Source organism: Passer montanus, unplaced genomic scaffold (assembly GCF_014805655.1).
Source record: "Passer montanus isolate IOZ18808 unplaced genomic scaffold, ASM1480565v1 scaffold21, whole genome shotgun sequence".
Lineage (NCBI taxonomy): Eukaryota > Metazoa > Chordata > Aves > Passeriformes > Passeridae > Passer > Passer montanus.
The window spans coordinates 547,888-692,066 of record NW_024366703.1 but is presented as its reverse complement, the minus strand read 5'-3'; the positions used below and the strand labels follow the sequence as shown (position 1 = coordinate 692,066).

At 45.2% G+C, this 144,179-nt stretch overlaps 1 protein-coding gene and 2 long non-coding RNA genes across 13 annotated transcripts; 1 reads left to right on the top strand and 2 right to left on the bottom strand.

Annotated features, from left to right (window-relative positions):
* Positions 1 to 18,491: 18,491 nt before the first annotated feature.
* On the bottom strand, positions 18,492 to 20,500 carry LOC120502078. Its single transcript, XR_005627441.1, has 3 exons — positions 20,458 to 20,500; positions 19,913 to 19,993; positions 18,492 to 19,133 (listed from the first exon to the last, which is right to left on the bottom strand). It is a non-coding gene; the product is annotated as an uncharacterized LOC120502078 (long non-coding RNA).
* Positions 20,501 to 30,833: 10,333 nt separating this feature from the next.
* On the bottom strand, positions 30,834 to 38,135 carry LOC120501944. Its single transcript, XR_005627421.1, has 3 exons — positions 34,195 to 38,135; positions 32,361 to 32,679; positions 30,834 to 31,297 (listed from the first exon to the last, which is right to left on the bottom strand). It is a non-coding gene; the product is annotated as an uncharacterized LOC120501944 (long non-coding RNA).
* PAX2 (paired box 2) lies at positions 33,614 to 129,127 on the top strand. 11 transcript variants are annotated; one of them, XM_039708772.1, is made up of 12 exons: positions 33,614 to 33,683; positions 33,895 to 34,043; positions 49,167 to 49,335; positions 50,643 to 50,840; positions 79,352 to 79,437; positions 81,454 to 81,573; positions 102,806 to 102,981; positions 104,802 to 104,928; positions 116,029 to 116,238; positions 119,891 to 119,992; positions 125,835 to 125,921; positions 127,874 to 129,127. In XM_039708772.1, the coding sequence occupies exons 2-12, from the start codon at positions 34,019 to 34,021 to the stop codon at positions 127,993 to 127,995; spliced, it is 1,422 nt and encodes a 473-aa protein (XP_039564706.1). In that variant the 5' UTR covers positions 33,614 to 33,683; positions 33,895 to 34,018; the 3' UTR covers positions 127,996 to 129,127. The 11 variants fall into 11 exon arrangements, with proteins under 11 accessions (XP_039564706.1, XP_039564705.1, XP_039564715.1 ...); XM_039708771.1 differs by lacking the exons at positions 33,614 to 33,683; positions 33,895 to 34,043 and adding an exon at positions 44,754 to 45,409 and having other exon boundaries at positions 49,170 to 49,335; XM_039708781.1 differs by lacking the exons at positions 33,614 to 33,683; positions 33,895 to 34,043 and adding an exon at positions 44,754 to 45,409 and having other exon boundaries at positions 49,170 to 49,335; positions 127,855 to 129,127.
* The last annotated feature ends 15,052 nt before the right edge of the window (positions 129,128 to 144,179 follow it).

Here is a 144,179-nt window from a genome sequence, read left to right as displayed (position 1 = left end):
CGAAGCTTTTCCATCTGTGTTCTGGCTGAAGTGGATTTGATGAGACATAGAGGTCACAAAGGGTCGCATCAGTTGAGACATTAACATGCTGCAGCAGGAACTGCAGACTATTTCCTTTCCAGGTGTAATAAGACAGAATTACAAAGCTGCATCTAAGATCTTCCATTCAGCATCTAACAAGCTGGATCAGAAAGTCTGGGCCAACTTTTTTAGAGTGAACCAAGCTAGGACAAATCCCACCTGGAAAAGATATGTCCAGAAGTACGTTTATGGGTATCCACAATTGCTCCAGGTGCCACTACTTTTTCCTTTCACAACCTCAAGTAATAAGAAGGAGTAGAGATAGGAGAATTACAATCAAACTATTTTTTTCCGTTTCTCATTCTTTAAGCAACTCCTGAGTACCTGGATAGACAAATACCTGGACTGCCCACTCATGGCAAATTAAAAACAAAAAGTATGATTCAGACTGTTTATCTCCCTTTATTTCTCTCTCTCTCATCTCCCTCAACTCTGACCTCTCCAAAGTTCTCAGCTAAAACAGATCACAGATTTCAGTGTCCATAAAAACAGGAACATTTTTATTTTTGTTTTGAAGCCTATTTCAATGACCCTGCCGAGCGGGGGTGGGTAAGGAAACAGGATCATTCATCCTGGCTGAGCAGTACAATTCCATTTGCCAGGCTCTGAAATGAGAGACACTGCTGATGAAGTCAAAAAAGGAAAATGCTCCTCTGTGTCATTTTTCTCCTTTTCCCCACCCCAGCTCTTTTTTATGTATTCCCCCCTCTCTACCCCCTCAGTCTCCCAGCAGGCTCTCTGGAGATAAAGGGGGAGAGAAGCAGAAAGATTGGTATCTCAAGGGAAACCCACACCTCTCAATATTCAGAATATTGAATATGAAATGTCAGAGGAGTTATCAATCTTACTTTGAAAGCACAAGGAGCTTTATTTGTTAGTGGAGGATGTAAAAGGGGCCTTCCAGAGCCATTCACTGACTCTTCAAAGCACATTTCACCACTGGAGGTTTGTGATTGTGCACTCTACCTGGAGTCCAAGTAGGAAAGGGAGACCCATTCAATCCTGCCAATATATCCTAGGCAGCAAAGGAAGGTGTAGACAAGTAGAAGAATATACAATGGCAGCAGAGTTATGCAGAGGAGCAGCAGGAGGTGAGGGCCAATTCTTAGTTGGTGAAAAGTCATATGCTGCTTCAATTAGCTTCTAAGATATGATGATGCAACTCAAAACATGTAAGGAAATTAAGCTGACAGGTCTGCTGACACCAATGACCACAGCAGCTGTGAAACCAGTTGAGCCTAAACCTTTTCCTCAACCTTAGGCTCATACCTTGTCATCATCAAGCTATCAGCATTCTTACTTACCTCTTCCTTAACTTTAGTGCATGCAGGCAGACAGACACTGCAGTGAGGACCAGAGAGCAGCCTGAGATATGTCAAATAGCCCCAACTCAATAATCACATACTACAAAGCATTATGGAGAACTCGATCCTGGCTGACAGCAGAGCAGAGAGAGAGTGGGGGTTAGGCTCTAGTGAGATCAGTGGAAAACACTACTGGTAGGGCATCTCCAAAAAAAGAGATACATATTTATACACAACATCTGTCAGTACAAAGTTTCCAAGTGAAAAAGAGGCCAGCTCTATGACAACCAAAGACAGGGGGCAGGACTCCTCACTGGTGAAGAAAGATCACCTGGGGCTGTAGGCTGCAGGTTGTCTGGTCTGTCTGGCTCCCCACCTCCCTGTCAGCCCCACAGTTCAGGAGGCTGACATTCCTAACCATCACCTATTTTCTGCATTGTGTAATCCACAGCCTTCAAGTTTGCACACTGTCCCTCTTCAGGGAAAGCAGTAGGGAGAGGTTTCAGTCTTCCCCTAACTCATCTCTCTGACTACTCCCTGACTTTATGCCTAAACATCAGTGGTTGTAGATGAACCAGAGAGTATGACACCCAGTTCTCTCTTCACTTGCTACCAAACTGCAGACAAACCAGATATGTGCTAGTTCCAGGGACCTATGAGAGGTCATGTGTGTTGTTCTCTGACCAACATCTTCAAGCCTTGAAAATAAAGATTTGATTCTTAGTTGTACATTCTCTACTACTAAGAATATTCTGCTGCACAAAAGTTAGAGTAAGTAGCATGCCCATTCAGGGGATGGGATAGGAAACCTGGGCACCCCACAGTATTCAGTGCATCCTGTTTAAAAACCAATTTGAGGAGACAAGTACAACTCACTTGATTCCCAGGGAGCTACACTGATTCAAGCTGACTAAATGTTCAGATCTTAAGTTCTATTCAGGAAAGTTTGAAAATGCTGGACTGCTGCTGTTTCCTGCAGAGCCAGCATGTGGAAATGAGGTGCTGTTGTTTATGACAGACCACTGTGCAGAAAAAAATCTCCTGGTCTCAAACGTGACCTTTCCATCAGAGGTCACCAAAAAGTCATCAGTGATTTCATCAGATATCAACCAACTCAATTGCCCTTACGTGCACACACAGCAGTAGCAACGTACAGGTCACACTCATTTCCTTGTGTGAGTCAGTCACTCTGAGCCCAAGGCCACCAGTTAGAAGAAAGAAAGATCGTCTGAGATCCTGAATTAGATTTCTGCTCTTGGCTCAGCCCTCATTCTCAGAAATATGCCTACTGAGTGATTACAGGAATAATACACCCAGTTTAGAGTTACAGGGGGGTGTCCTAGGGACAAGGGGGCTGCACAATGGCATCTACCAACACCCCAGCTCAGCTGTGGATGTGCTCTGGCATATTTACCCTGTGGATTTGTATAGCTGTTGCCCAATGTTAACTTGGGAAAGACAATAAAGAGATGAAAGAATAATACAGACATGAGGGTGACTATTTTCCGAAGAGGAAACACTTGCTCTAGCTGCCAATGATTTACAGGGTCACGTTGTTCACTGTTGACATATTTTATTGTCATTATTTATCACACTCACTCCAGGAGCCCTAAGGAGTCCTGCACAGGAACTTGGGCCATGTAGCGCAAGGTGATGTACAAATACAGAGAGCTGTCAGGGGGGTAAAGGCACCGGAGTCCTGCCAGCTGCTGCCACTGCAGAAGATACTGCAGATTCACAGCAGGACATAAAAAGGCAGTAGGGGGAAGATGGCAGGTGTCCAGAGTGCCAGAGTATTTCTCAGCTCAGCACAGAACGAAAAGATTCTCTTCACTCCATCAAGTTTATAGAGTTAAGTTCACAAATGCTAAATGCTTGCATCATTTTTAATGCTTTCTTACTGGCCACAAGGCTGTCAAAATGCAGAGTAACTGCCTGCACAGCCAGAATCCTGAACAGGAGATTACCCAATTATTATTATTATTATTATTGGTATTATTACTACAGATTTATATCTCTATCATGATCTCTCTATCAAGAGAGACATTGTACTCTCCTTGTGAAATAACATTTGCTTTGCTCTTCACAGAAGAATTAGAGGCATTACAGGAAAAATATACTGGCAAGTTACTCCAAAAACACTCCAAGAAGGCAGAAGTCTACATCAAATATGTACATTTGCACCTGCTTAGTCTATGACCACTTTTGTAGTGGTGTAAATCAGGAGCAATGCTCCAGACACTCCACTAATACACATCAGTGCAGTTCACTGATTTCATATAAAAACCCTGCAGACATTAGGCAGGGAGAGACTGCAATCAGACCCTGTCCGAGATCACCCCGTGTCCATATGCTGTTATTCATTACAAAGTATGATCTCAGTGCCTAGGGGCTCCTAGGAAGGCCAAAGTCCCCTCCACTACATTCTGCACTGATCAGTAATGACATACAGCACCTGCTTCAACAATTTGCAATGAAAGGAGACAGAAACCAGGTATATTCTGGGTACATTCTCAGATGATGAAAATACTGCCAAGTCTTGCAATTACATGGTAAGCCCATACAAGTCACAATTTTTCTTCAAGTCTCAGCTCCCAGTCTAGTAAGCTGATGAGATATTGGAGAATATCTTTTTCACCTAGAGAAGCCTCACAACTCAGACCTCCAGGCTGGCCTGTCTGCCCATTTCTGATTTCCAGCTGCATCTTCAGTGCATAGGTGAGTTGGCTCTCAATTCTATCTATGCTAAATCAGTCTAGAAGGAACAAGAAGTCCAAAGAACAATGGGAAAGAATGGCTAACAAATGCCACTCCAATCCTTGTGAGTCAAAACTAACACAAACTTTCCAAACTGAATTTTCAGTGTGCCTGAACTTGAATCAGAATCTCCAGTTCGACCTGCATATTGATTTTACTTACTTATTATTCAGATCTAAAGAAATAATTTATCTCTGTCAAAAAAGAAGAAAAAAAGTGAAATACTAAGACACATTAGGAAAGAAGAAACACACCACTGCTCCAAGACAGTGGTGGGAGCTATGCAGAGCTGGCAGCCACAACCCTCCCAGCTCTGGTGCTACAGTGCCTGTACCAGACAAGGACCCCCTTCAGGACCTTTTTGCACCTCAGCATGAAATCACAGGATGAGGTCAGAAGGAGTTATGGAGATTGTCCTATTTGACCATCCTGTCCAAACCAAGACCAAGAGGAGGTTGCTCAGGGCTGTGTCCAGTCAGTTTTTAAATATCTTCACAGATGGAGACCCCACAAGCTCTCTGTGAAACCTATTCTAGTGTTTGACCACCCTACAGTAATTATTGGTACATGGCTGACAAGTGGAGATATTCAGCCATCTCTTAACCTGATTCGCTCACCATGTGTCAGAAATTAAATAAAATAACTCCACTGTCCCTAGTCAGCATGTTTCAGTAGTGTAAGAAACCTACTGCAATAACACTTGGAGCCCAGCTGGAGCTCAGGAGCCCATATGTTACATCTGTCACACCACGAACACACCAGACACAGAAAGAGAGAAGAAACAGGATATAGAGCAGTGGTGTGGTTCAGCTCAGCTCATACAATATGCAGGACTAAACCCAGGGTCTCCGAATCCTTTGCTCACTTCACAGCATCAGGAGAACCATGCTAACACATTCACATTAAAACATTTATGTTCTGCTTCGCCACCAAAACTGCTGACATTTTTCATAGGAAGTACGAGCTGTTACAAGTTTAGCCTTTACCTTTTCCTGTTCATAGATCAAAAAAAGGCTTTCTAGAAGATAGTCTTTTTTTTGAGTATTCCATACATAAGGAACATGCTCAAATCTCAATTGCAGCACTTCCCCTTCAGAAGAACATTCATTCCTATGTAAGACATCTGAGGTCACTAAAGATATCTGCCCTTACTACAGTAACATAGATTAACCATGGAAAGAGCAAATAGCCACAAAGCAGGAATTTTCTGATGAACCAAAAGCCAAATATGTCTACAGGCCTCTTAGAAGGCCATAGGTCATCTTCTCATTAAAACTGCAAACACATATCCCCTGTGGTCTGTGATCTCATTGCAGGGCTGTGCAACCTCTCTGCCCAGGGCAGGGATACAGCTGCTCTGAGAAGCTCCACTTTTTGCATTTGTTGCCTTCTGCCAGCACTTTTCTGGTTAAAGGCAAAGCTGAGGGAAAGTTAAAGAGCAGCAACAGCTGCTCCGGTGTCTTCCCCAGATGTTCAGCTGTGTTCAGCCGGTTAACAGTTTGAGAAATCATTCGTCAGCAAAGGTTTTGCTGCCTTGCAGGCTTATCTCTGAAACAATATGGTACTTACAGAAAAACTCATTCTCACCCTGCCACACTTAGCACCTAAAAACCCCTAGTCATTTCTTAACCCAGCACACTCTCTAGTCTCTCTTTGGATTGTAGAAATTATTTGGTGCCTTGATGGACAGAGATGTGAAGAAGCACACACCCAGTAAAGACAATCTGCAGGTACTCACAAAGGTTAATCTGAATGTTTCATGAATTTAAAAGTTGGCCCAGTTTTTCTGAATCCTGTGCTTCAGCATGTCTCCCTGCTAGAGTGCTTTCTTCTGCTGATTATCATTCAATTACTGTTATGATTTTCTGTTAGAGGGATTGATTGCAGAGGTCAGTGAAAGGAAGATTACAAGGAGTGTTAATGCTGGGATTAGGGTAGGTGGAGATCAGGGTGGAGCAGAGCCACTCATGTCCAAAGTTACAGCCAGTCAAATTACAAACAGCAAAGGGCAGTTTAAGAAGGCCAGAGCTAGGACCTCTTAACACCAGGTATCAAGGACTTGGAAGTGAACCACAGTGACAAGAGCTAATTGCCAGCAGGATACAGTCAGGACAAATTACAAGTGTTAACTGCCAATTAAAATGGCAGGGCCAATATCAGGGCCAGTACAAAGATCAATTATGGGATTACAGCAAAGGTCTACAAGTACATAAGAACAAAGCCCACCTGCAGCCACACAGAGAAATTCAGATGAGGATCTTCCAAAAGTGGGAGAAGACATTTTTGCCTTGAGGCAGCTGAAATTCAGAGGCTCAGTCTCTCACAGCTGGTACAACTGAGGTTCAGGGAAGTTCAGGAAACAACGCCACTTCACTCCAGCTGAGGTTTCAGCTGTGAGGCCTTTACTGGTGGTAGGAGTAAGATATGACTTATCTTATGGTTGTGAAAGACCTACCAAATGGGGCAGGAGAGATGTCTTTACAAAAGGCTCACTGGAAAAAGAGCACAGAGCACAGCTCTATCAGCCTGAGGAACAAGCCAGGTGTGAAAACCAGACCTTCTGTACTGCTTCTTTGCCAGTGTTGACACCAGTGAATCTGGGATCAGGGATTTTAAACTCAGCCTTGCTCTTTCTGCGCTTAATTAGCTGTCCATCCATAAGCACATCATGTAGTGTGTGAAAAGGCTCCTCAGAACTCTGCTGAGCACACCAGTCATTTCAGAGCAACAGACAGAGCTTTATGAATAACTTTAGAGGATTTTTCCTCTGTTTGCAGAACACTCACATTGCACTTAGGACCTGACCCATATTCTGAGCTCACATAGACATTCTCACCCCCTTTGAAGGCATCTAGACATAGCTATTGCACAATCAGGACAGGTATATAAAAAATGCCATCTCTCTTTTGCCCTCCAAAGCCATCTAGATGAGGACTGAGATCAGAGGTTAAGGTGGGCAGGTAGAGAAGTCACACTGGGCTGGAGGAACATATGTGTAGATTTCCCTAGAGCCTGAACTTTGATTTGTTCAAAGAAAGATGCCCTTGTTCAAGCATATTGCAATTGCAAAACCCTTCTCCAGGTTTGCTTTCCCCTTGTATCAACCCACCAATACCTCAATGGTCCCAGCTTGGAAAAAAATTGCTTAGTGCCCACAGAGACTGTCCACATCCACCTTTGGGGCAGAACACATCTCTCCAGAATCTTTCACACATGGAGGAGACAGTGATTCTCTGCATGCCAATCCTAGAAAGACCAAATTGCGCAGTCCTAAATACCACAGAAGCTGCACAGATTTCTTTGCAGCTGCAGAGCCCACACTGAATTAACTGCAATCCAACAGCACACTTGTCTCAGCAGCATAACGAAGATGACACCAAAACCCCATCCCAAAAAGCCTGGCATTCTTACCCAAGCCTTGCACCCACCCTTACACTGCACAGCTCCCAAGTTATACTGGAGCCCCATTTGCCCAGGCTACCAACAATCTCCCTTTTACTGGCTGGACAAGATCCCCTCAGCCCTGTGCTGTGCAGAGGCAGCCAGTCAGAACTGCACTGCCTCCTCAGCTCACCCCCAAGATGCTGCTGTAAATCCAAAGAGAGATTATCTTACCTGCCACAGTGTTACCTCCTTGACTGCCAGCAACGGCAAAGGGACTGGTGAAAAATGCTGTAAATTAATTAACATCAGACCTCTTGTAGCTGTTTGTTACTGTAAACAAACATTTTAATATGCAGTAATTAATTAAATCTGCCATGCTGTCCCCCTCCTCCCATTGATCTTTCTTCAGCTTTTCTTCTGCTCTGCCTCATCTTTTTCGCTTGGTGAAACAGATCACTTGCAAACAGAGACACAGCTTTCCCAGTGGTCCAGCAGCAGCGACCCAATTCAAAGAGATCACTTTCCTCTTCTTAATCAAATGTTGGACTCTTTTTTGCCCACACGTCTGGGGTTTTTTCCTCCTCCTGTGCACATTCTTTTCTCTCTGACACTTTCCTTCCTACTTATCAAATGCACATGCTAAATTAATTTTTAAATAAAAATTTAAACAACATCCCCACACTTACCAGTTGTTCCCCAGAGGAGAAAAAAAAAAAATTAAAGAAATATATATCAGATTATATATCTTGGCACAATCAATTTCCCTTCATCAGATTCTTTCCAGCCCCCTCCTATTACAGCTCAGGTCTTTTGTTCTCTCAACTCTAAACTGAGCCCTAAGTTTCCTCTTAAGCTGTAGGCAAGCTGTACCAGGCACTCAGAAAAAACACATCTTCCAGTTAAGTTTTCCTGTTAGCTCCAGCTAACACTGTTACAATCAGTAGAAAGCACAAGGCCAGCATTCCAGTCAGAATGGGTGGAAAAGCATCAAGCAGCAGGAAGAGTAAACTGTTCCATGACAGAATATAAACGAAGACCCAGAGGTGGCTGAGCAACAGCAACACTCACCAGTTGAGTGCAGTTTCACAACATCTAGACAGGACTGCCAGAACAGCATCCATGAGAATTCCCTTCCGCCCCCACCCCCCAAGGTATGTCTTCACACTTTACAAAGGCCTGGGTATTGGCTGTGAAACAATCTCCTCACTGTGGGTTGACACGGGTCTGTTTCACGGGGCACACTAAGCCCAGGCACCAACATGGCACGGGGAGGTGGCAGCTAAGGTAGGGACATGGAAACACAATGGAGATGTGATGGGAGGGACTCCAAGGACACTTAGGCCAGTCCCTTTTCCACAATCACAGCAAAAAACATTTGAACTGTGCCCTGCCCAGGCAAAGTTCCATTTAGCATGGTCACATCACTGCTATGACCCAAAAATTATGGTAGTATTTGAACAGGCAGAGTGCATAGGTTTGTTGGATGAGGACTGGGATTTTGGAGCGTCTCTGTATGTGCATACAGTTGAAGGTAAGCATATGACAGTGAATTTACAGAAAGGTGTGCTCATATAATAAATGCTATGGCAATGCGTGCTCTATGTGGAATGAACACTTTCACTGACAGGTTGTAGTAGCTTCATGTTCAGACAACATTTCCTAAGACACCCAACAAAATTTTATTCCCATGGGGAAAAAACCTGTTGGTGTGAGTGGAGTTAAGCCAGCACTGTCTGAAGTGGGAGGCAGATGGAGCAGAAAGGAGCTACAGTTCCTCACCAATACTGGGTTATACTGCTGCAGGGAGAAGTGGCCCTTCCTGGCAACCACAACTACCTGAGGAACAGAGCCAGGAGCAGGGTGCACGGTGAGCTCCTTTGTGCTATCCTGGTCATTTGGTGTAACCCCTGTTCCTTCCAGAGAACAGAATTTCTGCAGACCGGGCACATCTGCCAGGCAGAAGACCACCACCCCTGTTCCATTGCAGGGGGAGAGTGCCCTAACCTCCACAAGGCTGCCAGGGTGTGCAAGGCTGCCTCACACTTTTCAAATTGTGAGCTTCACCACAAAAGCTGGCTCCAGTGAAGCCAACCACAGTCATGAGTACCCAGCCCCTCTAAGGAGCAGGCCTTGTATTTGCAGTTTTATTATCCATTTTTCTTTTAATGTCCTGCACACTTGAGAAACCCTGTGTGAGAGTCAGAATGAGAGAGGGAGAAAGAGAGAGAGCTCATCATGCCCATAAAAGGGACAGATTCTGATTAGCTGAAGTTATAAAAATGATTTATACTTGCAAACATTATTTCTACTTGTATTGTTTGCCTGCAAGCGTTAACATCACGTCATGGACACTGTAGCCAGGCTCAGTCATCCCTTGAGACGGGACAGATGGCTAACGTCCCCTTCCTATGAAAGAAACCCCAGAATGCAGAATTGGGGTGACCAGAAGAAAGACTTTGCTCTGGCTCTTGGCACTTCCGAGCCTCATGGGAACATTCATCCTCACGCAGCCAAAACAGAGTCCCAGGCATCAAGAAGAGCAATCCTGATGTCAGCTCCTTCTCTGTGCTTGGCATTTCTCAAACAGGAGAAGCATGCTGAGTCCTGCCTATATTGTGCGCTTTCCCCGCCTCCTGCCAGCCCAGATCTGGGTTTATTTCCTCATCCGTGATTATTGTAAAGAGGAGCAGAATGAAATGCAGATGCAAAACATGCTCGTAAGAATTTCCTCTCTCTCTCTCTCCCCCATCTGCCAGAGAATAGATTTTAATCTTTAATCCATGAGCAATCAGCGAACACTAGCGAATTGCAAATTACAGATGTTTTACTGTCTTTGGCATTTTTAGCTTCCTCGCTTCCCCACTGCCACTCAGTGTCTTTCTCACATCCTCCCCTCTTCTGCATTCATCGAATGCCACGCGCCATCACCAAAACCATATGACACTGTCATCATTTGGTAATTAAACCTTTACTCACTTTAAATACGCAAAGCTGGCTGGGGTAAGCAGCACTTAACCCTTTCCTGACAGGCTTTATGCATATCTGGAATGAAGGGAAGGTGGGGATGTTGGACAGAACAGTAAGCCAGAGGAAGCCCAAAGTTTGAACCCGTGTCCTAATGTTGATGGCTTTCTCTGAAAGCATCCCTGCTCTAAGAGAGACCCAAAGAGATGGCAAAGGTCTCTGCTTGTTTCCATTTACCTTCCATCTGGACTGTCTGGTGCTACTAAAAAAGGGAGCACAGGCTGCTCTGTTAAACAACAGCCCCATGGGCTGCTTGAAGACTTGAGGTTCCTAGTAAAGGACCTGCTCACCACAGCTATAACCCTGCACCACACTTTCATGCTAAGTAACTACAGGCTCAGCCCTGGCTGCTTCAAATTGTTTATTAGCACAAACTGTCCCAGTCTGAGGTCCAGTCTGGTTTGATTCCTTGCTGCCCCAAAGGAGATCTCCAAAGAAAATCAAGTGCAAGGACAACAGGCAGATCTAGAATAGATATAGAAGCACAGGGGTACCTGTAGAGGGGTAAAGAGCAGGTGTGTAATCACCCTTCCTGGAAGGATGTCTCAGCTGTGAAGGGCAAGGCAGAACTTTTAGATTGCCTCAGTTGCAAGCTTATGGAGAAAAGACAAAATATGGCCTAAATGCTTTCAGCATGATCTGCTGTGCTGGCCTGGGTCTCTTGTCTTAGGGTGGCTTCCAGCAGGGCTCAGAGCAGGGTCCCCAGCACAAGTGAGCATTCAACCCTGCTAGTCTGCGAGAGATCTGAAACCTCAGTGGAGGCTAAATCACAATTCATTATCAAAGGAGTCCGAGGTAAATCAGAGCTGGAGAGAGTAAGACGTGGCAAGAAGGGAGGGAGGGAGGAAGGGAGGAAAACGTTGCTGCAATTATTTTGCCATAGATTGGCAGGGCCTGCTTTCCCTGTAAGACTGCAACATTTGGGGAAACATAAATAACAGTTGACAAGAGACTGCACCGTAGAGACAGGCAGTAATTGTTTCACCTCCCTGTGTGCCCTGTCCACTGTAGGCTCCCAAGGAACTACCTTTGTATCTTAGCTCGAGGCAGCAGCTCAGGGCCCCTCTGGACTAAGAACAGCCAGAGCCTTAATCATTTTCTACAAGTTTGTCAATTTAACAAGTGTTTGCCCAAGGGGCATCTGTCTTCCTGCCTTCCTTTATTTCTCTCTCTGCTTGTTTGTTTGTGAGCTGGTGCATTCTGGCTGCTATCACCAGCTTCACACAAGTCTGGCTCTAAGCAGGATGTGGCCCTCACTGGAAGCAATATGGTTAACCCCAGTTTCAGAGGTTACTAAATGGTATCCTCTCCACTTTCTGCCTTCACTTATTTTTTTTCTCCATCTTTCCTTCCTGTATGTGTGGGCTGCAGCAGTCACACAGTGATCCTTCTCTCCTGCCTCTCTGCACTGCCATGAGTTTACCCCATGGCAGCTGGAATTAAATTCATCAAAAAGCTGAGCATTGACTGTTCTTGAAAACAATGTCTTCCAGCAAGTCCCCACAGGACCTGGGGCAGCACCAGGGAACTCTGGCTCATCGAGGCACTTTAGCCTGGCATCCAGCTGATGGGTGTCTAAGCTGAAGGTACAGCTGTGTCGGGTGAGGAAGAGGAGGAAGGTAGGATTGAAGACTGGTGATGGGAAGGGGCTGCACTCCCCTCCCAGTGACAGGTTCCCATGCCTTCTCAAAGTGTGACAGATTGAAACACTGAACTTGGGAATTTTTACAGTGCTTCAGACAGCTGAAAAAGAGGTACAGAACTGTCTCTCTTCTTTCTCTTTGAATGAAGCAATTAGAAAAAAAAATCCATAAGAAAGTTTTCAGTGCCTGATTTTAAATGCATTAATTTGTTTCAGATTTCTCTGGGTGGGGTTACTTTCAGAGACGCTGTTCCTATTAGCCATAATCCTCAATAACATTGTAATATGCCATTAGAACAACTCAGCATTATATCAATAAAACAAATTACTCCCTCTCACATTACTCTAAGCTTCTGTTCTCAGGGAGTGTTCAGCTTTGATGCCCATGATTACCAAGACCTGGTCTTAACCCTAGCCCAAATCCCAAGCTTCAGGGTCAAGTCACCCATCTCTACAGTAAAGTAGAATGAAGGACACAGAAGTCCAAAAGCACCAGATCTCTTCCTTGTTGTAAAGGCCCAGCAGAATCTGATTTAAAAAAAAAAAAAAATAGAGTGTCCAATTAAACAAGTGATAACCAGAACTGTCATCCTGTAGTAAGAGAGAGCAAAGTCCTGATGAGAACCAAACAACTCCCTAAGGATGACAACCCTAAGGAACACATTTATTTTGGCTTCCTCAAACCTAAAACTTCACTTGAATTATAAGGGACAGCCCATCCTTGCAGGCAAGAAAATTTTAAGACTCAAGAGCTGTGAGAGCTCTGTAATGTCCATTAAAACTTGGTTCTAGTCATTTGGATTGAGACAGTTCTCCAGGCTATATTTGTGGCTGCAATCAGACTTTTCTTCTGGTTTGGCTGTGGTACTACAAAGATTGAATCTTCTAATTCAATGCCCCATAGGACAGCTATCTATATCTATATAGTGCTGTGCCACTCTCTCTTCAAGAGAGGGCTGTGTTTGTCTGGAAGCTTTACAACATTTTTTTCCTGACTCACTTTTATGGATTTGATTGTTCTAGTATTTTCAGCACCAAGACATTTTGGAGATCCTTACACAGTATCTCCAAGACAGTTTTTGCTGTCTTAAAGACAGGGTAAAAACACAGAATAAATTCAGCCACTATCTTCTGCAACACTCAGTGAAGCCACAAATAAGAATATGCAGGAGGTTTGGATCCTATCCTGGATTTGATTTAGGTCTAAATATTAAAAATGTGACCAAATTGTTTAAAGGCGTCATTAAAGAAGGGAGTGAAAGGAAACTGCTGGCAATTACTCCCCTGTGAGATAGAACAGGGAAGAAAGGATTGACTGCAAAACACATGTGTTCCAGACATGACTTATAAAATAGAACTGGGCGATAAGAGCACAGGCAACATGACCTTATTGCAGGCAGGCAGTACAGCTGTCCCAGGAAACCTCCCTGCCCCTCATCTGTCAGTATTTCTATTTTTCACAGGGGGGCTGGCCTTGAGCTTTGTACTTAGGTCAGACTAACTGATTACAAGGGAAGACTTGACCATGATCCCTTTGAGAAAGGTGAGCAAAAGAACATCCACTTAAACACTTAGATTCATGGCACATTGCATCTCACATAAACCATATGGGAGGCAAAAAGTCTCAAGCCCAATGAGAAATCTACCAGGATGCTCACTTGGCTGTTCTTGGTCTTCGAGACAGCAAAGAAATGCTTCACAAGAGCCTGAAGTACCACAACAGCTATTGTTGGGATTGTCACCTCCTAGAATGTATCAGTGTGGATAACTATGAACCGCAGATTCCAGTGTTTCACTTCAGCTGCAAGAAACAGCAGAATTTCTCTCTGTGTTCTCTATATGCTTGGAACAGCACCACAGCTTCTCCAAGACTTGCTGCCCTCAGGCCCTTCGCATACCAGCAGTGGTTTATTGTCTCAGTCTCCTCAGCCCTGGCAGGCAAGCCTTTAAGAAAAATGGGTGAAAATCCCGGAAAATAGTGTGTCCTTATTAATCACTGTTAGGGCTGACAAGGAGGAAGCAAGTCCTGGACCATATCTGGATACAGGAAGGAGAACTGGAAAGACCACTTCCCAAACTGTAAACAAGGCCCCAGAGGCAGAGCCCACAATTACTCAGATGCAATCAGAGAAGCTGGAATATGTTTACAGGTTCCCTTCAATCTGACATAAAGACAGACAGGACCAAAGCAGACATACCAAGGCACTTTCCACCTGTCACTTTGATCAAGAAACATCTCTTCTGCCTTCCCCATCCACTTCTTGGTGATGAACATCTCCCTAGGTCACTTATAATGAAGATGATGTGTTTAAGAAGAGATGAACAAACCACAATACATGGAGCATTTGCCAAGTCCTAATAAGAGGCTAGAGAGGCAGAAACACAGCCACCCTCCCCATCAGTCTCAGCTCCTTCTCCAATGGTTATGGCCACAGCATATCAGGTGCCAGAATGTTTTCCTCTGTGGCACACTTCATGCATGGCACCATTTAATACTGGAGACCCCAGGCAGGACAGAACAGAGATAGGATAGGCACTTGCACAGCACTGACCACTGTGGAATTGAGAGTGAGGAGTTTCTAGGAAAGAGATCTGATTACCCATGCTCTGTCCTCCCCACCTCCCTTCTACAACTTTGTCTGACTCACTGACTTGTCTCCCTGAAGTCTTCACCAGCCCTTCCACTCATCCAGCCTGGGCACTTCACTGGCACACAGTCAGCCTGTAAGGACAAGAACTGCTCCAGAATGTAACTTGAATCCTAGGTCAGATCTTAGGTTCCCTGACTACAGCTCTGGCTCTGCTAGCAATAGAAAGAGCCTCAAATATCCAGCATTCCAGGTGAAAAGATCCAGCAAGACATTTTGCCAGGGCGGTGCAAAGAGCTGCAGATGGGCAGGCAGAATAAAAAAGGAGTGGGAGTGCTGCAGAACATCAAGGCCCTGTACTTAGAGGGATAAATGATGATGTAGGAGAGGTGAAACTGAAATACCACCAAACTCCAGAGAGTCAGTAATTGACACACACTGATCACAGTGCTGGGGCTTCACCTGTACTGCCATCAGTCTCCCCAAGCCAAACTGGAAAGTATATCACATCCTGTTCAATACCAGGAGGTAACTGGAGTCCTTCAGACTTGCAGGTCATTGTGCATCTCTAGCACACTAAAAGATCACCTGAAATAATGCAGGCCCCTCTGAGCACACTGCCCAGTAATACTCACAGAGCAGTCTGCACTGTGAACTGCAGGGAGAGATGGAGACTTTAGGAGGTTGCATGGACATGCAGTCCAGATGACTGCCATGGAAACAACTTGGCTAGCCTGTCTCCATCAGGAGGAATACCTGCCCAAGGCCAGCAACCCAGCAGGAATACTGCTCCATTGAAGAGAGTAGGAGCCCATTTCCAGATAATTTCTTCCATTCCTCCTGCCAACATCAGCTGTTCCCCTATTGTCAGGCTTTGGCCAGGTGCTTTCCATCAAAAGTATTCTCACAATCTGCTTTCCATTTTCCCTAGGCCAAAGAAGCTGAAGTTACAAAGGAAGATCCTAGAATAGGCAAAATATTGGTAAAGTGCTTCAGAAAGCAATGGAGGTATTTGAGTCTGGAGTACCTGATTAAAAAGAAAATAGGAAAATGTTCAGAAGTATTTAACCTGGCCTTCTAGCAAACAGAGATGAACTCTTAATCAGAGTGTTTAGGGGAAGCAATACAAGCCACTTGCATTCTCAGTACCTGTTTTTATCTCTTCTCAACTTTCCCCCTCCAGCCACACTTACCTCAGTGCTTTGAGACATATCTGCTCTGCCTCTACAGCACCTTGCACACAGCTGCTGGCCTTACAGTGATAAACTCCATTGGCAGACAGTCTACTGGGGAAGCTGGGAAAGATCTGGGACACAAGTGAACTTCTGTCAGTACAATAAAGGAGAGTTGGAAGTTCAGCAGTATTGTTGTAGCCTTGAAAAAAGGGCCTGGCAAAACCCTAGTAGGAAAGCAGCACCAGATGGGCTTGCACAGAACACCATCCTGCATACTGAAACCTGGCTGATTGCCCGTAAAACAAAGGTAAGGTAACACAGTAATCATCAGCAGGGGGAAGGGAACAGCCGAGTACCATGTCAGTCCAATTCTCAGGTTTATTAATGCCATAGAGCAAAGGATATCAAACACTTGTAAACGACGATACCAAATGTTCTCCTTTATCAGCAGTGAAGACAGGGCCAAGTGAAGACTCTTGTTTTATGCCTATGGTCTAACACAAGTTCTTGTACCACAGTTCTATGGTCACAGCACCCACTCTGTGGTGATCACTTCCTTGTAAGAATGAAATAAATCCCATCCTGCTCAGCATCCAAAAGGAAAAGAGATCAGTCTTCCTAGCAAAGCTGGAGGCAAGATGGTGTGCTGGGGGTTACCTGAATGCTTGATGGTTGAATTACACTATACTTCATCACAATAAAAACCCAATATGAAAACAGAAAAGACATGAACACCAGCTATATACCCATGGGTGCTTTTCAAGACCTAGGAAATTCATAGTAGCTTAGTCTTTTTTTTTTTTTTTTTTTTTTGTGGGAAGCATTAAGAAATGAGAAATGTTTGCCCTGGATGACTTTGCCATCATAGGGAGCGCTACAGGACAAGGACATGCACAGAACCTACCTGAAATAACTAATGTTCAAGGCATTCCCAAGATGATTTCACCCCAGTTTGGCTGAATCTCAACCAGCCACAGATGAGAATTTCCTGTTACTATCTGAGGACATTTAAACACCACGGCAGTAGCTCCCAGAAAGCAACCATCAGGCTGGTGGCCAGGATCTGTGCAATCAGCACTTTGATTAGTTTGGCTATAGGTCTGTGGTAAACACACACCAGTCACAGAGCAGGCAGATACCCTCCCACACCACTTTGGCAGCATTAAAGAAACCGACTAGAAAGAAAAAAGGAGAAATGTGGGGTTTCGGTGAAATAGATGGTAAAGTCCTGTTAGAAAAGACCATGAGCTGGCCCTCAGCTGCATTATACAAGGCTCATGAGCAAAAGAGGATTTTTGTTCATTAATGAGGGAAGGAAGAAGCAGTATTTCTATAGAGCACCACAACAGAAGAAGATGTCACTAAATGTAATGGAAATGGAGCAAGCAAAAGGCAACTTGCAGGTTGCATGGAAGTGCCCCAAGAGAGAGGATTAAAGCCTTGGGATTATTTAGGTCACTTGAAACTTTCCTGGATAAGGCATCTAATCACAGACAGTGAAGAAAAACTTCTGCTCACCACTTGAGGAGGGATACCCAAGGGACCAACCCATGCTCCCTGTGCAGGAGTGGTTTCCACCAGAACACAACTGGTGAAGCCATCAGCTATCCCAGAGGTTATCCCAGTGGTTAGCAATGTAGCCAAGTGCAGGCAGAGCAATACTGAGGGCTCCTTGCAGGCTCCCGAAACAGTATTGGGAAGTTTGGCTCATCATCAGCCCCTGATGCGAGTTCCTTCCTTTGCCCAAGCAGACTGCTGATTAACTAGGAATTAAGCTGGCATGAGACAAGAGCTTGTTGATGTCTCTATAAAGCTGCAGCTGATAGACAAAAATAACTTTCATGTTGTCTATTCTGCTTCATCTTCTGCAAACATGCCCAGTTCTATCAGATGCCAGCCAAGGTCCTCCCCATACTGTAGTTTTCTGCCTGTACTCAAAAGGAGGAGATGTGCAGCTTGCTGGTGCTCCCTTACCCACACATCCTGTTCTCCCATGTGCAGGCTCACATTCACATGTGCCCCACACGTTCCCACTCATGACTCGGACACCTGCACATGTGTTCACATGTGAGAATCCCCAGGGTGCCTGCATGTGGGCATCCACCACGTGTTTAAGGATACACAGAGGAACTTACATTGTCACATAGGCTCACACACCTTCTCACCTCACCCTCAGGCACAATTTCATCCATATAAATGTGTGCATGTGTGACAGTGCCTTCTCCTGCAGAGATACATTCCATCTCCTATTCATTCACCACCCAAGCATTCACAGGCACCACAGCACAGATTCCATATGCAAAGCCCACACCCTTTAGACATGCTAAGACAATTCAATACTCACACACAAGACATGCATGTAACACGCATATTTGAACATGCTTGCACAGTCTGCAAATACACTGCAAACCTACAGAAAGAAATACTTTTAAGTCGTGTTCATGTATGTGTGTGCAAAGCAACCTCACTGAGAAATGAATTGCTGACATTTCTGTAAGGAGAAGAGTTGCTCTTTACTAAAGATTAAGCTCTTTTTTCTCTTTGTAGTTCATCACTAGGGTAGACACATGGAGCACTCCTAAACTGCAGATATTTGTTGCCATAATTGACATTAAAGACTCAAAACAGTATAAGAGAAAAAAATTCTGCCCTATTCCCTGTGCCCACCACTGCTACTTGTACTACAGCAGTAGCAGGTGCCAGGTGAGGCTCAGGAGCCCACAGTGAGCTGTGCAGTGACCTTACAGCCAGTATCTGAATTCCTTCCCATGCAGCACGACAGGTGATGACAGTGGCAGGGCCTGTTGTGCTGGGTGAGCAGTACCTGCTTGCACTCTCCCCCTTTCCTGCTGCACAGCTCTGTGCCTCCAGCTTCCCAGCAGACACCCACAGTATTCCTCTCTGGACTCCTCAGCTGGCACCCAGCTCTCTCCAGCCTTGGCAGAGTGATGGCACAGATCTGTGCAAGAGCTGACACAGGCAGCTGGGACAGGGTGAAGACATCATGGTCTCTGACACACACATTTACATCACCAACACAATCGCTGATGGGAATTTGAATCCTCACTTGCATAGAATATTTTCCTCTCTCCAAAGGTGCCAGCTCATCACTGATCTTTCCAATGGGAATTTTTCATACTTTCTTGAAAGTATATTTTCTTCACCAGTCAGTGATCTGCTAGTAACAGAAAAACTGCATGTGTGAACTTACTTGTTTCAGAATTATGTCTTCTCTTCTCTTTTCCCTAGCTCTGCTCTCAAGAAGTATGAGGTGCTAAGTCCAAAACTGCTCGCACTTGCACAGAAGACATTCTGTCTACAAATCACTTCAGCAGTCATAAGCTAGCTTCAAATTGCATGTAAATGTTTTTCAGAAGAGAAGCAGTGAGTTTAAAGAAAAAGAAAATAATTATGAGGAAAAATTCTGCTGTATTTTTGTTGTTAAAATTAAGAAATTCAAGTTAACTTTGTCTCACATGCCAAAGCAAACACATGGGGGCTACTGCTCCAGACTAAGGGAACACCAAATTTAAGTCAAGGCTTGCAAATTTTCATATGGTTTTTGGCCATAAGGGTTCATACAAGAGCAAACATGGTCATATTAGAAAAGCATCTAGCAATACATTCTTGGAGTATTCTCAAAAGCTTCAGGAAAGAAAGGTACTGGCATTAAAATATCCTAGCACAGATGTTAAGTAGGAGAAGAGGTAGTAAAAAGAAGTTTAAAGTCTCTACAGGGAATAATCAGAGACTACAAAGGTTTTTGATCTGAAAAACTATCGAAACTCTAAAGGGAAGGAGAAGGGGAAAGTGAATGTTCTTAATATCTCCATCAAATTTTGTCTGACCAAGAATCCCTCACTGATCCTAGGAAAGGGTTTTGAATATTGATTTCACAGAAAACTGAAGAGGGACACATCTTAAGTGCCAACACTTCACAAAATATTACTCTCTTACCTTTCAAGTATTTATTGAGCTCTCATGGTGAAAAGCACTGAGGAGCATAGGCTTTTAGGTAATCTTTTTAATTCTTGACTGCTGCCAGGATAAAAACAAACAGTATCAAGAACCTCAAGTAATCCCTTGATGGAGCAACATCAACTCTCAAAAAAAAAAAAAAAAAAAAAAAAAAAAAACCACAACAAAAAAATAAAATCTCAAGAGGAATCATAGAGAGCTGCAGTAGCTCTGTAGGATAAGCAAAGACATCTTTGAGGGAAGAACAAGGGCCAAGGACCGGCTGTGCACTCAGGGAGAACAAGCCAGGGGCCAAGGGCAGCCCCAGCACAGGCACACAGTGGTGGGGCAGGATTGCACAGTGCCTGAGCACAGCAGGCACTGCCAGGAGCTGCCAGCAGGCTCCATCAACAGGGTCAGACAGGACTGGGAAAAACACTGCAACATGGGCCTAAAGACCATGCAAAAGTCACAGCTAGCAGACGTTACTGGAGGAAAAACGTAAGATGTGTGTGAGGGGGGCAGCCAGGAAATAAGCTACTTACAATGCAAGGCCAAAGTCTATCCAAAAGGTCAGGAAAACAGATCCACCTACTGCATAAACAAAGCAAAGCCCAGGTCTGAGCTTAAATAGACCTCCTGGGCCCCAGCCCATGGGCCAGAGGGTGTGGAGGCTACAGGTGAGGCTGGTCAGAGCATTAAATTCCACTGGGATATTTGGCACCATTTCTCTTTTCCCAGTAGGATGCAAGCAGCCTAACATGCCAGCCCTGCTCAGAACAGAGTGCTCTATAGCCTGAGCCACTTCATGGACATCCCAAGAGAGAGCACCCAAGAACTGCCAGGGTGCTTCTGCTAAGAGGAGCTGCTTCCCTGTGGGATTCAGGAAATCTGATGTGACCTGCTGGTCTCTAGACAAGAAAAGAACAAACCTACTCTTGATTTTGTCCAAGCCTGAGGAGACAAACATTTTGTTTAATAGTTCTTTACCATATTAGCAATAACCTGGTGTCCAGATCTGCTACTCTTCTTCTCTGTGCCCTCCACCTACTTTTGCCTTTACTTCTCACCAATAACACAGAAACACTGTATCTGTTTTTCCTACTTGTCTGCTCTGTGCTAACTTTGAAAATGATTTCTGAAAGGCATCCCACAAGGTTTTCAGATAGGTGCCTTGAAGAAAAATTCTTTCCTAAATTAAGGCTTTAGAGCAAAAACTAGTCTGTATCTTTGCCTTCCAAGGTGACACCAGAGTATTTACTAGCTAAATAATGACATTTCTGTTAAAATAATCTAACCTACCTGCACCATTTTATTTTTTAAGAGAAATTTGCATCTATTGGACATGTGCAGCTTTAAACAAATAAATTAAAAAGGGAATAGTATAGCTGAATAATAATTTTTTTAAATTAAGTGGTCTTTTATTTGTGTGTTTTGGTTTCAGGTTATTCTTCAACACTAACATACAAATCTATGTGATTTCCCAGCTGTAGACTTCTAAGAGAAAAATTGCACTCATAAATTGCTAGTAATCTTGTGTGTATTTAAAGAAGAAAAAAAGTTTTGATTCCTAAAATACGCAAGATTCCCGTTGTCATCCCCAAACCCTGTATCAGTCATGAGTCAGTTATAGCTTGCGATACAAACAAATTTACAAACTTTACATCCTTCTCATTTTATTGCTAAGGTTTGAGCTAGGCGTCTCCTCACAACTATACTAGCTGAAAATACATCAAAGCTGAGAGCTGCTTTAATCACTTGACTCCGGGACTGAGACAAGCTGCTGCCAGGGTGAGCTTGGGGACAGTATTCCAAGAGCTCTCAAGGCAGCTTCTGAAGTTAACAGGTAGGTAAGGCTGAGAGGCAGCCCTCACATATGCCCTGCATTGAATACAGAAACCCCTCCCGTATTTAATTGACACAAGACTCAGGCTGAACCCAAGTTCTTAAAATCTAGCAACCAAGGGAAATAACAGTATCCAATCCTTGTTCAAAATGCAGCCCCTCAGCTAACAGGCACTCAGTTCATTGCTACTGCAGGATTCCTTTTTCTGCTGGTTGATGATCACTTCTGCCTGCAAGTCAGATTAATTTTTAAGGGCATCTAGAAGTTGGGGAGATTGTGGAGTGGGGTTGGGGAGGGGGGGTGTGATTTCCAGCTTTATTTACATCCAAAGGGATTTGTTTCATTTGGAGCCCGAGTGCATTTTCTGAACATGTACCTCTTATAGATGCATCTCAGACTACTCAGCAAAACAAACAGCTAGGACCTGGGCACCTCCAGCCCAGCTGAGGTCAACAGAAACCAGAGAGCCACTCGAGCTCGACTGACTGACACCAGCAGGACTTGCTCTAAAGCTGCTGCTGCTCCGCAGAGCATCTCAATCAACCCACAGACAGAGATACGGAAGCAGAGGGAAAATAAGTGCCCAACTTTCCCTTCTTGTGGGCAGCCCTGAGAAGGCCTCCTGCTCACACCTGCAGCACAGCCAGCCTCCAGGCTTCAGCAGAACACAGCAGCAAAGGAGGGGGTGGGGGGCAGAGGGACGAGAGCTGGACAGGCTGTATCCCCTGTCCCCAAAGAAGTGGCCAGGGCTGGGCGAGCAGCAGCCCTGGCGCACCTCCAGCTCTGCCAGAGGCACACCCAAGGAGCACAGCAGGGGCCAGGGGCTGGAGGCTCCCACGGCATCACCCCTCCCCGAAAAGGGAAACTGAAATAAAAGGCAGAGGGAGCCTTGTGTGTGTTTTTATTATTATTATTTCTGATTAAAGAGGAATTCATTTCATCTTTGCCTCCTGCCAGGGGCTGAGGTGCCGCCATTGAGGTTAACGGTGCGGAAGAATACAAAAAAATTTCATTGAGGAGGATTATAAAAGTTACTAGCTGGAACATTAACAGAAGAGTAACTTGTAAAAAATGCAATATTACAATATTCACAAGGACGGTAGAGCGTGGTAAAGCTATAAAATTCAACATTAAAATCTTCTACAGCCTAGATAACCTAGTTAACAAACATTGTATTGGAACTACTTTTTTTCCGCGGTGCTGAGGTGCGCGGGGCCGGGCCCCGGGGCCGGGGCAGAGCCGCTCCGCGCTGCCGCTCCCGCGGCGCGGGCAGCGCATCTGCGGAGGGGACGCGCCAAGGCGTGCAGCCGGCGCGGCTCCAGCCCCTGATTCAGCACTGATGAACTTTATGTCATTAGCAAAGCGTGGGAAGTGATTTGTCTCATCCAAACCCGCAAACAGGAAGCAGGGATTCGTGTCATTTGTCACCAGCACCCAGTGCCCACACAAATAACAGCCAATATCTTTCCCTGTGCTGATGGGATTCTACAAGGGAAAAAAAAAATTAAAAACAAACAAACAAAAAAAAACCGAACAAAATAACCCCACCAGCCATACTAAAAAACCCCCCAAAAACCACAAAAACCCGCACAAAACCCAAAACAACCAAAGCCCAGAAAAAAAAAATCAAATAAAACCCCGCCGAACTGGCAAGGATCAGATATCATTATTACTATGACTATTGCTGCTATTATTGTTACTATTATTATTATTATTACTAATATTCTGCTCTTAATAATGGTCTTATGCAAAGGCATCAACCTCAAAGATAAATCGATGCCATTCTCCCAAAACCGGCAGAGAGTTTTAATCTTTAGAGTCTCCTACACCAGGCGAAACTTCTTTCTCTTGCAAGAAGTAGGTAGGCATTTCCCCCTGTTGTGTGTTATTTTAATGTTGTTTGTCGCCGCATCCTTCTCCCCCCAGCCCGTTCCCTCTGCGTCCTCGCTCCCTCTGCTCTGGGGGCTGCGGAGTCGCGGGAAGCAGAGAGTGTGAAAGGGCCGGGAGAGAGGGAGAGGGAGCGAGAATTGCTCTGAGCGACTGCGGAGTGGAATTCAGTTCCCTGGGGAGTTAGCAGACAGTTTGTGGAGATGTTACTCCAGAGTTTCAGACTATGATAAATATGATAATTTGTATAAAATTTGAATGGGTTCTTGTTTTCAGGGAGAATGCCTCCGATGATGAATGTTCATGATTTTCAGATAGATGGCTGATAAAAAGTGTATTGAATTGTTGAAAGCGATTTTAATTTTAATTCTCTACCTGCAGATGTCTGATAATAATAATGTCTCCTAATAAAATAGGAAGGTGTCAGTTTAAGCAGCAGTATTTCGCTTCACTTCATCCTTCCCATCCCCAGACTGTGGCAACATTAACCTCTTCTTATAAAAAGGCACATAAAATTATTATAATTACAGAGTTATTAATTTTAAAAAGAGGGTTAGCAGGATTTTTTATTATTATTAATAGAGCTCGCAGAGAACCCCTGCAAGTAAATCCCCGTGTGAAATGATGGATCCGATTGCTAATTCTATTATTAGGTATTGCCTAGGAATTGCCTTTCGGGTTTTTAATTAGAGTAATTGAAACTGGAAGAGGCGGGGCTGATTATTTTTTATTTTTTCCCCTTTGTTATTATTTAAAAGTCATTGATAATGTTCCCTGCATTCAGATATCGTCTTCAGAAGCAGACTTACAACAAAGCAACAAAGGGAAAACAGACAGATCCGCGGGTCTGGAGCTTGAAACTCCCAAGCCAGCAGTGTGCGTGTATTAGGTTAATTGGGTTTTGTGGGTCTGGGGGATCTCTGAGACTGTCCCCAACCCAGCTCTTACTGCCTCTGAGCTGGGCTGGTATTTCATGTGTGAGGGGGAAAAACAAAAACAAAACAAAAACAAAAATTAAAAAAAAAATAAAAAAAAAAGAAGAAAAAAAAAACCCAAACAACAACAACAACTCTGGTAACATGAAATCAATGACCTGGCAGTTACACTCTAATTAGCGCCTCCTGCGAAGCAGCCCAAAGCCAGCCCAGGAACACCAAACCGCACGCAGGCACGGCGCGCGGGGAGCGGGGCAGTCCCCGGCGGGCTCTGCTCGCCGTGCCGGGGCAGCCCGGCTCCCGCCGAGCCCTCCCCGCTGCCTCTCCCACCCGAGCACCCCCGGCTCGCCCACGGCTCGGCCGAGAGCGCGGACCGGCCCCACCCGGCTCCGAGAAACCCCCGGCTGCGCTCCCGTTTGCCAGAGCTATTTTTCTCTCGCCCTGAAAAGAGCAGACAATATTGTCCATTCATCAGAAAGGCAGGAATTTGGTGCTTCTGGTTGACTCCGAGACGGGTAATTCAGAGAGAAATGAAAGCTGGATAAATGACTCGGTAGTGTGAATTAGCACGGAGGGTGCAAGCCGCCTGGCAGAGAAGTGCGATTTTATAAACAACGGCATCGTCTGGCAAAAGGGTAAAGAACTGCACAGAGCTCACAGCTTTTCTAAAGCATCACACTGATATTTTATAAATGGAGAAGAGGGGGGGAGAGATATACATGTGATATATGTTCATGAGCACAGGCTATGCAAGCACAAGGGAACACTCTCGTTCAGATCCCCACACAGGTGCACCTCTCCACGTACTAAATGCTCCCTAGCTGTCTCCAAAAGAAATAGCTATATGCAATAAAATATATATAAATTAAAGTCTCTTCATTTTGATATAAAGATTCGGGTTTATATTATACATCTCTTATATATTGCCAGGTATTCCTCTCCACAGACGAATCTATTTTGGGTATATGTGCGCAGTTGTGAACATAACATATATACTTATAGTTACACAGGGAATCTGAGAGTTGGCAATACATCTAGCAACGAGAGCACTCATTATATATATGGTTGCATAAAGGATCGTGTACAGTCACATTAAGTCCCATTAAGACAGTGAATGTCGGTCCGCACCGTTTCGCGCACAAAATTACAATTACAAGTTCCTGACTAAAGAGCACGAGGAAATTGTTAGAAGCTGGGGTGGTCCGGTCCCCCGGCCTGGTGCCGGCGACCTCCTTCCCACTGGGGTGTCATTGGACTTAGGAAAGCGGAGATGGGGAGAGGTATTTATTCAGGGCAATTAGAAAGCAGGTACCGCTTCAAAAAATGGATTTATTAAGGGGAAAAGGAGTCGAAATTATTGTTAAAAAATGCGCATAAACGAGTCTAACAAAGTAGGGAAGCAGAAGCATATTGGCGTGTAAGGTATCACACTGGAACTGCTTCCACTTCAGACCTCGGGATTAATCAAAGAAATCGGTGCGGCTGATGAGGAGTTATTCAGCAGCTGAGCTCTGGAAAACTGCATCCCTGCTTTCTTTATACATTTTATTATTTTCAATTGGTTTGAAAAATTAGAAGTGTTTAGAAAAAAGAAATACACATTTCTTCTTCCAGCGGGCTGGAAAGCTTTGATTCTATCCCCCCATCCCCTCTCTCTTATCTTCCCTTTCTATTTTTTCTTCCTCTCAAGTTTGTGATGGGGACCGCAGGGAAGGATGCTTTTGAGAAAGAAATTGAAGCACCCTTTTGGAGGGCACTGCTCTCCTTCGCCCCACCCTCAGCATTCCTAACTCCTGTTTTTACCGGCAATGCCAGCCTGGAAGCCCGGGCGTTCTGTAAGCTCCGACGCCAGGCAGGGAAGAGACAGATCAGGGCTCTCCCTGACAGTTTCCCTTCATTGTGCTCTTAAACCTCCCCCTGGCAGGGCTCGGCAAACGCTTCTTTGTCCGCTTAGGAGTGGCCGTGGCAGGGGGAGGCGAGTTCTTCCTCTTTATACGGACATCCGTCGATGCCAAAACTTTCTTAGGAAACTTGGAGGAAGACTCAGCTTCTGACAATCGAGTAGAGATGACAACTGCCAGAGATGCCTGTGGCCATTAGCTTTAACTTTCTCTCCCTTCGAAGCAGATGGGAAAATGCCTCTTTTCAGAATGGCCATCTCTTCCATCGAGTATTCCTAAGTGCAAATCTTTAATGCTGTTGAATCAGAACCTCTTGTCCCTTGGCCCATTCGCAGACAAAGTTGACAAGCTAAGGGGATGGTGGGGAGCGAAAGTTACTGGCACGAGTGAGTGGGACAAGGCAGGAGTGGCCGCACCCCTCCGCACTCGCTCGCTGGGGTGTCACGCCTGGCCCTGTCCAGGCACATGGACCGCTCGGGAAATAATCCCCCGAGAGCGATTCCTACTGATCGCCGGGCGAAGAGCAGCGGATTGCATCTCTCCCCTGACGGTCGACGACGTGTGACGGTGGAGGGTATAGGGCGGGGAGTGGACTGGAGGAGGGGGGGCAGAAGGAGAGAGGGGAAGAGGGAGTTCTTGGGCCAATTTATCAGTTATTAAAGGACCCTTCTTGGACCTACAGAGCTCAGGGGCATTTCTCATCTCAACTCCAAATAGAAAAAAAAAATGTAGTCAGCTATCTTTAATCATTGACTCCAGGGCACATTTCACATCATCTCTCAAATCTGCATTTTTTATGAAGTGGCCAAAACGTGTGCTGTGTGCCTAATTTTCTCTCCCTTACAGGCGTTAAGAAGAGTAATGAGAAATCGGCTGGAAATTAACTTGCTTCTGCCCCTGCAGCCTTCTCCCCTCATGAGAGACTGGAACTTTTATCCCCCTCCACACACTTTTATATCAACTGGTTGAGAGCCCGGGGGCTGCCGGGGCAAGGGGGGCAGGCGGGGGGAGCTGCCTGCAGCAGAGTTAGGAGACAGACCTGCAAAGTTCCCTTTTCTCTACAGCTCCCAGACCATAACAGAGATTCTTGTCACAAGGACAATGGTTGTGTTCCCGGGAAAAGGTGAAAGGCACACGAGTTACGTCTCCCCCGGATTTTACTCTTCCACTCAATGTTCCTCTCTCAAACCTACTCCAGCATCCAAAATACTGAAAACTCAGTGCGTTCAAGAGATCCGGGGAGCAGGGAGGCAGCGGATATAGGAGGATATTTATTTTCTATGCTTTAATATACGGAAACACATTATCATTGTTGTCATTATTGTTCCTCTTATCATTACTAGTGCCTGGAGTGTTGGAGTTTTCCACCGAGGTTTGGAGTTTTCCACCGACGTGGAGACGGCGTGTAAGGACAGGCTGGGAAGGGAGAACCACTGCTTCCTCACTTCTTGCGCCTCGAGGTCTATTTTTTGTTGTTTCCGTAGCCCTTCCCCAGCACTCGGCAAGAGCCGCGGAGCAAGGCAGCCCAGCCGCGCCGCCGCTGGCTCCCTCCCCTGCCCGGGGGAAAAGCAGCCTCTTCCCTTCCCTCGAAGTGCCGGGAACTGCTGCTTCTGCGCGCCGGCCCACACCGGCGAGCCGCTCCTGCCGGGACCCCCGGGACCCCCGGGACCCCCGGGCTACCGAGGGTGGCCGGGGCTGCGGAGCCGGGAGCGGCCGCGTCCCCCGCGCTGCGGAGGGGCCAGCAGCGCCCGCCGGCCCGACGGGAGGGGCTTCTCTGGGGGCAGCTGCTCCGGGGCACTCGCAATGGAAGCTGGAAGTGAACCTAAAAAAGAAAAGTGCGGCGGAAAATAATTCTTACAGCTCAAAACAGCGTAAAGCTGAGATTTAGGAGCTCCATAAAATGCCAATGGGGAAATCACCTCGGCACAGGCTGCCATAAATGTTTCAGCTTTTCTGTTCTAATTCTCATGTCTACCAAGTGTTTGACGGCTCTTAAAAATCTCTTTACTCTTTACTTATTTTCCTTTTATCCTTTCCTCTCTTATCCTTTCTCTTCCTCTGCCCCTTCATTCACTTCTTTCCGTCCACAAACGCTAGAAAGGTGGGGGGTTAATTTCCTCTTCTCATATTTTCTATTTTTTCGCCCATTCTGTTCATTTATCCATCCATCCATCCATCCATCCATCCATCCATCCTCCTTTCATCATCAAATTAAACGTTCCCTTCTTTATTCAGACCTTTTTCCCTAATATTGTTAAAGATCAATGTCGGTCTCTCTGTCTACCCATTCATCCTGATTTCCATCTTCTCACTTAGTTCCATGCATCTTTTATTTTCACCTTCTTTTACACATTGGCACGGGGCATGCTCTGCTGCCACAGTCTCTCGTGGTTTTTACGTGATCTTCCATTTTTCCTTTCCTTTTCTCCAATTCTGGCAACAGCGAGCGGAAGACCCCCGCCTACATGTCCACCTCCCTGATTCCTAACCTAATCCACGCTGGGACTCTCCAGATTCCCTGCCCGTCCAGATTCCCGGCCCTGCGGACCCAGGCTGTCCCTAAGAGGGTGCCCGCAGGCCGTCTGGCTGCCGGGTCCTCTTCCTTGAGATAGAAACTTGTGTTTAACTACTTGGAGGAGGAATAAGAGATTCATAGCGACGTCTCCCCAGCTCTCGGGAGAGCATTGCCACCCATCTGCCCCCAGCCCCGCGCAGGGGGCGCGGTAGCCCCGACCCCGAGAGACTCCGCCGGGTTTTGCCAGCCGCCCCCTCCAACGGGGACCACCAGCCGGGCCGTAGAAACATTCTGGGGAGCGCTTTTGAATGTAAACGTCACGGCAGGGCAGCGAGGGCTCTGCAGTGCCCGTCTCCGGGGCTGGGGCAGCACCCAGGCTGGGCCGGGGCCGGGGCCGGTGCCGCCGATCTGCACTGCCCCCTCTGGCGGGACGCGCGGCCCGGCCGCCCTGCCGGGAGCCGGCCCGGGGCCGCCCTGCCGCTGGGGCGTCGGGAGCCCCGAGCCAAGGAAGCGGCACCTTCCCCCGGCTGCCCCCGAGCCGGTGCCGCAGCTCCCGGCCTGGTCTTGGCGGGGGACCCGGCTTCCCGCAGCCGGCCTGGTTTCGTGCCCCGGGGCGCCACGGGCACGCCCGCCCAGCCCACTCGTCCCTGCGCCACGTCCCGGTCGGCAACTTCCCGCCGAGGCCCCTGCACCGACGTAGCCTGGCTCCATCCCTCCCACCCCCGCCGGAGCCCGGGCACCCCGCCGGAGGGACCGAAAGGCAGCGATAGCCCCTGCGCACCCCCCGGGAGGGTTCCATGCTACGGCAACCCTAACCCACCGCCCCCGGGCATTCGCCCCACCCACCCCAAAACTGTCGCAAACCCTTTCCCACTCCGCTGCTCTGACACTAGCTCAGCCACGGGAAAGGCAGCCTTTTCCCCTGCCAGCAGCATCCCTGCAACTTTGGTAGCTCAAAGTGCTCCTGCTCATCTCACAGCCTCTACGGACAGCCCCGGAACAGGGGAGAGGCTCACTCCTTGCCCTGCTCCTCTCACCTCTCCCTTTGTCCTCCCCCGCTCCGCCATCACCATGAAAAAGCACCAGGTGGTCAGCCCAACACTAAGGCAACAGTGCGGGGCAGAGAGGCAGCGGCACGGACATCCCGCACCTCTGAAGTCACCCCGAAACTCTCGGGAAAGGGCTGTGTCTGCCCGCGCACGGCTGCCGGCCGGACGAGCCTCCGAGTGCCGGAGACCCCGGCCGGGGTCCAGCCTCGCCTCTGTCCTTGCGCCTCCCTTGCCCGCTCCTCCACAGGTCGTCTTTTTAATATCCCCTCCACCCTTCAAAGCACACCCGGCCTCAGAGAAAGGGAGAGGAGACGTTGGACGAAGGGAAAGGCGCCCATTTCCTGACAATGCTCTCAAGCCAAACAGCCAAGCAGCGTGAATTTCCCCCCGCCACTGGAAATCCCTGCTCCCCGTGTCTCTAGTGTCTGCCCTATTACCTGTTGCACCACTTTCTGTCTCGGACTATGGGGAAAGAGCCTGTGAGCCTCCCTTTTGCACACCACAGCCCCATCAAGGAGTTTATTCCTTAAAACACTCCCTCCTGGTTTCCTTGCTAAAAGGAGCAGGCAGCCGGAGCCCGAGCCCGCAGCGGAGGAGCCGGGAGATTTTCCCGTGGAACGAGCGGCCGGGGGGAAGCGGCGGCCGGTGCTGGCTGGCAGCAGGGAGAGCCGCGCTCCCTCTGCCTCCGCATTTCCCTGGGAACTTTCTATTACGGAGTTAACTATTAACTGCAGGAAAGCAGGCAATTTTCTTCGGAATGCGAACTATTTCCTTTATCCAGCAGATAGATGTTTGAGGTGATTGATTAATATGGAAACTGATATTAAAATATGTGTCGTAGAACACTTTCCCCGTAGTCTCAGTCTCACGGCTACTGCCGCAAGGAGGAACAGGCGTCCAGGGCAAGCAACGCTCCCAGCTGCTGCCTCGGGTTTTCCTGGTTCGCCAAGAAATGTTTTAATTGTGAAATACATGCAGATATAGTTATAACAGCTCGCATTAATACATCTGAACAGTGCTGAGCGAAAGGGCACACTGAAGGCGCACAGCAGTACTCACGGGGGGGGAAGAAACGCCGGGGATCCCGCCACAGAAGCGAAAGGTGTTGGGATAATGCTTGGCGCTCCCCTCGGGAGCAAATGCGAGGGTGGGCGTCCAACGTGTCGGCTGGGTAGAGAGCAGAGATTCACGTATATAGAGATGGTGTAGAGCCAAACAGGTACACTGCAACCATTCGTGGGGCACCAGTTTGCTGCAAGGAGAGAAATGAGAAAATTTAACAGGGAAGTCTGCAATTCTAGACTCTCGTTAGATTATAGTTTTGCAGAGCTTTAAGGTAGGAAGAGTCGTGTGTCCATTAAGGTACTCATAGTGGTTCACTCCTTTTATCTGTAGCAGCACCTGCGCTCCTAGGTTAAAGGTCGCGGTCTGACACCGAACAGGACTATTACACACCGGGAAACCGGGAAAAGTCCGGTTCCCTTTTATCCCGGCCCCGCCATGTGCTGCTGTTCTCCCTCGGCTAGCCTCGCGCTAATTAACCTGTGCCCCTTTTAATTAAGAGAGGACTCTGCTGGCGGTACCCCCGCTCTGCCCGACCCCCCCAGGGGCTGCAGCCCCGGCAGCCCCAGCCCTGCCGCCCCAAGCCCCCGGGCCGCCCGCCGACCCGCCCCTGGCCCGCAGAGGTGGCTGCCACGGGCACCTGCCCTTCTCGGCCCACTCCGCTCAGCCTCCTGACGGTATTTTTCATGCTTCGCCCCCCACCCCGCCTTTCCCTTCTCTGCTGATTCACACGAACATTTCATACAGGGAAAGGGGAATTTTCCAGTCTCTTTTGCTGCTTTTCCCCCTCTTCCACGGGTTTACCCCTCTCCCCCTTGCTCCCTTCCCTTCTGTTGCCTTGCCCCTCGCCCCCCCGCCGCCGTTTGTTTGTCCCAGTGCCCGGCCGATCATCGCGGTGTATGAAGTTCTAACTGGTTTGTGTCAGGCAGCTCTCTCTAAGCAGTCTGGCGTGACGGATTAAACATCAACTAGTTAAATAAAAATTAATATCAACTGCCTCCTAACTTCTAATGTCATGTTGTTTATAACTAATGAACTGATTAGGGGATAAACACATCAGGAAGACATTTCTGCTTCCCTGCTCTTTCGAGAGAGATTTGCAGAATTCAGAGTAAATCTCCCAGAGTCCCTTCTGGGTTTCTCCCACACCAGTCCGGGGAGGGAGGACGGGGATTCCGTGGGGTTTGTTGGGGTAAGGCCGGAGGAGTCTGGTGCCTGTGTCAGGGTTAGCTGGACTTATTTAAACATCTCACCGAGGAAGCGTTTCAGCGCGGCTGCGAGCTGGGCTCGGGCTGCAGGGAGCTGCGGAGCCACTCCAGACAGATCCAGCGGCTGCTGCAGACCGGGCTGGAGAAGGCGTCAGAGGCAAATACTCGTTGCTGCAATTATTGACTTTTGGTGCCCCATTTTAATATTTAAAATGAAACTTTCTTTTCTTTGCTTGAAGAGGCAATCGATGATTTTTAAGTGATATGAAGGAAAGCGTTCCCTCCGCCTTCCTTATTTTTACAATTCTCCACTTGTCTGGGGTGTGCTTTTCGCCAGTCCGCGTTGTTAACATTTTCCTAAACACTTTAGAAAAAGAAACACATGCACACACATAACCCCCAACAGCCTCATCTTGGAGAGGTCCCAAGCTTTTAAATACTGTTTGCCCAGCACCGCCGGCTCTGACAAGACAATAATAACAGGGGAAGCTTTTTAAAACCAATTTAGCAAATGCAGAAATGTAATTTTAATGAAGAATCGATAGCAGAATGGTTCATTTTTCCTGGGACTCCTTGTTGGAGCTGAGAGAGACTTTCAATCAATGGGGAGATAGAAGGGGGGGAGTAGAAAGAGAGAAAGAAAAATATTCGTTCAGTGATGTCTTTAGCACTGGGAATTTTTCTTCTTTTCTTTAGAGCTTTGTTCTATTTATTATTTATTTATTTTCAGTCCTAAAGCCTTTACCAAAACATGATCGTAAAAGCAAGACAAGAGACGAGTGGACGGATAAGTGGAGGGATGGATGGATGGATGGATGGATGGATGGATGGATGGATGGATGGATGGATGGATGGATGGACCGACGGATAAATAATCTCTCAGAGGCAGAAAGCTAGGCGCTCTACAGAGGTAGACTTCACAGGATTGCCTTCTGTCGCCTCCAAACTAAACGGCGGAATCCCCGTCCCCCGCCACCCCAACTGGAGTGTGCCCGGACCCCGAGCTGAGAGCTGCCAGCTCCCGGGTGGGCTGCGCCACCATCCAGACCAATTCCCCGCCCGTCCCCGGCGCGCTCCCCCCCTCAGCCTGAGCCCACCGCCTCCCTTTTCAACTTGGAGGAAGTTCCTCCTCTGTCCCGCGTCCCCCTCTCCCTCGCCAGCCCCTCTCCGAGCACATTTTTATGGTAATAAGACAACAAATTAATCTGCTGTTGCAACAAGACTTCCCTACAGGTAGCCAGCTTGAAGGAGGGGGGCAAGGGGAAGCAGATTCAAAGTCCAGGCGTTGTCCCCCCTCCCGCAGGATCCCCGCGGGACCCCCCCAGCCCCTTTCCTCCCTGGCTGCACAGCCCTGGTAGACTGGAGCAGGTGAGCCCCTCTCCAATTTTATAAGCAGCAGCGCTGCATTTGCTTTGATTGTTATTTATTTTCCCCTCCTTTTAGCCTGTCCCGGCTCAGTAGAGCGGCGTTTCTTTCTCTATGGCTGGCTATTTTTTTTTTTTTTTTGGTGGTGGTGGTGCTCTGGTGTGTGTGTGTGTGTTGTTATCTAAACCGTTTAGTTTTGGGTGGTTGCGCCTAGATCTCGAAAGTCAGCGGGGGAAAGCAAGACACCCAAGCGGGGAGGAGAGAAGCGAAGAAAAGGCCGCGGCGGATCTACTGGCTTGCAGCCGTCCCGGGGAGACGGGCCATTAGGCAGAGGAGCCATGGCTCAGAGCTCAGGGAGAGCAGGTAAGGCGGGGGGGGCGCTGAATATTCAGCAGGGAGGGATGAGACCGTCACCCCCAACTCCCTCCTTTGGCAAGAGGCAGCCTGCTTCTGCTCTCCTCCACGCACACCCTCCTCACCTCGCCAGATCCCCCTCTAGCACTTGCTATCTCACCTGAAAAATACCCCTTTTCCTTACGGGTGTGCGCTCCAGCACCCCTCGAAAGGCTGGGGTGTTTACCGCGGCAGCTTGGCAAGGACCCGCAGCGGAGCCCCAGACGGAGCGAGCGCCGGGCCGAGCCCCGCTCCCTCCCCTCCCGAGCCGCTCCGACCGCCAGCGGCCCCGGGCGCTTTGCCTCGCCGCCCTCCAGGCGCCCCGGGCGGCCGAGCCAGCCCCCTGCACCGGCCTTTGTCCATTTGCCCCAGCCCCGGAGGTGCCTCCCGTCCGCAGAAAGTTCAGGGCATTGCTTAAACTCTTCCTCCACCGACTGCCTCCCCACCCCGGGAAACTTTGCTCGCCGTGCAGGCTCTGGATGTGCGTGTCCCGCCTCGGGCCCGCGGGCAGCCCAGCGCCGTGCCGGGCTCTGCGGGCTAAGCGCGGGGCTGAGGCGGGCGGGGGCCGGCGCTGCCGAGCCCCCGAGCGGGGGCTGCCTCCGAGCCCCCCAAACCTGCTCCGCCGACGGACGCGTCTCCGGATCGCCCCCGTCTCCCAGTCAGCAATTTTATGATTTGCAAACAAAGCTTCAAACAAACCCCGCCGGAGAGGTTTTCCTCGGCGCTGCCGCTCGCGGTAAAAGCACAATTACGCGGTTTGGTTCCCTCAAATTAAGTATATAAACAGAGCTTTTAAGTAAGGGATTTTTTTGTTTTGGGGGGGGGGGGTGGAGAAAGAACATAGAGGTTTAAAATACAAATCTCACCGACTGTCAGCACAGAGCCGAGCTGTTGCCCCGGCTGCCAGTCGTTTGCTGCAGGGGAGGCTTGGAAAAGAAAGGCTGCGGCGAGCGCTGGGAACCGAGGCTAGGAACCGGAGCTAACAGCGCTGGTTTTCCTTTGTCATTTCTGATGGAGTCGCAGGGTGAAATATCCCCCACCTAGAGAGGGATTCAAGTGCACAAACAGAGAGACACGTACGGGAGGCAAATAAAAATATTCGCCCTTCAGAAAACCACATCTCTTCAATCGATAGTTTCCCCATATATAAATGTGTGTGCACCACCTCTGTAAATCTCAATTTTAAACACGTTGTGTGTGAATATATATATATGCATATACATGTGCAAGCTTATGTTTTCATAATCGAACCAATTAAATCTATTATATATGCTGTATACTATATATAAATATGACAAAGATTCACCAAACATGAAAGAAAATTACAAAGGCAACGAAAAGGGCCTCCTAAAAGAAAAGGCCACAGAGGCAATTTTTTGCTATTCTGCACTAAAAATCTTCTAAGTCAAAACTGGAAAAAAACCTTCAGAAAGTTTGCAAACCCCTCTGTTCCTTTTCCCTTCTGTGTTTTTAAAGGATCTGCCGAAGTCCCTTTGCATCTGAGGTTTAAATAGGGAGATCAATAGAAAACAGTTGTAATGATCTAATTAATTATGGCAAAATTAAAAGCGAGTAGAAAATCAATCTCTGATGGTGTTGAAGATGGAATTAAATTGATAGTCCATCTGTTCACCTCCTAGACCGTATAAATATGCAACCCAAGGACGGAGCTAATGGGATCGAGCTGCCTGGGAGACTCTCTCATTCTCTCTCTCTTCTTTTTACTTCATTCCTTCCCGAAGTTCAGCCCCGTAGCCCCCGTGCTCCCGCTCGCAGCCCTCTGTTCACCCAGAGTTCCCCCTCTCGCTGGAGACACTCAAAACGCTGCTTGTGTCGAGCAACTCAAACCGGCGGCAGTAACCCGCAAATCTGAGGGTACAAAGCCGTGTGATTGGGAGGAAAAAAAGAAAGCTGAGGAGACAGCGTTCAGTGAGAGCGTGCTCCCTATCGTGCTGTTTTTAAATCAAACGGACATGATGATGATGACGATGACAACGGAGTAGTTTGAGGATGTTCTCCTCCTTCTAAGCATCTTATTTACATTGGTCGTGGGTTCAGGAAAGTCAGCCCTTTCTGTAGCTGGATTTTTACAAAATACTGCGTGTGTTCTGTCAGGGAGAGGTGACACATTGAATTAGTTTTGTTTGTCCGGTTTTCCTGACTGCGAAGCTCTAAGAGCAGAGAGCGAACGGGAGGCCCTCGGTGCCTCCCTGTCCTGGCGCTGTCCCCCTTCCCCACACCTGCCCTGTCCCTGCCAGGCCAACTTTCCCCGAGTGGGCACTGGGCATTCCTGCGCCGGGCTGTCCTCGGGCTTCCACCCGCCTGCCCACCACGGTGACATTCTGCTGAACGACCAGCGCCACTTGAAAATAAAGGAGAATCGGTGTAATTGCTAAATTAGAGGCATTACTGCATTTGCCCGTTTTAAAAAAATAGCAATAATACCCTCTTTCCCCCATTTCCGCGGTTATTTGTAGGTGTGGAGCACACGCTAGCAGCAGGGAGAGCTAGGGCGAGCTGTCAGGCTGGAGGAGTTCCCCGCCATCCCGGCCGCTTTTTAATTGTGAAAAATTAAAGCTAGGGGTTGCGGTTCCATTGAAAAATAACCAATGAAACCGATGATGCTATCGCCCGGGTTAGAGCTGCGTGGGGTGGGACGGTGGGGGAGGGTCGCTTAAATAAGTGAAGCCTAAATATAAATCAACTAAGACGGGGGGTCCCGGGCCCAGATCTAACCGCGTGTCCACACCCCCACTATCGGGGCGAAAAAAATTGACCGTATCTCACCAAGTTGTGTCAATTTAGTTCTGCCAAACCCCGAGAGCCGACGGAGGGAGTCCCGCCGGCTTCGCCTGCCGCCCCCAGCGCCGCGCCGAGGCTGGAGCCGGTCCCGGAGCCCCGCGCAGGGCCGGAGCGGGGGAGAAGGGGAGGGGGGAGGGCGGGTCGGGTCGGGCTCTGCCTGCGGGGACTTCCCTGCCAAAGTTTGCCTTCCCCTCACACTTCCCCATCCGGCCAAAAAAGAGCGCCTCGGGGACGGGGGGGCGGGGAGCGGGGGAGCAGCCCGCAGCACCAATCGGATTTATTAATTGATGTATTGAAAAGAAAGATTGATTGACATCTCCTAATGGAAATTACAGCCTCACTTTCCTGCTGCACGCTGCCCTCCCGGCTATCCCTTCATAAAGAAACCCTTGAGGCGAAAGGTAGATTTTCATTTAAAGTGCCCCAGTCCTCAATTTCACAGATTAGATACATTTTAAACACAGACGCACATATTGCAAATTAGAAGCTAATTTAATTATAAATCAAAACTGGGCATAAATCTGCACTCACCACAAAGGATCCATTTAGCAAAATGCAACCACCTCCCCTAACCCTGGAAAACTGCCTTGCAGAAATAACACTACATATACATTGCCAAAGTTATGGATTGTGCACAGGTTAAAGACATCCACGGGAGATATTTTTCCCCACGCTGGGGGAGGGGTAAAGCCCCATGTGTCAGAAATCAGCCGTTCACATGGTGACAATTTCTCTTTCTCCTAGAGAAAAGAATTCTCCGACAAATAAAAGTTTGCATAGATGTAGAAGGTTGTAATTCTGAACTTACAGGCTAGGAGGGAGTCAGAAGAGGCAGATTTTTGAAGTCCAGCAGGTCAGGATCAACAACCACGCTCACACACGCACACACACGCACACACGCACCCCAGAGCCGGGGTTCGTATTGATTGGTGACGTTTGGTTTGCAAACCTCAGAGAGGAGAAAAGGAAAGTACCAGGGTCCGAGTGAGGAGAAGGAAAGGCAGGCACTCGGGAACAACGCTCCGCGCTCGGAAAACCTCCCTCCCTCTGTCCGTCCCTCCATCCCGGATCCGCTCGTCCTCTCTCCTCTCTGCGTTCCACTCTCCCGCGCCCGCAGAGTTGCTCCCTGACTCCTCATCCCGCACGAGCTGCCCAGATGAGGCAGCCAGGGAAACTGGAGGGATTTGGTGTCGGCTCACAGTTCAGTCCTTCCCCGCCCCCTCCACCTTCCAGTTCCTTTTTATAAGTTAGAATTCTCTGTTTCCCCCACCCTTCCTTTAGTCTCTCTTTCTCTTCCTCCACTACCCCTCCACTTCTTTCAGCCCCTCGTTTCCCCGCACACTTCATCCCTCTGCTTCTCCTTCTGTGTCTTCCTCCTCAGAGGCAGTAAACTCCGAGGCCATTAGCAGCTGATGTTAAAGAGGCATGAGTCTTCCTGCCACTTTTTTAATTAGGCGCCTAACTTGAGCCTTGGCGGCTCCAGGGGAAGGGAAGGGAAGGGAAGGAGCGAGCCCGTCTTTGCCAATGGCACAGGAGGAGAGAGAGCTAAATTCCCCCCTTTGCCCGGCTTTCCCACAAAGAGGGGAAGGGGGAAGAAAGTTTCCCCACCAACTTACGACCAGTTTCTCCTGACGCCCTGCAGACTCGCGTCTTCCCCCCCGCGCCGACTGAAGCACTGCTCCGCAAGCAGGACCCCGCGCCCGGCCGGGCGAGCCCCAGCCTCACCTGCGGCTCCCGCACGGGGCGGAGGGGCCGCGCCAGGTCCTTTGTTGGTGCGTTTCCAGCCTTTGTTTAGCCGTGGAAACGAGCCTGCCTTCCCCGACCCAGCTCCCGGCGCATCCCATCCGAGCGGAGAGCCGCCCGTGGCGGAGGGAAGCGGGGCAGAAGCAGGGCTCACAACAGGGCTTGGGAAACACTGCCAGAAACGCAACCGCGGCAACTTTCTCTGGGGAGGAGGATTTGTGTGTGTACAGAAATTGTTCGGGATCAGCTTGGAAGGAAGGAGGCATAGCTATCACTTTCTAGTGCATGTGTGAAGAAGTCTGCTTCCAACTTCCCCCGCCGGCCCTGCGGAGGGAGTGGAGCGAAGCAGTCGCCCCTCTCCCCGGCGGGTCTTTCTGTGCGATCATTTTTGGAGATGTGAATCCCAGGCAGTCATTACCACACTTTGGCCCCTTTGACTGCTGGAATTACCCTTTCCGGGGACTTTAATGGGCAAGCCATAGGGTTTTTCGCTGATCCGCAGCAGTTTTCGCTGCCTCCCCGTTTTTATGGGTGTATTATAGTTAGGGGTTATATAAATGTTTTTGCGTGTGATAACTGTAAATCCTAACATTTGCAAATCGCCCTGAGGCAAACTAACCTTGGACGGGCAGATAGAGGGAGGGAGGATCTCCCACTACTGCTGATTAAAAGGAGACTTTAATAAGCGTCTAATTCACTCATCGGGAGTTTTATGGAGAAATTACAGGACAAAAAAAAAAAAAAAAAAAAGAAAAAAAGACATCTCCAGCGTGGGGGGGAGGAGGCTCCCACGCCTCTACCCCAGAGGCAGCCCAGGGCAAAGGCAAGAGGCAGCTGGGCCTTGCCAGTGCCTCAGTCTCCTATCACGAAAGAGGCAGGGTTCACATCTGGGCCAGTTCGTTTTTGGGTCAGAGGAGCAACACGAAACCCCCTGTCCTCACCCCCGCTCTGCCGCTCCGGGGCAAAGAAATGAGCAGGCAGACGACCAGAGGGGCTCTGGGACTGCAGGACAGACAGACGGAGAGATGGGTGGCAGGAGTTTTGTAGTGAGCGGGCGAAGCCGGCCCGTGGAGGCCGCCTCGACGGGAAACAGCTCTGGGGACCCCCCCTTGCAGCGGGGGCCCCTCCAGCCTGCACTGGGTGCGATGTTCGGGGGCAGGGATGGACCGAGAGCCCAGCTGGGTGCTGGGAGCCGTGTGCCCGCTCCCTGCCTGCCTGCTGAGGGTGGGAAGGGGCAGGCTGGGCCGGGCTGTGCTGAGGCCGCCCCTGTCTCCATGTGTCTGTGCTCGGGAGGCTCGCCCCAGCTCCGGCCGTCCCGGTGCGCTGAGAGGCGGCTTTGTTGCAGAAGTGTCTCTTCACATTGTTGGCTCTCCCCCCCAACCTCCACTCTTTCTTTTTTATATTTTTTTCTTTTTTTTTTTCCCTCTTTCCTTTTTATTCTTTTTTTCCCCCTCAATGAGGCTGCAAAAGGTCTTCGGCTTGTCTCGTTTTTGTGGCAAACGCTCTCTTGTAAAGAGGAGAGGTTAAAGTGTCGGTGACTGAATAAAGAGCAGCACACGTGGGCTATTACCATTCAGGGCAAACAAATGCAGAGAAGGGAAAAGCCAGCAGCAGGCAGGGCGAGGGGGGAGCGCAGCCCCCCCGGTACACACACGCACCCGCCCCGCTGGCAGGGCCCGGCCGCCGGCCTCCTCGCGGCCCCGGCGTCCCCCAGACATGCAACCCACCCATGGCTCACAAAAGAGCCAGAGAAAGAGAGAGGGGGAGACATGAGGGGGTCTTAGATGGGAAAAAAAAGAAAGTAGCTTTAGGGGGAATGTGCTGTGGAGTGTGAAATTGCAGCCCGTGGTGCTCCATATTGTACCAGAAGCTCTCCAAAAACTCATCCTCCAACGTGACCAGAGGTGCTTAGAGGGGGAGAAAGAGGGAGAGGGGAAGAGGGGCTCGGAGACACAGGGGGAGGGGAAGGATGGGGGCCTTTTATTATTTTCGCGCCCTCTTTCTTATTAATTGTTGGTTTAAAACCTAACTTTGTGTTTATTTGTTAAACTCGACCACCACGAGCAATCTCGGGTGCTCTGGGCAGAGCGGCTGGGGGGCACGGGGAGGAGCAGCCGGACGCTGGCTGCCTCCCCCCGCCCTGCTCGGCCCTGCCCGGCCCTACGCGCCCTTCGGGTCCTGTTCCCGTGTCTCCACGCTAGTGCTCGGCACCTCCGCCCTGCCCCATCAGCCGCTCCCTCCGGTGTGATCACACCACAGCACCCATACAGAGAAGATGTGGGTACCCCTTTCATCTGGGTGCTCGTTGGCAAGAGGCAGCGAGAAATCTCAGACCAGAAATCATCCTCTCCTCAGACAAAGCACGCAAAAAGTCGTCCAGGAATGTTTTATCAAAGCGTCCCCTTCCTGAAGATCCCTCTGACACACACATGCCGACTCCTTCCCTTAAATGCTCACATCTTTGGGCAGGGGGGGATGTGTTATCTTTTTTTTCCTCTATCTTTTCTCAGACGGGGATTTCGCCACCGACTTTCTCAGGCTGAAAGTTAAGTTAGTTGATGCAGAAACTATGTGTCAGAAAAATACACCTAGATGGTCAGCGTAGGTTTATTCTGTGAATTCTTAAATATGGTGCTGAGAATATTAAGGGTTGAGCTAAATCACCTCCAAAGTAGCAACATTTAGGTTGTAAGCCTTTGCGCACTTGACAAGGGGAAGAAGGCAGACAGGGTGTGGAGCCGAAAACTTAGTGACACCTCCACGGTGTACAAATCCAAAACTTCTACCTCTACAGCACACCGTCCTGCATCCTGCGGCCATAGGTCGCGTTTAGCTGTTTTCCAGCATAATTTGCCACAGACAACGCGTAGAAAATAGGGAACCAACGTGGGCACAAGTGCCGGCTCTGGGGCCAGCTGCGGTCGCAGGCACAGCGTTTGCTGCAGGCCTGAGCGCTCCGGGGGCTCCCCCTCCGCCCGACCCCTATTGTTCCCGGGCACGGCGCCCTTCCGAGCCAGAGGGGAGCAGGGCAGCAGCTTCCGAGAGCAGCGTCTGTAGAAGCTGCCTCCCAGGGACAAGGCGAGGCGGCAAGCTAGGGAAGCCAAGGCGGCTCGGGAGAACTCAGATGACTTCGAAGGGAAGCTGACAGGACCCTCGAGGTTGTGTGTATTGGAACCAAGGGTGGGAAACAGGATCAATGGAGAAGATTTCGACTTGATCAGATGGAGAAAGCCGACTAATGAAGCAGATCGAAAGATGGCTATCATTGCAACTCCTCCAAAAGTTTATTTTTCTTGAAATTTCCGCAGAGAGGCGGCCGTCTCTTTTGAAGTGTAAATGTTTCTAGCTTGGGGGAAGGCGGGGTGGGGGGGAAGGCTGGGTTAGAGAAGAAGGGGGAGATCCTCAGATTCTCTTTGAGAAAAAGAAATAAAGGCAGGAGAGAAAAAAGGGAAAAGCAAGGCAAAGCAAAGAAAAGAAAAGAGATTTCAAAAAGAGAAAAGATTAATCTAAAGTGGGAGAGGGAAAAAAGCACACAGGGCTCGTGAAGTGGAATAGATGGGAAGCTGTGGGAGTGGAAAGAGGCCCGTGGTCTCGGCCTCGCCCGGTCCCTCAGGGCACACGGCAGTACCCGGGGCGCGCAGACAGCCCGGTATTTTTAATTTCGGTTGGCAGAAATTGTTCAGTGGATTTAAATGTTGACAAAGCAATACTTCCAGGAAGTCTAGTGTGGGAAGGGGCACCAGGTGATATTGTGGTATGTGTGGTGGGGGAAGGGGACAGCAAGCAGAGAGCCTTCCCTTCCCTTCCCTTCCCTTCCCTTCCCTTCCCTTCCCTCTCCTCAGAAAGCTGCCTTGTTCTGTCAGGCTCAGGGCTCCCCGGTTAACTCGGGTTACCTCCGTGTGTGGGATTCAGGCTTCGTGTTGCAGAGTGCTCATTTTTTGCATTTCTCGAGCCTGCTATCCCTGTCTTTCTTCTCAATTATACGGGAAAATAGTGAAGAAACTAAGGCAAAAGACATTATCGGGAAGAGGTTTGGGGTTCGCCGGCTGCCCCAGACCACCACCAAGCTGTTATATCCTGACCGTACAATGGTCAGTCACAAAGGCTCAGAGCATCTCTGAGAGGGGGTCCATGAACTCACCAAGTGTTAGTGCGGGCGCAGGGAGCTCCTGCCACCCGGCATTGCCGGGGACTCCTGCCCGCACCTCCCGTGCTCGGCTGTGTGCCCGAGCACGGCCCCGAACGCGCGGGGCAACCGGGGCTGCCCGGGGCGGAAGGGAGCAAGGCCGGGGTGACTGCTGGAAAACGAGAAGCGACCGAGACCGGTCGGAGAGTGGTGACAGGGCCGTTTCCAGCCGCGGGCAGCGCGGGAGGCGCCGAGTGGCGGGAGGGGTTCCCGGCAGCGGCGATAAGCGGGCTCCCGGCCCCGCCGCGAACAGGGGACTCTGCTGCCCGGGCAATTCGGCAGCCACAGTCGTCCCACCGACAGACGCGCAGGGGCCGGGCCGTGCCGTGCCGTGCCGTGCCGTGCCGTGCCGTGCCGTGCGGGGGCGAGCTGCGGCCGGCGGGTCAGAGCCAGGCGTGCCCCCGGTGAGCAGGGAGCCCGGGCCCGGCGGCGGGGCAGCCCGCGGGGAGCAGCGGCCGCCCTCAGTCCGGCGTGCGGCGGGAGTTCCCCGGGAGAAAAGGAGCGCTGCCTTTGCCTTGGGCAGACCCGGAGCGGGCAGCGCGGAGCCCCGGTCCCGTGGGAAATGCAGCCCGCGCAGGAGCCGCTGGCAGGGCCGCCTCAGCCGTGCCCGCCGCGCCTGTCCGCAGCGCAGCCCCGCAGTCACACAGGACTCACTGCTCTGGAATCCCCGCGGTGTAACAAAAAATTTGCTTTTCCAAATCATCCCTTTTTTTTTGCACACAAGGGAAAGAGAGAGAGGAGAGAGAAAGATAAAACATCAGCTGAAGTGCCAAAATGATTTATGAGACAGTGGAAAATATTTCATAAAGATCTCTCAGACATTCTTTACTTAAAGCGGTTAGGGAAAAAAAAGCGGGGGGGGCTGTTTTGTGACAGATAAGCAGAGGGATAGGAAGAATGAAGGAAGAAAAGAGAAGGAAGTATATTTCAGGTGATGGTAAACTCTCAAGTCTGAAGATCAAAATTGAGCTCACAGCAATTTCTGTCTTGCCTTTCTGCCCCTGGTTATTACCCTACGAAGGTGTTTCTTACTTGCTCTATATTTCTCTGCTCGGTCAAAGCCATGTCTATTTTAGCAGTAGACTTATTTGTAAAATAATTTTTAAATCCCACTCTAACACCAAAAAAAAAAAAAAAAAAAAAAAAAAAAAAAAAGAGAGAGAGAGAGAGAAGAGAGAGTGGGAGAAGCAGCAGAGATGTGGAAAGTGTGAGACTGGGTTTGCTGTTATTTCCCCAAATGCATGAGAGGGAAAACTTTGCAATGACTGAAACGGGCCTAATCTCTTGGTTTTTAAGAGGTGCGAGGTGCGAGAAGCTTGCTTGCTCTTCCTATGTCTCTTTCTTTCTTTCTCTCTGTCTGGCTTCTATTTATATTTCTTTCTTCTCCTTTTTTATACATTCCTCTCTTTCTGTCTCTCTCCTTTTTCCTTCTTCTCTCCCCCTCACCTCCTTTCTTTTTTTCTCCCACACTAAGCCGCACACCACGGAAGCCTTGATGTGTATCGAATCCCCCTCCTGTCCCGCTTTACACCGAGCAAAGTCTCCGGTTAAAAAAGCGGAGCGTGAGAAGGGAGGTGAAACTAGCAAGGCGTGTGTGCTTGTGTTAAATAAGCGAGTTAAGGATCCTGAGCCGTGACAACAAAGCGGGGCTCCCGTCCGTTCCCGCGGGCCGGGCAGGGGCGCCGCCGCCCCGCGCACGCACGGCCCGGGGCGCTCCGGAGCGCGGCCGGGGCTCCCCCGCCGCCGGTCCCGCAGGCAGCGCCCCCCCCGCGCCGGGCGCCGCCGGCCCGGCCCTCCTCTCTCTCCTCTCCTCTCCCCTCTCCTCTCCTCTCCTGGCCGCGCTCGGCTCGGCGCGCTGGCGAATCAGAGAGTGTCGGAATCTATTGCCTTTGTCTGACAAGTCATCCATCTCCGGGGAGGCGGGCGGGGGGCTGAGGGCGCTGCGGCTTTTAGAGAGACACACACCGGGAGCGGAGGCTCCAGTCTCCGGCCCCGGCTTCTCGCAAGCACTTCCCACCTCGGGCGAAAGTCCGCCGGGCGCCGGATCCGCCGCCCGGCCGAGAGGAGGGGTCGCGCCCGCCCGCCGCTCGCCGCTTTCCCGGGGATTGCTACTCTGCTTTGAACTTAAATGAACTAGCCCCGGACCGCGGGAGGAGGAGGAGGGAGAGCCGCGTCCTCCTGCGCCTTCTGCCGCCTGGCCGCCGGCCGCACCTTGCTCCGGCACCCCCTCCCCGCCGCCGGGGATGCTCTGAGCCCTCCCAGCCATGACACCCACCTGCCCCCCGGCGCCGCCAGTCCCTCGCTCCCACGGACTCTGCTGACTCCCCCAAGGCCGGCGCAGCCCTCCCGCCCCTCGGAAAGTACTTCGCTGCCCGCTCCGCCGGGCCGGGGGCCCAGCGCATCCCGCCGCTCCCCTCCTCTCCTCTCCTCGTGTGCTTTTTTGTTTTGTTTTGTTTTCCTTTATTTTTTTTTTCAATTTTTTTTCTCCCCTAAGTCTTGAAGTTGAGTTTTAGAGGCGACACGGCGGCTTCAGCCGATTTCTTCCCCTTCCTTTGCCTCCCCATGGATATGCACTGCAAAGCAGACCCCTTCTCAGCAATGCACCGTGAGTACTGGAGCCCGGCTCCTTCCGCTGCTGTCCCTTTCTCATCCCTTCATTCTTCCTTCCCCAACCATCCTTCCTCACCTGATCCTCCTCCAGGTCCACCTTTTCACCCTGGCCGCTACCGGGCTCAGGCAGGCGGTCGGGAGGCAGCACGGATGCTGCCAGCCCGAGCTGCAGAGCGAGGATGCCGGGCAGCCCCGAGCTGAGGGGAGCAGAGCTCCGTGCCGGAGTGGGGCGGGGGCCAGGACCCCCAGTCCGAGGGCAGGGGGCTGAGCGCTGCTGCGCCCCGAGCGCGCTAAGGAAAGCCCCCTCCGAACCAGAGCTCTGCTCCGCAAATACACTTTCTCCGTCGCCCCTCAGACAACAGGAGTTTATTCTGACTCGGGTCAGCCCCCGGGACGGGCCCTTTCCCTGCCCGTGCCCAGCCGGGCCGGGACTCCCCGCAAAGCTCCGCGGCTTTAACCCCCCAGATTTCCCCGCGATGCGAGGCTGTTTGCTTTGATTTTGGATTTCGGTGGCAGAGAGGGAAGACGCCAGTTTCGAATTAATGGCGGGTTAGTCGGTGGCTGTTCTGTGAGTCGTTTTCGTTTGGCGAAAGGTTGGACTGCGGGAAAAATAGGACAATTGTATGGCAGGGAGATGAAGTGGCTTTGGAGGCTCCCAAGAAGTCACGATCCCTCCTGGTTTATTTACCAGATACCCGGTGTGAATTTTAAATACATTCCTGGTACAGAGGAAAGGGCATTCGTGCTACATTTTCAATTTTTAAAGGTTTTCTTAAGAGGGGGACGGAGGAACGTGGAAAACCTCCTTTACCAGGGACTGTAACAAGGAATTTCCAGTGATTTTAATTAAACTGCAGGAGAGAAAATAATTCCGAGATCTAAATTGAAGAAGGAAAAATACAAATAGAAAACCGAGATTGAGAGTATGTTGAGTCAGGAAATGAATAATTAAGAGCAATTTGTAACTTTTGACACCGAAACTTTTGAGGACACGCCCTGCCCACTGCATAAAACACAAATCGAAAAGATAGAAAATGGAAATGATTGAACTTTAAAAAAATCCCGATTTTGCCTTGAGAAGGAAGGTGCAGAAATATAAGCCCACGATTAAATCCCCAAACGCGGATGTAGGTAACTGCCTTTCTGTTTCCTAATAACTGATTTCCAGAATACATTCCTTAAAATGTGAGGTTTGATTTCCAGAGAGCTTTAACAGCAAACACTCCGTGCTTTAGCCATTATTTCAATTTTCAGCGGTGCGATCTGTTTCCAGACGCGATGTCAGTAATTCCAGCTGCAGTACGATCTGAAACATGTCAGCAGACGAAAGAGGCATTTCACTGTCGCTGATTTTTTAAAAACTCCAGGGAGATTCCCGACCAATTTTTGACTTCCTATTAGGGGGGAAAAAACGCAAAAGAACACCAAACCTAAACAAAACAAAACGACCCCACCAACGTTTGATTCGTTTCCTAAAGTGTATTTCTAGAGCTACAGACCTGGTTGTTATTAGGCAATTTAAAGAGATGCGGGCACAGGCTCTTGACACACAGACATGATCGGTACGACAGCGGCACGACTGAGTCTGTGCACATACAGCTGCCGGCACTTACATGCAATAAATACACGTAAATATCTGACTGCTCTGATAGAAAGAATCTTAGAAAACCACGGGACAAAACAAAACAAACCCGTGTGAAAAATATCCGGACTGCAATAATTTGAATTATTAATTTTTAATCTTTTTGCATCTGTTGCCCTTTAATACTTTGTAATGCGAGTTATAATAGGTGCTTTGAATTATTTATCATGGAGTTGCCGAAGAAATTGCTATCTGGTAACTTTAGAGGCAACATGTGCAGAAGGGGTTCTGAACAAATGGAGAAAGAACACAACAATATATGCCCGCGGGTTTTAGTGGAAGAAGATAAATATCCCCCGTCCCCTCTGAAACCCTAAATGCGTTTTTAAAAAGACTAACAAAAGAATGCAAAACATAACCCCGGTTCAGCGGGGAACGCGGAAAAGCCAGCCGGCGCCCCGGCCGATGGGGCTGGGAGGGGATGTGTGAAGGTGTTACTGAAGGGTGGGGGAGATGGGAAAAACTCTATTTGTACGAAAGGACTTGGATCGATCGCAGGGCAATGAGAGTTTCCACTAAGTTCAGAGCCAATAAGTCAGTGTCAGAAGCAGGAGAGAAAAAAACCTCAACGAAAATACAAACAGATCATTTTTCAGCAAACTGCAAAACGAACTAAGATCTCTTGGCGAGGAAAATACAGGAGGTTAGGGTTGTGTGAAAGGAAAGCTTTAATACAGAGTACACTCCACAGCTATATCAGCTGGATATTCCGGAGACAGAGGCGCTCAGGTAGCAGCACCAGCGAAGCGAGCAGGCATCTCCCCATGCCCTGGCAACGGCGAACTGCTCTCGGCTCTAACGCAGACGTTTGATTCACGACCCACTGTCTTATTGCGTCCCAAAAGGAGAGATTTCCCTTTATCCCCGTCACTCCGTTTCTCGTGTCCACTCTTAGCAGGTGCATAGTTATTTTTTCCCCAAAGTTATTTCTAGAAATGGAGAAAGACAGATCGGGGGGGGGGAAAGCGATCCTAGCAGTCCTGTCTGATAGAGCGCAGGTTTTTGGCTGGAAAGGGGGAACAGAAGAAAACGGAGAATTTAAATTCTCCCTGAATTAGATTTGTGTGTCAGGAAAAAAAAAACCCACAAAAAAAAAAAAAAACCACAAAAAAAAAAAAAAACCACAAAAAAAAAAAAAAACCACAAAAAAACCCCAAAAAACCAAACCTAAACCCGTAAGAGTAGGAGTCTATTATTTTTTTTTCTGGAATCTTTTTTTTTTTTCCTGTAAAGATCGAAAGCTAATGAGAGATAGGGTCTGTCTGTAAAGGAACACCAGCTGCGGGACTCAAAATATTTTCTATCTCTCTCCCTTCATTTTTCTTCCTTTTCTCTTTTTCTCTGTGAGTCTTTTCAACTCGCATCCCAAAATAACGGGATAGAGCTGCTTGCATGGGGGACATGCCGCGGGGTGAGGGAGGGCGGAGTTCGCGAGGAACTGTAATTGACAACGTGATAGAAAATCCTGGAAAGAAAATGAGAGAAAAAGCCCAGGAATAAAGAGAAAGGGGACTGCGGCAGAGTCCGCCCGGAGCCTCTAAGAGGTCGAGCTCTGGAGTTGGGAGGGCATCGCTGCCCTGCTCCGGGGCTGAGGAGCGGGCGCGGGCGCTGTTTCCATGCTCGGCCCATCACAATGGCCGTGAGAATCCACCGCTCCGGCATCCCGATCGGGACCGCGGGAGAGCGGCTCGGGGAGGGAGGGCGGCGCACGGGAAGGTGGAGAACAATCCTCCTCCGTCTCGGGAAAATTCATTCTGTCGTCCCTTTCCATCTTTCCATCATTCCTCTTTCTTTCTTTCTTTCTTTCTTTCTTCCTTGGTTTCTTTCTTTCGTTAGTCCTTTGTTTCTTTCTTTCTTTCTTTCTTTCTCTTTCTCTTGTTATCGCTCTCATTTTCTCACTCTCCCCGTTTTTATCTCCTTTCTCTCCTTCTCCCTGTTTATCTTCTCTCACTTCCCCACGTCCTGTTCCCCACTCTCGACCCCCCGCCATCACCTCCATCCATCTGTAATGTCTGGAGAATTTGCAGCGCGAGTGGTAAAGAATCCACGACTAACGGTGTGTTTCTGGTGTGCGTGGGTTGTTGTGTTTTTTTTATTTCTCTTTCCCCAGCAGGGCACGGGGGTGTGAACCAGCTCGGAGGGGTGTTTGTGAACGGCAGGCCCCTACCTGACGTGGTGAGACAAAGGATAGTGGAGCTGGCTCACCAGGGGGTGCGACCCTGTGACATTTCCAGGCAGCTGCGGGTCAGCCACGGTTGTGTCAGCAAGATCTTGGGCAGGTAAGGAAAGAGGCAGCTCCTTCCCCTCCCCTGAGACTGCAACGCTGCGTCCCTTCCCCGCTCCAGTATGACCTTCCGCCCTTCCCGCGGCACCGGGCTCTCCCCGCCACGACCCCGAGCGGCCCCGGCACCTTCGCTCAGTGGGAGCCCGCGGCTGAGCAGGGCCCCATCCTCCAGCTGGCAAGGACGTGTTTCTCCCCCGCCTCCCCCCTTCCCTCACCGGTAGTGTTTAAAAACTCCTGGGAAGACAAAATAATTCGAGAAGAGTGTGTGGGAGGGCGGGAAAGAGAAGGGACGGGAGACAGAAAACGAAAGAACGACCAAAAATCCCCAATCCATGAGGAACAAAAAAAATCCTAACTCACAACAAGCCGTAAGCTGCTTTACCAAAGGCACGGGTAAATAAACAAACAACGGGGCGGATAAATAAATAAATAAACAAATGCCCGCGGTAAGCGATCACCGCCAAATGAGGTGTGCAATATCCCTGGGGGCTCCTCGGGGAGAGCCAGGCCCTGGCCGGCGCTGGGCTGCGGTGAGCAGGCGGCGGTGCCCCCGCCGCGGAGCGTGCGCCACGCGCGCTGCCGTGCCCGGCCACGCCGGCACGGAAACGCGGCCGGCGTCTAGCGGAGCTAATGGACAGCGGAGAGCGGGCTGGCGCTGCCCTGTACGAGCAGCCGCTCCAGAGGGACCCCGGGGCCGGGATAAGCCGCTCTCCTTCCTCCGCAGCCCGGCCAGCGCTCCGGTTCGGGAGCGGCCGGCCGGGAGATGCAGGCGGGGGAGTGCGAGCCCGCCGCTGCCCGCTCCCCACGCCCCCTTCCCGGCCGCCCGGCCCGATCCCGCGTTCGGCGGGCTTCATCTATGGGCGGCGGCATCGGGGAGAGGGTTTCTGTTTAATTTCTCGACCCCAGGGCCTAAAAGAAGTGTGTGCGTGTAAAGCGGGGTAAGGGGGAGGCAGCGCCCCTCGCTTCTAGCACACACACACATACACATTCAAAAAAAAAAAAAAAAAAAAAAAAAAAAAGGGGAAAAAACCAAAACCAAAAAAAAAAAAAAAAAAAAAAGGAAAAAAAAAAGAGAGAGAGAGCGAGCCCTAGAGAGAAGAAGGGACTGCCCTAGCCCCAGGTCATGCCGCCTGGCGCCTCGCGAAGCGGCGAAATGCAGCGCCCGAGCGGCCACGGCCCGAGGCCGCGTACCCGCGGGCCGAAGCCGAGGTGGGGCAGGGGGCAGGGGCTGCGGGGTGCTCTGAGGGCCACTGAGGCTCTGGGTGCTCGAGGACGGCAGGCCACTGACCATATTTTGTGCAGGTATTACGAGACGGGAAGCATAAAGCCCGGCGTGATCGGAGGCTCCAAACCCAAAGTGGCCACCCCCAAAGTAGTGGATAAAATCGCCGAGTACAAGAGACAAAACCCGACAATGTTCGCCTGGGAGATCCGGGACAGGTTATTGGCCGAGGGCATCTGCGACAACGACACGGTCCCCAGCGTCTCCTCCATAAACAGGTAAGAGCAACCCCGCAGCTCGCGGCCCAGGCGCATCTTTACGGCCCCATAAAACCCCTTCCAACAGCGAGGACGGCCTAATCCTTCCTCGGTCAGGGCAGATCCAGCCTTCTGCGGTCCCCGGTCCGCAGCGGGACCCGCGGGCACAGCCCGCCAGTCCCCGGCCCGGTCCAGCGGGCGCTGCCCGGCCTCGCCGTGACCTCGGAGCCCAGCTCGCGGCAGCGGGACGGGAAAGAGCCGCCCGTTCCCGCAGCAGCCGCCCCGAGCAGCGGGGGCGCGGGGCTGTCCGGGGCTCGCCGCGGCAGGCCCGCAGCTTGTGCCCGGGGGCAGCCGGGGCCGGGGCAGCGCTGCTGCCACAGCAGCCGAGCTCCCGCCGAGCAGCCCGGCACTGCCGCAAGGTTTGGGTGCTGCTCAGGCTGGAGGGGTCAGGGACTGCGGGGCCGGGGCTTCCCGTGTCCCTCGAACACCCCTACCGGGGTGCAGATGACCTCCAGCCTTGCCAGGGTACTAGAGCTCTGAGCCGAAAGGCTGCCGTCATCCTCTGCCAAGCCGGGCTCACAGCCGCGGGAGGAAGGATTCCCTTGCACCCACTCCCCCGGCTCACTCGCCATCGGTAGCCCGAGGGAACGGCTGAATTTGCCGGGAGGTTTTTACCCGGCTGGGGAGCGCTGCTCCCCGCGGTGCCGGTGGCCCCGAGTCGGTCTGATCCCTGATCTCGCAGAAGGCTGGGCAGCAGCAGGATCGATTTTGCACTAGCGAACCATTTGCCCCCTCCGCCTTCCCCATTTCCTCCCCCGGCTACTAGGGTGCAGATTTTGTTGATTTTGTTGTTGGAGGGACTAAGATTTGGTCTCAGGTTTGAGGTGACAAAAAAACCTATATGACAGGCAAAAAACCAGGACCGATGCAGGAGAAAAAGGAATAGATATAATCAAGTACTGACAGACGTCAAAGCGCTCAGAGTGCTCACATGCCTGCACGTTCAAACACAACGTACATCAGATCTTCACACTTTGGCAACACAACACTCCTGTGCACACAGTAAAAGTAATTACACCGTTTTAGTGTTATGTATGTACAGATACCCCGACTGTGCCCACAGAAATACAACCTCTAGAAACAGAGTATACATAGGCATGAAATACCTCACCAACAGAGTAAAAATACACGAAATTTTGGATGCAATTCCAAATGTATGGCTCTTCCCAGCCAAATAAATATACACAGGGTATAAAAACATGCAGGCTTTTGTAGTGTCTACATAGATAAAATGCACAAATCGGTATACTGGCCTTTTTGATATATAACAAATTTAGCCAGATTTAAAAAAACAAAACCAAAACCTAGTGTATTTATAGCAAGAGAAGCAAAAAATAAATAGCAAGGAAAACAGTGGTATTTTTTTTGTCTTGCACTTTTCATGGCAGATTTATCAAAATATGTCTAATAACTCAGAGTGTGTATTTCTAAATCTGGCATCCTATATAAATGGGTTTTAATATTTTGCAAATGATATGGAATTATCCCAAATCATCTTGAAAACAGCAGGTAGAATTAGCTAGTGGAATGTACCTTGGCTAAGAAAGATTCCCTCAGACACACTGTCTCTGTAATATACTGCTAGGCTACCCTAGGAAATTATCCCTGTGTGTGCCATCTGTATTAAAATGGTTATTAAGTTATGAACAGGGTAACATAATACTGATCGGCTAATTATACACCCTCCTAAAAAACCTCCAGGTCTCTGTTACTCTCTCAGTCAGGTATTGAAATAATAACAGTTTGACATTCAGACACCTTACAAAGACAGCTGTGGAAGGACAGACAGCTATCCCTGTAAGGAATTGAGCTGGTGGTATGGAAGTCCAGAGGAATGGCCATAGGCTCTTTGGAGAAATGATATGTACAGACCCAACATATATTTACATTTCATCTAGCTTAAGGGATCTCAGCATCCAAAAGCCACTGAAGTCTCAGGCTTATGCTTGCTGGACCCAGTGCCTCATGTCTGGGTTGTGTTGTCCCAGGCAGAAAGCTGAGCACCAGATTTGGCTCCCACCATGCTACCAGTCTGCAGCAGGGTTTTGGGAGTTTTGTACCTCAGTTTCCCCATACTGGAAATGAAAACAAATCTTTCTCAGAAGGAGGTGGAAACAGATGCCAGTTAGATTGTGCTTATAAAATACTTTGAGGACAAGTGTTTTGTAGCTGCTAAGTATTATTATACTAGAGAGGCTCAGCTGTGACCCACCATGGCAAAGGTATTTGAGCGTGTAGTCCCCAAGGCTCAAGAGTGTTTTAGCTTCATAAGATCTAGTCTTTCCCCATTCCTTTAAAAAATTCAGACCAAACTTCCCACTGTTCACCTTTGTATGAAGCTCCCCAAAACTCACATCTGTAAGCCTATAACACAGGTCATAAAATTTGCAAGTCTGTCCTAGACAAGAACAGGACAGCGAACTGGGAAAAATTGCAGTGAAATAGGAAATATTGAGTATATTAGGGCCCAATCCTCGTGCTGGGGAGAGTAGCGTGAGCTTCATCACTCCAGTGACTTTCACGACTCCACCTCACAGAACTCACAAAACACAAAGAAGCTCACAATTTAAATATGGTTTTTTCTCTCCCTCATTGTAAAAATTCACATATAGAATCTGGACAGTTTCTTTGCAACAGAAAATCCCTTACCTGCAGTAAATTGTCATCTCCCTGATCACCAATCACAAATTTGAGTTAATCTAACACTTAGTCTCTGAGCGGCTTCAGAGAGATGACAATTTTAAAACCTAGCCATCAATAAATATCTGTCTTCTTACTTCTGCAAAGTGTGGTGTTTCCAATGCAAAATCTGGTTTTACCCCGTGTCTAGAAGAGTTAGAACTACATCCAGGAGCAATATCTTAAGGCAATTAGCAAGGCATTTACAGAAAAAGAAGTTACCTATATCCCTAGATAGACTGTGAATAATGTGCTTCAAAATGGAGATGTCCTTGTATACAGAAAAAAAAATTACTTCTGGTTATTATAAGATTTTTTGAAAATGTATTAATTACCTTTTATTTTCTTTCTGAGAATTAGTCTAACATTAGTAAAGGTCTTCAGGTGAGAGACTACAGAACAACAGTTTCAATTGAGTTTTAAAATTCTCCCTTAAACACTTTAAAATTTTTAATTTTTATTTTTTTTAAATTCTGTGTGCCTACATTGCAGTGGTCTTTTACTATTGCACTGAGAATAGCAGGACACTTTTGGGACAACATGTTATTTAGTTCTGAGTTTTGTCAGAAACTTTTTCATTCCAAACTCACGCAAAGGGTAGATACAAGTTCTAGTGAAGAAAACATGACTTAACTACCCTGTAAAGATTCAGGAAAAAACATTAAAGTCCTCTGCTACACAGTAGATTTCTTTTAATTACAGGAAAAATCTAGAGAGTATATGAGTTCATAAGCAAAGTGCACCAGAAATTACAGGATCGAGATCAGTTATCTCGGCGCCAACAGCTTTCCTGTTCCTGCTTCATGCTTTAAGTACTGTGCAGTATAAACCAATCATCTATGCGTAGGTATACACATAAACATACATACAAACATGTATATGTACATATTAAAGCAATTAATGCTTTAAATCCTTTGAGCACCTTGCTTCTTGAGCACTCTGCCAGCCCAAATTTTTCCATCTATCATATAACTATAAACCAGTTATCTTTGGTCATTTCAGGTTAGACTGTTTCAAGTGAATTTAGACACTGCTAAATTCAGATGCTCCTTGTGGCAGTCTCCTAAAAATGAACTTGTGCAGATGTTAGTGAGAACTTTTCCTTTGTTTAGCAGAACATATAGTTCACCTAGGAACATAAGTTTCATGAGATGATAATCATCCCAGAGAAATCTGAATTAGACAGTGCACGTTAGTAGGAACAGGAGGGAGCACATCACGGACATACTTTCACGGTACTCTAAGTTATGCAATTGTTACTTAAGCACTATTTCCTGCTTCTCTTAAATTAATGAAATATCTTGGGTTAATGAATGAGGTTCAGAAAGGCAAAGCAAAACAACCTCCCCCTGATTTGCACCTCTATCCCAGTTCTTGGGTGGCCAGGTTCAGTACTGGGAACTCCCAGTTAGTTCTTAGCCAACGCATGCCAAAGGTAAAGCATTTCAGAGTTCAGTCTTCTGGATACACTTTGGACCCTGAGCTCCTGAGAACAGACCTAACTAATACCCCATGGCAGAGAATAGAGTTCAGTGGATATGTTATCTCAGTCAAACTGCTGGATGCTTTTGTCGATCTTCTCTTAGGTATTGGGTATCCATTAATTTCTAGTGCTAAGCATATGGTTTAGGGAGATGTTTCCATTTTCACGATATAGCAATTGGCTAATGATGCCTAGTTAAAGTCTCCAGTAATGATGTGCTTTTAAAAATACATATGGAAAGACACATACATTGACGTGCGTTATAAGGACCAGTAAAATATACTTGTACATTGAAACATTATTGAGCATACGGCCAATTTCAGGGGCTGCAGACCCACCTGTAGTTTAGAGCAAAGAATGGCATATTCGAAGATCAGATTTATCTTACCAGTTCTGGCATTAATTTTCTGACTGATCTTAGGCAGGTCACACGGAATCCTTAGAAGGCTGTTTTGCCATCTGTAAAACGAAAATAACAGCTTTTAGTTACTTTTGTAAAACTCCGCATGATCTTTCACTAAAAATTTCCATTGAGTTCAACACATAACAATAAAAAGTTCAAAACTGGAGCTAGGTTGTTTTACATCAGCTGAGGCTTTTGCTCATGCAATTGAGGTAAATGTAACATTTCAAGACAAACAATTGTCTGGCAAGAAGAAGGCACATTAGAGCAGGGGCTGTGTTGTATGCAGAAGAAATCAGTATTACACAAACAGAGCTTTCTGAGCTACCTTCACTAGCCAGCAGCACTTGAGAATCCCCCAAAGGACATCCCACCAAAGTCACTGTGAATCTCCTTCCTCCTGAACAAATCTGGAATTCTTGGAAGGCAGGTACTAAGTCTAGGGAGAAGCTGGAAGAGTACAGGGTATCTCTGATGGCAGCTTGTTCCCAGTGATCAAAAACAGTGACAACTGCATTGTCTGCAGTGAACTTGGGGTGAACTGCCCGAGTTTTAACCTGCAAGCGTGTGTGTGGGTGTGTGTGTCACACAAACCTATCACCACTGATGGTATTTAGTAGGCACAAGTCAGTTTTCTCAATATAGACACCAAATATTCAACTTGTCAGGCAGACTGGGTTTGGCTCTCTCTGACATTGTTTTGGTGCAAGGGAGGGGTGAAGAAAACTTGTCCGACGGTACTCAGTGGAGATTACCAGGACTTGTAAACTGGCATTTCCTAGTGCACATGGAAGAAACTCAGGATTCTAGCAGGAATCCTCTCTCCCAGCTGATGCTGAGTCTAAGGTTTCTATGCAGTTTCCTGCATGAGGGCACGCTCTCAAGGTAGAAGATTTCTACTGCCAGTTGCTTTCAGCTGAGCAAAGAATGTAATCGGGTCACACAGGGCTTCATTACAGGGAATATACTCCTTTAAATTCAGACTCTTTTCCATCAGACACACACCTGGTATTATCTTCTTTTTATCATTGCAAATAAAGGACAGGCTCATAAAGCAGAGGTTACAGACAATGTTACTGCAGCTGAAAGAGTAAATGAATGCTCACAGCATTTCTCTTTGTCTTATTCATCGTATCTGGCCATTGGAAGGTTGTATGGGGGGAAGTACAATAAGCTAGCTGCATTTTTTCTGATTTTCATATTGCAGAGATATTAGCTCAACAGAGCCAGTCAGCAAGTAGAATTGGTTGTGCCTGGGAAGTTTTGAACTCCCTGTTCTGTGAACCTTGAAGTTCAGAACCGTATCAGCCCCTTTATCACCTAAAAATCCCAGCCCTTCCTTTTTCTATAGATGTATAAAAAGCTTGATTTTTGCTGGAAGTTAAATATTTTCAAGCTTTTGCAACTACTGAATTATTGCTGCATTCTGCCATAGAGGTAGCTGCAGTTCTGTGCTGGGTGAGTGACTCTTATGGAGCTAAACCGCACTTATCAGAATCAGTATTATGTGGAAAAAACTCATTTGACTTTGGGAGAAAAGAGGAGAAAATATAAGTGGCTTGGCCAAGAAATGATGAAGGGGTGAGAACAATGTAGTGATCTGAAGGGCACAGTCCTTCCAAAAGGAAAGGAATGATTCACATTTAAACAAAGCACTATAGGCAGGAATTAAGGGAGGCAAATAAGAAAGGAAACATTTAAATGGTAGCAGAAGGTATCCTCTGATAGGGAGGTCCATTAAAATGTGGAATTGCATCCCACAGGAATTCCTGATTTCTTGGAATATATATAAGTAGGTGGCATTAATAACAAGCAAATATACAATAAGAAATAATCTTGTGTTGGCTAAAGAGACAGATAATGGTCTAGCAGGCCAGCTGGACCTTTTATAATATGATGACATGGTGCATACAAAACAAAGTCATGTTTTCAGACATATATCAAATATCAGAAAACTCCCATCTCTAACCCCAAAGCCTATTCAAACAAAAGATTTTCATTTTACTTGAATAACAGTATATGACTTCAAAACAGTTGAACAAGGCTGATCTTCACTTAGATTCCATTGTCCTTAATTAAGGCATGGTGAAATTCAAATGGAATTTAAGCTCTCCACTTAAAATCAGCAAAATATTTAGACATCATACTTTTGCAGTTGGTCTCTATAAATGGAAAGCTAGAGACTTCTAAAAGCATTTGCCATTGGTCGGACACCCACATAGCTCACTGCGGGTTTAGGAAATCCCATCTATGTGTAGATGGCTCTAACAATGATTACTACTCATGAAAGCATCAGAAAGGTTCTTCTCCCAAATTATTATTTTTTAAACTGATACTAACAGGAATGAGGATTTTTCCCACTGTAATTCAAATTAACCTATCAGAGCCTATAGCTGCATTGCCATATTTATCAGTCCCAACTGTTTAAAAATGCCAAGGTAGAGCCTAAACTGTGTAATTGGCATAAGAATCATGAGCACTTGTAATACAATGTAGGTTTGTTTTCACTTGTTTTCTCTTTTCTACTCTAAATTTTAAAGGGGATTTGGATATCTGACTCCTATTAAACATCTTTAAAAACATCTTAACAATGCAGCCCTTTGAGTCTTCTGAGAGCTGACAGGTCCCTTTTCAAGCCCCCACAAGCACTGGCAACATACTTTATTAAATGAGAGCTGAAATTCTCATACCGCCACTTGACTGGAGGAGCTGGAAAACCCAAAAAGCCATGGTTAGGCTTGTGATGAAATACTAGACACTATGATATTCAGCACCAGCCTCCAATTTTCTCTATTGCCAGTAACTGAGGGCTGATTTTGCAGCACTTATATGGCTATCTACCCAGCTGAAAATCACAAATCTAATCACTTGGTTTCCAGATTCCTCAGGGTGCACTTACAAATATTCATTTCCAATCAATTTACACCTGCTAATATTTCTCAATGCTTACATGTGATCACAGAGTCAGAAGAAATGCCAGTGCTTACTATTTCTATTGCAATAGCATAAAGAGGCTCTGCGCATAGATCACAAACCATTGTCCAAAACAGGCACAGCGTAAATAGGAATTTCTTTCAAGAGGCACTTTTAGAAAATCAGCATATACACATGTCTTGGTTTACACCAGCCCCTTAGCTTCTACTAGGCTCATAATTCAGACAGTCCTCAAGGATTCAGGGGTCCTGAAACAAACATCTTTGTCTGTCACAGGAAATGAGATATGTGGGAAGGGCTCACTCATCAAGTCCAAGTCTAGGTAAAAAGCAGAGCAAAACTGAAGAGTCCTTTTCTATGGACTCATATTTGACAAGACGGAGGCTGCACACCAGCCAGGCTGAAAGAGCCTCCCCCCTCTTCCATGATAAGTAGGCATATAAATAAATAAATAAATGGCATCCTAACTGCACTGAGAACTCAATAAAACAATCACATCAAATATGAGGAGGTATAAATCTCATGTCTGCACAGGTAACCCACTCAATTGCTTTTATTATGGCTCAGCCTGACTCCATTTATTACCATCCGTGGCCTGGGTGAAGGATGTTTGCATGGAGGGTGGTCTCCTGGTGAAATCCTATCCCTGGAGCACTGACAATCAGCCCATACAGAGGTGGATTTTGGTGGGGAGACCAAAGGCAGATCCATCTGTCTGCATGAAAACTAATCAATAACCCTGTAACTAGACCCCTTGTCACTGGGAAATGGACAACACAATAGTTCAATCCTGGAGCCATAGGAGAGGAATAGCTGTGGTTGGGGTATGAAGAATTACAGGATATATGCATGAAATGTTTGAGACATATGGAGAGAATATGTCTGTCCATACAGACAATGAGGAGGAGCTATGATATAGATGGAGTGCAGAGGGTACATTACTATATAGGAGGCAGATTTGAAAGGTTGGTGTGTTCAGAGGTGGGTCCAAGGAACAAAAAAGCTGAACTATACCATATTTTTTTTTTCTACAGGACATTTATACAGGGACTCTAAGTGCAAGGCAGATAGGTACCTTTGGGAACATGTGCCTGTTGGTTGGATACCACATATTGGTATATGGTAGAGAGCACGTGTCTCTGAGCAGGCACGTAGATGGTGACACAAAATGCTGGTATGCAAAAGGAAGCATATTCAGGAGCTCAATGCAGTCAGGGAAGGATATTCCTTTGTCCTTTGTCTGGCTTGGGATTTATGTGTGTACTAGTTTTGACAGAGAGGAGGAAGAGTGATGTGCCAAAAGCCTGAGCTAACAGACTGTGAGTACACAGATACACTTCCCAGAAAATGCTGTATATGAAACATTTACCCAAACCTCACTGTTAATTCAGGAAAGGAGATTCTGGTGGCTTGTCTCTGCCTCTATGAAAAATAGAAATAGGACATTTCTTGCTTTTGTCACCCTTAGCTCTGCAGTTCCTGTAGCATTTCTAAAACCTGCACAGCATACTGTTCCCCAGGCTTCCAGCAATTCCCTAACACATGCACATATACACAGGTAGGATGGAGTTTGCCTCTAATAATTGTTCGCTCCTGGGGAAAAAATTTACTAATCCTATGTTTAGCTCCATTTTCAACAGATCCTCCTTCCAAGATAAGAGTTCTTCCCTCTCTTATGGGTCCAAGGCATAAGGGTTAAATAGCCATCTCTGCTTGGAAGACAAATTGCTTCAAGATTAGTGATCAGCTCTGCTCAAAATGCCCATCACTGTATTTCATTTGAGAAGGGTGGTACCCATGTTTTGCAAGCAGACTAATGTCTGCTTGTTAATTTACACAAGGAAAAGCAGAGACTGCAACCAGACAGCAAAGTCACAAAAGAAACCCTCACCTATCTGTCAGACAGGATGTACCATGTACCACCTCTAGTTCCAGGGTAGTTTGCACAGTTCTGGCAACAAAAAAAGCACTTGTTTCATTGGTCAGGAAGGAATAATATCACAGCCCTTTGATTCCCAAAATCAATCCTCATTTGTTTCAAGCTGGGCCAAAATACAACAGCAATATCTTTACCCCACTACCCACTTTCAAGCTCTCACTTTAAAATTGCACTAGATTCTTTGAGCACTAAGATTTGGGCTCTTCTTAAAGGGATTACTGCCTTTCGGTTTACCCATGTTTCTCTAAAAATTCTTTTAAGAACAAGGAACAAGTTTTGGTCATCTGCCTCTACAAAGAAAGACCACAGCATGATATAGCTAGGTAATAGTGCCCGCTGTTAATATTTCCCTAAATTTAAGCCACTTCTTGGTTGTTTAACTGCAGAGTTTTGAACATGAAAAATTAAACATTTATACATAAATTACACAAACACAAAAATATATATTCATTTATAAAATCAATGTGAATGGAGGGGATGTATAAGAGAAGAGAAAAGTCAGGAATAACATTTCTGAAGAAAAGGATAAAATGTTTGCAAACCAAGCGCATGGGGAAGTGTATTTCAGGGATACACTACATACAAATGTGCCAAGGCAGTGCAAGCAGAGGCAGAGTGGAAAATGTGCAATGTCCCAAATTCCCTTTATGGAACAAAAAGCAAATTTTGAGTTTAAAAGAGACAATATATGTAGTACTGTTTCTGACAGATGAGCCACAACATGAAGTTTCCAGAACAGGAAGAGAGCACAGTTGGGTGGGTTGGATAAAGAAAGAGCAAGAGATAAGGATGGAGTGAAAGGCTAAAGCAGATTTGAATTGTATACTGTCAAAATCAGACCTGCTGCGGCTTTCCAGAAGGCAGTTTGGGCCACTGTGCCAAATAAGATGCCGAGTCATTCAGTATTAACATCCAACTCCCTTATGTGGCTTTAACAATTTCAGGCTACATGTGTGCCTGAGTTTAGGGTCTGTGAGTATGAAGGCAGACAGGATAGAGACAGAGTAAGTGGGTCTGGCTGCATGCAGATTCTTGTGAGGGGTGCAGGCTGGAGAGCAGAGAGGAACTGCAAGGATGAGTTTTCTCATGTATGCTTGCACATGAGAAAGCACAAACAAATTTGTAAAAAGATGAGTACCGTGATTGTAAACCCCCTCTGCAGTTTACATGAGTTTTGTGATTTGCAAATATTTAAAGAAAAATACATGTCTATGGTATACCTACTGCTCTTCATGCCCCACAGAAAAAAAAGGGAGAGGTGGTGGCAGAGGGTGACATGAAATGGAAGGGAGTGTGGTCCATTTCAGGTGGATGTGTGTACAAGGAAATGCCCCTGGCACTGTGAAAGACAAGGGATAAAGTGATCCTGGGGAACACAGTCTTTTGAAGCATGCATGCATGAGGAGGATGCCAGCCCTGTAAATGAAGCCTTAGCACTGCTCAGAGCACCATCTTCCAAAATGAAAGCACTTTCTGCACCTCTTGAATATGCTCCAGGATCACCCTGTGCACAGTGAAGTAATTTGAGCATGGAAACCTGGGTGCCTTTGTGCAGATAAACCTTTGAGTCTCTATTGTTCCAACAGACAATCTTCTCTGTAATGGATATTTGGGTGAGACATGCCCTATACCCCACGACATGTGTACAAGGAGGAGCAGTGGGCATATCACTAGGGCAACATGTCCAGCTGGGAGTATAGACTTTTACCAAGTAGGTATTATCGGTCTGTGTAAGAACTAAGAATAGTCCTATCCATGGAAACAACGTTGCAAGTCTGCAGTTACATGCAGGGAGTCACAGTGTGAGCAAAGGCACGGCAATACAGTGGGACTCTGCTTGGGGATTCTGTGCCACTGCTTCCCGAGGGCAGGAGAGCCTTGTAAATGCACTGATGGACTGTGGCTCTGAGCAGATGCAGGGGGGAGTCCTAACAGTGCTCATATCTTCTCCAGCAGTTCTTTTGGACAGATGTGGGGATAAGGTGCTTTGGGAGCTGTACCACCAATGTGCTGAGGAAACACAGGTAGTGAGATGGGCAGCATCACTAGCACAAACACATGTGCGAGCGTGTGTATGACAAAGTGGCATCTGCTGACATGTGTGAACACAAAAGGTGTACAACAGGGCAAATACATATATAAAAGAAAATGTCATGCACAAATGTAGGGACATGTGCCTGTTGTGGGTACCAAGTGTGAGGGAATACTGAGGGAATGAGGGGCATATATAGAATGATACATTTGTCAGGGAGTGGATGTGTGGTAGTTCACTTGATACATGATGCAAGAAGAGGATACCTGGGGATAGTGGGGGCAGAGGAGATTACACAAAAAGAGATATTTCTAATTATAGCTATAGTTTAATGCACTGGACTCTGCCCTTCTCCCCTCTCCCTTCCCCTTGCACTCTTTTCCTCATTACCCAGCTTATCTTGTTTGGGTTAAGAGGCCAATTTCAACACACTATAATTGAAGAGTGAAGAGAATCTGATAAGATAAGGAAGGGACATCATTCCTCAAGGGATCAATAGAGGTTTCATGTTCCTCCTTCCCCTGCTGTGTCCCTAACACGCTAACACTCTGTGTCCATGGGCCTGGTTTATTTACTCTGCTTGTCTGCAAGACTGGAAAGGAAGTGTGGGAGTAGAGTGGGGCTGTCACCTGCCTGCCACACAGCCAGAGCAGGGAAGGGGGCATAGGGAAGGGACCATGGTCTCCTCTGGGACTCATGAGGAGGCAGGGAGGCGACAAGTCTGATACCCTTCTGGCTCTGGAAAGGGCACAGATTAACAAGGGACGTGTTCACCTTTGGCCTTTTATCTCATTGTTGCTCTGCAATGAAAGGATATTGATAATTTTTCTTTATTTAGACTTGCTTTCCCTTGCATCCATGTGCAGACAAGCTCAAGCTTTTTATAAGCACTCACAGGGCAACCTCTCAGGGTGACTGAGGCATAATTACCTCTTCCACAAGGAGGGCTGGTGGCTGCTCCTGAGTATGTTTTTGTTAGTATCTGAAGTTCAGGCTTGATGGATCCAGTATCTCACAAGCTGTTCTTAGTAGTTTTTTGGACCAAACTGGTATGTTTGGGATCCCCTTAAGGAACATGAAGCTGTCTCAGCAGTGAATACAGGTCCTCGTGGCAGGGCTGCTGGGGCTCCCACACTGCAAAGGCAGAGTTTGTTCCACTCCTGACTCATGCTCTTTGGCAGGAAGATGTGTATCTCACAGAAGCAATGTGAGATCCACAGCAACTCATGCTCATGTGAGATGCATATGAATGTGCAGGCAGCTGGGGCACTGTAAAGAAGTCCCTCCAGGAGGCCCAGCCTCTCACATCAGGCAAGTTCTGCGGATGTTCCCCTGTCCCTGCAGCTGGCACAGGAATGCTCAGGCACAGGGAGATGAGCTGAGAGGTCAGCACAGTACAGGATGCAATCCAGCTCCCATACAACAGGGCTGGGCAAGTTGCTGGAGAGACTGAGACACGGAGGGGTCTGGAGCTGAGATATCTTCTTCCAGCTGATTTCTCTTTTATTTTTAACACCCAGAGAAACAGACGCTGAGAGCAAGTCAGTCATGCAGTGAGCATGTGGCAGAGTTGGGAATACAACCCAGATCCCCTGACTCCCAACCTCAGGCTTTAACCACTAGACCATGCTTCCCTCTAAGCCACCTTGAACTTTCCTCAGTGAGGATGGGGGCTACTAAGCCTCTGTGGGCTGCAGTTTACCAAGCTGTCAGGAGTGTGCTCACTGGACCGCCTCACCAGAGACAGCCTTCCTCACGCATGCTAAAAAAGTTGAAAAGAAATTCATTTCATGGCCGGTGGTTGCTTAAAAAAGGCGATTCCAGCATATGTATGTGATAAATGTTAACTGTGCATTAATCGCATTAAAGAGGACCCTATAAACTTTTCATTTCTAATTAAATTCTGGCCGGTGATTCTGGCGAAGCCAGCTCACTCCGGGCCTTTGTTTATGTGGAAAATTAAAATGCAAATACAATGGAATTTATTTCCATTACTAGAGTGATATGCTGGGCTCCTCTGTTTAACAGCCTCCAATTATTTTTCAAACAGGTCTCTCTCCCTCTTTCCCTCCCTCTCTCCCTTCCTCGCTCCCTCATTTTTTTCCCTTCTCCCTATTACCCTGATGCTGCTGCCCCAGTGTGAGGGGTGGGATTTGGTAAAGCAGTGGTTGGGCTAAGGATCATGTAATCTGTTCAAGGTCAAATTCAGGCCAGAATACGGAGGAGAAAGTGGGGAAAAGAGTGTGAGGTCACAAACAAGAGACCGAGGGAAGTAACAAGGCTTGAGCTAATGCAAGGATGAGTAAGGAGTTACCTGTTAGCAACCTCACTGAAAAATATAAGCTAAATTCACTGGCTTGCCAAATCCCAGCCATATAGACAGCCTGACTAAGAGAGGTCATAGATCTTTCCCTGATAAGATATTTTGATGAGAGGATACAAGTGAAAATTCTCTCTGGAAGTTTTCTGGATCTTTCACGGCCTTTTTCATAGACTTTGTCTGGTTGTGACTGCTGCTGGGCTAAATCCTGATGGCCGAGGAAGGAGAGAACAGGCCCAATGCCAGACACATTGCCTGTGCAGAGCAAATAAATTCATGCAGCAATGACACATAATCATCAGCTGAAAAATAACTGAACTCTCCTGTTCATTTCCAAGGGACCAAATGTGGCCACAATGTCTTAAAGCATTACTGCACAATCCCCACACAAGTCAGAAGCCATTGCACAAACCCAGAGATTCATTGTACGTTTAAAATTTCTTAACACATATATTTACTGCTAAATGCTGCTGACACAGAATCCCATTCTTTCTTACATATATGGGAGACCCAGGTCAGTTCAGACTTGGGAACATTGCTAGTCAGTCACACACAGATCAGAAGCATCTGTTAACTGACACAGATGCCCTTCTATGCATTAATGTAGAAAGTCACACAAGAAGACCCTTGCGAAGGCAAGCGTGCACTTCACTGAAGACATGTAGTAATTTATAGGTCCTTTCACAGACTCAGTCAAATCTATTTGAAACTGTACAGAATTGTCATGCATGTGATTGTGAAGAACCTTATCCAAAAACATAAATGAAAGGTCTTAGCAAAATCCCTGAGTACACCAGAAGGCACACACACCTTGAAGCATGCAGCTGGAACCAGCCGGACATGCCACCCCACGTGTCACACACACGAGAGACGTACCCGGCGGGCAGGGAGAGCTCGTGAGCCAAAGGGATATTCTTTTAGTGCATGTGAGCATCTTAAGGAATCACCTAGTGTAAGTGATCCTGCCCCAGCGAGACAGGGAAACAGGAGAAGGACACATTCACTTACAACACTGAAAAGAGGCCATTACCCAGTCAAACAACCCAATCCCTGACATCATTATTCAATACACAGGAGCCCTGAAATGCACACTAACTCAATCACACGATTACAAAATAATACTGATGGAATCAATGAGACAGACATGCAGACATACAAAGCACACCCAGCCTGGTGTTAATACACAATAACAGCCGCCCAACAAGCGAATACAAAACAGCCATTCACGACCACAGGGCAAAACACCAAAACATGGGGCCACATTCCCAAGGGAGACTTGAAAACTCTGGTAACAAAACTCACCCTTGCCAGAGGGGTCTTAGGGTATGGGCAAAATCTGGCAGTTGTCAGTCTAGTGAGCAGCAAACATAAAAGCCTTGTTGAGCAGCACAACTGAGCACATTCATGTCCTAGTGAGGCTGGTGGACTCCCAGGGCACTCAGAACCGTTCAGGATTGCACCCCCACCCTTGAAATAGACTGATCTAGTGAAGTGACACCTGCTCAATGACCAAAAGCATCATGCAGGCACACTTAACACAAGAAGGGGTGCATGACATTCAAACCTCACTAAAACACAAGCCATTATAAGAAAGGAAATCATACAGAACATTACAAACAAAACAAATTCACACTGTGGACAGATCAAAATACTGTTCAGCACCCAAAGCCACAGAACCATCTCACAGACGTGCCTGTGCAACACAGCCAAATCCTCTTCCCAAACCACAGCACTACCCCCAAACCTAACACAGCACTAATGTGTTTCCTCTTCAGGGAGGAAAAAAGCAAAGTGGCACATAGAACAGGCTCATAAGGCCACAAATAATCAACCTTTCTTGTGCTTGCAGATAGTGCCAGAACATGCTAACCCAAGTGCTTAACACACAGTCCAAACAGCCAGCCTTTGCAAATCCTGCATGATCTTCTTGGGAGGGAGATGGGGGAACGAGACTGTAAGTCCTCTCCCTGGCACAGCAGGCAGCAGCTCGTAGCAGGTTGCATGCACAAGAATGTGCTGTTGTGGAAAGAGCCAGCAAGGCTGGGGGAAGGCTACTGTTGGTTGTGTGTGCCTGCGTGTGTTGTGTGTACAGGAATTCCCCTTCCTCTACCCAGTGCTGCTGCTTGTAGCCATTAAAAAGCCCAGGTCCTCATGCTGGGTGTTCAGTGAGTATTGATTCGGTCTGCAAGCAATTTTAATATTTCTTCAGGGACTTTCCAGCAACAGCACAAGTCATTAATTCACCCTCCCAAATTGCTTATTCAATAGAAGGAACATGGCTCCTGAATAAAGTCCCAGAATTTATGTGACTCACATGAGTCAGGAGGTCAAACAACTGTTATGGAGCGAAGTTAAAAATCCAAATAAAATATTGACACTTTTTTGGGAGTGAGAGGAGGGGGAAGCGGGAAGGGAAAGAAAAGGTATTTAAAATAGGGTTTTGTTGCAATGCCCCCAGGATAAAGAATGGAAAGAGATTGAAGACAAGCTGGAGTTTGTAAAATCAATGGGATTTATTGCATATCCGCTTGGCATTTAATAACTCCTTCCTTTCCATCTTCCCCTGCTCTGTTTGTACATGGGGGAGATAAAAACTACAAATAGCCAGCCACAAAGTACACAGATGGACACCCCAACCACAAACACACAGAGGCAGGTACCTGCAGGGGTGCATGTTACTGGGAGGCAGTGGCATAGCATCAGAAGGTCCTCTCAGGACTCAGGGTCTTGACTGAACCAGATAGAGCCATTCACACAGGGAATTATATTATGCCCATATAGTAGCAGGGAGTGTGTGTCCACAGTCTCAGTTTAAAAACAGGCTGGGAGGGGAAACTGAGGCACGGAGTGAATTAAAAGACTGCTCACTCACAGAGCTCATCAACAGGGATCCAGTTCTCCTGGTGCCCAGTTTGTGTTTTTGCAGCTGAATGATGGTGCCTTTTGTGAGAATGAAGGTGCTCACATTGACCGAGATCAGGCCTCAAGAAGGCCCCCATCTCACAGGAGGGACACACAAACCACACAAAGAAACGGATCTACAGACACCAGGCAAGCCCATCCATATGCAGATAGAAGCACACACCGATACAAATACATACATGCTTTTACTGAGCTCATTGACATTGAGAAAGCAGCGCAGCCAGATCACACACAGAGGGGGGAGCACACCTGCAGACAGACAGCCAGCCAGACAGACCTGCAGTGGGCTGTGCGTACAAACCCATGAGCACACGCACACACACTGGTACAGCAGTACAGCCCCGCAGAGCAGCACAGCCACACTGAAAGTCACTGCTTCTGCTGGCCTAGGCTTCACTTCCAGGGGCATCTTCTTAGCTGGCTGCACATAAATGGATGCCCACATACACGGAAGTGTATTCTGCACAAGCATATTAATATATAGACCTGTCTCCTTACTGTATTATACTGTGGCTGCTTCAGTGAAACCATGCTAATTTTCTACCACTCAAAGATCTGCTGTAGCCATCAAATAACACTATTCATAAGCAATAACTTCATAAAAAACAGCACACAAAATATTGTCTAACCATCTAATCAAACAGCACTGGATGGCTTGGGACATTTAAGTGGCTTACTTTGATTTCTTTGTGGTTTTTTTTGGTCTGGTTAACTTTTCAGCAAAATCTTAGGGCAGCTGCTTTCTGGGATGAGATTTTCCAAAAGCCAATTTTTCAAGGGTTTTTTTGCATTGTGATAAAGCTATTTGACAGAATTTCCTTCCTAAAGTATCTTTTGACCAAATACACAGTGTGTTTTTAAATTAAGGAAGGTAATGAAAATTTTCAAATTTCCAAAATGATGCTCTAAAAATATTAATATTCTTGCATTAAAATATGCTTCTGTCTTGCTTCTAAGGTTATTTTGTTCATGGCTGATTTTGCAACTAAAAATGACATGATAGAATCTTTGGCTCACCTTACGCTACCTTCTACCTTCTTAGACATTCAATAAATAAATGTGAAGGGAGTATAGTTTTTTAAATACCCTTGCCTACGTCCCTCTATATTCCTGTGCCTGTGAATCCTGATTGCAACTGATCTTGTTGAATTTAAGTTAGATAAAAAAATTAAATACATGCTGATTTACAGCTGGAGGCATTCTGATTCATTAGATGAACAAGTACATAATTCAGATTAAAGGGACCATGTTTTGAAATAATGGAATTGAATAAAATCACTAAAATTCTCTAGGATATCATGATTTGCAGAAATAATATATCGTAATTTGCAATGTTGTATTCCACTGCAAAATCCTAAAGTGCAAAATTTGAATAACTCAATACTGATAACTCAGGTTTTCAGACAGTGCTAAATGATTGCTGCATCTCTTCTGTGTTTACCCCAGCTAGTGCCTGGTTCAGCAAGTCAAGCTCTAGACAAATCAGTCTTAGAGATCACTAAAGCTCACTGGGAGAAAAGTTGCCTGCATGGGGATGTAGGGATAAGGAAACACTTGTGCGTGTGGGAGGATCATTTAAACTGCTCCTCTTGGGAGGGTAGTTGTCAATTCGGAGTTGTTGAAGGAGTCTCAGCTGAGATGGTTTCATTGAGAGGGAATAGAAAACAGGCTTGTTTACACAGGGGCAAACAGGAAAATTAATCTGAATTAACTTTGCAACTGCATTGGTTAAAAACATTAAAACATTGTTCAGGTGCTTATTCAAAATTTGAGTGTCCTAAATTGAATTAAGTTCATTTCCAAAGTGAATTAAGCTAAACTAAATTAAAGCTGCCTTAATTCTAAACAAGAGAGTCAGAGGTGTAATGCAGTTTAACTAGACCACTTTAATTTCACATATTCAGTTAATTCAAATTATTTTGCAGAACCTTACTTAGATAAACCCTTAATCTGCCAGCTCCTATGGACAGAGACTGTAGTTGTTTTTCAGTAGTTAGTTTTCTAGCAGGAGCCAGAAAAAGGGAACCCAGAGGCTCAGGGTACTCCACCAGCCACTGCAACTGTAACAGCAAAGGATGAGTACAATAGGTTGGTGAAGGCTCATGGAAACACACAGTTCTGTAGGTAATCAGATGGAAGCCAGGTATGTTTTTTTAAGAATAGTGCAGTTCTGCATCCACAAACTTACATAATGATGCAAATGTACACACAGGTATGGGCCTTACAATACGGCAAGGTTCCACATAAATTATGGATCAGTATTCAGATATGTTAGCTATTACATCAGAGATATTATACCCTTGTTAAAGACTAGTGCTAGGTGATTGTGAGTTATTATTTGTAATAAGTGTGTGCTTTACAAAAACATCCATATAGATAGCTGATGATGGTTACAAGCCACACATCTGAATATTTTCCCATAAAACTCTGTTAAAACTTGAAATGTTGAAAAATATTTATTAATTCTTCATGGGACCTGAATATTTAATATGTGACTCAAATGTCTATCTCCATGTAGCCACAGTTATAAATACAGACCTACAGGTATGCTGGCTGTGTGGGGAATTAAAACATACCAAGAAACAAATGCTAATGCATTTGCCAACACAATATGGACACATAAACACACAGCATGTATCTCTAAACATTTGACCTGACAGTGATTTACATGAGCCAAACAGACTGGTTACAGATTTATCTTTTCACTATATAAAACTGGCTTTGTCCTACAAATATGAAAACTAGACAGTCTTCTACAGAGACAGGCACCAACTTGATGCTGGGAGTCTATGCAGCACCACACCTTGAAGTGCTCACTTGTACTTAACTGCTTTGGGTGACATGACAAAGCAAGGAATAAATGATACCAAGAACAACAAGGACTAGAACAGGAAGGCAAAATCGTCCCCTGTGAATATTTTTTTGCGTGTTTTTGAAACAGAACTTTATTAAAATTCCACATTTCAGAGTAGTTGGCACCTACTTTTTCAATAAAATCTCAGCATATAATTTTTATTTTTAACATAGTCACCAATTCACCTGAATAAGGTAATTTTAAAGGAAAACCCCAAAAATTTTCCTCTGTAATAATACTTACATTTTTCTTACAATTTTGTTGATTTCTTTACAAGCTGAGGTAAAAATAACATTCGATTTAATAAACACATCCTCAGCATTTTTTTTTTTAATTTTGGCAAAAATCTTCTAACAGTAAAGGGTCCACTATGAAAATGTTCCCCAGTTCTGAGGAGTGTAAAGGAGGCACACAAAATGACATCCTTGTAAAGGGAAACATTTACTTATCCAACACATGCAAGCACCTACTGCAGTGCAGCACTCTGCAGGATACAGAGATAATACACAGCTAATACATAATGCTGCCAAAACCAAAAGTTAAAAAGTCCTGAGTCAGTACCCTGCAAAATTAAGAGACTGGCATAAAATTCCCAATACTGTAAATAAGAATTTTTCCTTTGCCTCCAGTTCTGGCCCCTTGGGAGTCAGCCAGATCCCACTTCCACCCGGTCCTTGCAGTTATGAAAGCCAAAAATACTTTGGTATTAAATGAAAGCTGAACTAATTGTTTATCTTCAAGATCTGAGGCTCTACACAAAATACCAGGTATGGCATAACTTGCAAGAGGGCTGAGAATGTTATCTACATTTATCTGATTCCTCCCAGTTCAAGACTCCCTTCCTAGTACACACATGTCTTCTGTTAATCAAAATGAATGTCCACAAGGAATTCAGCACAGACTCCTGAATTTTAATAACTGGAAACGGGCTCAAAGCAAAGCTTTCAATTAAAAGTTCCCAGACTCCAGATTAAGATATTTAACCTTGGCAAGCCCGTGTGTTTCTGTAGGTCTTCTTAACTCACTGGCTGGCACAGCCGCTGCTCTGGCAGCTCCAGCCCGCGCGGCGTGGCAGTCACGGTGTGCTGGCAGCTCGTGGGGCTGTGCCCCATGCCAGCTCCATGCTGCTGCAGCAGCACTGCTGGCAGCACTCAAGCCGGCCAGTCTAGAGGTAACAGAAGATGACACTCTGGACTGCAGAGTTGGCACTCTGAACTACACATCATTGCAGTGAATCAGGTGTAATCAGAAAACAATTCTTAATTCCTAAGAGGTCAAAAATTTCTGGGTCTTTTCATGGCAGAAATGTCTTGCTAATGAAAGGCACTTTAGCTATTAGTGATGCTTTTCTCCTGTTCTCTTCCTGTGGCTTGCTAGTTCTACAGCTTTTGGTCTTCTGTTGCAGAGATTATGAATTTGTTGAGGGGGAAAGGTAGATCTGTAACTGCTTTAATGGATACTTTGATGGATGCTCTGAGTTGAATGTCTGCTACATGGTTGCCTATGGTATCAAAATTTGGACTCGATGACCAGGTGGTTCCTCCCAGGCCCGTGTTTCTATATCCAAGACCAGCAGTACTCTTTTTGTCATTTAAGATTTCCTTAATTCCTTAATTTGACATCCTAAAACCAGGATGTCAAAAACTCAGGATCAAGTTTGCTTACAGTATTTTGGTACCTGTATGATATCTTCTAAATGTTTGGATTTAAATGAATTTCTGGAAGAAAGTCTTCCAGACATGAACTGAGTATAATGAAAGTAGAAACACCTGCCTGAGGACATTTCTATCCTGCAGTCACTGCTTGAGTGCAGCTCTTGCAGACATACTTTAGCCACCTTTAAACCAGCCAGCCTGAGTCCTGACAGCTCCATAGCCACAGCTTTGCATAGCACAGCAAATATTCTTAAATACCTGTTTCCCAGGTGGGCAAATGGTTCTTACAGCCTCATGCAGCAATTCATTCTAGGGGTCAGGCCAGGCAACCTACCCACATGGGGCTGACTGCTGCCAATCATCAGTACCAGGGGCATGAAGCTGCATGCTATTGCTCAGCAGAATGAGGTGGCAAACCAGCCTCCTGCCTGGCACATCTACTCTCAGAAGGCAGACATCTTCTCTTTTCTTTCTTTCTATGCCTCTTCCTTATGTCTGCACTTGTACCATGTAGCACAGCAGAATGGGAATGGGTAGAGATCTGCTAGAAGCTGAACGTTAATGCTCTGCTCAAATTAAATGAAATAAAACCATATGGTGTCATCATGGGTCACTGATTTAAAACAACAAAAAAATCCTAGCTCCACTCTAAGCCCTTCAGATAGTAAAACTGATGCTGTGAATTGTGTGTCTTAGAGTGCAGTCAAGAAATGCAGTGAAAGAAACAGGCAGGATTGGGTTTTCTCTTGTGTTTGTACTGAGCAGACTAACCTGGAACAAAGTGACTTTTCTCCCCATGTCTGCAGGCATGTCAGTCTAGCCCCAGTGAAATTGGTGGACCTACACAGATTAACAGCACATACAGAGTCAATTCTCCTCAGAGAGGGCTGGGATTGTCTTTTGAGATATGTAAGGCACCTCCCTTTTGACCTCTCATCTATTTGGAAGCTTTGGGAAAACAGATAATCTCTCTTCATGTACCTTTTAGGACCATCAATCTAATAAATCTAATTAATCTATCATACTTGTGCTTATATGCTAACATAGTACATGATCACTCGTCTTCTCTCTCCTTTTCCAAAAGCTAGGGAGAAGGAAACGCAATTTTCATGATAGAAGCAAGTTTGAATGTGTGAATATCGCTTGTGGCCCCTGAATATGGCAGGGTTTGAAGGCATTCTGTTGTCTTGGCAGGAGTGCCAGAGCCCCAGGCCAGCTAGCGAGGAAGCTGCTCCTGCCAATGTCAGCTGTTTTTCTGAAGGTTCTAAGTGTTGCAGTAGATTTTGAGAGCAGTAGCTTCTACTGCTCCCACCCTACTTCCTGTGAGAAATTATTGGTTGGCTTTTATGTAGTAACTGCAGCTCTGATTTTCCCAATTACATCTGCCGCTGCAAATTCAAACACCACCATGAAAGCCTGTGCAGCTGAAATACAATTCCTGTTGCCTCTGCCCATTTCCCTTCACAAACAGCCACTGTCAGCAGGGTACATGTCACTTCTGCTTCAAGCAGGAGAACGAAGCCAATACTGTGCTACAGCTCGCTGAAGCACTTACTTGGCCCCTGTTTATTAGAGAGTCTGAGCCCTTCACTCCTCCTTCCAGCTGTCCTCACTGTGCCCCAGGTGGCACGGCAATGCTCCTATCTTCACACTTCAGGCAGGAAACAGAGCACAGAGAGAAATGCCATTTGTCCAAACTCTTGATGAGAGAGGTCCATGACAGAGCAAGAACTGAAGCCCTTCCCTAAATCGGATTAGGCTCTAACTATCAGACTTTCTATTTCCCTTCCTTTGCCCCCAAATCCCTTGGCTGTTTTTCCTCACCATGTTACAAAGCTTGCCTTCCATTCTGAACTTTGGGCAAACACGATTTTCCCTCCCCTCTTCTTTTGCCCACTGTGAATTTAGCTGTGTTTCAACAGAAACATAAGACTGTCTCCTTGTGAACCAAAGCCACATTCAGAGCTCTTTATGCCTCTGCAGCACCAATCTGCAAGTGGGACATTGTCAGCTCCATGGGGACTTCCACCAAGGAGCCCAAAGCTGCCTCTTCTCATCCCATGTTGTCCCTCTTTGCCAGCAGCACTGGGATGGTCACCAGGCCTTTTGTGGGAAGCCATCTGATGCAGAGAAGGCTGTGTCTCACTGAGCCCTGCCCTGTGTGCCCCGTGGGCTGCCTTGTGCGTGGCGCCGGCACAGCCCGGGCCCAGCGGCACGGACGGGGCCCAGCGGCACAGCCCAGGCACGGCCCGGGCCCAGTGGCACAGCCCGGGCCCAGCGGCACGGACGGGGCCCAGCAGCACAGCCCAGGCACGGCCCGGGCCCAGCGGCACAGCCAGGGCCCAGCGGCACAGCCCAGGCACGGCCCGGGCCCAGTGGCACAGCCCGGGCCCAGCGGCACGGACGGGGCCCAGCGGCACAGCCCAGGCACAGGCAGGGCCCAGCAGCTCAGCCCAGCACTAATTAAGCAGCGCGGCACAGCAGGGTGTGTGTGCCTTGGCCATCACAGCCGCCCCTGGACACAGCGCAGAGAAAAGGCTGAAGCTTCGCAATGTTAGCCTTCCAAGAACCGCTTTAATTGCCCAGTAATGCACACCCTGGGGTCTTGTAATGTGCTTCTAATATGGAGCATTTAAAATATGAATACTCCAAAACAATTACAAGGAGTTTGGTGCTCTGCTGAGTGTATCCTTCCACCTTCAAAAATAATCCATGACAATGGAATCTGATCAAAGTGAGGACATCAATGCTTTCTGAAATCTGTCAGGGTCGTCTTGAGGCAGCAGGACACACCAATCTTTCCTTCAGTTCAACTTCACTCTATTCTTCCAGGATTAAGAGAATTGCTAGATTGTGACTCCAGATTATTCAGTCCCACTTTATCTCACTCTGATCAGCCCTAGTATGATTTTTTAATTTGAGATACTGTCAAAACACTCTGCCAGCCATAGTAAGAGAAAGAAACTACAGAGTATGTTAGGCTTTAAGAGAGTATGGACAGAAATGTCAGAGAAGCAAGGTGAGTTTTCTGCGATCTTTTCTACGTTCTTTTACCAAATAATTTCTGGACAAGTTTAGAAGTGATTTTCTTCTAGCTTATTTACAAGGAGTGAAAGTTCTTCTCAGAAAGCACTCTGGCTCAGCTAATTTTAACTTCTAATATTTCTTGTTACATCTCTTGATTAGAGCTTGTTACAATTGTAATACTAGAAGAGAAGGTTTTGTCTGTCCATCCGTATTCAGAATCAGGAAAAGGAATTCCATTAAAACTGACAAAAATAATGAAATAGAAATCAAACATTGGAAATTGATGACCTAATGTTGAACATTTAAGAAAGTCAAAGGCATTTAGAAATAAGCAATTGTTTTCAGCTGGTGCTGTATGTAATATTAAGTCTAGAAGGAGTTACTACGAGCCAACTATAGCAACTCATGAATTCCAGGATGGATGTATAATTCACAATATGATACTATTTACTGTAATGACATTATATGCCATCACTTAACATAATATTGCATATTAAATTCAGATTGTGAAATGAAGTTCAGTTGCTTTACTGCAATCAAAGATCTATAAATGTCCTGTTGCTGAAACTTCAGAAGGTTATGCATTAAATCTGTTTATATTATCCAAAACTCAAAGTAGTCTACTTCTACAAAAATCTCCCACTGGAAAATGAAAAATGGGAATTTATAGTAAGTACGAGTTTGTGTTCCTAATTAAATACAAATGCTGTTATTGGAGTCACTGATTGTGATGGAATTAGAGCACGGATGAATTTAGTCCAAAGGGTCAATTTCTCTTGGAAAAAGATGTTTGAAAATATTGGCATTTATCTCAAGAAATCAGCACTGCTAACTGGTGTGCCAGGACTTGTGTCCCTTCGGCTTTTGGGAAGGGCTAAGGATGTAATCTGCAAGACTTGTCTTTCTCCAGTGTCTGAAGGCAAGAACAACCTATCAAAGACAGCAAGAGGTGATGGAGATTTTGTGACCTCTTATACAGCAGTAATCCAGAAATCCTAGATTTGAGGCAGCAGAGCTGGCTTAGTGCGTATTTCAATCCCTGGTAAGGGTGAGAAGCTTTCAGCAACACTGAAGTTTAAAGACAGCATTATTATGCTGCATTTGTTACTACAGGGCCAGGTCAGCTCTGTTCATCTCTCATCTGCTGTTTCATTAGGTGGTCTTTTGTAGGACAGACTCACTTGAAGCCTCTCAAAGCAGCAGCAGTGCTGCCTAGCTATTCTGCTGTGTTTCGCTGTCCCTAAGTGGATCAACCCAGGGGGATGCACTGCCGTGCTCTGCACTGAGCATTAGAGTCCTGAAATTTCCCCTCTTTCCATAAAACACTGGAGTCAAGTCATGACTTCAGGGTGAAGGAACGCTGCTGGGGAGAGTCTTTTCAAGAGCTGCCTCTTCTTTTAGCCATAGAAAATATGTTCTACCAGATACCTCATTAGGTTCACTGTGCATTTGATCCCAAAAATTATTTGACCCAAGCCACTGGAGGCAGCACAGCCAGAACTGCTCTCCTCTGCTCACAGTTTCCGGACACTTTCTTTTGACATAAGACCAGTTTCTTAGGAAGGGAATGTTTCTGAACAGAGCCTTTCACCTCTGGGTCACTAGCAGAAATCTGGCCCTGCTTGGTAGTGACCGAAAATCATTACCAGCTGACAGCTACTTGGTGCAATGAGCTGGTCAGTCTCATTCCAGTTCCTAATGGACACATCTCAGTAAACACAGTCACAACTGGCACTAACTGGTGTTCTCAGCCAAGAGACCTCGAACTGAGTGGGAAAGGAAATTCAACCTTCCTCTTCATCCCCTGCCTGGGTTTTGGAATATTATGGACAGGCATTTTATACCTGCAGTGTTTCACAGGCTGGTTTTACTCTAAATGGGTTTTTGAAACTTTGCAATTTTCATGCAGCATGATTCAGCACAGCCTGATCTGCCATCTCAGTATAATTAGACTCATCTTATGGTTCCCCTCAGTAGAAGCTGAGCTGCCTGGTGCCATCTCCCAGTATAAATAGTAAATCTGATGTCATATCTCAGTATGAATGGAACCATCTGATGTCATCTCAGTGCTAACAGGACATTTTATAATATGTCATCTAAGGCTGCAGGGGAAATCTTCTAATCCATTCACCATGCTACACTACAATAGAACATAACACAGTATAATGTGTAGGTTAACTTAGACACCCTCAGGCAGATTTTGGATAGATGGATAGATGGATGGATAGAAACATTTATACAAAGTATACATATATTATATCACTCTATTGATTTTAAAAAAGTTCCAGGACTGCCTAGCTATAATGAGATTTTTGAACTTTGTGTTGCGATCAATGAGGGGAATATTATTGGCGTGGAGAATTGATATACCCGCTCTCTGTGGCTTGTTCTGCTCCTGGACTGCCCCTGCCCCCAAGGTGTACGATTCCATCAGACACTTAACCTCTTTTACAGTGTCATCAGGCTAAAAGGAATCTAATAGTGACACGGGACTTGTGCTCAGCACTCTGGCACTATTGCTTTCCTGTCACAAATAATTTATAGCTTTCTATTTCCATCCCTTTGCCTGCACCCCATCCCCTTTTTCTGTTTCTCTGGGCTGGGGGAAATCAATAAACTCACACAACCAGAGTGGCACTTCAGGGGGTTTTAGGGGGAATGTGAGACAAGAGGGGAAAAAAAGAAAAAAAAAAAAGAAGAAAAAAAGTTTTATTATTTGCCGTAGTACACTTTTCAGATCAGCTCTTCACCTAGTACTAATCGTATAACCTCAGAATCTGGCCCTGAGGCCTTCAGACACTTTTTGTATAGGTTCTCAGCAACTATAGATTAGGGCATCTGGTACCACTGATCTATATGAAGTGAGGATCTGGATCTCCATCCTCAGCTAGAACCATGACATTCTCTGTCTCCAGCTATGTCCCAGGCACTCCAGCTACTGGTCAGGCTTCATCAAACTTGTAGCAGAGTTTTCTGACATGCTGAGGTGAGATGTTCTCTTTCTTTTCCTAAGAAGGCTTCATTCTCAGAAGTAGTTTTTAAAAATTAGAAGTTGGTTTTTAAAAATTGCCCCCACAATGTCTCTGCCTATCTCTATCCATGCCATATCACCCACTAGCCACACATTTACTCTTTAAAGTTTTGCCAACTTATCTTTAGAACAGATTTTTAAGGGAAGCTCTCAAGTGGGCAGGAAGAATCTTCTACTTGCTTTCACCATCTGGAGAGATTTTTGGGTAGAAAATAAAGCTAATGTAATGCAGGGCTAAGAGTTCCAGAAGTTCAGGCTAAAGAGAATCTGCAGGCTACACCCCAGATGGAGTGGCTGAAGAGAGGAGAGGCTTTTTCTAATCTCAGAAAGGAAGTTGGTTTCCAAGGCCTTCACAGATCATGGCTTATTTACTGAGTTCCTTGGTGGAACAGCTCTTCCCAACCCACAGATACCCAATATCTGCCAGTAGTCAGGGACCTTGCCAGCCAGGTACTAGGTACTAGTGATTTTCTTTCACCACTGACCTCAGCTGGATTTAAACCAGTGACCTAGAGGTGAAAGATTTCATGTAACAAGAAACAGAGCACTGACAATTACAGTTCAGTTTGTTGTCATTCTGAGCTACATTATAAGCTTTGTGATGTCTTTTTGAGTTCCCATGCTGTGTTCATTCACCACCTGACAAACACCAATTTTTGCCCTGTTTGATGGACACTTTTTTCCTGGTGTTCTATATCCCATCACCAATCCCTACAGATGCCTTCTGATTTCCCCTCATTTATGAAGGGCAAGGGCTTTGGGCAAACCTTCCACAGGACAAAGCATTTAGTCAGTTAGAAGGGTATTTTTCAGGCAGACAATGAAATTAAAGCTACTCCATTTGTAAATTCAGCCATGTCTGTATTAGCTGTGAAGACTGCACTGTGATTATGCTCACAGATCAGACCATAGATGATAATGCAGCTGTTAACATCCAGAAGATCCTAGCTTGCTCACTGAACACCATCCTTATGCAGTGAACACCCAAGTCTGGGATAAAGATGACAGAGCAGGAATAGGACGATTCTCTGAAAGTTGGACTATTAAAGCAGTAGAATCAGGATCACAAGGCAAATGAAGCCACTCTGCTGCACTGAGGGCTCAGATTGAGCCTTCAGGTTCTGATATCTGTGGGTCTGCAAAGGCACGGAGAAGATGCATTTGAGTTCTGAATGTGTTTCTCTCTTTTCCAGGATCATCAGAACCAAAGTTCAGCAACCTTTTCACCCAACACCAGATGGGAGTGGGGCAGGTGTGACTGCACCAGGACATACTATTGGTAAGTAGACTGGCATGAGGGGTGGTGACAGGTCAAGTGGAAACAGGGATGAAGCTTAGTTGAGGGAACAAAGTCTGACAAGCAGATGCTAAGCAGAGCAAAAGGGAGGAGGGGTGGAGGGAAAGAAGCCTCCATGAAAATCAGAGTTTTCTATTATTTGTCTCCCCTGTTGCATTGCAGAGAAGTGAATCACAGCGAAACTAACCCAAAGCAGGGGTTTGCCTAAGTGATTCTGCCTTAACGTCCATTTCATGTTCATGCTCTCTCCTTCATCTCCTTATAGAGAAGTATTTACTGCTGTCCTGTCTAACCATCAGTCTTCACCTTTTACCATGTCCTTGCCTTGAATCTCTTTTTCCTCCCTACCAATTTTTCTTTTCTCCTCTCCCTTTGATGGAAATGGTTCATTTTTAAATGGCAGTAATACACAAACATGGGTAAGATATTCCAGTTGCCTCACAACTAAGTTCTCCATTGTTCTAGCTCTGCAGTCAGGTATCCCATGGGTATATTTCACTGAGAAAGTGCATATTTCTTTTGCTGCGGGAGATATTTTGTTGGTTTGTTGAGATGAACAGAAGGTGGAGGCTGTAATACAGTAACCAAATGCCTCCTAGTCTGTTTAGAGGTACTGTGTTAGATATGTGATGAGATACTTTCTAATCTGTGGGCCGTGGGGTGGATATGTCTGCTCTTGCCAGCATAGCTTTATCTAGTGACAAACTAGTGCAGGAAAAACATGCAGTATGCTGGGATATTGTGAAAAACGGTGGTTTATTATGGCCTAAGACTTTCTTAGACCAACATAAGTTGGTTATTGAGAATCTGCTGCTACACAAGGATTTACCAGAAAATCCTCCTCTGCATGGGACAGAGCTGGTAGATGTCCAGTACATAAACTGTATCCAGAATTACAATGAGCAAATATGGAAGAACATTTCTGGATGCCCTTTTATTATGGACTTGCTCATTGGACTGGCAATCACTGATCACAACAGATGGAGCTGGCAGATTCCTTCTTGGAACAGTAGTGCAATGTCTAGGGAATGCAATGGCTGAGCTGGGATAGTGACTGTGAGTGCTTCTAGTGGAGTCTCTCATTGCTCTGGGATGTTCTAGGAAGTGGGTCTACATTGGAGAGTGTTGAAAGGTTCTGCTCCATCCTGAAAGGCTTCTGTTGGATGTATTGATTGCTTCAGGTCAGTGCTTTATGAGCTGAATGATGAATAGTGGGCTGTAAGAGAACTGGGATACACTGGGACACAATAGGTATGCCTGCTGGATGCACAGGTCTATATTCTAAAGGCCTGATTATCATGAAGGGATCATTTCTAATTTGGATTACTTGTCACTTTTGATCTATTGGAAATTCATGAGCAATCTTGGACAGCCAAATGGCCAGAGCATTCTGCCTATTGATATTGGTCAGTACAAAAGGAAGGCACTAGGTTTTCATTAATCTGGGTGGTAGCATGTATCACCCAGTCATTGCAGTAGGGAACTGAATTTAATAGGCCAGCAGTGAAGTGCTTCTAACCTATGTTAAGAAGGTATTTTTTTCACTAAGTGTTTCAGGTGGGCATGTAAGAGGCTAGTCTGCCTAAGACAGAGCATGTGCACTCCTGATGAAAAAATACTGAGAGGAAATGATCTGGTAATATATGGATGGACTATGAAGTCACTAGAGAATGTGGCCTATGCAGCATTTCATTCAATTGAAAGCCTGCTCTGAACTGGGATGTAACAACATTTAGCTTCTTGATGGAATACATTTACTTGTTATCAATGGTCCTCTATTGGAAGGCCATGAAGCTGCAGTACAGAAGTGAACAAGCAAAGCTGGGATGCAGCTTTGCTAGGATGCAGTAGAGGAAGTCCTTCAGCATGAGGGATCAGGAGTCTGCTTAGTGCCCAGGCTTTCCTATTAGACTGGTGGCAAGCATAGCTTTCAGCTGGGGATCCCTGAGTGCTGTGCTGCTCTCCTGATGGCCCTTTTTCCCTTTTCCTTTCATCCAGTGCCCAGCACAGCATCCCCTCCTGTCTCCAGTGCCTCCAATGATCCAGTGGGCTCTTACTCCATTAACGGGATCCTGGGGATTCCTCGGTCGAATGGCGAGAAGAGGAAACGTGATGAAGGTAGGGGGAGGGGAGAAGCTCATCCTCCCTTTTATATTCTTTGTCCCCATGTACAGGCTCCAATTTCAGGCCAAGGTTTGCAGCTGCTCCAGGGGCTAGATCAGTTTTAGCAACAGAGACCAGTTCCCCGCCACTGCCCTGCTGGCTTGGAATGCTCTTCTTCCGAGGCCTTTCATGACAGGCTGCGTCTCCAGACATCTGCTCAGCAGGCAGAGAGCCGTCTCCATTGCTGGAGCTGATCCCAAGTTCATTCACTGCTGGAAACGGCTGGAACTGAATTCCCCAGGTGCCAGCAGGTGCCCGGACTTTGAACTGTGGGTAAACATGGTTTCCCCGACTCACTTGATTTCAAACTAAATGCCATCTTGGAGAAGCACCAGCAATGTGGGAGTTGTCTTTCATTCCCCCTGCAAACAAGTTCCTGCCCTGTGATGTGCCACAAGCTACATTAGCTGGTGATCACAAGGGCCCAGTTTTCAATAAGTAGCATCTACCACAGCAGAACTGTCATGCTTGCAACAGTCTGAAAGGAGAACAGGAGGTCTTCTGAGTACTGTGATCCTAAGGTTGTTTCTAAGCCTTTCACTAAGGCTGTAATGAAATAGTATTAAGCTCTCTCCTTTTTCATCCTACTTGCTGTGAAGTATTCAGGGCAAAGATCCTGAAATTAATCAAAAGCTTGAGCCTCAGATCTAAATAGACTGAGTCAGGAGGAGTGGGTAAGGTCTTGGTGCTCTTATGGTAACTTTCAAACACTTTTCCTTAAATCTGTCTTTTAAAATTTGATTTGTTCTAAAACTGAGGGCCAGGAGGTGAACTTTTTAAAGAATACTGACTGACCAGTTTGTTGGGTTCAGCTCTGACTTCAGTGTGTTGTGTTGCTTGTTGCATGGAAAGACCTCTTAGGACAGGTGGCTCAGTGTGCTGCGTGTGCTGTAATCCCAATGCTGTGCAGTGCAAGAGAACATGAGAGTTCTCTGTGATACATGCTGAGAAGAGAGAGCCCTCCTGAGACAGATGCTGCATTTTGAGGTTTTGCTAGTAATTTTCTCAGTATTGGTTCTGGTGAGGTTCACATCTGTAAGTTTTTGATCCAAATAAACACAGTAATCCTGAGAATAAAATGCAGTCATCATGTTCCTTTTCTCCCTTATACAAAATAAAGCTAGATGCAAGGACCCAATCCAGCTTCTGTTAAAGCAAATGGGCAGATTTTTGCTGATGTCATTGGAAACTGGATCGGGCCCCCAGAGGAAGATCCATTTCCCAGCTAGATGGCAGTAGGGCCCAGCTAAGAAAAAAGTGTAGCAATGGAAGGGCTGAGTCAATGCCTCAAAGTCAAAAAATGTCAGGAATAAGAGACAAGTATTGCAAACCTTTCCAGCATTCACCATCATTACATATGATGGCAGGAAATAGTGACATTTCAAACTGAATGACACGTTTCTGTAATGGTTGTGCAGATCTCCTGGCAGTTATTTGGGGGTTTCGTGAATCCCTGTTCTCATACAGTCCAATGTGGTGATCACCATCTCTCAACATGGTGCCTCCACATCTCATTAGAAATTAAGCTCTTCAGTCTGGCTTTAGCTACTATTCAGGCTATACCTGGAAAGATCATCCCACTTTAGATGCAGCCGCACAGTCACTTCCAGCCTCAGAACCTGAGCTTTCTTTGAAACAGTACAATTAAACACAGAAACAACACAACAGCCATCTAAGACTGTGACACATCACAATGATATATTGACAGTAAGAACCATTCTTTGTGTCTGTCCTTAATTCATTCCAGATTTGATTTAGGCAAGCGACACTATGCAGCTCCATGCTGTTGGCCAAGCGCCCATATCCCACTAGGAATCAAAAAGGTACTAACCAGAGAATCCTGCAGATGTTGCTTGTCTTTAGCTCTCAGAGTTTTAGGTGGCAGTTACATGACATGATTGCAACTGCCTTAGATAACAGCCTTAATCCTGCCATCCCAGACATCTGCTGCAGGGACACATTATGCTCCTGACCCAGAGAAAGCTCACATGGGACCCCCAACTAGCTGCTGAACATCTCTAACCATGAGTTGAGTTATCTGGACTCACACTGGCCTTCAGAAATGCTGAAAAATTGTCCCTTTGCGGGGCTGAGTCTTAAGGTTAGAAGGGTCCAAGGGGAGGTTTTGCAAAGCCAGTGATCTGCACTCATTCCTGGGCAGTCTCCTCTGTAGCTCTGAACGTTCTGATTGTTTCTAGTTGAGATGGGGAGTAGGAAAAGTTTGTGAAGAGATATAATGTGAATATTTCTTTCATATTCATGCTGGATGCATACGCCTTCTCAGTATTTTCCAGAGCTTCTGAACACTTTTTTGCAGTTTCTTTCTTAACGTCAGGTTTTATTCTCACATTGAAAAGCCCTTGTGAGCTTTGCACATCTACTTTCCAAGCATTTAGGGAGTGGTTCTTCCCTAAAGGAGGCAGAAGAAGCAGCACTGCTCTCTCTTTCTTTCCGCTCTGTTGGACCAGCTCTGCTGCAAGGATTCCTCTGTGAGGAACGCAGTTCAGCAGAAAGGGGAAGTACCGAGCTGTTCCTGAATCACCAGTTCTGAAAACCTTGTTAGCAACCACTGTGATGGCTGGGGGGAACGGGGTGGGAGAAAGACAGAGAAGCTCCTATGTGAGCACACCCCCTCCCCCAGGTCCTCCTTGCTGCAGCTGGTGTCTACATTAGACAGTAGCACAGATGATTAAGAGGAGAGATAATTATGTGTCAAGGTGATGTAGCAGAACTCCCGAGTTGGACAGAAGGAGCCAGACGGAAGCATGAGGTGGGCTCAGAGATGGACACTGACAGCCAGGTGTGTCCCCCACAGGGAGTTAGAGGGAAGAGTGGGAATCCCAGCCTACCAAATACACTGGTTGCAAGTGCAAGGGTGGCCTGGGTGATGTATGACATTGAGAGAGAACTAGCTGGGAAGCAGCTCTGAGTGTCTACTAGTCACAACAAGGAACTGTCTGGCCATGAGTCTTTCCTCAAAACTCAGCATGCCTTCTTCAGGTGAATGCCAAGAAGGGATGGTCAGGATTTGCCTTGTTAAGACCAAATTACACTTTTGTTTCAGTTTATAACCAGTGATTGCAAAACTTCTGACTTCTGTGATAGAGTTGATCTCCTGCAATTTTGAAAATAATTTGACTAAAAAGTTCACCACCATTTGTGTAGCACATTGTGTGCCATTTCTTGTGGTCTGTGGGCAGTGCCAGTGGAGCTGTAACTTCCCTCTGACCTTACACCCACCACCACTCACATCCACCCTCTTCCAAAGGCAGAGGTCACCCTGCAGCATGTAATGACTTTCTCAAGACCAGTGAGGGTCTTACACTATCAAGTTGCATCAGAAAACATGAGTTCCTGGCTCTTTACGGTTTGAGTGTTGTAGTACTCTGTGATGGCAGGCCAAGTATGGTCAGCAGGGTCACTGCCAGACTAAGAAGCCACAAAAAAATATCCAGAAAGACAAAGGGGGAAAATATGCAACTATTTCTGCTTTTTCATAACCCCTTAATTGACAGCTAAAAGAATGAGAACTGGGGTGACAAAAACTTAGTATCACTCATATAGTAGTCTTGAGCACTGTACAAGGAGAAAAAAAGAAGAAATTAAGAGAAAGTGAAAGACAGATAGATAGATAGATAGATAGATAGATAGAGATAAATAATTAGATAACAGATCAAGAGTATATCAAGCTGCTGCCAGCATACCACAGCATCTTCAGCTGGGTGAAACTTCAGCAATTTTTACAAAACCATTATGAGACACAGACCTTTCTTTCCATAATAGGCTGCAAACAGACTTCCTATCTAAACCTAAATTCTCATTTGGGATTCAACTTCCAGTGAGGTTGATGCTGTAACATTCTCAGCATTATTAATCTTGGTCCTTGACAGTATCTGTAGTATTTGACAGCATTACTGGCAATAATATCTGCAGTGCCGACAATGGCAGAGATAATATCCCCCAGTATTATCGACATTAGCAGGGATCATATCTGCAGCCTGTTATTGGTGGGAGCAGACGTAATGTGTCCAGTATTATTAGTATCAGTAGTAATAAAACCCAAAGGATTGTTAGTGTGATCAGTGCTAATATCAGCATTAGGTTTGTGGGAGAGGAGGGGACAGAGTGATTGCTACTGTAAATGGCAATAATACTCAGGGTGTTTGCAGTAAAGGAATCCCCAGCAGAGATGAGGGAGCAAACCTGAGGAGGCAGAAGTCTCTCCTTCCCATTCTTCACGTGTCATTTTGACAATTAGAGTGAGTTACATTGATGCCTAGTAATGCAAGGCTGTGTCAGTGCAGGGGGACAATGAAGAGTCACCAAGATCTCTACAGATCTGGTGGTGTTTTCCCAGAAGTGTTAGCTGTATCAGTGCAGATGGTTCACTATTCTCCTCAAATGGGATTGGGCTGCGCTGAACAGGGTGCTGCCCACTCTCTGTAGGAGCGTCTGTGCTGTTAATCCTGCAGCTATAGGATAGGCAGCATCACTGTCTGTCTCTTTGGTGCTGCTCATATAATTTTCTGACTGTTAGTGCCACAACACCCTCTACTGAAAATCAGTGCTTTTGTTACAGGTGGTTTTCTCTTTCCTCACTCCATCTCAGTGCAGGGTCTTGACAGTGTTTAGCTTGGGACTTTTTCTACCTTGCTGTAATCTGATTTTCATATTAGGAAATTAAAAATGCCTCCTTCCAGTGAAGTGTGAGGCAGGGATATCTGTGACAGTCCCAGTACTGAAACTTGTTTTTTAAATATTGTCCCAGGACATACACTGTTTTAAAGACTTGAGTTCAACATTTTCTTCAAGCGGAAAGTAACACAGAGGAGAGGTGTGTAATGTGTCTAAGGTTTTGAGCAGATATACAGCAGATGAGTATGCCCCTGCAAGTATGATCCCATTTGTGTTGTTCAGAGTGGCAGGGATAACAGTTTGAGAGACACAGCTATGACATTTCAGATGGCTTGTAATTGTCAGTGGCACACAGTACATGTTTGCAGGCAGTTTGGTTGTGGTTATCCTGTTGTTGTAACTACCACTATAGGTTGTGGGTTTGTGATGCTAATGATGAGATTAACTGTATCACTACTTGATCTGCTGCCCCATTACACTCAAGGCCATTACACTCTTCACAGGAGCAGCTGTGAATTGTTTGTTGTGGTATGTTTGCATCACGGCATGCAGTAAGGGTGTTTCAACATGGTAATTGTTGGTTCACTGGTGCAGTTTCTACTGTGCTGTCACTGCAATTCATACAGTTGTTACTGCAGCTGATATAATGTGTTGGTTGAAACCAGACTGGCCGTGACAATGAAGTCAATACAGTGATGTCACTGCAGCACCATGTTCAGAATGTTGTGTTTTCATGAAGTGTGATATTAGTGTTCCACAGCACACTGGGGTCATTTCAGAACATACAGTGTGCTTATGCTGTCATCTGTAGTAGGGTGATGCTTTGCTTATGCTGGAGTTGTACCAGAGCAGAGGTCTAGCCCAGAACTGTCCTGTGGGGAAATGCATTCATTCATTTTTCTATGCTGCCTGCATATGTTTGCTAAGAATATGAGTGAGTCATTCCACTTGACTGTGTCATGGCCTGATGTATGTTCATTTCTGGGCATATTAGGTATATTTCTGTTATTCTCCAACCCTAATAATTGTTGAAGACAATGGGGTGTGTTTGGACCCCTGCAGGTGGTGGAACAACACTACTGTCTTTGGCGAGCCTGCATTGTTTCGCAGTGTGACTTTTTGTCACCACAGCTGACTTGTTTGTGTTATTCTATATGACTGCTTTATTGCAGGTCAGCAAAAGTCTTAATGACACGGGAGACACATGCAGTTATATTGCCTCAGGTGCTAACCCCATGTTCCAACCATCACACAGAGTTGTGGGGTGTACGTACAGGAGTTTATGGATGTGCAGATGGGCTGAGCAGATTCTGGAGTCTTTCACACTCCAGAATGTTTTTCTCCTACTTTCCCTGGGACTGTGCTGTTTTATGCAGCACAGCTGAGTTTCCAGTTGCTGACAGCTTGCAGCAATGGTGTGTCTCTGCAAACAGGAGCAGTCACAGGGGACCAGGCTCACTGCGTTTATACACACAAGTCTAGGTAACACTTCCTGCCATTCTAGATGAAAATATAAATTGAAGAGGGAGTTTATTCTAAGTAATCACCCACTTCTCCCTCCTGAAGGTCTTTGGTTAGCGAGACCCCTGAAAGGACATAAGAAAAGCACCTGCTACTCATCCTGCACCTCCATAAATAAACTGCAGGAGGATGTCAGAAAAGGGAGAGTATGTATAGGAAAACAGAGGAGGGGGAAACTGGATGAAGCAGAACAAAATGAATAAGGAGCCCAGCACTGACAGAAATGTGGGCTGCTGCACCAGGAATCTGGAGGTCAGTCTGTAAGCAGGAGAAACAGGATACATGTATTTGTGTGAGCGTGTCTGCACACAGGCTGGGAGTTTGGGGAGCATGCATTGCTCAGGAGGAAGTCAGGTAAGGGAGAGTTAACAGCTTACATCACAGAAAGCAGTTTGGACAGAATGCCCTGCTCCCAAAGCTTATAGTGCTGCTTAGTTTGGCAGGGGCTGGTGTTCTCTGAAGACAAGCTGGTCTGGCTTCAGCTGTATTTGTGTGCATCTCTGATTGTGTATTTGTATCTCTAGGAATGTACGCCTGTTTATTTTTTGTATTTCTGTGTTAGGATCACTGGTCTCTACTTATCTGTGCTTATGTACTGGGGTGAGCGGCAGGTTGGACCCGTATTTTTGTGCATGACTACGCAGATGTGGAAAATGTGTACGTTAAGCTGTGTATACTGTTGCCTAGTAGGAGGTGGATCATATGGATGCCTGGGCATGTATGGCTCAGTATTAGTGCTATGTATTTTTATGAATGCGAGGTATTTGTATTCACATTTTGAGCATATATGTGAATGTTGCATATTTGTATGTATATTCTGAGTGTATGTGTTGTTACATACTTGGAGTACTAATGTATCTTTGTGGTTGCTGGATATGAATATGTAGCCTGCTAGTGCTGTGCACTTCTGTATATAGTTTGTACAGATGTGTATTTGCATTGAGGTTATATATTTGTGTGTATGTTATATATATATATATTTATATATACACATATTGGTTGTTCTTGCCTGTATGAAGGCTGTTTGTTTATGTAAATATTTTGTATTTGTTTACATTATTTGATTCTGTACATGTTAATTTAAGGAAATTACTTTGAGTTACAGGTTTTCATTTAGTTAGTGTACATATACTTTTGTAAGTTATTTGTTTATTCAGAAATTACATTTAATTGACATGCACCTACACTAGTACTTCTGTGTGTCTCAGTTTGCATTCTTGTGTCTTTAATGTTAATTTGCTATGTTTTGTGGGCGCTCCTTGTGCATAGATCTTTCTTTACATTTATTTGTGTGATTACCATAAGTGTGTGCTTTTCTGACTGTTTATTAGGGGTATTTAGTTTGTGGTTAGGTCTTTTTCCACTTTTTGACTCATTCTTGGGAGTGGTTGTTGCAGCTAACATGTCAACAGGAGTCAGGCAGCTACAACTCCTCCTAGTGTCTCTGCCTCCTCAATGATTCTAACTGGGCAAAGGCTGCTCCCCAGTTTTGCTAGATGCCTGCTTTTCTGGATCTTCTTGTTCAGTTTAGATGAGTTTTACATTGGGTCTGCCTGCAATCATGGAGGTGGCTGTTATGTGTTTTCATGGATGTAAAGAGTATGGGATTCAGAGGGAGCATGGTGTCTGAATCCATGAAGGTCCCAGGTTAATGTGCAGTGGATGGTAGAATCAACTGCAAAAGGAACCAGAAATAGCTGGCAATGTGCAGGCAAATGGTATTTTAGAGGGTTGTTGGTATAACAGTGGATGGGGATGCCATGACCAGTGAGAGATGACACTAGTTTGGGGTCAAGTGACATGGCAATGAGACATAAGGGCAATACTACTGTGGAATAGAGGTGACATGGCACTGAGACAAAACATGGGTCATGGTGACATGCCAATGACCCAGGCTGATCTGTCAGAACAGAGAGAGCTGGAATTTGTCCATCAGCTGAATAAGGCAAGGGAAAACAGGAGGAGGAGGGTGAAGAAGATCAGAGGCAAATCAACAGACCATTACCTGGGCTGTAGGACCCAGATCACCAGCAGCTTGGGACATGCAGTGTCTCCACAGGATCAGTTGTGTCCTGGTGTGAAGGGCCAGGGCAGCCTGTTAGCAGTGGCTGTTTGCTTGCAGTGATGGAGAGAAGGGATAACACAGTGATGACATCAGGTGGTGGCCATATCCTGTGAAGGTAGCCATGGACCATGGGGACTGTGTGGGCAGGGGCATTATTCCCAGTTGCTGGAAAAACAAAGAACCTAACAGGCAGTAAAACAAAAACAAAGGAGACTTGGAAGCACCTGACAGCCCTAATTCATCACAGCCCAAGATTTTTTTCCCCCCTCATGTTCCCATTATATTTGTTTGTAAAAGTGGAAATCAATTTTGAAGGTAATTTTCTGGAAAGAATGGAAGGGAGGTGGGAGGGCCGGATAAGGCAGAGATGGCAAGAGGAAAAAAAAAAAATTTAGGCCAGGCACAGCCCAGGGGCAGCTCTTGGCAAGGTGAAAGAAAATTGCATATTCAATCTCCATCCATGAATCTCCCTTGCTGCTGCCCGCCTCCTGCTCGAAAACAATGAAGGCTTTCTCCCCTACGCTGCACAACGCCTGAGTATCAGCGCTCACTTTAACTTCAGGGTCATTAATTCACCTGATTATTGCAGGAGAGGAGAGGGTTGCAGAGGCATCCATTCTAAAGAGCCCTCCCTTAGCTCATCCTTTGATTAGTTCGGGGTGGGGGGAGTTGAGATAATGTGTTGTCTTGGACACAGTTTAAAATGGGAGGGGTTGAAGAGGGGGTGGAAGGAGGTAGAGAGGGAAAGATGTGGCCCAGCTTGTTGTGGAAGGGAGGGTTGGAAAGCAGTCATTCTTGCATCCCTCTGCCGTGGTGTTACTGCAAATTAAAAGTAGCATGTTCCACTTCGTAGCTATCTTTCAGGGAGGGGAGGGGCATGGGTATATGTCGGCATGGGGATGGGGGGGATCTTATCATTGCTTCCTCAGCAGCCCAGCGTAGTGTCACCCTGTGAGGTGACATTTGAATTTACAATTCCGCAGAGAAAAGCCATTAATTCACAAATTAACATTTCTCCCTCTCTCTCTCTAGCTCTTTCTCTCTCTCTCTCTCTCTATCTCACATGGATGTGCAAGCAATTGAAAAGACAAAGGAAATAGCCTTAAGGAAGAGACTTTACTGCTACTCTGTCTGTGCAGAGATTGCTACTACTGCTTCTAGATAGATAAACCAATTACCTGAGCTGCTCTGCTCATGGCAGCCTGCTATTACCTCCTTTTGTAGAGCTGATTCCATTGCCGGATTACACTGTGTGTATCTCATTAATGTAAACCAGCATGATACTGGGCACTGTTTCTGACCCTTCTTGCCACAGCCCCTTGCTCTGCAGTGGAAGAGGGAACTGGGAGAAGAGTTGAAGAGAGGTGACAGTCGGCACAACATACTTCCTAGAGCAGGCTACACACAGAGCTCGTTAGAATACCTGTGCTAAGCTTAGAGGAGATGGGGCTTCCCTTCTGTGGAGCAGGTCGTGTGACATTAACCCTGATCTCTTCCATGTCAAGGTGAGCACCGAGGGTGCTGTGCAAGAGGCCTTGTGTATGGGCACCAGGCAGGGCACCAGGCATGGGCACCTTGCATTCTCAGCTCTACAACAGGTGTAGAAATGTGTGTGGCAAGCACACAGATGTGTGAGTACAAAAACCTGCATATCCATAGCTATTGCACATGAGTGACTCACTCACAGAAGAGCTGACTGACTCACACAGGTACACAACAGAGTTCAGAATAAGAAGCAAGAGTAAGCACTCCAGCTTAAAGGTTGTGAGGGCCAGATTTCTCTGTAGTGCCACTCTATTGAAAACAAGTAAAGGATGCCTGTGGAGATGTTCTTGTCTAAGACAAGAACTAGACACTACTTCTACACAACCCTGTTGTCTTCCAAATCCCTCTTGTTGCTCTTTCCTGCCACAGTGTTTCTCACATACTTCCGCTATCACTGCTGCTGGGGCTGCTTGGATGGCACAAGTACAGTATAGACACACACACACACACGTGTAGGCACTCAGCCACACACAGGTCCCACCCCAGGCACACATCTGTGACACTGGCAGCCTGGCTATGCAAACTCATACCTCTGCAGATACAGCTGCTCCCCACCTGCTCCTCTGGTGAGGTCTCTGCAGTGGCTCCAAGACTACCTGCTGCAGGGCACACTGGCAGTCAGCTTTCTGAGCACCTTCTGGCACTCTTTGCAGACTGCCTTGTAGGAACATGCTGGCTACCCTGCCTTTTAGCCTGGTCACGCAGCTAGGTGCGTTTGGGGAGAAAATGTCCAAGCAGTGTTGTTTAAATAAAGACTTGCACATACTAATGTGCAGTTATCCAGGTAAAAGAAAAATGGATCAGAATGGCTGTTTCTAGAACCCTAGTCTCCACATGCTCAGTGGTTGGAGCATGTGCTTTTCTTCAGCATTGCCTTGGGTCCTTAAATCTTCCTAAAAACTTATCCTTTTAACAAGAGCATCTGCCTCTCTGACATTCCCTGTGCCCCACACCGTGCACAGCACATGGCTGGGGAGCATCATCCCGCAGCTGGTGCTGGAAGACGGATCGCGATCAGTGGAGGAATCGGCAGGCAGTGCCAGTAATTCAAACCATCCTGACCGTTCAGTGAACCTGAACCTGCTGACCTTGACAGCACTAGACAGAAGCGGCCTCAGGAATCCCAACCTTTAGAGAGGCACTGGCTGGAGGATGGCTCCTGCTCTCTCCCTTTCTTTCTTTCTCTTCCTGATCACATCCAGCAGCCAAGGGGGCCCAACAGTCAATCCCCAGTGCACCAATTAGCTCCTAATTTGGCTATCTCTGCACTCCCAAGTCTACATCAGTGTAACGTTAAGCATCTCTTGCTGTTCATAGATGTAAATCATTCCTATAGAGGAGTGTCGTCTTGTGCTAAAGGAAAACACTAAGCACCTTGTTCTCAGTCAGGGCTACAGAAATTCCTCCTCCCAAAATGGGAGCTGCTGCTCCTGCTGTTTGGAAGGAAAGCAGAAGCTCTTTACTTCCCTAAGTGATAGTATCAGATCCTTTAGCCTTGTTTCACTGGATCCCGGGGGAACAACAAGATCTCACCAAGTGATTAGCCCGTGGGAATCTTGACTGGATAGAGGAGGGGCAAGGAGGCAATTTGATTGGAGGGGAGAAAGAAAGAAAAAACAGTGTGTTTAATTTTGTCACCAGACCTTGCTTTAAAAAAATTCAGCTTGTGAACATTTTATGATGCTTTCAGGACTTTCAGGACTCCTGCTATCTATGCTGATAAAACAGCATTTTGTGTTGGCCTGCAGAAGCTATTCTCAGCTCTAGGATATAGAGGGATAACTGTTAGTAGTAGATGGCTGGAAAGAAGAAATTACATATACATATTTGTATCTATCTTTGACACACACCAGACATGTTCTGTCTTCTGTCTCTCTCCATCCATAACTCTTTGAAGATTATTTTTCCAAGAATCAATCAGATAAAATAAAGGATGTTTTAAATAGGTGTCAAATGCAATTCATGCCCATCTTAAGGCCCTTTAAAATGTCAGAGTTTTGTTAAGGGGCCTAAATCCACATTTTCCTTTCACTTTTCCTTCATTGATCCCAGCTTCCTACTGCTTCCATCCCAAAAGGTTCAAGGTACAAAGGCCTCTTCCCAGAGAGGTCAGCAGCTACAGGAAAACACATATGAGTACAGTGCCAGAACAGGAGCCAGGTCACAGCTATCACAGTTTCCTTTTGGATGTGTACCAGGTCAGGATTTCTTTCTCTCTTTGGCCCTGCCTTTTTTTGGTCAGAGGAGCTATTCTGTTTTAAAGCTAGGGGATCTGCATTGGAACAGATTTGTAGACATCTGATTAAACCTTAATGAGGTGATTATTATTATGAAATGTCCATCAAACCTTGAATGCCTTCTACTCCTCTCTTAAATGCTCTAGAAAAGGCTGTTATAAAGGACAGGTATACTTCCATGCCTGGTTTCCCAAATTACTGGTGTTCTTTTGCTTTGGCTTTTGGCATCTAGTCTGAGAAGAGGTAGGCCTTGAACGGAAGTGTTGACTTTCCAAGAAGATCAGAACTGTTCTAGAGTTTGGGACAACTTTATTAAATCCCAGCAAACAAAAAACAACACTGCACTAGCTAATCCTCAAAAATATACTTATGGCTCTTCTCTGCAGAGAAGAACCTATAATGGCCTTCATGTGATCTTATGCAGAAAGATGACAAATTATTCTACTAATGGTTTACAGTTATTATAGGAATGAGGATTCAAAAAAAATATTTTGCATGGTGATATTTTAAGCAGATTGCTACCTACTGCGAGCCTGTAGCTCTTTCATTGCATGGCATTTTGCAGTTATCCATCCTGTATCATATGTTGTTTATTAACCTTCCCATTCTTAAGATCTCATTTTCTACTGAAATGTGGCTGACTCTCAGGTGGACCATGGCAGATGTTGAACAATACAGAGCACCAACTGTGAAATTTTGCTGTGCCATGTCCAAATGAAACCACAGGAGAATTAAGATATGCTGTGGGTAATCACTCAGGCTGGATTTTGTTCAGGACAGCCAGGTTAATGTCTGCACTCTTGCAAAAAATGCCATGGGAATTTTAATGACTCCGAGTGATTGGAGCCTTTGTTTTATGGCATGTCAAAAATGGCAGCTCTAAAAACACTCTGCTTGAATACTGGTTTAGTGCTGACTCAGAGGAGCTTCCAATAACATGATTCACAAGTATGTGGCTCAGGGGCAGGTACAGACTCCTTTGACTGATGAGGTTAAGGTAAAAGTGTACATGAGGGGAAAACAGGAGGAATGAAAGGAAGGGAAAGTCTAGAGCAAGGGAAACAGAAGGAAAGGAGACATATTAGTGGGGGACCAAGCTGATGGAACCAAGCAGTCTAAAGAGGAATTCATATTTTCTAGACTGTCTATGGTCTGGCCCAGATCTGCTGAGTCTATATGCTGGTGTCCTCTCAGTGCTCCCCACTGGAATCTCAGGGATTCCCACAAATTGGGAGGTGGAACTGGATGGTGACAGTGCAGCTCTGGGCTCCTTGCTTTGTGTCTAGCAGTCCTGATAGCAGTGTTGATTTCCATGTCAGGCAAAGCACTGCTTGAGGAAAAAAAAAAAACCCTCCAAGTGTGGCGGTGTCAGCGCTCGCTGTTGTTCGACAGTGTAAAATTAAATTAATAAAGCCCCCAACACAGGAAAACATAACAGGAAATTAATGGCCTTTACTGTCGCTCTGATGCAGTCATTTGCAACCCTGCTTTCCGCACCAAAGACTTCATAAATGCAAGCAGTTTCTCTAAACAAGCATAGTTAGGGCTGCATGCGATGTAATTTTTTGTGTTGCTTCTGTCCTTTGGAGCTAACAAAAGCCACCCTATTTTATATGCTCACCAAGGGGGATCCTGCCAAGAGGTAGCTCCCCAACAAACATGCTTAGGAAGATGAGAGAAGAGAGTTAAGTCATGCCAATGATGCTAAGAGCATCACCTTCTCTGGCAGAGGGAAAGTGTAGCTTCTGGAGCCCTGTAGCAGCAGCTGTACCCGAGGACACTGCACTAAAGGCAATGTTGTGGACACCACAACAGCATAAATCAGGATAATCCTTCTGATAACTTTTAGGATGTGTAAATCAGTACAACCACTGAATGCAAGAGACTTACAGATTTACACTGACCAGAGGACCTGGCTCACTGTATGAGAATGCCAGTTGCTACTCTGTCAACATAAACAAAGCCAGTGTACTGGATCCTAGAGGCAGCTGCACTTCTATTTGTCTAACAGTCAAACCTAATAGCACTAGTAAGAGATACTGGACCTAGGAAACTACTACCTAAGTTAAAACCCCTTACCTGCACACCCACACGTGTTGTAGTACATGTTATATACACATCTGAGACAGCTGCTTGCATCCTAACACCTGGAAAGACTTTTGCTGTCATTTACAGTAAGGCTGGATGTGCTGATTTTTACTAACCAACACAGACTTAGTTTCCCAGATGCTCTTGTCCAGATTTGCAATCATACACTTATATAGAGTAGTAAATACATATGATTTTCATATGCATATACACACTCACTTCCTTAAATGCATTTTACATGCTCCCATGATAATCCAAGACAGATCTGAGCACACACTTCATTACACATTTGCACACACAATTCATTACATTTACATTCTCATTGAGCACTGCCATTTTTGCTCATGTAAGCCCTGTATTCAAGCTGCACTGCCCATCCCTGCTCCATCTAGGGTACTCAGTCATACCCTGTGTAAAAAGCAGTGCTGTCAGGCACCAGCACACATCTCACTCTTCCTCAGTCAGACACACTCACTTCCCTGCATGAGCAGCCTTCCTCACACACCAATTCCTCAGGTGAGCTATACCCTCATTTAGGTATAGCTCACCTATATATAACAATGTAAAATCTGTTGTTTCTGAGCCTTTCTGCTTTAAGCCTGAGCATGTAAAAAAGAAATACACACAGTCTATGTGTTGCTGACACATTTAAACTACAGAGACACGTGGACCAGCACAGTACTATGAATTAGCATACTGAAATTCAGGTTTGTGGATTCCCTTGAGGCAAATGGACACAAGAATCTGAACAACTGTGGAGTTCATGAAAGCTGATGGTCTCCTTGAGGTGATAATCCTCCAGTATTTATGTCCCACTATCCCTATTTCTGCAGGATACTGTACATAACCTGAACTTGTACTGTATCTTCTTTCACCATCATAGCTTAGATCCCTGGTAACATTCCTTCTCTATGCATTCCTGAACCTTGCCAGCCCCTTCAATGCTCCATTATCTCTATTCTGCACTCACTTAGGATCCTTCTTATCTGAATTTGAGGTTCATCTTTCTCCCCACCAGTTATCGCAATCAAAGCACTCGGAATTCTTGCAATACTACTACATGCTGAAACACAGAATTGACCCATCTAGAGATGACATCTTCTTTAGCATTGTCTAAAAGACCACAGAAATTCTTCTGAAAGAAAATGTAACCCAAAATTTACAGCCTTCTTTTTTTAAACCTCTAATTAGTAGGGCAAGAAAGTTACATAGGCGAAAAGATCACCAGATTAGGACTGCCAGTCCTTGCACTTATCCTTACTGGGGGGAGTACAGTATTAATTTAATAATTAATGAGGACGCAAACAGTCTCTCTAGAAACATTGTGGCAGCTAGACTGGAGCAGCTCGTGTAGATCAGGACATCAGTACCAGACAATCCTGGCCTGAAAATGTGTGACCCACCATCTCAGGACAAGGTCCTTGTCCTTGGTCTCTCTCTTGGCTGGGGTCAGTTCAGACACAGACGCGGGAGGTCTGCTATTCCCAGCGGGAGCTCAAGCCCAGGGCTGGAAGGCCAGCTCTGCTCTGCTGGGCTGCTTCGTGTTGCACCGAAGGCAGCGCGAGGGCCCGCGCGGGGCTGGCTGCCGTGAATGACAAGCACTGCCTATCGATCGCCTTCTGAACTCGGCCCAGCCGATAGAAGGTAATTAATGACTCCATTTGCCTCAGCACCGAGGAGAACAATTGAGTTTGAAACTGCAACAACTGGCAGTGTGGGGAAAGGCCCCCCGGGATGGACAGGAAAGCTGCCTGACAGGCCCAGGCTGCGTGGGGACACGGGAACACATCAGAGGGGGAAAAAAGAGAAGAGAAATCGGAAAAAGGGAGAGAGCAGTCTTAACACAAAAGTGTGATTTGGGAAGGGGCAGCACATGTATCTACAAATGCTCAGGGAGTGGGAGAGAGCTGCTCTGAGTTGAGCACCTGGCAGGGATGGTGCAGGCAGGCTGCAACTGAGGACAGGGTTGCCTTGCTGGTGCAGAGGGACAGCATTGCAGCAGCCAGCTCAGCACCACTGCATCACACAGTTGTGCTTCCCTCGGAGCCTTTGACAATTAGATGGGTTCTGCTGTGTCACCTAGCTGGCAGTTCTCATGCCAGTCACATTTGCTTTTGTTATGACTGTGATTTTTATTGGTAGAGCTGCAAGGGCCCAGATGAGATCAGGGCCCCACAGCACGGCAGGCAGACATGTCATAGGGATGGTAACAGCCCCTTCCCTAAAACAGAGCAGTATCTCTATGTTTGTGTGGTAGCTGCACAGCTTCTCATGACCTTCCTAGATGTTCCTGTGCCACAAAGATCTCCTTATGTCAGCAATACTTCTGAGTTATTTGTTGAGATGATTCTGTCCCACCCTGAGGAAGAGTTCTGTCTGTAGCCACGGAAAGTAATGAATTATGCTACATTGTGCTACTTGTACATTTTGGTGTCTTTGTGGCTTCCAGACCTGAGAATGTCTCTTTGTTTTGGAATTATTTAATGGGCATATTCCCTGTGTCAGATGTAGTCAAGGTTGTTCTGTTGTTCTTTGACACAGCATTTCCTTGTTATCTGTTAGAATAGTTCTGTGACACCCGTGGAGCATTTCTGTGTCTTGTGTTGAGGGTTTACTCTAAACATTTGCTGTGTGTACTCCCTTGGCTGTCCCTTGGAGGAGAGATATTTCCTGTCACATGTACAAGGCCTGATCACATTGACAGCAATGTGTGCCTTTGTGAGGAACACAGTGATTGAGGCCATGGTTTGCTAAGATTCTTATGATTTAAAAGAGAGGTTTCCCTTCTACTAAAAGGGAACTGGGAAAGGTGATGATGCTGCTTCCTATTGGGTACAGTTACCACAGTTACCCACATGGCATCCTTGTACTCATCCTGCAGCTGAAGTCTTCCTTTACCCCTTTGAACAGGACCCCTTCCAATATCTGCTTTCTTGGCAAATACCTGTCCCATGAGCTTTTAGCACTGTTCTTCATCAGCTGAAGTGACTGTTGTCCGCCACAGTGCCATTCCTCCTGGGATCTGCTAGTCTTCCCCAATTCAGATTTTTCCCATAAGTCCTTTCTTCACTAGCACCCACAGCCCTCTGATGGACTCAGTCTCTTCTCCAAAGTCCTCTCTGGTCTTTTCTGCCACCTTTGCTCATACACACATGGCTTTCAGCTCTCATACTTTGTGTATTACACTATTTGAAGCTTCTCCTGATAGTTCAGTTTACAGAGTCGTACCCTTAGATGAGAACTGCAACTTTGATGTAAAACCAGATATAAGTGCCTGGCCCTTGCAGTTTCAGGGAAAAAATGAAAACACATCCTCTGTAGGTTTTGACACCAGAAGACAAACACAGGGACTTACAATCATTTGGTTTTGAAGAAAATAAAACGATCTGTGACTGTGAATGTCTCAGCTTTAGCAACACAAAACATACAAATCTGTCTTTCAGTATCACCTCTATGATACCTTCTCTGCTTCAAAAGTAAAATATATATGCACAATTAATATAATTGCTCTGTGAAGTTTGGGATTCATGCATTCTACCACTGCTAAGCCCAAATATTACTGCAAGCTGTTTAGACAAGATTAGCCTCAAGGTACCCTACAGGCCTTTGTCAAAAGCTTCCTTGCTTTTGCAGATTTTAAAGCATAGGCTAGGGCAGAGTGGCCCATCCCCCTCCTTCCTCCCTCTCCCCTCCAGAAATTTCAACCTAAACTAAAGCATTGTCTTCCTCCTTACAACTTTTGTACCCCTCTCTATCCTTTTGCTTGCTTTGATCATTCTTTTTTTTCATTTAACCTCATTCTTTACCCTTCTCTTTCCTGTATCCTTCTCTTTCATTTCCCAAAGACTGTACGGATGCTCTCTCATCAGCTGGTCCTGGGTTTCCCAAATACACATACACGCTTATGTGTGCACATGCACACGCACGCACTCTGACACAAATAAATAAATAAATAGAAAGGTCAGTGAGCAGAGCAGCAATAACCCCTAAAACAGTACTATCAGAGGGACATGATTGATCAATTGAATTCCATAGCGGCTCAAAAATGTGGGATTAAGTAGTGTATTATACGCACAATGAGTTGAGGCATGATGTTCATTTCAAGTTCATTTCGCCAGCCCTCTGCCACCAGATCAGGCAATCAATAGGGGCAGCAGATATCATATATCACCTCTCTCCGTGCTAGGCAGAGAGCACCATAATCTCCCGCAAATTTAGAGTGACAGATTTGTCAAGATCTGAAGGGCCCCTGAATAAATGAAGGAAAAGAGACTCTTACAGCGACTCAGGAAAGCTGTGATTTCAGCTTCTTCACACAAAGGCATGGCCTGTGCACACGCGGGAGACACATGTGCACAGGGCTCTGAAGGCAGACAGACAGAATTGCAAATACCTGTGCACGTGTGCACAAATCTGTGTAACCACTCAGGGCAACTCACTAAGGGTAAAATCTAGTTTAATGACAATCAGTGAAAGTTTTACTGTACATCAGTCCACTCACACCAAACAAGATATGGAGTTTAAGGCTGCCATCCTTGAAAATCAGGTATAGCCAAAACCAGCGCAGACAGACAAATGCCTGGTCAGGTATGTACTGTGATGCAGAATCTAAAGAATAACTGAATAATTATCTACTGCAAAAATACCCATGTGTATTAGTGTCATGGTGTGTACAATCATACACACTCAGTGACAAGTGGAAAAATCCTCAAAGACAAACAGCTTCACAGGCTGCAGACAGGTTGAGGCTGATACAGAAACTTTTTTTTTTTTTTTCTGAGTCTGGACCCAGGAGTTCTGTACTAGCTTTCTGCAGAGAAGACCAGGGTTCTAGTCTTCCTGAAATTCAGCACCTGCAGAAACAGCCCAGTGTCATATAAAACATGAAAACTGTACTGGCCCACACAGTGTGCAGTCTAGCAAGCCTGATCCTTGTTTTGTTTTCTTAGTCAAATCTGTCATAAACTCCAGATTTCAGGAAATTGATAACTTTCTCTTGGGCAAATAAGCCTGGGGAGAGGAGAAAACTCCAGGGATCAGTGCCAGTAAACAGCTTTGCTCTGGCTTGGGGTGGAAAAGAAAGAGAGAAGAGGCTGCTTGAGGGAAGGCTGCTGGCAGGGACAAATCAATATGTAATATTTTCTATGGTCTTGTGAGTGGTACTGTACTACGCTACTGTATATAATGTACTATTGATTATATCATATCGTATAATCACCTATAAACGGATATATCTCATAGCCAGAAGGCAGCAGGCTCAGTCATAACTCTGGGCCACCAGCTGGGCATTAACTGTGCCAGGAAAATACCATCTTGGCACTATCCATGAGCTAAAAGAGGAAGCAGCAGAGTGATATTGTTCTAGATGCTGCACAGTGAATGTCACTCCAGGCTCCTGGGAGCATCATGTGTCCATGAGCACCTCATGATTGCATGGAGGAAGGAAAAGGCCTATACAGAACCCTTGACCAATTTTCTGACACAGAGCAGATTTCTGAGATTCACAGACTGGAGGCCACCAAGAAAAGCTTAGGTATGAGGCACATTAGTGAAAAACCAGGAAGATAATTACAGCACAAGAGGGAGAACCTGATCTTAGGTTAGTCAGGGTGATAAGGCAATCAGACTTGTGTCTGATGAAGTACAGTAGGTAAGGATTCAGCATGGAGAGTATGGAGGTATATCAGCATGGATGAAGGAGGGGATTATTACCAGGCACACCAAAGTTAGGCTGAGATGTGACAGCAGAAAGATACTCAGCACAGTTGGAGGAGATTATAATGAGAAGACTTGCCTCAGATGAGATGAGGGATTATGACAGAGGAAGATTCACTTCAGCTGGGGCAGGAGGTTATAACAGACAGACTCACCTTGGATATGACAGATGCTAATAGCAGGAGACTCTCTCGACATAAAAAGGGGTTATAACAGAGAAAAATGCACCTCATTTGAGTTGGGGGATAACAGAGGAAAAAAAACCAAACCAAACCCAAACCCAGATAGGTGATCAGATGGTTTATCACAGGAAAAAAATCACTTTGGTTGGGGCAGGGCATTTATAACAGACTCACAGCAGAGGGGATGAGTGGGCTGGCACAACAGAAAGAGAGACACCCTGGAGCATGGCAGGAGGAACTGTTGTGAGATTGGACTGTGTCAGAGGGCTGCTGTAGGAATAGAGGTGCACTTCCAGGGAAGCTTCTACCAGAAGGCAGCTATATTTCTAGTAAGAGCAAAGTAATACAAGGAAGGCTGAATCCCACTGAGCAGGTGGGAATTTTGTAATTCCCACCTAGGTTTTGTAATACAATAATTCATTTTGGATAAGAAAGGAGTCTGGCAGAGACAGAGATTCATCTCATTTTGGAGGGAGTTTTATAACAGAGATATGGGTCATGATAAATCACAAGCTAAACATAGGTGAATGGGACAGAAACCAACATATGTTGGATGGGACAGCTGCCCCACAGGGAGAGATTTGTCTCTGGTGGAACATGGAGTCAGAAACCAGATGTCCCTGTTATCTAAGGGGAATGAAAGGCTCATCTAGGATATGATCCGATGAAATTAGAACAGTGATAGCTGCTCATAGGACTGGGGAGCTGCAACAGAGACTGGCTTACCTCCAAACTGTAAGAGAGCCTTTTTCCCATTGCAGGCTCCCTCAGTCCTCTCCACTACAGCCCATCCTCAACACTCTTGTTTCTCTGTGAACTGCCTCTCCAGTGGTCTTCTAGCGATGCTAATCGCTGTGCTTTGCTCCCATTTTATGCTCGGCAGTGGAGATTTGGCAATTTTTAACACTGAAAATCAGCGGAACCGAAACTCATCTCTGAGCTAAGCGCCATTCTCCACAGCCTCACTCATCCTGGGCAGGAGAATCCCACAGAACCCACTGGAGCAGCCTGGCCACTCCATCAGAGAGGAGGGGGCTCCTCTTGGACCCCTGCAGCCCCCTCTTCCCTCAGGAGTGGCACAGCTACCTGGGTGGAGGCACAGAGCCTCCCTCTTTCCCACTCTGTCCTTGTCCTGCAGCCATTACCAATCCAAGCCAGGGTGTTGCTAACTCCCTGTTTTCTCTGTCTGTGCCCTGCAGATGTATCCGAGGGCTCAGTTCCCAATGGAGATTCCCAGAGCAGCGTGGACAGTTTGCGGAAGCACCTTCGTGGCGACACTTTCACCCAGCAGCAGCTGGAAGCTTTAGATCGAGTTTTTGAGCGTCCTTCTTACCCTGACGTCTTTCAAACATCAGAGCACATCAAATCTGAGCAGGTGAGGGCCTGGCCTGGTAATGGGAACCCACAGGCACGGAGAGGATGATGGCAGGCAGATTCCCAAAATCCCTCTCCCTGTCCCTGTCCCTTGTTCTGATGCTGACCTGTTATTGCACATACCTTTTACAGCCCTACCTGTTTGTAACTGTATCACTGTGCTTATACACACACAAGCTTTACCTCCTCTGGTAAACTTGCCATACACATGCACACTGTGCTCTCCCTACATCCCCATGACCACTTTTCCCTCTGCACACAGACCTGTCTGTACCTTGCCATGAACATGCCTAACCCCCATCCATGTTCACTGGCAGACAGCACTGCAGAGAAACTCCTGCACCCTGAGATCACACTGGTGATCAGCGAGCCACAGGACTGGGTTTTAATGGATCATTTTCCTTCATGGCTCAAAGCTGAGACTCGACTCCTATCTCCAACATAGTTTTCCACACTTCTGCAGCTCTGTCCACCTTTTCTTTACTCCCCTGCTCTCCCAGCCTTTTATGCCAAAAGCTGTTTGTCTTAATAAAATGAAAATCAAAAGTCTTTTTAAACCGCCCCAAGCCATAAACCAACAAAGGAAGAGAAGGAGAGGCTGGCTGTGGACTCCCTTCATCCCAGAGTCCCTGGGTTTATTACAATGAATAACCTTTATTTACTTTCATTAGACTATTAAGCACCAGCACAGTCATTTTTCCCCCTGAAACTCTGAGCAGGGCCCATAAAGCAAATCCAAAGCCTAATTGAGTTCATTTTAATTTCTCTCCGATCACAGCGAATTACTCTGGTGATAAATCAGGGGGCAGGCTCACCCCCAGTAGAAGGCCTAATTTGCAGCTAATTACAAAACTGATTTCTACAGGAAGATCAATACAAGAAGGAATTGGAAATGACTAGGCAGTCCTAGCCAAGCAGGGACAGGGGCGGGGAGGGGGCAGCATGCATGGAACCTGCTGGAGGAGGGGAAGATGTGGGGAGGGGGCTGGGGAAGTGCATGGAAAAAAACGGAGGAGAAAGAGCAGAAAATCAGTTTTAATTTAACGTAATATTAATCAGAGCAACTTTTCCTGCTGTTTTGTAGCCTTCCTGGTTTCTCCAGCTCCCGCGTCTGGTCTGGAGGCTGCCACAATAAAAAGGCAATTACCAGAGCCTTTCGGACAGGACACCCTTTCAGATTCAATGGCTCTCCCCCTCCCACCCTTCTGTTAGCCATGTGGCTCCCCCCTCCCCAATTTCATACCCCAATGCACAGAGTGACAGAGGCAGGGGATGAGGCTTCTTTGTTTTTAAAAAGCTAGGACAGAGGTAACAGTGGAGGGGAGACAGGCGACCCAGGCAGAGACCCTGGCGACAGTGAGCCAACACTGGCTGCTTCCTACAGCCTGCCTGTCCTAGTCATGTCTTTGTAGTCCTGTGCCCCAGCTGTTCTTGTCACCAGGGCAAACACCTCCCATCTCCACTCAGCCAAGAGGAGGGGATGTGGATTTCCCTTTTCTTTTCCCGTGGGCTGGCACAGACAGCCATGCCCATCCCCACAGCACCAAATGAGGGCTCAGCCATACCACAGACAACAGGCCAGATCCCTCACCTCTCTTCCCCTTCACAGCATCAAGCAGGCAAGTGGGATAGTTCATCCTAGGATACCCCCTCCTCATCCCCCTCAACCTTCTTGTCACTTTATCTTCTCCATTTCCTCCTCCTCCTCCTCTTCCATCTGTGCAAGGGCTTGCACCTCTCCTCTTCCTCCCCCCCATCTGTACACCCTTCCCTTTCTCCCATCACATCAATAGCGAGCTGTCTTTCTCCTCTCTTCCCCAGGGTAATGAGTACTCCCTCCCAGCTCTGACCCCTGGTCTCGATGAAGTCAAATCAAGTCTATCCACCTCTGCTAACCCAGACCTGGGGACAAATGTGTCAGGACCCCAGACGTACCCTGTGGTGACCGGTAAGCTGCCTGACCAAACAGCAGAACCAAGCTTTTTATTTATTTCCCTCATCACCATTAGCTTCTGCTTTTTCTGCTAATGCAAGATACCCTCTGTGGCAAACAAGGAAAGAGACAGAAAGGCTGTGGAGAACATAAGGGTTCAATAGAAGTTTGAAATTCAGAGTGTTGGCGGTTTTGGGTACACTTAGATGTGTCAGGTGTGACTCAAAGACAGGCAAACCCAGATGTGAATCACAAACTTGTGTGCCCAGATGGGGCTCAAGGTTGGGATGTTGGTGGAGAAGAAATATGTCCAAATATGGACTGTGATTTTTTTCCTGTGTATCTGAGAACAATGGGGTCATGGCTTACCCATGATCTCCACTTGGTTTTCTTTTGGAGAAATAATAGTTTAAGTTTTATTCAGCCCTGGCATTAGCAAATTAAAAACTGAGATCTGCTGAACTGCAACTGCTAAACTCCCTCCTCCTTAAGTCCATGAGTCTCTTAGGAAAGCTGGCAAAAAACTTTTCACAGCCTTTCCTCATGTGTGGGCACGTTGAACTCAGGTGTGTCTGGGGGAGTAGAAACTGTGATCAAGCACATGAAAGCAGACAAATTGGGATGCAGAGAAATAGGAGGCAACCCCTGTAGCAGATGCTTCACTGAAACTTCCTTTTTGCTGGTGGCACATGCAGAACCTGAGTGGCACAGGCTGGCCTGGGGCCACAGGTCACTCCCACACTGTCCTGATGCTGGTGTAGGCTGCCTGCCCTGCGTGTGTTTAGAGCTGTTAGGAAATATTCTGGTGTCACAGCCCATCTTCTCTAGGCCTTGGTGGTTGCCATTGGTGGCTGCTCACACAGCTACCAGACTTCCACATCTCCTCCTGGGTAGCGAAAGTGGCTGCAAGGCTCAAGTGACTTGACCCTGTTTGGTATATTCCCCTTTCTCAACAATTTTTGCAGCCCCTCTAGAAACCTTGTGGTAAAAGTTGAGAAACAACTCATGACAAAGAGGTCTAAGTTGTGTTAGTAAGGGAAGAAGCTTCTTGTCCCTTGACCAAAAAGTTGTCCTCTGATGGCACAGAATCAAGAGCACTGGAGTATGTATCTCAATTTTTTCTTACAGAAGCCCCAGCTAATAGCCCCTGATGTCAGGGCAGCTCATGGCTGAGGCAGGCAGTCATTGCTTGCCCAGGAAACACTGAGCAAAGGCATATTGTTGCATGCAACTTTTGGTTACCAAGAACTTTGGGACCATGCAGGATTAATAACAGCTCAAACACAGAGTACATCCAGTGTGTCTGCAAAATCTCATGGAGAACATGGGACATGAACTATATTATTCAGGAAATGTCTAGAAAGTATGACATCCCAGACCTTTTTCATGGCTTTTACAGCTATTAGGCTTGATTCAGAATCCTTGTAGCCATGCAGTTTCTTAGCCAACCAGAAAAATAAAAAAGGCATAGCTGCGGCAAAAGTGTTCTACCTTTCTTTGTATTTGCAAAACTCAGCTGTCATTCATCTACTGTTTAGCAGATCTACATCTCTTACAGGAAATATCTTCTTGTCTTTGAGGGACAAAGGCAGTAGAGCAAGGCAAATCCCCACAGCTAAATGTAAAGGTGATGTGTCTACAATCAGAGTTTAAGATTCAAAGAGGCCATGAAAATAGTTATTTTTAGTTCTTTTGCCTAGGTGAAGATGGTGCATTCTAGCTTGTCAATGTGAGAGAAGGCTTCCTGAAGGCTGGGACACTGCACAAGTCTTGGACTTGACTCTCACAAGGACACAGCAGGAGACAGATTTGGTCTCACAGAAGAGACTGTAGGCTGAGGAAAAAAATTTTCTTCACATCCCTCCCACCCTGTGTTACCCCTATTGTGTTCCCTGCCACACTCCCAGCTCAGCTTGAGAACATCCCCATCTGATCCATCTGGATCCAAGAGTGAGAAAAGTTCATTTCAGACCCAGCTTGACATTCCCAGGTGGCAACTTAGCACTAACATCTCAATCGGTATGCAACATTTCAATCAGTGCAGAGTAACAAAAGCAGAACTATTAGCACTGGGAGCTGTTCACTGGTGGTAATGATGGAGAAATTCAGAAACTGGAATTGAAAAGGGGAAGAAAAAGGCCCTCAACAACCTGAAAGGCATCAGGGGAAGAGGGGCGGAGAATTTTTCCTGTACACTTAGGCCAGGATCCAATGTTTGGATTAATGGTGCCATTACCCAAGAAAGGACTTCAGATAATGCTCATTCTTAAAATGTTTTTGCTGGCAATTAAATGGTTTCAGGTATTGATCTTCATTGATCTGATGTTCTCAATTTGCATAATCTATTAAAGATGAATGATTCATTCTATGTTTGCTATGGGGCTGGGCAATGCTTTCAAGAAGGACCAGAGATGTGAGGAACTCAGTCCTGCTTCCTGATCTACCCCAGCTAGGAAGTGAAGGAAGAGGCATGTAGATTTCTTTGGTATCACCAGCTCCTGCTCCCAGGAAGGGATATTGGAGTAGTAATGAGTATTGAATTGCTGGCTGCCTCTTTTGCTGCTAAGGTATCATCCTTGAAATGCCTCACAAAATGCCCAGGGCAGTCTGTGAATTCAGGTGATACCTGACAGAAATGTGAAACAAACCTACCCATTCAGGGTACAAATTCTGTGAGGAGTCACTTCACAATGTGAGATTTAGAGCTTCAGTCTACAAGGAAGTCTCCCCAGCTTAGTCTTCCCAGAGAGAAAAACGTATCACTAGGTCTTTCCAAACCATAGCTATATGATGCCAGATCATGCAGTCTTCAGAAAGTCTTCCTTTCTGAAAACTTCAGAGAAGGTCCTTCTCTCTGGCTCATGACTAGCTGTCCTCAGCAAGCTCTTTCAGCTCACACCATTCTGAGACTACAGCCCTCCAAACCCTCAACAACCTGTAGCTACCTAAGATCATGAACTGTAGTGAGATAGTTAAGGAATGGTGTTGCTGAAGTCCCTTTATCTGTCTGGGAGCTTCTTGGAACTGAAGAGCTGGAAATGCTGCAAAACAGGCAAACCTCTTCAACAGGCCAGAAGGCCTCCCCCAAAGTCCTGGGCATCTATTCAAAGACACAGCTTAGCACCACAGCTATGTACAGCCCAGCCTTGCCTAGTGCTGCCAACACTCCCTTTCACACAATTATTCTACTAACACATCTTAGATGGCTCTTTTATTACTCAAATCTCTGAAAGCAGGTAAACAAAACCATTTTTTTACTATGCAGCAAGCAGGTCATCCTTATCTCTCCCTATTAAGTATGTTCAAGGAATGTCCATGAATGAGTTGCCACTTAGGGACTTGCTCGACACTAGGCTAGGAAAACTACCCTGCTGTCCTTCATATGGAACAGACAATGCAGAAATTTTCAACTGTCTTGTGAAGATTCAGAGGGAGAAAAAAGTTCATGGATTTTACTTTCCTCCACACCTTCCCTCTCTGGCACACAATTCAGTTTATTTTTTTTCTTTTTAATTCATACATGAATGTATGCAAAAAAAATTGGAATTACTGACAAAAAAGGATACTTGCTATACCTGAAAGACATAAAGTAGTATTCAAACAGAATCTGATTTTCAGGAAAGGAGTGATGTTAATCATGGGGAAATCACTGGCTGGACACTTGGAAAGATTTTCTAAAATGCTAAACAATCCTTTGAGAACTTTAGCCTCCTGCAAGGTGAAAAGATGCTATTTCCTTCATTTCAGATTAGTGAGTGAACTGAAGAGAATTTTGTTCAGTTCAATAACCTGGTCATTTAAAATGAAGGAACAAACTCAGATTTTAAAAAGCAGAAACATTTGTTTTCCTCAAATTAAGTGAATTAGAGTTGGTATGAAAGGATGAAATCTATTCTTTTTAAAATAGGATTCTTAAACCAATCCAAAGTCTTCTTTATAACTACCCTTTCTTCCAGCTAATAAAGAATTTTTTAATGCACAACCTGCTTAGAAAAGCTTGATTTTTCTATTCTAGTATATTTAGGAAGTCAGGGAACTTATGGTCATTTTATTTAATTAGCATGAATAATTACAAATAGTGTTTTTAATTTAATTCTAATTTCCATGCAAATATAACTTGACACAGATAACAAGTAAAAAGTTAATAATCTAATAAAATAATAATATGGACTCATCATTCACTATTTTGCCATGTAATAACATGTGAAGACAAATTATATTAAACAACATAATTCCTTAAATAAACGTGCACATGATGCAGTTCATCTACTTAGCAAAAGCTGAAATAACTATGTTTAGGGTGAATTTTGTATTTGTCAAAATATTTGTTACCTCCCATAAAATTCAAGCTTGTAGCAAACAGCCTCACAGTGGAAATGTAAAACAAGCTGATCCAGCTTGCTGTCTTAAATCATGACTGAAACTGACCATTCAGTTGTACTTATAATGTACATTATAAGTACATTCAGTTGTACTTCTAATGTTACAGTGAGAGGGGAAGTATTTCCTTCCCCTTTTCCTTGTTTGTGCTGGTGAAAAATTCCTGTCTTGCTCCAGTCTACCTCAGCCTCTGACACCAGCAAGCAATGGCCCTGGTCAGGGCTGGACTCATCTGACTTAAAAAATTCAGTGCTTAGCAATCTGCTGGGGAGCCCCAGTTGGCTTTGGTGATGGCAGATGCCAGATGCTGACCCTGCTCAGCAGCCCAGCAGCATGGCTGCAGCCACCATCACTCAAACAGCCTCTTGAGCATAGCTCTGGGTGCTCCAATGCCCTGGAAATGGAATATGATAATCATTCATGCATCTGCTACAAGGCTGTTGCCTCACTAAAATGAAGGTAGTATTTTCTGTGAGCAAGCCTCTCATACTGAACATGAGGAACTGGCAAAAGTAGAAGTCCACAGGACCTCCAAGTTTAATCAATCATTTCCCCTCTTTAAGAAGAGATAGCATCTTCTTATCTAGTCAAGGAGTTTGTAAAAGCAAAAGGTGTTACTATTCTTCTCTGGGACCAAATGGCTGAGAGTGATAGATGGTCAGATGAATGATCCCTGAAACAGCCAGGAATGGGGGTGAAGGGAAAGGACTCACATGGACTATTTATATGCATTCAGTGGAATTTTCACTGACAGTATCTTCATGATGCTGAAGAAAGCAGATGGTGGGATTTAAAGGCATATTCAACTGAAGAACACAGAAATGGATGGGCCTAAAAGAAATAATATCTTTGCTTTCCTTAAATTAGCATTTAAGTGGACAATAGCAGTGAGTGAAAATAATGTCATATAATGACAATAGTAGTGAAATGGCATTGCCAGTCCAATTTTCTTCAGCAAGAGGCAGCATTGCAGGCTGCCACACTCTGTGCTGCTGGACAAAAGGGTACTTTTTTAGAGAAAATAATTGCATTATATTGTCTTTCCAGCAATTCAAGTTTTGCCTTTTCTTCAGAGGTTAAATGAAGGATCGAATTAGTACAATTTTGATAAAAATTCTTATGATGTATATATTTGCCCACTGTAGCAAAGACTGTGCTTTATACCTGAGTTAAGCAGACATAAATAACTTTTGGTCCATCAACTGTACTGAATTTAATCAGTCCCACTTTTTGCACAACCAAAATGCCCACTGCAGTCTTTCAGAGTAATTGAGAGCTGTGAGTAAGCTTTGTCCCATATTTTTAAGTTTACAGCTGCTGCGGGCTACCGAGGAATATCTATCTTATCTTGTGATTAGTCAAATACCATTATGCTGAAACCTTGGAGTGAGCTATAATGAGGACTGCATGAAAAACTAACAGGTTTTGCATTGCCCAGTGTATATTTCAAAAGCATCTTAAGGGGCAACACTTAAGTCACAAAACAACAAGGAGTAAGCACATGCTACATTTCAAGACAGGCAGAACTTGCCAAATCCAATGGGCTGGGACTCAAGAAAGAGGACAATATAAACTCCACTGAACTTCTCTGTTTGTCAAGTGCACAAGTTGCATGCACATCTTTCTCCCCTGCAGCCAGGACTTCAAAGCATATCTTCCCTCTTCAGCTCTATCTTTAAACAAATGTACTGAAAGCCAAGTGAAACAGACTCCAGTAGAGTTTTCAAGTGATAAATTAGTGTTCATGTAGCTTCAAAGATTAAGTCCAGATCACAGGTCTACTGTGGAAGCTCCATGTTTTACTCTATATGAAGGGTATAAAATTTTCTCTTCAAAGTAATATATAGAGTTAGCAGGTCAGTTTACCTGGAAATCAGCAGTTGATCAGATCAGACATAAAATCTAGATTTATAGCATTCAGTTTAATGAAAAAAAATACAGAAAATACATTACAAAATTTGATGTGGGATGTGATGTCACAACAGCATTGACTCTTAGGGGAAAGCAGCCAAGGTTGTTAAGAGCATGGATGAATATGTGCACAAACAGAAAAAAAACCTGAACAGACAAGGCACACTCTCCAGTCAGTAGGAAGACAAGAAAGGTATAAAAAGAGGCAAATTAATCTTGGCACACCCATAAGTTCTTCTTGTTATGATCAGAGAAGAGAAAAAACAGAGGACAGTATTTTATGTACAATTTGAAAAGGCTCTTGCAATAGAAAACCTACAAAACTAAGAATAGAAAAAGTGGTTATTCTGATATGACAGTAAGCAAATATGGACAGGACTCACAATATGCTATGTGAGTCCTGTCCGATCTTTTGTATGGCTTTTGGAGTTGGAGGCAAGATCAACACAAGGAAGACAGTGACGTAACTCCACTGCCAATAGTGTAAACTCACCACTCCATGAGTTCTGAGGACCCAGTCCCATTCTGTTTACCACAATGAAACTTTTCTAAGGAATACAGAACACAAATACAGAAAAAGATGTTTCAGAGGTGAGTGCAAGGATAGAATTCAAAACACATGAGATGATATTCAGCTTTGGCACACGGTTCCTACACAAACTTGAGTATTCTTCTCTGGCCTCAGTTCCTCACAGATAAAAGAGTAATCCCTAAGCAATGCTGTAAGGAGATGTGTTGTAAAGGGTGGGACACTGGAGTCATACAAATATTTGATAGAGACCTCAGGAAAAGACAAAGAATAGGAAACATTGTCAAGATGGTAAGCAGGGTTGAGTGGGTGTGTAAGAACCATCCCTCATGCATGGATGTGCCATCTTGGTAATCTTTGTGTAGTATAAAGAAAAGGAGCACTGAATGCACATAGCTTATCCTCCAAGAAACCAGCAATGAAAAACAAGCATCTTATGTAGTCCTGCAACCAACCCCCATCCCACTTCCCTTCAGCAGGAGAGAGCATGATAAAAGCTGAGTCTCCATAGGAACCCAAAGCTGTGAATCTTCCTCTCACTCCGTCTGGCCAAAATCCCTTCATTCACAGTAGGAATTTAGGCTAGAGATCACCAGTTCTTGCTCTCCACCAAAATAACAGAGGAGAGGGTTAGCATGGAAGAAAAACAACCATAACTCAGAAAACACAGTCAGAAAGAGGGGAGTAGGTGATTCACAAAATGTTGTCCTCTGCTATGTTTCCAGCTATATCCCTACTCTGCTGACCTTCAAGTTTCCCCCACCATGACAGTGGGGGATTTTTTTTTTGTCACCTATAAACAAGGATACTGTTCACCTTTCAGAAGAATAAAGGAAACTGGGGCAGGAAAAGATTTCTTCTGCTAGGGAAAGAGGTTGCAAACTCATTCCACTCCCCTCCCATTTGATTACAGGCTGGTATTCCAGCCTTAGGAGAAAGATATACCTCAGAATTCGCTGAAGGAGCCTTACTAAGAAACACTCCCAACAAAACACAGACAAGTCAAAATTGCACTACTTCACAGCTTGCTGGCAGTATTGGGACTTGGGATTGGCAGGGGAAAATTCTCCATCATAAATATGAAAGAATTAGAGAATGGAGAAAATCAAAATTGAAAACATAAAAGATGCAGCTGAAGTTTGAGGTGGTTAAAATGAAAAATGAGACTGTGCCATTCACAGGTGGATAGATAGATCAATCAATTGATTTCATATACAGTGACATGCTTTGGAGCTATAATTCACTGCCGGGGCAATTATTCCAGCATAGCAGTGGCAGGAGTTATACCAGAGACAGAATTCAGGTGCTTTTAGTCAGTGGAGAGTTGGACAACAAAGGAACAAAAAAATGGTAAATGCCATCCATCAGTAAAGATACACAGGATATAAATTATGTCTGTGCAGTTGCAGAGTGTAGAGGGAAAGACAGACAGATAAATAGACACATAAAAGTCTGAGTTTTGGTTGTGCAATCATTCGCTGTCTGACCTTATCCTCGCCTCCTTTCCACTATTAGAGAGAAGAGTGTTTAGCATTATTGTGTTCAAGTCTCTTTGCCATGTTACTGTTGACTTCTTTATCCCCCCACACACTGAGTAAGTGGCGATGGCTCTGGAAGGTGCGAGGAATTTTTCTTCATAAGCCTTGATGTGTTCAAGAGAGGGCTGGGCTCATCTCTGCTGTGAGTCTGACAGGGGTTTTAACAGCCTCACAACATTGGGACAAATAGCTCCTGGTCCCTTAACCCTTCCCAGCTTTGCAAGGCAAGGCCTAGCACTGTCATTCCCATTGCAAGGGCTTTACACAGTCTTTCAGGCTGAAATCCTCTCTGTGGTGGCTGGGCAGAGCGGAAATCCAGGGGCTGGATCAGATTGGCCTAATGCTACAGCAGCTTAAGCGGTCTGTTTTACCAGAGATTATGGTTTCACTTACACAGAGCGTCTGAAAAATGCTGTGGTTTAGGAAGGATTATAGCTGAAAATTCCATGCTTTAAAAGAGAAATAAAGCAGGGGAGGGACTAGGAAACCAAACGTGCCTGGGGGCTGTGCAAACAGGATTAACCCCTGCCCATAGCACCTCTTGCTTCTGCCCACCCACGCTTCCATGTCCACCTTATTCTCTGCCCTTTCCTCTTCAGCAGCTCCCCACACCTGCTGTCTCTTGTATAATAGAGTTGAAACAGGAGTATGGAAAATGCCCAGGACTGAAGTGTCTCCAGTTTATTTGTGCATCACTGTCGAATGACTTCCTTGAAAAATATCCCTTCACTCACAGCCTGTGAAAGCCCAGGGAACTTTTGGGCCTCTGCCTGCAGATAGGTCTATTCATCCAAATTATCTTGTATCAACATTATTTGGATAAAGGCTTCAAGCACTCCCAGAATGCTGGCGGTGACTCTGACTGTTTGGTCTGAAAGTAAATCTGTGCATTCCTTGCCTTGCAGAGGACAGAGGATGCAGCAGAAAAATAGCCTGGGAGGTTCTTGATCTACAGAGACTGGCTATGGCACATGAAGGCTCAGTAGTGGGACAGTAGGACAGTATATGCTTGTAAAAGGCAAAAGCTGTGTGCTGATAGGCTGCCTACTCTAGAGACTTTAATTAACTCTAAACCAAAATCCAGATACTCCACAGCAGGTCCTTGCCAAACAGAGCTTCGCAGCAAAAAGGGAAAAGAAATTACAATCCTCATAACAGTGGCATACCAGTGACTTCACTTACTAAACTAAGTGAAGAGGAAGTGTATCCCTCTTGGCCAGGACTGATCCTTCCCAATTAATTGAAACATGAACATATGTCTTTGCTGCAAAGAAGCCTTGGTGATGAGAGACCTTTGCTGGCCACCCATGTTAGAAGTACTTGGCGTAGAACACAGATGGCAAACTAACATTTTTGCCAGGTAGCAAATCTTTAGGAAACAAATATCTCAGGCATTCACAGCATTCACAGAGAGAAATTGCCCAGCCCTTCATTGTCTAGGTGAGCACTACAGCCTTGCAACAAGGTTCCTAAAGTTAATTAAGCCAGTTCTACATTAATGAAGTCAGATTTATGACCTAATTATGTGTCACGTTTCTATTTCTCTATATAAATCAAAACGACCAGAACTAACTTATTTCATAGGCCATTGGCAATAGTTGCCATCACAGCAGAGAGATGGCTTTCATTTAGTGGCTTGAATTTGTTTACCTGAGGATGGACAGTTTGCCAGATAATTTGAATTGGATCTGATCACATCATCCATGCTTTGCTTTCAGGTGTCCAAATACAGGACTCTATTACTGCTGACCCAACAGTAGTGGGTGTTCTGGAGTACCCATGCTTTAGGTCACAGAGTTCTCCAATTCCCAAACATCCTACTTGGCAGCCAAGTTAGGAACAGTGGCAAAGCTCAATCTATTGTGCCTGTGAAAACCTGCACATCAGAAATGGAGGCCCAATGTAAACAACAATGAAAATTAGACTTTTTACAAGTCCCCCACATTTCCTCTCTTCCACTATGTCTCTCTGTCAAGGTATCTGTCTGGCAAAACTACACTCCAGGAATAATCAGAGTCAGCCCTGACTGTTTTTATGGTTAAATCTCCAAAATGCGCCACTGTGAACAAGGTCAATTGATTGATCAGTCTATCCACCTATTAATTGCACAGTCCCATTTGTATTTTAGCCTCAAACTCCAGCTATACCATTTTTGTGAAGCTTTTATGAAATTTTGGTAGAGAAGCTTTGGCCATTACACCCAGCAATCTGTTTAATAGATGCTTGTAGCAAGACTACTCTCCTGAGGAAGGTTATCTTGGGTTTGAAGAGAAAAAGTGGTGCAAATCGTTGGGCCAAACTGTGTAGGTTTAGCATCTTCATATGTCCTTGGCCAACAAGAAAAAGCAGCAGGAAAGGGAGCACAAAAGCTTCAGAGCATTCTTCTTCCCAATCCTATGCTTGTTCCTGTCCTCCCTCTCCTGCATGTTCCCTCCCTCACCTCTCCTCTTCTTGCCTCCCCTTCCTCCCCTCTGCCACTGCACTCCATTCCCCTCATCTCCTGCTGCTCTGCAGAGGCATTCCTGCAGTCTGAGCCTAGCCCCCAGGCACATTTACTGCTGTTGTCTCAGCACTGCCTCCTCTGATCTACTCCTAGCCTTTTTATTTTTGTTTTTGTTTTAAAATTAATTTCCCTGTAGATTTTAACCACTCCATTTTCATTTACCCATTTTGTTCTTCCTCTCCTCCCTTCCCCACCCTCCTCTTCCTTCCCCCGTTCCCTTTGTCTGTCTGTGTCCATCCCTTACCCTACCACAGAAAACCTCTCCTCTCCCCTCAGTATAAAGCAAGAGCCTCATGGAGCCTCTCTCACCCCTTTCACCCCCACCACGCCGGTCGGCTCTGGGCAGGCTGATCTTCAGCCCTTCCACATGGCCCTTTCAGACGATGCGTCCACGCCTTGCTACAGTGCCTTCCTTCACCATGGTGCCCACTTTGGGCAGTCCAGCAGCCAGCCTCTGATAGCAGGTAACCGGCCTTGGCCACAAACTGAGCGGGGATGCTGTAGGCAAGGGGTTCAGTTTCGTCTGATGGGGAGGCAAGTAAATGCTGCAAGCTCTTTGAGTGCAAGTGGGAACGAGAGCAACCACGTTCCAGGTCTGCATCTGCAGTGTATGTTCTCAGCTCCATGAAGAATCAAAAAGTTTTCATGCCTGTCCTGATTTTTAGAATAAAATGAGAAAAGAAGCTGTAACTACCTAGAGGTGACTGGATGTTCCGGCTGGATTGGGTTTGGGACTTAGTATAGAAACATGCATACAGCAAAATCCTGTGTTGACTCAAGAGCCATAATGTCTCTGAGTAGTGCAGGCACAGAATACAGTGTGCTAGCCTAAGGCAGATGACAGCCACATGAAGATCCCAGCCAGCTCTAGGCCTGCCTGGGTTGTTCAGCATGGGTTGCAGCTACTAAGTCTGATAGACACGGGCAGTTGGTGAGTGCTGCCATAGCTGTGCTGTGAGGAGTATTTGAGTCTCCTGGTCTGGGAGTGTCAGTGTGAGCTGGTGCCTTCACACATCAGACCGAGCAGTTAAGAAACCCAGCATCACGTCTGAATGTCAAGAGCAGGAAGGATGTGTGAAAGACTATGTTTTACAGCCAAAGGAATACAGAGCTGAGGTAGGTGGCCTTTAAGGGAAGAGCAGAAGTGAAGAAATAGGTTGCAGAAGATGGCAGCATTTATGAGCAGCAGGCAGGAGGGAAAGATGAGGAAAAAAGTCAAGTTTCAGGTAGGCACTAGAGGAAACCCCTGAGCAAGGTGACAGACTCAACATTGCTGCATAATCTCAGGAGTGGCTCGGGTGAAATAGTGGGTATCGTCTGGGGTGACCACTGGCTATTTTTCAAAGGATGTAATCTGGGCTTTTTTAGAACAGACAAGTCTTAGTGCAGACCATACGAATACTCAAGAAACATATCTTCTTCCTAACACTCAAGAAACATATCTTGCTTCTGCCTCCTTCATGGTCCTATATTATTTTTCTCTTTTGACTTAATATCCTTCCTTTGTCTTGTCACGTGACATTTCCATTTCTAAACCCCCACGTAGGAAAACAGCAAGTAACAGCAGGGAGAAGGCTTATGGTCATTAGACCATCTTGCTTCTACCTTACTGCAGCCAGTAAGAGCCTCTGAGTTCTGGGCACTTCCTAAGCCAAGAAGTGGTTCCAACAGTAGAGATATCTGGGGATATTGTTATATATGACCATCTTCTAGCCTGGAAGGCACTGTATTTCTTGAGAGGCAAATGCCTTAAGACTCTTATAGGGAATTAGACATGGGACAAAGTGTTCAAAAGCACAATGTCATAATGATTCAGGTGCTGTTCCTCACTCAGAAAGTTCTTGCAGGAAGAAGAAAGGCTGCAGTTGGAAGCATGTTATGAGCTAGCTTTGCCATAGCCCTGCAATACAAGAATTTAATAATCCTGCCTACCTTTTTGCAACGGAAGGGGCCTGTTTGTATGTAACAGCATTTTAAGAGTTTCTCTGTGGGACTCTTACTGATGTTACTGATGCAGTACTTGCTCGTTATCTTCTTTTTTCAAGACTGGGATTCTGACAAATGATCACTTCCCAACAAATTTTCCATGCTCAGTTTTGAACATCAACCTCTGTGTGCTCATGTCTGAATAAAAACACAGGGGGATATGTGCACACATCAAGTAGTAGAATGAGTGTATATGTGATCCCACCTGAATGAAAGTGTCAAAATGAATTAATTTTGCCTGCAGCTAGATAATGTTATCTCTGACTTTTCAGTGACACTGTTTTCTCACTCATCACTTGTTATTTCTCAGGTTAGTCAATAAATGAAACTAAAAGAACAAGAATTTTAAGCATAAAAGTTCCTTGCCTTAAACCAAAGTGAGAAAAAAATTACTACATCTACTAAGCGTTATTCATATGGTTTAACATACACCTACAAGTCACTGAAGGAATGATGGTGATAAAAGAGTAAAAGAGTGCTGAATATTAATCCCTGATACATTATGTATTTATTTTTATCAGTATTGGGGAGTGGCTGGAAAATGGCTCAGCTGTTGTCCAACAGGACATAAGCTAGGAACTTCAGCCACTGATAGGGAACCTCCTCTGGAAGAAAGAATGAACTTGCATTTCTGTTTTCTTGAGTAAATCACCTCAGTAATCCTTACTCGAGACCTGTGAAAGCAATGACACTGGTTTAGCCTACCTCATCCCAGAGAAACTTCCTCCCTTCAGGTTAATGTTCCATGCTTATTAGTTTTTGCTTTGCCTTGTAACTGTTAATTATTTCTGATTCCCAGCCAAGGTTCATGCTTGTTCCAGGGCCTGCTTTTATCAGTTATCATTCTGCTGGTAGTAGAGCTAAACCAATGCTTCTTCTTGCATTGGCATATCCCAGCATGGTTCCGGTGACTCCAGCGGTGTAAATGGGCTTTACTTAGCCAGTCACTCCTAAAGGTGAATCAGGCTCTTGCCAGGAGAGACAAAATTAAACAAAAGAACAACCAATAGCACAAACTTCTTGGTGAGCTATAGTTCACCTAGGGAATGTGAAAGGCTTTTGATGCCTGGAACAGGCTGACATCTCAGTAGGCAGTGTTGGAGGTTGAGCTGTAAATCTCTCAGCAGCTGTGGGGAAAAGATTATCTTAATTTATTTAGCTTTTTGTTTTGTTTTATTTTTCTTTGTTTGTTTTGTTTTGCTTTGGCTTGAAACTCCCAGCAGCTTCTGAGATTATTTTAGTTCATTTAAATGCAATAAGCACTAACAGCAAATGCCCTTCTGGCTGGCCCATTTTCAGGCTAACCAGTCCAAATGAGGAAATGCCTCTGGCATCAACCAAGAAACCCCCAGCTGCACTTCCTAAGAGAGGAAAAATAAACTGCAATCATACACCTAGTCCACACCCCTCTCTACTTCTTCGGAGATTAAAAGTTACCACCACTTAAAGTATTGCAAACAAAAACTTGTACCTGTGAAAAATGAAGTGAGACTCAAACTAATTTGCATGATGCTATTATTATATATAGTACACCAGCACCTGGAAGGAGTCCAACCATTATTGGTCTCATGCTAAGCTCTGTGCAAATGTACTCAAAGTGTGCTCTTGCACCAAAGAGTTTGCAGCACAAAAAGAAGCACAGAGAGGTAAAGTGACTTGCCTAAAACCATATGCAGGTGAATGGCAAAGGTGGGAAGAGAAACAGGCACAGAAAACTCTTGGATCACTTCCCAGTGCCTTGCATTGATCATGCCCTAAAGCAACATCACCATGGTTTTGGAACCACATCCACTGCATATAGACAGGACCTCAGCTACTCTGGCAATGAATATGCTGCCATTCTCTGTGCAGATCAGGGCCATTTTGATTTAGTTAAAATAGATCCAAAATCAAACCAAATTCTTTTGAGCCTCATCAAAGCTAAGTTTTAACATCCATCTTACAGTGTGAGATCAAAAGTGCCCCAATCTTCACCCAAAATTTTCAGTGGGTAGACAGAACTCATGTAAGAGAAAGCTGTGCAGTAGTTGCCTATCAAGTTGTATGACAGTGGGACAAGAGGTGATACCAAATCAATATTGAAAGATCTTATCTGTATTGATGACCTGTCCTGATTCTCTCCCTTTCCAGGTCGTGATATGGCAAGCACCACCTTGCCTGGCTACCCACCCCATGTTCCTCCAACTGGACAAGGCAGCTACCCAACATCAACTCTTGCAGGAATGGTTCCTGGTAAGTCAGCTGCCAGCCCTCGGTAATGGTGCACACATGTCTGAATGCTTACCAGCATTGTGAGAGCTTTCACAGCTGGCTTGGCTATTGCTTTGCTGACATGAAGAGCTATTTTTTCATAAAGAAACCATCAGGAGCCTATAACCAATGCAGCTAACAACCCTTTTTGTAATGTATCTCTTTCCCCCTAGTAACTGATTCACTGCTGCTATGGGCAGCTAGCTAGCTATAACCTGTGGCAATTAATTGGTAATTAATTAACCCTAGTATTCATTAACTAATGTAATTATTTTCCAATGACCCATGCAGATTATTATGTACTGCTCATGGCTCAAGATACTCACCTATCCACTAACTAAGGGTGACAACTCACCTTCTGTCTAAATCCATGGCCATCAAGCTGAAAATTATCAATGGCAATTTAATACCTACAGTATTTGAAGACCTACTGTCTATATAGCCTAAATTTACTAAAAACTCAGAAATTATTAACAGCATTTCACTAGAAACTAATTATTCACTCTTAGCAACCAACTACTTAACCGCCTCCTGTTTGTAAAATAGTGCCTTCAATCCAAGAAATTACCAACCTAATCCTACATCCAAAGACAAACTCTTTCTTTGATACCCAATGTTTTGGAGAAATACCTTATCTCAGCATATGTATACTCCCACTCTTTCAGCAGACAATTGAAGAGTTTATTACCTCAGGCTCTATTACCCACTCTCCTCTAATGACAGTTGTCCCCAGTAGATAAATGAAGAGGCAGGATTTTCTTTTCTCAGACATGGTAGCTCAGAACTCATCTGCCCACTGATTTCTGCTTTTTATGGCCCATGGTTGTGATCTGTGATGATTAAGTGGCAGGTACACAGCCCATTCTGCAGCCTCTGCTTCTGAAGAGATGAGTCCAGAACTGAAGCAGCAACAAGTTGAGGACAGAAAGCTCTTAAATTACCATCATCTGATTTGGCAGGGCTCACAAGGGGAAAGCCTAACTTAACCCTCACCCAGATCTCAGAACAGACAGCTAAATGAACATTAACATCAGTGAGGACAGTGAAAATATTGTTCTTAGGAAATGTTTTCAGGTGAAAGTCTTCACATCTTAAAGTGACAAATCATAGAATTGCCTGAGTTGAAAGGGACCTTAAAGGTCACCTAGTTCCAAACACCCTGTCATGGGTGGACATCTTTACAGGGTGTGCAAAGCCCATTCCAGCCTGACCTTGAACACTTTCAGGGACTGGGTATCCACAACTACTCAGGCAGCCTATTCTAGTGGCAAATTTTAGGGCATGTTCTACACTAAATTATTCAGGAAGGTGGTTTGGCTCCAGAATCAGACATGCCCTGAGACAATATAAAATCAATTAACACCTCCCACACAACTTCCCCCAGTAACAGAAGGTAAATTCAGTTGACAATATTTAAGATCATTTATGGTCAAAACTTACAGGAGGGCACAGCATATAAAAATTAATAATATCAAAATAGCTGGCTCTTTGAGTAAAAACTGTTCAGTGATTGCTACCCAAGTTTAATGTCCTCCTGACAAGGATGATGCTAACTTCTAAACTGGGACAAAAATTTTAAGACCACTAATATCAGGGGTCATTTATCTAAGAATAAGGTATTTCAGCTCCTTGATGTGGAGGCTGTATATAAGACAGTAGTGTCCAAAAAAAAAAAAACAACAAAAAAAAGCAACCAAAAACCAAAAAACAACCCAGAAATATTCCCTGAAAGAAAAGGAACAGAATTATACATTTTAAAAAAAAGTTGTTATACTTCAAAGTTAAGAAAATTATTCTGGTCAAATGGATATCTTCACATTAAATCTGATGTCAACATTTAATCAGAGGGAGTTTTTTTCCAGTAGCCTGCTTGGGTATCCTGCAGTAGTTACTGCATCTTTCAACAGAACACCAGATTCTGGCTGTTTCTGTCATACCCCACTGGTCAGACCCAGCCAGGAAGCCTTTTACTTCCTGTTTTCTAGTGTGACTGAAGCCAACAAGATGGAGATAAAGAGGTTTCCTGGGAAGAAACAGAAGATTTTGCTTTAATGGGTCACTCTGCAGATCTCTGCAGCCACTACTTTGTGTCGGGGCCAACAGGGGAAATATAAGGAAGGGCGTAAGAGTAGAGCAAGCCTGTATTGGTACTTTCTTGAAAGATCTCCCAGCCTTCATGTTGCAGCTAAGAAACATTTTAAGCCAGACTTCTTTCTATTAAATCCTTGGTAGGTTTGTCCTCTACAAATGTAAAAAATGTCTCCTGTGCCCATATAAGCCTTTAACATGCACAGAAACCTGTTGCAAGAAATTCTATAGCTAAACTACATATTTTGTGAAAACTATATCCCTTATTTTTTCTGAACCTGCCACCTGCTAGGCTCACTTCATGCCTCATCATTTCTGTATTAGAAGACTAAACCAATAAGATTTAAATACAGATACTGAGAAATAGTGTTAGTGAAGATTCCCTGAACACAGATTGCACAGAATATAGGCCTCCTGAGATCAATCCTCTGTGCTGACTTGCAACCTCTGTTAGGAGTCCAGTTTGAACAATCAAATACAATGATGCCAATGGTTTGTTATGTGGCCTCATGCAAAGAAAGTTCAGGAGCCAGTGCTTTAACTACACCCGAAACAAGAAGCCGGCAAGATGACTACTCAGGAAGTATCTCTGAGAAACATACTAACATGCAAACAAACCTATTGTCCAGATGTGAGAAAACATGGGAAGGAGGCTCTGTCTTCTTTTAACAAAGGTGCAGAGCTAAACACACGACTGTTCAGAAATCAGATTTCTAACCCATTCAAAATTTTGACTCCTCGATACTTGCTTTCATCTTGCATTGGTATGAGGAGTCAGAACCTTGCAATAGTTCAGTTTGCAAACATCACGATGAAACATTTCAATAACATCAACATGTTCTAGATGTCAAGACATATTAAAATAATGAAAGAACTGAAAGGAAATTAAATTAAATGAGAAAGGCAAAATGAAACAAAACAAGAAAGTTGAAACATAATACTTTGTTTCAATTTGCAATAACTTCAGAACTTTTCTTTCCAAAACTCTATTGAAGCTGACAAGCTTGAGCAAAACATTTCCATTTCAATGAGACAGCATTTTCCAGAGGAAAACTGTTTCTGAGAAGATTGCTTAACCAGTGCTAATCAAAGCTGCTATTTCCTACCCATGACAACCTTTCACTAGACTCACACAGTCTAAAGAAAAGCTTGTCTCCTGTAGCACTACATTCGTGCCACATGGGCAGCAAATGCAAATGCCCCTGAGGTTTATGCAAATGATGTGACAGGATACATATTCCTGCATTTGCCCTTCCTGTAACTTCAGGTCCCAGGCTGTAAACATGGACAAAGGCCAATGGTCCTGAGCACACACTTGGAAAAGCAGGGGTTAGTCACTCACAGACAGATGAATCAGGTCTTGGCTACACTTGACCTACATATCTGAGAGAAGTTTCCCACAAAGGTACAGAATACCTTTGATCCCTGTCTCAACTCTTCCTCTTTCCCAGAAAGGACATCAAGTTTCTGCAAACTGTTTTAGCGAAGTCAGCATCCACTGAAGGAACTGGAGTTTACACAGAGCAGTGCAGAGCCTGCAGAGGGCTGGGGACGGCAGCGGCAGGGAGTCGTTAAACAGAATCCAATGTTGATGAGGAAATTACACTTGTTTCATTAGTGATCGGGGAAGGCGATAGCTCAGTTCCTCTTGGTCACAGTTGAGCTCAAAAGCTCATTATCCTGCTGCATGCATGCTTTCACTCCTCGTCAATAAACACTGTTTCCAGTGGCTGCCCTCCCTCCTCCCTGCGCTCCATAGCTGTGGCTCTTTCTCCTGCGCTTAACCCATGCTTTAGCAACACTATAAACAGTTTAGGGTGTCAACTCAGCAGGGAGTGAGAGAAAAGTCTTGAAATATCAGAACAATTTCTCTCCATACAGTAAAGCTATGTCATATGAAGCACTTCAAAAGCAGAAATTTTCATGAGGATAGTTTTTCTTCTCCTTCTTTGGGAAGCAAACCAATTCCACCATATTCCACAGATAAGACAATTCAATAGAGAAAAATCTGTACTGTGCATCGGTCATCTTCACAAGTTTCACCTATTCCTTCCCAGCTAGTTGTCAGAATTTCCATGCAGGATGTTTCTAGCTATGAAATTATGCTGAGTTATCATCATTAAAACAGTAGTTAGCAAGATCTCTCAAAAAAAAATGAGGTTTTATACTGAAACTAAAAGCTACTGTGACTAATACCCTTGGATGATTATTTGGTTGGATTCATACTCATTTTTGCACTGACTACTTTGGTTATCACCCTGAGTACCTCAAAAAACCTTGCTGGAATGATTTTCCTCAAGTTTTAAGCAGTACAAATCCCCTAACTTGAACAGACTTCATTTCCACCATCTAAGAATCTGCGGTTTTAACAATCCAGGGAGAGGAGATTTGCAGAGATTATGCCATAATTAATTGACATTCTTTGGTAATTATATTACAGGCATCCATTCCATCTTGCATTACCTTCTTTTCCTGTTCCATGGTATCTAGCAAGGACTGCCAGGTGCTTCTCAAACACTTCTGTCGTAACAATTCCACCTCTGCCTTTGGGCAGACTAGAAGCTAATACCTACACTATTCTTCCCCTGCCTTTTAAGCACATAAGGCCTTTCAGACAGCCTTAATTGTCCACAGTTTGTTGATACTACATTAAATTGAGCTTATGATCAGATCATATAATGATTTTCCATAATAGAAGCATACATGTTTAAGTTTGGGGAGATTTGTTTATTTCGAATGCAGCACCAGACCCCTTTGGTTACCAAACACCCTGCACAGCCTTCTAAGAAACAAGGAGACTCAGCTCCTTCTGCACAATAAAACTGAATGTTTTAGAAGACTCTGCACCATTCAGATCTTGGTTCATAGTCTTACTAGGTCACAAAATTTGGAAGTATTTTGGTTTGGGCCCATTTTCCTAATGTGAAAAAGAGAGCTGTAGCACAACTTGTCGTTCAGATTCAGCACAGTACCTAAAGTGCTAATCATTAGAAAAACATTTTCCAGAGCTAGAATGCAGCAAGCTTTCTCTATAATTCACTAACTAAGCATAAAAGAGAGGTTAATCATGTATGAATCACTTTTCTGACTAATACCGTCATCCAGAGTAAGAAAGAAAGTGATTCATGTATTTTCCATTTTGTTTTGTATTTAGTCACAGCCAACTCAGAACATTTCCAAAAATGAATGATACTCTTCTCCACAAATATGCCATCACCCTCAGCACCCTAATAAAAAAATTTAGCAATACATATTGCTATCAACAGCACTGCTAGTTCCATAGAGTTTCTTGTGAGCTTGTCCCATTAACCTTCCATGCCTGTTGTCTTGACACTGCTGGAGAACCTTTGATGTTATTAATAAGAAAGCTGATAATTAAAGGCATAAAAGCTTGCATATGCTGTCCTACTGCAGCTTGAGAATTGGAAGACAGAAGGCAATAAAAAAAAGGGAAAAAACCCATCCCAATTAAATAATTTATTTGTATTAGTGAATTTTAACTGATTTCTTGATTGTGAAGAAGTCAATCTTGTGATGCTTAATGGTATGGGTAAGCAATTTTGCACTGAACAGGCACGGAAGTGTCTTGAAGGGAAGAGTTCCAGCTAAGCAAGGAAGCTACATACACCAGTTTTCCTGCTGGCAAATGGATTCAGCATGAACACTGTCCTGATGGAATAGCAGACATTAATCTTTATTCCTTACTATATTTCACACCTTCCTTGGTTTCTTCCAGGGAGCGAGTTCTCAGGGAATCCCTACAGCCACCCTCAGTACACGACCTACAACGAGGCCTGGCGGTTCAGCAACCCTGCATTACTAAGTGAGTACCTCTTTCCCACAGCACACCCCCAGCCTCGCGCTCCTTCTGTTTGTCTCTTTGTTTTCTTTTCTTTGTTCTCTTTGGGTTTTTGTTTGTTTGTTTGTTTCTGAAAAGTGGTTTCAAGTAGTTGGGCAGGTGAGAGGCCTTTTTCCTCACTCTCCAGTCCAGTTTGAAATGTACCTCATGCATATTTTGTATCGGTTCTGAAGCAGATTCCTCTTTCATGAGACAGTTCAGAACTCGAGTTCAGCTCTGGCTTCTCCGTGGGCTGCATCCACAGTTTATTCTAAATTATATCAAAAGTAAAAATTTAGGTTCTGCTACTCTTAGGCCACAAGCAGCAGACTTTCAAGGCCTGGTTAAAAAATCAGATAAGGTTTCATTCCTCTCCCAGGCTAAATCCAGAGTCAATTGTTGGGAAATCTTTAAATCCCATAGAATTTCTTCCTACTGGACCAGTTGGACTAATGTCTAGAGTGGGAGACAGGCTGTATCACAAGATTTATAATAGCCAGTAGAGTTCTCTTACAGGGATATATATCCATCTCCAGTCACTGATACGCTCAGAAAGAGTCAGGGTTTTTTTCAGTGGGGGAATAAACTCCTATGAGACTTTAGCTTTTAATACAACATTTCTTTGCAGGGGAATAGGAAGAGATTTATTATATGTAAAATAAATCAGTTGTGATTACCTATGTATTTACTGAGGTTTAACAACTGGATAATAGATGCACATTTTATTCCAGTGCTGTTAAACTTCAGTAAATGTGATCTTAATAATCAATCACAATTTAACACACATTCAATAACCATCTAAAGAGCTTTCATGCCAATTGTGACCCAAATCCCAATTAATAAAACACTGTAATTTTGTTTCATTTCTCCCCTACTGGTTTTAAAGTCACTTTGTCAGATGCACCCAGAACATCTGGCCCTGACACTTTATTTGTGGCTACAGATCAGGTGTGGCATATCGTGCTGCAATGTTTGTTGTGGTTTAGCCCCAGGCATTAGCCAAGCCCCACGCAGCCACTCATTCATTCCCCCACCAGGAGGATCAGGGAGAGAATTGGAAGGATAAGAACTAGAAAACTCCTGGGCTGAGATACAGACAGTTTAACAGGGAAAACAAAAGCCACACACATAAGCTCAGCACAACAAGGAATGAAGTCACTCCTTCCCGTGGGCAGGCAGGTGTTCAGCCATCCCCAGGAGAGCAGAGCCCCATTATGCACAATGGTTACTTGGGAAGACAAACAGTGTCACTCCAAACATCTCCTTTTCCTCCTTCCTTCCCTGCCCTCACATAGTGACCAGGATCTTTTCTGGTCTGGAATATCCCTTTGGCCAGTTCAGGTCATCTATCCCAGCTGTGTCTCCTCCCAGCCTCCCATGCACTCCCATGCACTCCCAGACTTCTCACTGCTGCATGGCAGTATGAGAAGCAAAAAAGCCTTGGCTTTGTGTAAGCCCTGTTCAGCAATAACAAAAACCCCTCTGTACTATCAACCCTGTGCTCAGTACAAATCCAAAACACAGCCACTTACCAGCCACTGTGAAGAAAACTAACTCTACCCAGCCAAGACCAGCTCAAATGCTCATGGGCTTACTTACTGATTGTCAGAGGATGCAAAAAGATCTCTTTCCCATAGAGGAAAGTCCTATCAAGAGGCCATGGTAGCATCTATCGACTGAAGTGTGGCCCTCAGTTGGCTTCCACTGATTGCCTTTCCCTAATCCCATTAGGAGCTCAGTCTCCAAGTTCTTTTGGTTCTTTTGCTTTTCTTTCTTTCTACCTTTCTTTTTGTTTTCAGTTGTCCTTAATTTCTTTTCTTAGTTTGATTGTTTCTGTTTTTTGTTTTGTTTTGGTTTTTTTTTTTGTTTACTGTTTGTCCTTTCAACCAGTCCATTCTTCTCCTGTGTTAACTTTCAGGTTCCCCTTATTATTATAGTGCCACATCCCGGGGCTCCGCACCTCCCACTGCTGCCGCTGCCTATGACCGCCACTAGTTACCATGGAAACCACATGAAACTGCAGGGCGACAGCTTAGGCCTCCACATTGTACCTGTCTGATCACCTCCCTCCATCCCTGGGAAGGGTGAAGAGACCTTCTCCGTTCCTCCACACAGTCCAGTTCCTTCCTCTTCGCCACGAAGGTGCCGGACCAAGCGCTCACCACATGAGACTGAGACCCCTTCGTTCCCCCTGCCCTCCGCCCCCGCCAGAAACAGCGTGCGGCCAAGTGGCTTCCCCTGCAGGAGCCCTCCAACACCCCTGGGTACAGCTCAGCCATGCAAAATCCCCTTGGCTTCCAGGACTCCAGGGGGACTGGGGAGGCATGCAGCTGGCAACCATTGCCTTACAGGACCCCTTTCTGGGAGCGGTAAGGGCCAGGGAAGCAGGGGAGAACGCCGCTTGTGAAACACTGTTCCCCAAAGATATACTCTTCTGTGGTGGACTCTTGAGTGTGTGTAACCTGTGATGCTCATCCTGTTTCCCTGGACAGAGGGAACAGTCTGGCTAGAGCAGAGATGGCAGCACCTGGCCCATCTGGCAAATGAAGAAAGGACCAAGTAAAGATCTGCACCCCATGAGGGTTCTCTGTGCACCTCATCCCACTTTCCAGCATGGACTCCCCCAGAGCTGGCTGCACCTCACGGGTGGTGACTTTGCAGGCCAGAGTTGGGAGGAACCTCAAACATACACCCACAATTTCTGTGACACACAATCAGCTCAGACAGGAGGATGGAGCAACATTTACAAACAAACCAACGAAATGAAGAAATATATAAATAGATCTATAAATATAACTGTGTTTTTATGCTTTGTCATGAAGGTCTGTAAAAAGGAACAAAAAAAATCCCCAATTTCTAAAAAAACCCAAGCAAACAAAATCAACAAAAAAACCAAAATAATAATTAAAAAACCCTACAAAAATAAAACTCCAAGTCCCATCTCCCCACCACCTGAATGGCAGACGAGTTCCTCTGACGTTTGATGCTCCTCTTTTCACTCTAGGGTTTTGTTTCCTTTCTCTTTTGCACTACAATGGGATGATGGTATTGGAGAGGATTGGATGCCAGCTCCACCCGGTCGCCTCCTCCTCCCCCTCCTTTCCCAAATCCTGTCTCTGGGGAGCAGTGTGGACAAGTCACATCTGACAAAGTTACCAAATGCATCAGTCGACAAAAAAAAAAAAAAAAAAGCACTCTGAGGCAACAAACGTTTTCCATGTCACTGGTTGGCAAACAAAGAAAACAAGCCCAGCTGCGCTCTCACTGTGCTGTGTGGTGGAAAGTGTGGGGCTTCATGTGGGCCCATCTGATTGCCCTCTGGACAGCTGAGACTGAGATGGACAAATTCAGGATTGGCTGGGATAATTGCTTGGTTCCCTAGTCCTTAGCCTTCAGTCCTTTTACCTTAAACTCTGTACCTGTGATGACTTCAATTCACCCACATCCCAACTTTTGCAATTTTAGATATGCCCAACACCCATTCTCCAGATCTCCACTGCTGGTGACAACCACCTCATTATCTGTGCCCGACACCTAATTTCCTAACCATTACAGCCCTGCTATATGGGCCCCCCTTCGATTCCCCATCCATCTGCTCATACACCTACTAATTTATAGGCCCCCATTCAAATCCATATGCTTGCATACTACCAGCCAGACCCAATATACAGCCCCATCTTTTCATTTTCAATCCTGTATTGTGCACCCTACTATTTACCCCTTATCCCAAATGCTCACCTGATGATTCTCAAGGGATTCTCTGCTCATTTTGGTTCCCAAGTGACGGACAAACACTGTTCTGCAAAAGGCTAAATGTCAATAGAAATGCTTATTATCCTGTATTGTCAGCAAACTCATAAACTGTTCCTTGCACTGACACTTCCTCAAAATTGCTCAAAGAAAACATGAAGGCAGCTATAGCCTGTCCCCAGGGCACCAAGTCTGCCAAAGTAGATCCTTGTTGTTTTAGAGAGGTTTCAGATAAAACTCGTGGGCTATTGTCCATGGACAAAGACAGGATTGAGAATAAAACCCCCGAAGGGCATAAAAGCGAACAGTGGAGCAATCTCTACAGCCAACATCATGTATAAAATCCAAAGTTCCAAGCCTCTGAGGAGATGTGGTAGTGGACTCGGTATTCTGTCTCCAAGTTTAACTTGTATGTATGAAATCCACCATCAGTAAACAGCTGTGTTGATCCCAAAGGGCCCTTTCACCTAACTTTTTCAGCCTTTGCATGGCTTTAGCTGATCATAGGTCTGTGTCTTCTTTAATGGGGTGCCCAAATGATAAGGGTATTTGGGGGACATTTACATAGAAGATATAGAGCTAAAATCTGTTCCTGTACAGAATAAAATCCAAGAGGTTACTTCTGATCTATTAAAAGTGTCATTCTGCACAACTTACCTCTGAGTAACCTGCTGCAAATAGCGGAGTGGTAACACTGTCACCACAACCAGAATTTGGCCTGTTGTCTGAGCCTACACTATGAGAGAAAAAATTCTGTTCAATTTCTAAACAATTGCTTTCACCACTCCTTCTGTTTTCCTTCACAGACACCAGACAGATGCTGAACACTGTTAGAATGGTCTCTCTTTTAGTCTCTCAGTACAACCTCTGCTCTACTTGTGCACCACACAGATTCACCCAGCAGGTAGTCAGTGCAGAGGCAAGAAATCCCAGGACCAGCAAAGAGAAGCTCCTGAGGAAGCTAGAGAAAAGGAGACTGTCACACCTCACATGCGGCCACCTGCAGCCCAGGGCCCAGGCTGAGAGAAGCCAGAAGCTCAGAAATGCTTATTTTTCTAATGGTGTTTCACTAAACTTGAGGACGTGAGCTAGAGTCTGAAAGCAGGACTTAGCTGTCTCACTCACGGCTGGCTTGATTTGACTCTTGGAAGGCCAAATCTATTGTTGGTTTAATTCCACTGGTAAAAGAGGATTTCCACTAGGCATTGGATTGGTCTGAAAGTTCATAAGTACAGCATATAGTTTGACCAGGAAAATTCAAAGGAAAGCAGAATTATTCAAAGGACTGGGCAGTCTAATCCTCTTCCCACCATCTGTAGACCCTCATGCGAATGTACTGAATTACATTTGCCAAAGAGTTTCTTGTGTTGGTTGTTTTGATTTACAGTCGGTGGATGCATTGTAAAGCAGTATTATAGCCCAAGTCTAGTAGCTGACATGGGGATTTATGTGGTGATATTATGCAGAAGAAAACCATCAATATTCATCTAGATTCCATTAGACTGGACTATGCAGGAAACGCAAAAATTCTACCAATTATTTAATATTATGTTATTTGCAAAAAACAATTGCTGCTTTGTAGGAAGATAATGTGTGTAATGTGAAGGCAATTCCTCTTGTATATAAGTTCATCTCCATCATCATCATGGTAGTTATTAAAACAGCCTCGTCTCATCCTGTAGATAAGGAACACGCTGTGTGTACCGTGCAAGTCTCGTGCTCACTGAAAACAAAACAATGTGTTCAATAAAGCACAGCACAAATCCAGAACTTGAGGGAACAGCTAAACCTTGTAAGGACCCTTTCCCCAACAGGCCAACAGCTGCTTTGCTATAGGTGGGGGGTTTTAATTATTTTCCTTTTAAAAGTGTTACAGGAAAAATAACAAGGATTGTAGGAAGAAATCATTATGCAAAATCCAGTGAAGTCTATAACACAAATCTCTCCTCCATTCTGCTGTCTCTTACCTTTCTCACATTTCTTTCTCATACCCTCTTTCCATTCAATTTCTATCCCTTTCTTTTATTATTTCTCATTCCCAATGCACTTTTCTATCCAGGGAGAGAAGAACATTACTGATATGAGAACAGGTTTCTGGACCTCAAACACCCTAGTTCTTCTTGTGGCTTTAGAAAAACCTTTGTCAACTCCAACTTCCCCACACATCTCAATTCCAACACTGTAAAATGGGAATAACAACAGTTTCTAGTTCACAGGGGGATTGCATAGCTGAATTAATTAGCACCGGCTCAGTGCTTTGAGATTCTGGATAGAAAGTTCTATCAAAATTTTAAGCATTATTTTGAATAATAATTAATGTTTCCATGACATTTCTCTGTTTTCCTTTTTCACACAAATCATTCTTTGTTTCTTTATTCTTCTTCCTTAGCTCTCCCTTCACTTCTTCTCAGGTCATTCTTAGTTCTGTTGCTACATTTCCTTTATCTAATGGACCAAGCAGAAATGTTGTGAGACTGACTCTCCTCTGTCTCTACTTGATCATGGGGGAAGAATCTCACAAAATCTCAAATGTTGTGCTTGGCTGGAAACAACAGGGACCATGGCATTCAAAACTGGGCAGTACCTTTGAGTCCTGCTCTCTGAAGCTCTCATCCTTTTGGCAGAAAGGGATGTGGGGAGGATTGCATGAGGTGGATGCAGTAAAGCTGACACTTGTGGCCTGTAAATCTTTTGGGGAGAGTTCGTGGCAATGAGCCCTGCTGTGGAAACAGGGAGAAGTTTGCATGCTGTCTGACCCATCAGTAGCGATGAATCAAACTCAGAGTAAGACTTTGGAATTAATCACAACATAAATGTGAGGATGTTAAACAAGAAAAGGAAAGCAAAAAACCCTGCACCTCTTCCTTCTCTTCAGTATAAAATTATATATGCTTATTAACATTTTCCTGAAGGAATTTTTGTTTTGCTGAACTGTTGGAAAAATGTTACCCTTTTGTCTCCAAGGAAAAGCACCCCTCTGGAAAAAGAAATAAGAATCATAGCTGAGCTGCCCCTTTGGCACTGACAGAGTGAGGGCTTCTGAGGGACCCACAAATACCACAGAGTGCTCCTTGGCTGAGCTCAGGATGGTGGCAAACTTGCAAAGCAGGAAGGAGAGACCAAACCAGCAATGACAGAACTGATAACAAATGTCACCGTAGAGCAGCTCTGCTGGTGATCTCCAGGCTAAGCTAGACATGAGCCCGGGGAGGGAGGGGGCCAGTGCCAGGTGCATGGTCACATCCATTCTAGGCTTCTGCAGCCCCTCTTGGCTTTTCCTCATCTCTTCAGTTCTGTTTGAGTCTTTTCTTTTCTCTTTTTGTGCACATGAGAAATAAAAGCAAATTTTTTTTTTCTATGTCATTTTTGTGGCTTCTGGCTTGTTTCTCTTGCCCTCTCCTTCTTTTCTCTCTCTTCCTCTACTCCCCCAACACTTCACTCCAATAGATTCGCCTTGAGGTCTCTGGGAAGTTACATTTGTTGCACCTGGCACCCTTTGGGCACCGTGTAAACAACATTATGATTGTTAACAACCACCACGCTGCGTGATGGACAGCACTGCACATGTTTGCAACACCCTACAGCACAATGCAGCCTCTGAGCCCGCACCAGCCACCACATGCTCCTATGCATTGCCAGCAGGACTCCCTCTTCTATTGATCTCACTCCATTGATTCCCAATGATCCATAACACATCAGGTACCCCTAGGTAGTTCAAAAAATCAAAATGCTGTAGGGTAGCCACAACATCAGAAAGACGTGGGGTAAAGCCCAGAGCCTCCTTCCCCTTTAATCCTGTTTCCTCAAAGCCTCAATTGGGAGACTCTGTCTAGGTGAACTGGGGAACAAAACCCAATGTAAAGTCATAAATTACCCATTCTCCAAGGTATTCATCATCCACCTAACAAACAGCTGGGCATTATATTCAGGTATGCTATAAACATATCACATACTGAGGTATTCAGTCAATTTCTCCTTAGTTAAGCATTAGTTCTCCAGGAAGTCCTATACAGTTTAAGGTCATAGAGGTGGACTAAAAATGTAGCAAGAAGTCAGGCTAGGCCAAACCAATTTTGCTCCTACAAGTTTTAGTCATTATAAAATATTTTCACAACTCCTCATGAAAGCTGGTGGGCCCCATTTTCTGCCAGTGCATGTGCATCTTAAGGAAAGCCTGCACATAAGTGCTGTCATGAAATCAAATACTTTTGCTCATCAGAGAGTTAAAGCATTGCCTTTTGTCTATTTTCTATTTTTCCCTTGCAGTATTAATAGCATAGGCTGAAAATCCCCCAACAGGACATTTTCTGTAAGTGAAAGTCAATTTATTGAAATCCAAACAGACTGTAAAAGCAATTCAGTTTTCACAATACTGCAGCAAAGCTGCCTGGCAACTCTCCTGAAGTTGGAGGCCTCAGGTTCCCAGGGTTTACTGCCTGTGAGAGACAGGCCTGGGATGTTATGTAGGGATAGGCTTGCACTCAAAATTGGATTAAAACTGGATTCCCCAATTCCGACACTTTTTATGCATCAGAATTATCTTTCTCTACCAAAGTTTTGGTGATAAGAATCAAAAAGCCAATTGATAGATGAATCCTAGATGTTAAATTGACTGGAATAAAAGGAAATTATTAATGTACATTCATTGTCAGAGGTGAAAGACAGGCTAGGAATTACCAGATAGATGTGTCAGACAAATGCAAAATGGATTTTCAAAATTCATCCTGGTAAAATAATCTTACAAGAATGATTTAGAAACTAGCATGATTGTCTCATTTTTATCACAAAATACAGCCCAGAGATCTTTACCCTGACATTCCTGTGTAAGTCTCCATAACTGGCAGTAGAACTACAGCAAAACTTTTGCAACTTTCAAGAACTTATATATCTTGCAAAAATAAATTCTTGCATGAAAGAGCTATTTCCACCATTTAAACTAGTATTATGTTCCTTTAATAATTCTGCATAATCAGTGGGGGTTCTCAGTGTGAAAATGTTATGTGATAAAACTAAAAGAGCACCACAGCCTGTCTCCCATTGAGGAAAATTATATTGTGAGGGTTTATACAACACTAAGTAAAGAAATCCTCTTTATGATTACTCTGACAAGAAAAATAAAGAAAAGTTTGAACATTCTGCGATGATGACAACCTTCTTTAAATACACTCTTTAATGAGTGTAGGCAGGAAAAGATAATACACATCTCAAGGTATTTTTTTAGGTAACAGATGAATTTACTGGATACAAAATCAGTACGGAAAAACTGTAAGAACCTGGGGAGTGGCAAAAAATGGAAGAACATCAAACATGATATCAATGGAAAGGAACAAGGAAAAAAATCATCCTGAAAACTGTAATCTAGTAAATCTATACAGTGATGTCTGTGTCCAAAGAAAAATGGTTTAAAATATTAAGGGAAGGATCCACTCATTTAAAAAGTAGCAGTTAATGAAGATTGTAAACTGTCTCTATATAAATATTTCTCTGCTTTAGAAAAAAGCTAGAACTATCCTCAGGGCAGCTAACTTACATAATTCAGGCACTGTCTGCAGTGAAGTAAAGAATGTTTGTATTGTCAGCACCTCATGATCCAAGTACAGGCAAAAATCACAAGATACATTAGAAATAATGTAACTTGCATACAACACCATTTTGTATAAATGTATATTTATATACACATATATAACATAAATACAAAAGAACTTTTATTTTACTTCTAGTTCTACAGCTACATTATTAATGGTGCCTCTTCCTCTGTAAGAGTCAGAAACTTACTTCCAGTGAAAAGGAAGCATCTGATTGCATCACAGAGACCTTGTGGCTCAGTGCTTTTGGAAGCAGCTCAAATGTCACAAGCCTGGAAATGGCCCAGTAATTCCTGGCAAGGCTGACAGGGCTGGTCTGATACCAAAGCTTGTCAAAGGTTTGGGTTTTTTCCTGTTTTCTCCTGTGTGACATTTTGGTGGAAGATGCCATCCAAAGCCTATTTGATTATTTCAGGTTCAAAATTCTACCTGGAGATTAATTCTGTAATAGCAGCTTGGAAAGGACTGTTTTCCACTGGTTCTTATCCATGTAGCAGGAGAACCCCTCTTGTCAACCTTGGCTGCTTCTTGCAAGCCCTGTCTCCTGCCATGCCCTTCCTTCAAGATCTCTCTCTGTGCCTTGCCAGCTCTTCCCCAGGCCTGTTGACCCCTGATATTGATAGTGATGAGGAATACATGGATTCTCTATAAACTCTCTTCCTCCTTCTCTCCTCCTACCCTCCCAGGTATAACCCCCCACATGTTTCTTATACACATTGGGGAGAGCATCCAGCACCCCACATTCCATGCTCAGGTACTACTGGTTTCTCCACACATTCAAAGGACCTTCTCTATCCTTGCTGTTTTCATTGTTCTTCACAGTCCCCTTTAGTAAGAGACAGAAGGTTTCAGGAAGGAGGCAACATTCATCTTTACTACAGGCACCCTAACTTTCTTCTGCCATTTGTGAGCAAATGCTGACCCTCTGAAAATGCAGCCTTCTGTGGCTTCTGACCATTGGGAAAAAAGATATAGAGGACTGTTTTGAAGGGTTTGGGTTTTTTTTTTCAAACTCAAAGACAGATTTAGATTAGATTTTAGGGAGTAATTCTTGACTGTGAGGGTGGTGATACATTAGAACAGGTTGCCCAGAGAAGCTGTGGATGCCCCATCCCTAGAAGTGTTCAAGGCCAGGCTGGATGGGGCTCTCAGCAACCTGGTCTAGAGGGTGGCATCCTTGCCCACTGCAGGGGAGCTGGAGTGAGGCAAAATTTAAGGTTCCTTCCAACCCAAAACATTCTACAATTCTGTAATGACTTTTAACCTGAGACTTAATTTCAAACACATCCTGTTGAATATCTATGAAAGAGAGACCGAAAAAACCTACACAGAAAACTCAAATGCACTGAACAGGGTGAAACTTCACACAGGTAGAGAAGCTCCCTGCACAGAAGAAAGAAGCTTTTTTTTTTCCCCCATGTCAGCATCCATGAGAATCCTGTTTTAACCACACAGCTGCATTTAGAATCTCATTAATACACCAGCAATGGTTAGTTACACTGCCTAGATAATCAGGCAGCTTCCACATATATACTTCACAGACTCATATATGAAAGTCAAACCATCATTACCAAGCAAATCAATTCAAAGCCCCCTATTTTCATGCTGGTTTCTCCAACATCAAGACCAGTAGTTTTTAGTGTACACTTTTAACATCACTAGTTTATTTTTAAGGAAAATGCTTTTGATGTAACTGGGAAAGGTGAGCTTATGGCAATAGATGGACTGTACAGGCAGCTATTCTTGCACTGCTTGCTTTTTGTTATTAATGTTTGCTAATTGAAAAAGATTGAAAATAATTTCTCTAGATATGCTTCAAATCTCAGAACATGATATAATTCCAGGAACCCAAATTTTAAGGAGCAACATCTAGCTAACAGTTGGCTGTCTAACCCATCAGGAAAGTTTATATATCCTATCCCACTGTCAAAACTGAGTAAAAATAGGATAATAGCTTGCTAATGCTACCAGCTGAGGCAAACTTTTTTCTCAAGCCGATACAGTCCACAGTTAGAAAGTTCCAGACAGACTCTGCACAGAATCATTCTCCTTAAAATGTCATGAATTGCCTGTTTGAACTTGAAAAATCTCAGAGAAAAAAAAGAGTAGTAAAAGAAGTGAGCCAAAGCTACAAAGCAGGATACCCAAAACTTAGTAAGGGCCAGAATACAGGAAGACTGGACAGAACTCTGCAGGCAATATGCCAGAGGGAATGGGAGAGAAATTAAATCAACTTGTCATACTTTCTGCTCTCTAACTTGGTAGAGTCTATTAGTAAGAGGGTAAGATTAGCAGAAGAGGTTTGCACAGTCGTGATCAGAAAATCCTTGTCCACACCCTCATCCACCTTTGTCCAGCAAGCCATTAACATCAAGCAAGTATAATATACTAGCAAGTTAAATTTGCTAATCAACCAGGATGTGAGCATGTTATAGCTACTTAGTATTCAGTTTGCTCTTTTAAAAATGATTTGGTAGAGAATCAGGCCCTCCTCTGCTTCTCTAGCTGACTCTCATCTGATTCTAATTCAATTTCTCTGCCTATTGTTTATTTCACCGCTCCCCTGTGAAGTGTCAAATGCTGATGTTCCGTCAGCCTAGAACTGTCGTTTATATTTGTCATTCAGTCCTTGTTAAAATATAAAACAGGACTGCGCCTGCCTTGGAGCGCTCTGCCTGGGAATTCCCTGTGGTAAAATTAGTCCATTTAGATGGAAAGTTTTGTGTCACTCCCCTGTCTAAATTGGCAGATCTGGCTCTTTTGCAAAAACCAATAAACTGTGAACCTTGATGCATCTGTCAATCAAACTCATCTTTCGTGAGCAAAGCCAGATGACAACAAAAGCTGGGCAGGCTCCTCCGATTGGTTCTTCTCATTTAGGCATATCAGGAGGCACCTGTCACTCCTCTGGCTCAGCACCATGCTCGGAGGGACTCGATTCCCGGAGAGATGAAGCCTTATTGGGGGCTGGGTTGGGGCTGGGATGGGAAAGGGGAAAGGGGGAGTTCACCCTTCTCACTTTCAGTACAATCTGCAGCTTGGCTCCTTCCTCATAGTATTAGTGGGAGGCAAGGAACTGGCATCACCTTTTGTTCTGAAAATGCATTTTTCACGTCTTAAGCAAGCTCTTTGATTTCTTAAATGGCAGGTTTTCTGGTGGCTAAAAGGATGTAAAAGGAACAGTAAATATGACATGCTATATGGGGCTCTGGGAACTAAGCCAAAATACCACAGAGGAGAGACAGGATATATTCCAAACCCTTCCCAAAGCTGCTGTGCCACTGTGCCTATCTGGTTACCCCCTGAGGAGAAGCAGAGAAAGTATTTCTACCTGTCTGCTAGGAAAGAAGGGGTTTGCAAACTGTTTGCATTTCAAAGGAAGTATTTAATCTAAAGGCATAAAAGAGGGAATAAAATGGCAGCAAAGATCAATAGCTCACACCACAGGACGAGAGGAGCTGGCACTTAGGAGCTGATGATACTCTGGGAACAATCCCCAGAGAGAACATAACTTCATAGGACATCTCAACTTGTCCAGCTTTCACAGGAAAATTCTGAACTCTGCTGTCTGCCCAAGAAAAGAGGGCTAAATTTTTCATTAATTTTTTATTTTGCTTTCCAAAAACTGATTTTAAAATATTTTAAAGTGTTCTCATTTGCATACTTGCTTTAGGTTGCTATTAAACCAATCAAGGAACTTTTTCTTCCACAGAGCCATTGCTTGATGGTGGATTTATGTTGACTCTTAGGCATCCCATCACAAACCTCATCTCAGTTACCTACATTTTTTCTTTCTGCTTTGTTTTGCTCAGAACAGCTCTGCCTGCATATGTCATTTGCACTGTTTGCAGGCATCATTGTAATTATCTTGGCAATGCAGTAGCCAAACTGCTCTCTCAAAATCAGAGTACAGTACATGACTATTTCTCACAGTTACCATGCAAGTCTCATCAAAGTTTTGTGCTTTTGCTCCAAGAAGGATATGTAATAAAAGACTGAAATCTCAGCCTCCCTAAAATAGTTGTGGGCTCTTTTGATTCTACCATCCAGTGTCAATTACAGACTCAAAAACAAAAGACTAAAAGCTTAAAATCAACTGCAAAAAAGCTCTTTATGACATTAAAACTCATGTCATTATCCTTACTTACTGAGTGTGTGAGACTTGCCAAACTGGACATACACAGTACAGATTTTCATGTGAGATGAAGCTGGTAAAATATTGACAGGTGATACCAGTTAGCTTTCATAGACACATCTACTGGGCTACACATACAAGGTCAAAATACAATTTGTACCTCCATGTCTGAGGGCTTGAACAGGCTGTTGAAAGACTGCTTTTAGCAGGCAGGTTACAGGCTACTGAGTGAACACACAAAGCAGCATAGCCACAGGCTGCAGTCTTGGAAAGGAACATTGCAAACTGTGACTATGAACCATATTAATATCACCTACCAATCCTGAGACAATGACTCTGTTCCTTATGTACTGTACACAGTAAAACATCATTCCTGTCCTGACCAGCCAGTACCATTAGACAAAACCGAAAGAGAAAGTGACTCATCCAGCACTGCTCACCTGATCATTGACAGCAAAGGAACAACACAAATCTCACCAGCTCTGCCAGCTGAATCCTTCTGCTCTTTATGCAGGTATGGATAAAAGCAAAGGGAACCATCATCAATTAGCTTGTTTTTTGCTTGGGTTTTTTTTTTATTTTTTTAAACAGACTCTTGAGAAAGTAAATGAAAGAAAGGATAATGAATCTTCAACACAGGTTTGCTACCTGGTGTATCATTTTCTAGCAGGGGAGTACATACATGTAATACATAGAATGTCTAAGGAAATGAACTGGAAAACACTGTGACAAAAAAATAGAGAAACTTTATAAGGCTGCTTTGTGGACATACAGTGCTAACAGAGAGCACAATAGGCCAAAGAATGTCCATAAAGTTTTTAATTCATTTCAATGTTTTAGGAGACACTCAGCCAAGTTTCCCAAAAGCAGCTCTCTAAAATGTAACTCATACTCAAGGATCTAACCAAGCACCACAGGTTTCCCAGAATCACCAAGAGCCCAGCACTTTCCCTGTTCATGAGCATGTTTTCTTGTTGTGGCTGCATGCAGGAGTGGAATTCCTTCCATGATTTATTCCCATCCCAGGTCTCTGCTTTGCAGGTTCACTGCCCAACAACTGTAAGATACTGGCCAGTATTCTGAACTGCATAATCTTTTGTTATTTGGTTTCTCCTTTGTCAAAATATTCCAGAGGCTCAGCCTCTGCAGTTGTGACCAGCTCTTCTAAAGGGTTCAAAGGTGAGCTAGGTACATAAATATGTACAGATCAGTTTTTTTACTACAAGACTTTGAAAAGTGTTTGGGCACTCAGTTGCACATTATACACTGAGTTTTAGCTTTTTTGAATTTTTTTGTTAAAGATCCCGGAAAACCCATCCATCATTTTCATCTCTATCTACTCAGACCTTAGCTTTAATCAATTCATTTATTCTTAACTTGCTCTTCTTTGAAAATTCTGGGGCTTAGATTGATTAGGAAAAATCTCACCCTGCTCTTCTACTAACTAGATTACATATTCACCATTCAACTTCTTTTTGGGTTTTAGTATAAATCAAAACAAACTTAAATTATACCCCGTGCTCCAACTATTTCATTATGCTTCCCCTTTTGTCTGTATCAGCTGATCACTCTCACTAGATTTAGATATTACTGTCTGCAGCAGAAATTCTCCTGCTGCTTTGTGTTTGTACAGCAGATACCATAGTGGGCTCCTGACCCCCTCCAGAAGCCTCAAAGAGGTCACACAAAATAAACTTTCAACAGCAAAATATTTTTGGAGAAAAGGCCACAAAATATCATTGTTGTGAAACATGCAGGTGATGTTGAATGTATCTTCTCCTTGGAGGTGAATTCTCTGAAATTACTGTCTTCCTGGAAAATCCTGCTCTGGGTCATAGTGCCAGATGTAAAGTTTCCACCAAAAGAGGGGAGAGAGAGTGGAAACAAAACTACAAGTAACTCAGAACAGTCTTGACTCTGGAGAGTTGTCAGTCTTTATCAATATCTCTGATATTGTCAAAAGTGCCTTTCTAGTTTTGTCTTTAGTATGCATTGCCCATTTTGACTCATTATTGTTTGTTTAGTCATGTGTTTTACACTTTCATTTGTATTTTGCTTGGATAACACAACAAAACTAAAAAAAAGAAATAACATTTTTATTTGCTGTGTGACCTGTTTGCGTTCCCAGGCTGAGGCTGGGCACAGACATCATCCATTCTCTCAGAAGAGAGGGAGGCACCAGAATATTTGAGACACATGGTGAACAGTCTGCAGGGAAAGGAAGATGTTTCCAAGGTCATATCTCAGGGCTGGGCCTCATCATCTTTTGTGTTCCATTCTAAGGTGACTGGAAGGCTTTTTGGAGTCTTTCCTTCTTAGCGAGTCATACATTGGCAAGGGTACTAGTTTTGTTGGGGTTTTTTTTCTGTCATCTCTGAACTACAAAGGTTTTAATTCAGGAAAATCAAAGCTTTGGTGTATCTCCTCCCTTGCACAACCACTCAGAACACAGCAAAGTTGAGCCTGGATTATTTGGTTGCTTATGCACAGAACATGTTTTTTGTGCAATACTTATCTGTGTATGTTAACAGTGAGCATCAGAGCCCACGTTAAATGGCCAACCAAAAGCCCCAGAAGGCAGCTGAAAGCTTAGACTAATGGGCCTGGTTTATGCTCCAGAATAGTTCTTAATTTGCCAAAACAGACACTAATTTTGAAATACCCCATGCTGCCACCACAGGAGATACATACTGACAACAAACACACAGATGCAAGAACTTCCTTATGCTCCTTTTCTTCAGACATAAGTGTTGTGATTGCAGGTCCTCTCACTTTGTCCCATTAACCCTATTTCAAAGCATGGTAAGTATGTAAGCCACTGATCATCTGGTTTGCTTAGCAAAGACAGAAAACATTTTTCCTGACACTGTTTCTCCTTTGGCATGCAGAACTAGTGGGCAGTCTGTCTAATATGGCTTGCTCCTTAACTGTTCAACCTTGAAAAAAAAATATTTCAGATTCTAGTTTTGGTGAGCAGGGCCAAAAGAAAAACAACATATTGTTTCTGCCATCTATTCCCATTGTATTATATTTTTCCCTTAAAATGAGCTTTGGTCAACCTTAAATGCTGAACAAGCCACCTAAGATACAACCCAGACTGAAGAAGCCAAAGAGAGAAGAAAATGGTCATTAGAAGAAGGAGGGGAAAGGGTTTAAAACCAAAAGCACCGGCCAGACCTCCCCCATGGAAGGCTTCATGTCCCTTGAATAAACACAGTGCTAAAGAACTCCTTCATGCTACTCTCTGTGCTGCCAAAGCAGCAGACTGCTACTCACAGTAGTTTCTGCTGTGAATTCAGGCACAACTCCAGTGTTTGAAAATACATGAGATTGATAGCAACCAACTTGTATATACAATCAGTTGTGGTTCTCATCTGGAACAACCAGATTTTGCTTTTTTTGTCCTTTCTGTATCTTTTCTCAAACCTGCAGGATGTTAATCTATATAGTGGTTAACTCAGACTCATTGGAGAGTTCCTATCAAGCTCAGTTAACACTACAATATTGGTACAACAAGTTACCTGTGCTGTGCTAAAAACAGAGGTTGGCTCTACAAATGTCAGTGAGAATTTGTCAGTTCTGCTCCTGACTGAGTATGCACTTGGCCATGAGGGTAGTCCCCTAAATCTCATTTTACTAGCCATAAACAGAGTTGCTTAAAGACAAATTGCTATGCAGACCACTGCCATCTCCTGCCTGAATCACAAGCACACCAGAAGGCATTCAAGGATCTCTTATCTTCAAGCAACCACAATAATTCTCCCTTACAAGTCACACATGAATAAAAACCTCTTGTTTCTGATTAGACCATCTACAACTTTCTGTAAGCCTCCATTCCAGATTAGTCACTACATAAATGAGGCATAACATTGTTATTACTTCCTCCACCAAGTATACAATAATCTTTACATAGTTCTTCAGGGCTCCAGGCAGAAATCTTAGCTACACAATTCACTCAAAAATCCTTCCAAATTCAAATGCTTTTCATGTCTTCAGGAATTTTCTGTTCAAAATTTTTAATTGTGACATTTTCTTACCTTTATCTGTGCTCCACATGGTCTGTTGCTGTGCTGCTCAGGGCATTCTTTGACCTCTGCATCCCCTGGTGTCAGAAAGACTCTTAATTGGAATTCATTAAAATGGTTCCTAAACACTCCTCAGAAGATAAGCCACAAGCTTCCTTAGCAGAACCAGACTCTGCAGGTCACAAGAACACAAGAAAAAGATGGCAATTGATTAAATTACAAAGTAGCAATTAAAAGCTGATTAAAATTTTTCCCCACCAGTTTGTATTTTGACCAACTGAATTTGTAACCACAGGAAGTTACCAAGATTCCAGAAAATTCTAGACAGTTTTATAAACAAAAAAATTCCAGAGTTACAAGCACTCAACAAGTATTCTGCAAATTATCTGAGCTCACAACAAGGTGGAGGAGATTCCTCTGTCTGCCTATTGCACAATGCTACCTTCCTGTAAAGAATCTGTTGAAACTACTGCTAGAGATAGTCTACCAGGCAAAACATGAGCCTTTCTTACAAATTCTATACTTCTAAATACACAAATACCATTAAAAGGGAGGAAACAGCCTGCAACTTTGGCTTGTATTTCTAATTGTGGGCCCTGCTGCAGGAGCTGCATATTGAATAATTTAAAGTAATTTGTCTTGCTGCTTTATCTACCTATTATGTCCTGGTTAGTTCTAAATGCAACCCTCATGAAGCTTATTTTGGTTCATTTTATCTCCACTATTTTATGCAGAGTTTAGTTTTGAA

Excerpts from the sequence above, each read along its gene's own strand:
- PAX2 (XM_039708770.1), top strand. The coding sequence starts at position 45,367 with ATGGATATGCACTGCAAAGCAGACCCCTTCTCAGCAATGCACC. Across the intron at positions 81,574-102,805 it reads GAAGAGGAAACGTGATGAAG|ATGTATCCGAGGGCTCAGTT; the intron begins GTAGGGGGAGGG and ends TGTGCCCTGCAG. Across the intron at positions 125,922-127,873 it reads CAGCAACCCTGCATTACTAA|TGCCACATCCCGGGGCTCCG; the intron begins GTGAGTACCTCT and ends TTATTATTATAG.